The sequence below is a fragment of the Nicotiana tomentosiformis genome, chromosome 6 (assembly GCF_000390325.3).
Source record: "Nicotiana tomentosiformis chromosome 6, ASM39032v3, whole genome shotgun sequence".
NCBI classification, from domain to species: domain Eukaryota; kingdom Viridiplantae; phylum Streptophyta; class Magnoliopsida; order Solanales; family Solanaceae; genus Nicotiana; species Nicotiana tomentosiformis.
Window position 1 is genome coordinate 142,056,443 of NC_090817.1, and position 113,226 is coordinate 142,169,668.

General features: G+C 37.3%; 5 protein-coding genes across 10 annotated transcripts; 1 reads left to right on the top strand and 4 right to left on the bottom strand.

Annotated features, from left to right (window-relative positions):
- Positions 1 to 52,712: 52,712 nt before the first annotated feature.
- Positions 52,713 to 62,711, top strand: LOC104095681 (MLO-like protein 1). 5 transcript variants are annotated; one of them, XM_070177943.1, is made up of 16 exons: positions 52,714 to 53,170; positions 53,877 to 53,934; positions 54,053 to 54,279; positions 55,037 to 55,153; positions 55,247 to 55,307; positions 55,397 to 55,494; positions 60,143 to 60,217; positions 60,342 to 60,430; positions 60,563 to 60,612; positions 60,693 to 60,733; positions 60,848 to 60,918; positions 61,021 to 61,132; positions 61,308 to 61,517; positions 61,605 to 61,672; positions 61,972 to 62,032; positions 62,638 to 62,711. In XM_070177943.1, exons 1-16 carry the CDS (start codon positions 53,039 to 53,041, stop codon positions 62,638 to 62,640), a joined length of 1,473 nt encoding a protein of 490 aa, XP_070034044.1. In that variant the 5' UTR covers positions 52,714 to 53,038; the 3' UTR covers positions 62,641 to 62,711. The 5 variants fall into 5 exon arrangements, with proteins under 5 accessions (XP_070034046.1, XP_070034044.1, XP_009600155.1 ...); XM_009601860.4 differs by lacking the exon at positions 62,638 to 62,711 and adding an exon at positions 62,147 to 62,534; XM_070177945.1 differs by lacking the exon at positions 61,605 to 61,672 and having other exon boundaries at positions 52,713 to 53,170; positions 62,638 to 62,700.
- A 16-nt stretch (positions 62,712 to 62,727) lies between these two features.
- Positions 62,728 to 67,220, bottom strand: LOC104095680 (uncharacterized). Its single transcript, XM_009601859.4, has 6 exons — positions 66,865 to 67,220; positions 66,709 to 66,743; positions 65,515 to 65,697; positions 63,921 to 63,971; positions 63,093 to 63,151; positions 62,728 to 63,006 (listed from the first exon to the last, which is right to left on the bottom strand). The coding sequence occupies exons 1-6, from the start codon at positions 66,942 to 66,944 to the stop codon at positions 62,902 to 62,904; spliced, it is 513 nt and encodes a 170-aa protein (XP_009600154.1). The 5' UTR covers positions 66,945 to 67,220; the 3' UTR covers positions 62,728 to 62,901.
- Positions 67,221 to 68,269: 1,049 nt separating this feature from the next.
- Positions 68,270 to 76,763, bottom strand: LOC104095679 (auxilin-related protein 2-like). Its single transcript, XM_033655964.2, has 8 exons — positions 75,771 to 76,763; positions 72,189 to 73,854; positions 71,935 to 72,082; positions 71,429 to 71,526; positions 71,234 to 71,299; positions 70,127 to 70,216; positions 69,406 to 69,582; positions 68,270 to 68,796 (listed from the first exon to the last, which is right to left on the bottom strand). Exons 1-8 carry the CDS (start codon positions 76,361 to 76,363, stop codon positions 68,758 to 68,760), a joined length of 2,877 nt encoding a protein of 958 aa, XP_033511855.1. The 5' UTR covers positions 76,364 to 76,763; the 3' UTR covers positions 68,270 to 68,757.
- A 2,839-nt stretch (positions 76,764 to 79,602) lies between these two features.
- LOC104095678 (cytochrome b561 and DOMON domain-containing protein At3g07570-like) lies at positions 79,603 to 85,006 on the bottom strand. Its single transcript, XM_009601857.4, has 5 exons — positions 84,627 to 85,006; positions 84,095 to 84,280; positions 83,128 to 83,344; positions 80,861 to 81,144; positions 79,603 to 80,000 (listed from the first exon to the last, which is right to left on the bottom strand). The coding sequence occupies exons 1-5, from the start codon at positions 84,831 to 84,833 to the stop codon at positions 79,770 to 79,772; spliced, it is 1,125 nt and encodes a 374-aa protein (XP_009600152.1). The 5' UTR covers positions 84,834 to 85,006; the 3' UTR covers positions 79,603 to 79,769.
- A 2,273-nt stretch (positions 85,007 to 87,279) lies between these two features.
- On the bottom strand, positions 87,280 to 93,579 carry LOC104095677 (uncharacterized). 2 transcript variants are annotated; one of them, XM_009601856.4, is made up of 7 exons: positions 93,184 to 93,579; positions 91,824 to 91,923; positions 91,080 to 91,142; positions 90,615 to 90,729; positions 89,152 to 89,234; positions 88,127 to 88,188; positions 87,280 to 87,669 (listed from the first exon to the last, which is right to left on the bottom strand). In XM_009601856.4, exons 1-7 carry the CDS (start codon positions 93,384 to 93,386, stop codon positions 87,564 to 87,566), a joined length of 732 nt encoding a protein of 243 aa, XP_009600151.1. In that variant the 5' UTR covers positions 93,387 to 93,579; the 3' UTR covers positions 87,280 to 87,563. The 2 variants fall into 2 exon arrangements, with proteins under 2 accessions (XP_009600151.1, XP_070034047.1); XM_070177946.1 differs by lacking the exons at positions 87,280 to 87,669; positions 88,127 to 88,188; positions 89,152 to 89,234 and adding an exon at positions 89,755 to 89,963.
- Positions 93,580 to 113,226: the final 19,647 nt, after the last annotated feature.

Below are 113,226 nucleotides of genomic sequence, written 5' to 3' on the forward strand. Positions count from 1 at the left end.
CAATTGAGTATATGATTACTGCTGATTTTCTTCAACAGATCATATATCATTAAAATTTTCATTGGATGTCTGTTGAAGACAATAATGCATTAATGTGACTAAGGTTTTTTTTCTATTGTAATGCTCTACTCATTAAAATTCGAGACGTTGCAATTCTAAAATGTAGAAGAGATAAATTCCTCAAGTTTAGATGCACGTGTATTCCATGTCAATTAATACAAACTTTTTAAAATAGTATAGCTAATAATAAAACATGTGTGTAATAAGCAACTTAAAATTAGAATGTGAAAATTACAAGCTCAACGTGATGAAAGTCAGCCTATTTTAAATGACTTGATTTTTTAAACGCTACTTGAACAACTAAAATTAGATAGGTATGTACAATGTTAAATGAGCTAATTTTTAGTGCTATTAGGTGCAAACAAGTAATATGATCATATTGTACCAAATATTTTCTTATAAACAACATTTTGGTGGGTGTTCCATGAAGAGATAGATAGACACTAATTCAAACAAAGCTAAATAGTATATAATCTAAGGTTTTTTCTTCATCTTTTAACCTTCCAAATTAGCTATCAGTCGTGATGAAGCTTCAAGCTCAAATTAAGATATACACACTAGTCACTACAATATATTCAGGCAAAATTTCACAAATGGCCACTTTCCAACCTTTATTTGCAATTGAAAAATAACCATTATTTATGGAGTTGTACTTGTGGAAGTTGAAACTCCATGACATCCCCATTTCAAATGATAAATCATAACATTTAAAAAAGAATCAAAAGCAGTTAATTATTGACTGAATAAGGCATCTTAGAATTCTTATATTTTCCATTTTTTGTATGTCATTTGTTGATTGCTTTATGTATTACTACTTCGTAAAAAAATTAATACTATGAGAAAGTAATTTTTTTGTAAAGTTTTAGCTATATTTAGTACAAATCTTAAAGACACCAAAATTTACAGTTAAACCAACCAAAGGAAATAAATGAGAGAAAAAGAAAATAATAAGATAGATAATGTTCAATATTAAAGAATAATGCGAAAGAGAGAAGATCATACACATTAAGAATCCAAAAAATTCTCAATATATTGCCAAATACTCAATTTCTAATACCTCTCCTTTCACATCAGCAAAATATATGCAATGCAAGTCAATTCCAACATTAACCAACAAGAGCAAAATGAAAATATCAAAATAAGATTGAAATTGGCATCAATCACAATCCGAAAAACTGCAATAGACAAGCAAATATATATCAAGAAATCACCTTTAGTTTATATCACGACCCAAAATCCTAACATGTCGTGATGGCGCCTATCTCAATACTAGGCAAGCCGACAACACCAATAACTCACAATTTCTTTTAAATACTGAAAACATAATAATTAAGTTTAAGAGTAAATCCCACAAACATTGGAAATAAAGACACTCCCAAAACCCCGTGTCACTGAGTACATGAGTATCTATATTTTACAAGTCTGAAAAACGTGGTCTATAATAATCTGAGACCAAATATAATAAACAAAAGGATAGGGAAAGAGAGACAAGGTCTGCGAAATATGGCAGCTACCTCTGAATCTCCGAAAAATCGACTGTGTGAAAGAATCAACACCCACTGTATCCGGGATCATCTGGATCTGCACATGAAGTGCACGATGTAGTATGAGTACAATCAACTTAGTAAGTAACAATAATAAATAAAGAACTGAAATTAGTGACGAGCTTCTCAACTAAGTCCAATTACAGTACTTTCCAACATAAAAAGGGTAAGCAGTGCTTTCAAGTTCAACATTTAAAACTCCACAGTAATTTCATATCAACTTCGACTGAAACAGAAGAGAATGTCTTTTAGAAAATTTTCCAAATCAGTGATATGTGACAGCTGGAATACAGCAATAATGAAATCAATTGTAACGATCCGACTTGTCGTTTTAAAAATTTACACCATGTTCAGTGACTTAAGGTCTCGAGCAGCTTCGTAATATGTATTATGACCCGTGGGTGTGGTCGAGTTTGATTTTTGGAAGATTCGAGATTAAATTAAAAGAATAATTCTTATTTTTTAAGCTTAAATGAAAAGAGTTGACCAGAATTGGACTTTTGAGTAAACGACCCCGGAATAGAGTTTTGATTATTCCAATAGTTTCGTATGGTGACTTTGGACTTAGGAGTGTGTCCGAAAAATTATTTGGAAGCCCGTAGTTAAATTAGGCTTGAAATGGCAAAAATATGAAGTTTAAATTGAAAGTTTGACCGGCGAGTTGACTTTTTGATATCGGGATCGAAATCCAGTTCTGAAAATTTTTATAGGTTCGTTATGTCATTTATGACTTGTGTGCAAAATTTGAGGTCAATCGGACTTGATTTGATAGGTTTCGGCGTCGAATATAGAAACTGAAATTTCTTAGTTTCATTAAGCTTGAATTGGGATATGATTCGTAGTCTTAGCATTGTTTGATGTGATTTGAGGTTTCGACTAAGTCCGTAATATGTTTTGAGACTTGTTGGTATGTTCGTACGGGGTCCCAAGTGGCTCGGGTGAGTTTTGGGATAGTTTCGGACCATTTCTAGGCTATTTTTAGTTGCTGATTTTTTGCCACAGAGGTATGCATCGCGATCGCGGACAAACGGTTGCGATCGCGAAGAGAAATTTTGTTTTTTGGACACTGTGAATCGCGATCGCGGAAGCCTTTTCGCGATCGCGTAGAGGAAATCTCTGTTGTACTGACCCGACTTTGGAAGTTTATATCTTGCAATCTATAAGAAATTTGAAGATGATCAAAAAGTAAAAGTTATAGATCTTTGTGTCTAGTTTTTAGAATGTTAAACCATTTATCATTTAGAGCTATGTACAAAAAGTTATAGTAGATAAACTATAGGTTGTCTAGGAAGAGTTTGGAAATCTCTATTGCACAAGGCTGATTTTGGAAGCTTATATCTAGCAATCTATAAGGAATTGGAAGATGATCAACAAATGAAAGTTATAGATCTTGGTGTCTAGTTTTCAAAAAGTTAAACTATTTAAAATTTGGAATTTGTTACAAAACGTTATGACCATTATACTAGAGGCTGTCTGGAAGACCTGGGCACTTGTTCTTCGCGACCGCGAAATGCAAATTTTGGGCTGAGAAAAGTTGTGCTTCACAATCGCGAAGCATTTTCCGCGATCGCGAAGAGTAAATACCTGAGCAGCAGCTATATATCGAGGTTTCAGTCATTTTTAACATATTTGGAGCTATGCAACTCGGATTAAAATAATTTTTGAGGCGATTTTCACCGTATGGATTGGGGTAAGTGTTCTATATCCTAAAGTGTTTATATTCTATGAATCTATGATTATATTCATCGTTTAATTCATATTTTAATGGAAGAAATCAATATTTTGGCTAAATATTCCAAAAACAAAAATTTAAGATTTGGAGGTCGAGTTGTTATCGGAATTTGATAAAATTGGTATGGTTGAACTCGTATCGGAATGGGTGTTCAGATTTCATAAATATTATGTCGGGTTCCGAGAGGCGGGCCCCGCGTTGATGTTTGTTGACTTTATGGAATAAATTTTTAAGTCGGCATATTATTATCTAAAATTATTTCCGATAAATTTTAATAAAGTTGTACAATTAATTTGGATAGATTTGAGCTGTCCGGAGGTCAATTCAAGCAAGAAGCCGATTTCGGAATATCGGCATAACTTCAAAAAGGTAAGTATCTTGCCTAACCTCGAGTGGAGGGGAATTACCCCTTAGGTATTGAGTCTTATGTGGAAATTGTGTGATTGGAAGCCGTGTACGCAAGGTGACGAGTGCGTACTCGGGCTTATATGTGCAAATTGTATTGGTTTAAAGTTTTAGGCATTTTATGTATTAAATTAGATAATTTTTGGCATTAGTAAATCTTGAATTATCACGCCTCATTATTTATTTGTCAAGTTTGTATTTTATATAATAATTTGGTGTTATCGTCACTTAGATTTTATGTGGATTCCGTGTGTTTTTTGATTTAATATTTTTTTTGGAATTAAATTCATGATGGAATCCTTATCTGCAAATATTTATTAAATAAGTTTAAATTGAGGAGTTAATATAATTATCAAGAATTTGAATTAATGAAAGTGTTGCCCTATACTGAGTATTTTTCACCTCTATTGATTGTTTTGAGGTTTTATATACGTTGTGTGGAGCCTTGGGCTATTTGTTGAGAAATTTATTGATTCTGTTACATATTTGAAATTTGGTTGTGGTCAGTGGCAAATTGTGATATGAATTGTTGTATTGCGTTGTGGTTTAAACACTCTCCTTGATGTTATTTATGTTTCCTACCTTGCTTGTTAATGATATACATGTTCTTGGTAAGGAAGAGTGTAAATCACGAAGGGTGATGCCGTGCCATTTGAGAGAAGCTACTTGGGAGATTGAGGAGGAGATGCGGAGCAAATATCCACACCTATTTGAGACTCCAGGTATGATTCTAAACCCGTTCGAGGATGAACGTTTGTTTAAGAGAGGGAGAATGTAACGACCCGACCGGTCATTTTGAGTATTATAACCCCGTTTCCCTATTTACTACTCAATTTATACTTTACATTCATTTTAAGACTTACCAGGTTAGTTGGTTCGGGTTCGGAGGGAATTCAGAGTGAAATGAGACACTTAGTCTCATAATTGAAAATTTTAAGTTAGAAAAGTTGACCGGATGTGGACTTATGTGTAAAAGACATCGAATTTAAATTTTGATAATTTCAATAGCTCCGTATGGTGGTTTTGGGCTTAGGAGCGTGTCCGGAAAATTATTTGGAGGTCCGTAGTGGAATTAGGCTTGAAATGGCGAAAGTCGAATTTTTAGAAAGTTTGATCGGGGGGTTGACTTTTTGATATCGGGGTCAAAATCCGATTCTGAAAATCTTAATAGGTCCGGGATGTCATTTATGACTTATGTGCAAAATTTGAGGTCAATCAGACTTGATTTGATAGGTTCCGACGTCGTTTCCAGTTGGCACTACTTATTCTTCGGAACAGTTGGCTTAAATTTATATCCGCCAGATTGTTCGCCTACACGGTGTGCCACTGTCCATCATTTCAGGTCGGGGCACGCAGTTTATATCACAGTTTTGGAGAGCAGTGCAATGAGAATTAGGTACACAGGTTCAACTAAGTATAACATTTCACCCTCATACGGACGGATAGTCCGAGCGCACTATTCAGATATTGGAAGATATGCTACGCGCTTGTGTCATTGATTTTGGAGGTTCTTGGGATCAATTTCTGCCACTGGCAGAGTTTTCTTACAATAACAGGCACCAATCGAACATTCAGATGGCTCCGTATGAGGATTTATATGGGAGACGATGTCGGTCTCTGGTCGGTTGGTTTGAACCGGGTGAGGCTAGGCTATTGGGTACTGACTTGATTCAGGATGCTTTGGAGAAGGTTAAATTGATTCAGAAGTGGCTTCGCACGGCGCAGTCTAGATAAAAGAGTTATGTCGACCGAAAGGTACGTGATGTTGCTTACATGGTAGGGGAAAAGGTTCTGCTCAAGATTTCACACATGAAGGGTGTGTTGAGGTTCGGAAAGAAGGGCAAGTTGAGCCTTTGGTATATTGGGCCTTTTGAGATACTTAAGAAAATTGGAGAAATGGCTTATGAACTTGCTTTGCCACCTAGTCTATCAGGTGTTCATTCAGTGTTCCATGTATCCATGCTCCGAAAGTATGTTGGGGATCCGTCTCATATTTGGATTCAGTACAGTGCAGCTGGATGATAATTTGACTAATGATGTGGAGCCGGTGGATATTTTAGACCGGCAGGTTTGAAAGTTGAGATCAAAGAACATAGCTTCAGTGAAGGTGAAGTGAAAACTTGAAATTTCAAAGTTCATTAGGCTTGAATTGGGGTATGATTCATATTTTTAGCGTTGTTTGATGTGACTTAAAGGCTCGACTAAGTTCATTTGATGTTTTAGGACTTGTTGGTATATTTGGTTGAGGTCCCGAGGGCCTCGGGTGAGTTTCAGATGCTTAATAGATCATTTTTGACCTTTGGGAGATAATTGATAGCTGCTGGTATTTTTCTTCTGGTTTCCTTATAAGCGATCGCATAAGTTCATCCGCGATCGCGTAAGCTAATTTGGGGCAGAGGTGACTTTGTTCTATGCGATCGCATGAGATGGTTTGTGATCGCGTAGGCTTTTTTGAGGCAGTGATGATTTTGTTCTTCACAATCACGTGAAGAGGGCTGGATCGCGTAGCTGTGCAAATTTGTTATTTGCGAACGCGTGAAGAAGGTCGCGTTCGCGTAGATTAATTGGAGCAGAAGTAGAGGTCACACATTGTGCTTCGCGATCGCGTGGATGAGTCAGCGATCACATAGGCCTGTGAGAGTGAGCTTCGCGATCGTGTGGAAAAGTCCGCGATCACGTAGGTTTAAATCTGCGCAGTGGATATTTGTGCTTCGCGATCGTGTGGACAAGTCCGCGATCGCGTAGAGCAAATGACTGGGAAGCGAGTTTAAGTTCTGAAAATGGGACTCCATTTGTACCGATTTGGAGCTCGGATTGAGGCGATATTTGGGAGATTTTCAGAGAAAACAATAGGGTAAGTGTTCCTAACTCAATATTGGTTAAATTACGCGAATCCATGGTTATTTTTGACATTTAATTAGAGAATTAAGTTGGAAGATTTAGAAAACCCTCTTGGTTTAAATTGAAGATTTGAGGGTCGAATTGAGGTCGGATTTTGGTAAAATTGGTATTGTTAGACTCTTGGTTGAATGGGCTTTCGGATTTTGTAACTTTTGTTGGATTCCGAGATGTGGGACCCATGAGCGATTTTTGAGCTATATTTCGGATTTTGTTGGAAAATTATTATTTTCTTATGGGATTAATTCCAATAAATTTTATTGACTAAATCGAATTATTTGTGGCTAGATTCGAGGTATTTGGAGACCAATTCACGAGGAAAAGGCATTACAAAATAAAGAATTACACTGCTTGAGGTAAGTAACAGTTCTAATTTTGGTCCTGAGGGTATGAAACCCTGGAATATGTATTATGTGATTGGTTTTGAGGTGACGCACATGCTAGGTGACAGACGTGTAGGCGTGCACCGTAGGAATTATGACCTGGTCAATTTCATGAAACTGTGTAGTTGAAAAATCTGTTGATATTCGTACATTTTTCCCAGTATTAGAGCAATTTATCTATGAATCATGTTTAAATCATATATTTACACTGTTGGGACCCACAAAGATCGTGTACTTGTGAAATTATTTGCTAAATTGCTATTTTGCACTCAGTCACAGTTCTATTTGCACATTGTTTTTACCTCAGTCTCTCTTATTCATTATTGATGAATCATATCATTGTTGTTGGGCTACTTATCATGATTTCTGAGAGCCCGAGAGACTGGAGAGGTTGATGACTGAGTGAGGCCGAGGGCATGATTGTGAGGATATTTATGGATCGGGCTGCACGCCGCAACATGTTTTATTGATTTATGCCATGATTGGCTTGATATAGCTCTTGGGAAGAAGGAGACCCTCCGGAGTCTGTACACACCCTCAGTGAGCGCATGTACCTACTGAGTGCGAGTGCCGAGTGATGAGCGACTGTGAGAAATGAGCGACTATGTGGAAAGAGTGACCGTAAGGAAAGCGTGACTGTGAGGTTGGAGTGAATGGGAGGACTGAGTGACCGTTGCTCTGAGAAGATGCATTGATGTCACGACCCAAAAATTCCACTGCAGGCGTCGTGATGGCACTTAGTCTCTAAGACTAAGAAAACCGATTATATTCATAACTCAAGCCATTTTTTAAAACATATAATTTAATACAACCTCCCAAGATTAGTAATCCTGAGTCACGAACTCTAACTGAATACATAGAATTATCCCTAGGATCATACAGTACTGATCAAATAAGAAATTAACAGTACAATAAAATGGAAAGAATCCAAGGGACTGCGATGACCAAGTAGTCCTACCTTGAATCCTTGCGATCATACTCTAATCTCTGTCTGAATCTGATATCTTTAATACCTGGTTCTGCACAAAAATGTGCAGAAGTTTAGCATGAGTACACCACGGTCGGTACCCAGTAAGTATCAAGACTAACCTCAGTGGAGTAGTGACGAGGTACAGTCAAGACACTTACTAGTCAAATAATCTGTGCAATATAGCATTCAAAAATAATTGAAAACAAATAGCAGTGATAGCAACACCAATCAACTAGTGATTTAAATAGCAAGGCAACAAGAACACCATAAATATTACTCAAACTAATAATAAACACAGGTACAACCAATCCATACGGTGAAAATCGCCTAAAAAATCGATTCAATCCGAGCTCCATAGATCCAAATATGTTAAAAATGGCTGAAACCTCGAAATATAGCTACTGCCCAGGTATTTACTCTTCATGATCGCGAAAGATACTTCGCGATCGTAAAGCACAACTTTTCTCAGCCCAAAATTTGCCTTTCGCGGTCGCGGAAAATGCTTCATGATCGTGAAGAACAAGTGCCCTATTCTTCCAGACAGCCTCTAGTGTAATGGTTATAACCTTTTGTACAAAACTCTAAATTACAAATGGTTTAACTTTCTGAAAACTAGACACAAAAACTATAACTTTCATTTGTTGATCATCTCCCAATTCCTTATAGATTGCTAGATATAAGCTTCTAAAGTCAGCCATGTGCAACAGAGATTTCCAAACGCTTCCCAGACAGCCTATAGTGTATCTACCATAACCTTTTGTCCACAACTTCAAATGACAAATGATTTACCTTTCTAAAAACTAGACACAAAGTGCTACAACTTTTATTTTGGATCATATCCAAACTCCATATAGATTGTGAGATATAAGCTTCCAAAGTCGGGTCAGTGCAACAGAGATTTCCTCTACGTGATCGCGAAAAGGCTTCCGCGATCGCGATTCACAGTGTCCAATTCAAGCTTAATGAAACTAAAAAATTTTAACTTCTACATTCGACGCCGAAACTTATCAAATCAAGTCCGATTGACCTCAAATTTTGCACACAAGTCATAAATGACATAACAGACCTATGAAAATATTCAGAACTGGATTCCGACCTCGATATCAAAAAGTCAACTCCCCGGTCAAACTTCTAACTTAAACTTCTTATTTTCGCCATTTCAAGCCTAATTTAACTACAGGCTTCCAAATAATTTTTCGGGCACACTCTTAAGTCCAAAATCACCATATGAAGCTATTGGAATGATCAAAACTCTATTCCGGGGTCGTTTACTCAAAAGTCCAACCCTGGTCAACTCTTTTTATTTAAGCTTCAAAAATGAGAATTGTGCTTTTAATTTACTCCCGAATTTTTCGATAATCAAACTCGACTACACCCGCGGGTCATAATACATATTACGAAGCTGCTCGAGACCTTAAGTCACTGAACGGGGCATAAATTCTTAAAACGACAAGTCGGGTCGTTACATTCTCCACCTCTTAAACATACGTTAGTCGTCGAACGTGTATTCTTACACACATACTCGCGGGTGATTCTATATTCCACTATTTAACATGGGTCCGACAACACCATCTCAGTTGAGATTATTTCTTTTATCCATACTTATAAACTTTAAAACCAATTTCTTACACTCCAAACATTTTCAAAAGGCCTAATTTTTACATCAATGCACAGTTTCTAGTTTCAACTGGCTATAGCAACTCGTGCCTACGCACACATTAACTTTCTTGATAGTGTTGAAGTACTTCAAAATTTTTCCGGGGTGTTACATTCTCCCCCACTTAGGATCATTCGCCCTTGAATGAGAAGTAGAGTCCGCCCTCAAACACATAACATAACTTATCTCTTCTTTCGCACGTCTCAATCCCTCAAATTTTACTAACTCCCAAATTTTTTAGAAATTTCGGCAGAGTCTCCCCTGTAAATGGGGCCTATCCACATGCCAGAGTAACACCAAAACAACTCCTAACAACACATCCACAACCCAATAAAGTACCACAATGTATATATCAATAACACTAATCTCAGCATTACAAGCACCGCATTATCATAATGATATCAGGACATGAAGCACATTATATGTATGCCCATCACCATATCTCTGGTCTTAATAGTTGTTCATAATCGATTACAACATCGCCAATTAGCCTCATACTAACCAAAATCTCGTTTCGAATTTTCACAACATTGACAGCAAAATGTGAGGCATGAAGACCTCATAACTATTTACCCGACTTAGCGAGTCACATTTAACGCCACTGGGGCACTCACATCGTAGGCTAAAACTCAATATTTGCTTCATAATTATGGATAAATATGCACAAAAACACATAAAAGAGTTATCAAATAAGCCTAACAGGCATGACTCCTTATTAATATTATAGTACAAGTTTTAATTTCACAAAGAGAGAATTTAAACACATAAACTTTCATCACAAGGATCTTGTCCTTATATAACTTCCACCGTGGCTTGTAGCCCAATTTAAATATTTCACATCATATAAAAATGCGAGGATCTCGTCCTCGAATCCGAATCACAAGTATTTTGCACATTGTGCCAACTGAAAATTTTAATTTCCTTTCTTTCTTCCTTTCAATAAATTTCGTAAACAATTTTTTTTTTCTACACATAATGAACCCTCATACCGGTAGGACATATAATTCATAAAATTGAATTCAATTATTTTGAAATCACATCGAAACCTACTGTAGAGAGTAATAGAAAGTCACCTTCGGACTCATAGCCCACAATAATGTACAAAACAAAAATGATACACACAGGTTAACTCCATAAAATCTCCCAACAAGGATAAAAACGGGAGTGGAGTACAAATTCACTAACCCACCATATGTAAGGAGCATGAAAGGAGTTCTCACATCGATAATCGGAATCTAATCAAAATAAGAATGGTGCTCCTTTTATTATAAATTAAATCATACCTGTAACTACACTATCTGGTGTATCGGCCTCAGCCAATTCATAGTAATTATATCTACAGGTCGGACCTCCACCTCTTAGGCGCCCTCTACCCGCCTGTCCTCCATCCCTAACTGGCTATGCACATGGAGTATTAACTGGAATAAAGCTTGTAGCCTGAGTGTTCTGATGAAATCCACCCTCCCAAGTTTGGGACAATTCCTTTTGATGTGTCTAGTATCACCACTCTCATAACAACCCCTCTGCGGGCGTGGCTGCTCATACTGAATCTCTGCCGGATAACTGGAATAACCACTATAAGAACCCTGTGCTGGTGGTGCATTAAAAGAACTTACTGTAGCACCCCGAATATTCTAAAATTATTTTTGTGACCCTGCTGGTACTGAAATGTAGAATTATTAAAGACGCGGGAATACCGCAAGCCCCAACATCATCCCATACAAATTTCACCTCTTAATCATATACAAGTTTCGGAGAACCTTTCAATACCACCTAAATACATCTCAGGCCAAAACTGATATAACACATGACTCCGCAATCTGATCATTGATAGTGGACTCCCCTCACTTGGCGCGAAGCCATAGGACACATTCTGATGATCCACAATACTAACCTTCATCGCTCGTAGGACACCGGTCATAAGACACCTCAAGCCATTTATTTGGCGCATGTCATCCTCGTGATAGTTAAACTCGCTTCCTCCAGTGCCTTGGCTACGTATGTACCTTCGCTAAATAGAAATCCCATACGAACTACATAGTCTCTAATACCACCAACTATTTCATATCTACATCCACTTCGTGACCCTACCACGATTGTGATGATTAGGCAATTAATTAAACCTTCTTAAGATCATACTTATCAACTAGATGTCAGAACCTGCTATACCCCAATGTGCACAACTAAATGATCTCTCAATACTTCTGCATCCTCGATCTAGATGACACGTTGTAACAATGGTTGAGTAACCCTGACTCCCTTATAACCCCTCTGTAGTATCACGAACCGTTGGCGCATAGTTGATACCGAGTGCACAATTTCATACACGAATGGATGCAAAAGAACATAAGATATATGCTTTAAGCTGAATAAATGCCGCACGATAAGGAATGAAAGAACTGAAAATTTTTCCTACTAGTTTTGTAGCCTCTCGAAGATAAGTACAGACGTCTCTGTACCGATCCACAAGACTCTACTAAACTCATTCGTGACTCGTAGAACCTATGAACCTAGAGCTCTGATACCAACTTGTCACGACCCAAAAATCCCACCGCATGCGTCGTGATGGCACTTAGTCTCTAAGACTAAGTAAGCCGAATATAATCATAATTCAAGCCATTTGTTTAAACATATAATTTAATACAACCTCCCAAGACTGGTAATACTGAGTCACGAACTCTAACTGAATACATGGAATTATCCCGAGGATCATACAGTACTGATCGAATAAGAAATTAACAGTACAATAAAATGGAAAGAATCAAAGGGACTGCGATGACCAAGCAGTCCTACCTTGAATCGTTGCGATCATACTCTAATCTCTGTCCGAATCTGATATATTTAATACCTGATTCTGCACAAAAATGTGCAGATGTTTAGTATGAGTACACCACGATCGGTACCCAGTAAGTATCAAGACTAACCTCAGTGGAGTAGTGACGAGGTACAGTCAAGACACTCAGTAGTCATATAATCTATGCAATATAGCATTCAAAAATAATTGAAAACAAATAGCAGTGATAGCAACACCAATCAACTAGTGATTTAAATAGCAAGGCAACAGGAACACCATAAATATTACTCAAACGAATAATAAACATAGGTACAACCAATTAATCAATTCCTTCAAAATATACGTCTTTTATCTATAAGTTTTTCAATAAAAGTCTCTAGAATATAATTCTTTTCAATAAATATATTTCGAATATACTTCCTTCAAATAAATATCTTTCCATTATAATTCTTTCAAATAAATATCTTTTGAATATAATTCTTTCAAATAAATATCTTCTGAATATAATTCTTTCAAGTAAACATCTTTCAAATATAATTCTTTCAAGTAAATATCTTTCAAATATACTTCGTTCAAGTAAATATCTTTATAATATAATTTTTTCAAATTAATATTTTTTTAATATAACTCTTTCAAATAAAAGTCACCATATGACACCTCATTTAACTTTCCTGGCGTGAGAAATATATTCAACATATCACATCAAATGGCATGGTAATACCTTCGTGCATTTGTCTTGTGATGACCCAAAAGGTCATCTTATGTTTTAGAACTCGAATCTACGCTCTTAAGCCTTAAAAATCTCATTTTTATCCTCTTCGATTTGTGTGCGCAGTCCGGGCAGGTTTCCGGAAAGCTTTTATGTTAAAAACTGATAAAAATAAGAATTTTTTCCTTAAAAGTAGATTTTAGTTGACTTCGGTCAACATTGTTGGTAAACAGGCCTGGATCTATGCTTTGATAGTCTCGGTAGGTCCGTATCAAATTATGGGACCTGTGCGTATGCCCGGAATCGAATTCGGAGGTCCCTAGCTCAAGTTATGAATTTTTGATGAAAATTAAAAGTCTGAAAATTAATTGTTTTTAAGAATTGATTGATGTTTGGCATTATTAGTACCGGATCCGTATTTTGGTTCCGGAGTCCGATACAGGTTCATTATGATATTTAAGACATGTCTGTGAAATTTGGTGAGAAATGGAGTTGGTTTGACGTGATTCGGACGTCCAGTTGAGAAATTAGAAGTTTTAAAGTGTTCTTGAGAATTTCATTTGATTTTGTGCTAAATTTAGAGTTCTAGGTATTATTTTGGCGATTTGATCATGCGAGCAAGTTCGTATGATATTTTTAGACTTGTGTGCATGTTTGGTTTGGAGCCCCGAGGGCTGGGGTAAGTTTCGGATAGGCCACGAGATGTTTTGGACTTGGGAAAAATCTAGTTTTTGCAGATTTTGGTGTCTGTCATATCCTTCTTCGCGAAGGTCCTCTCGCGAACACGAAGAGTAATCTGATGAGGCTTAGACTTCTTCTTCGTGAACGCGAAGTGATGGGGGATTTACCCTTCGCGAACGCGACCGGCTCAACGCGAACGCGAAGCATGTGGGGACCTGGGGAGGGGGGGTCGTTCCTTCAGCGCGAACGCGAAGGCCAGAGGGGAGTAATCATCGCGAATGCAAGCTGGGCCTCACGAACGCAAAGGCTTGGCAGCCAGTACCCTTCGCGAACGCGACAGTGCTCTCGCGAACGCGATGAACACTGTCGCCCGGCACTTAACAGAATCCAAAACGGGATTTTTTGCCAAAAAACTCATTTTTCTCAAAAACCAAACGGTGAGGGGCGATTTTTTAAGAGTCATTCCTTCCCCAAATTATTGGTAAGTGATTCTAAACCATTTATTTCAATTACCCATTACATTTCTTGAATTTTCAGCCTAAAATCTAGAGTTTTCATGGTAGAATTAGGGGTTAGGGTAGAAAATAGGGATTTCGGGAATTTGGGAATTTAGACCTCAATTTGAGGTCGGATTCCAAAACTAATTACATATTCGGGCTCGGGAGTGAATGGGTAAAAGAATTTTGGTCCGAACCTCGGGTTTTGACCAAGCGGGCCCGGGGTCAATTTTTTGATTTTTTTGGAGGAAAATTTGGAAAATTTAATTTATACAATATAATAGATTCCTTTAGCAATATTTGATATTATTGAGTCATTTTTGAATAGATACGAGTGGTTTGGAGGTGAATTCCAAAGGAAAAGCTGTGATTGAGAATTAAGTGGCCTTCGGAGCGAGGTAAGTGTTGTGTCTAACCCTGACTTGAGGGAATTAGGAACCTTAGATTATTTGCTAAGTGAAATTCATGTGAGCAGCGTATATGTGAGGTGACGAGTACCTATGCGCCACCAATTTACCTGTTTTTCCATGTTTCTCTTTTTTTTTGATATTGTCTCATTCCTATGCCAAATTGCTACGTGTTATACTAGTGTTGTTCAAATTATCGTTCTTATCATGTTTACAGAATTTTCTGGTGATAATTGAGTTTTTATTTCAAAGTTAAGATTGATATTATGGAACCAAATGTTGAAGTAAGGTTTGCACTTGTTATTCTATCTCCCTTTGTTATTTATGCATTGCATTATGGTAAGGGAGAGTGTTAATGTACGAAGGGTGATACCGTGCCGTATTGTGAGTATTAATGCATGAAGGGTGATGCCGTGCCATATTATGAGTGTTAATGCACGAAGGGTGCCATGATATGAGAGTAAAAGCACGAAGGGTGATGCCGTACCGTTTCTATTAATTTTATGGTGAGATTGAGAGTAAAGGCACGAAGGGTGATGCCGTGCATTCTTATTTACTGTATTCACTATTACTGTTGATTCATGGTATATTACTGCTCCGGTGATCATTATGTTGTAGTTCTTTATCTTGTATTCCCCTCAGTATGTCTCCCCTCCCGACATTTCCTGTTTAGTTATTCATTCCTGTTATTTTCGTATACACTGTTAAATTGTACAAGTTGATTGTAGGTGCCTTGCCTTAGCCTCGTCACTACTTCGTCAATGTTAGGCTCGACACTTACCAGTACATGGGGTCGGTTGTACTGATGCTGCACTCTGTACTTTCTGTGCAGATTTTGATACCGGCTTAGGTTGATCGAGATTTGCTATTGGTCCGCTGTCCAGAGACTCAAGGTAGATCTGTCGGCGTTCACAGACCTTGAAGTCCCCGTCTATCATTTTATGTCCTACTGTTTTCTTTCATTCAGACAGTTGTATTTCTTTCAGACTATTACTTGTAGTAAGTTCTAGAATGCTCGTGAATTGTGACTCCAGATCCGGGTGGTAGTAGTTAATACAGATTTATGATATTCCACACTTGTTATATTTCATCGTAGTTAATTATTGCTAATTACTGAACGGAAATAAGGAATTGGTAAATGATTCTCTAACATTGGCTTGCCTAGTAGGCGAAATGTTAGGCGCCATCACGGTCCCGTCGGTGGAAAATTTTGTGTCGTGACAGTTGGTATCAGAGCACTAGGTTGCCTAGGTCTCATGATTCGCGAGCAAGCTTAGTAGAGTCTGGAGGATCGGTACAGAGACGTCTGTGCTTATCTTCCAGAGGCTATGAAGTTAGGAATAAGTTTCACTTCTTTTCTTCTCTGTCGTGCGATTTTACTTCCTCAATGCTGATTGAACTCTTCTACTCTTATTCTCTCGTAGATGGCGAGAACACGTACCGCTTCCTCAGCTGAGCAGCAGCTAGAGCCCCTAGTGACAGCTCCTATGCGGGGCCGTGCCAGAGGCCGAGGCAGGGGCAGAGGCTGAGGCAGGGGCAAGGCTCAGCCTAGAGCCCGAGCAGCAACCCTAGCAGTGGAGCCTCAGATAGAGCTTGACGAGGAGGTTCCAGCCCAGACTGTTCCTGCCGGACCAGCTCAGGTTCCGGAGGGGTTCATTGCCACCCTAGTACTTCAGGACACTTTGGTCCGTTTGGTGGGCCTTATGGAGAGTGTGGCCCAGACTGGCGCATTTCCCATGGCACCAGTAGTCTCTCAGGCTGGAGGAGGAGCCAGACTCCCACCACTCCTGCTCCAGAGCAGATAGCTCCCCAGTATTAGGCTCCAGCAGCTCAGCCAATTGGATTAGTTCAGCTAGTTATTGCGGCGCAGGTCGGAGATGGGCCAGCTATGTCTTTTGAGGATTTATGGAGATTGGACAGGTTTACCAAGCTCTTTCCTGTTCACTTTAGTGGTGCTCTTTTAGAGGACCCCCAGGAGTATTTTGACAGCTGTCACGAGGTTCTACGGAACATGGGTATAGTGGAGACCAATGGGGTTGATTTTGCTGCATTTCAGATGACTGGTTCTACCAAGAAATGGTGGAGAGATTACTTGTTGACCAGACCAGCTGGGTCGCCTGCTCTTACTTGGGACCAGTTCTCTCAGCTCTTCATAGAGAAGTTTTTGCGTATCATATTGAGAGAGGAGCATCGCCGTCAGTTTGAGCGTCTCCAGCAGGGCAGTATGACTGTTACTCAGTATGAGACCCGTTTTTTGGATTTGGTCCGCCATGCCATTCTTCTGCTTCCCACCCAGAGAGAGAGGGTGAGGAGGTTTATTGATGGACTTGCACAGCCTATCAGATTGCAGATGTCTAAGGAGACTGGGAGTGAGATTGTTTTTCAGGCGGGTGCTAATGTCGCCAGACGAGTCTAAATGGTTCTTACTCAAGGAGGTTAGGGGTCTGTCAAGAGGCCTTGTCATTCTGGTGAGTTCAGCAGTGCCTCATCTAGAAGCATGAGTACTTTTGGTAGAGGCCATCCTCCCAGGCCTTTTCATTCAGCACTCCTGGTATCCCACGGTGCCTCAAGTGGTCGTGGCCCTCAGATGCATTATTCCGACCAGCTAGCTTACAGTGCACCACCAGCTCCTATTAGTACACCTCCACTCCAGAGTTATCAGGGTGGTCATTCAGGTCGACAGGTTCAGTTTCAGGGTCAGCAGTCACAACAGCCGAGGTTATGTTATACTTGTGGTGATCCGAGACACATTGCTAGATTTTTCCCTCGGGCAAGAGGGCAGCTCACAACATTAGAGTTCTCGTGCCATGGTTCTGGAACCAGTTGCAGCACCACTTGCTCAGCCAGCCAGAGGCAGGGTTCAGGCAGCCAGAGTTAGGGGCCAGACAGTTAGAGGTGGAGGTCAGGCCGTTAGAGGTGGAGACCAGCCAGTTAGAGGCCATACCAGTGACGTAGTTCAGGGTGGTGGGGCCCAGCCCCGGTGTTATGCTTTCCCAGCCAGGCCTGAGGTTGAGTCATCTGACGCTGTTATCATAGGTACTGTTTTAGTTTGCAGTAGAGATGCTTCAGTTCTATTTGATCCGGGATCTACTTACTCCTATGTGTCATCCTATTTTGCTTCCTATTTGGTTGTTCCCCGTTATTCTTTGAGTGCTCTTGTGTATATGTCCACACCAGTGGGAGATGCTATTGTTGTAAATCGTGTTTATCGTTCGTGTGTGGTCACCATTGGGAGTCTTGAGACTCGTGTAAATCTTGTACTTCTCGACATGGTTGATTTTGATGTCATACTAGGTATGGATTGGCTGTCACCTTATCATGCTATATTAGATTGTCACACCAAGACGGTGACCTTAGCCTTGCAGGGGTTGCCTCAATTAGAGTGGAGAGAGAATCTTGGCCATTCTGCTAGTAGGGTTATCTCTTATGTGAAGACTCAGCATATGGTCGAGAAGGGGTGTCTAGCTTATTTGGCTTATGTCCGCGATTCTAGTGCGGAGGTTCCTTCCATGGATTCAGTGTCGGTTGTTCGTGAGTTTCCAGAGGTGTTTCCTGCAGACCAGCCGGGGATGCCACCTGATAAGGATATTGATTTCTGCATTGATTTGGCTCCGGGCACTCAACCCATTTCCATTCTGCCATACCGCATGGCCCCGCCAAAGTTGAAAGAATTGAAGGAGCAGTTGAAAGATTTGCTTGATAAGGGCTTCATTAGACCTAGTTTCTCGCCCTGGGGTGCACCCGTGTTGTTTGTGAAGAAGAAAGATGGATCGATGAGGTTATGTAAAGACTATCGGCAGTTGAACAAAGTCACCGTCAAGAAGAAGTATCCATTGCCGAGGATTGATGATTTATTTGATCAGCTTCAGGGTGCCAAGGTGTTTTCAAAGATTGATTTGAGATCTGGCTACCATCAGTTGAGGATTAGGGCATCCGATGTTTCTAAGATAGCTTTTCGGACTCGGTATGGGCATTATGAGTTTCTAGTGATGTCATTTAGGCTGACAAATACCCTAGCAACATTTATAAATTTGATGAACCGGGTGTTCAAACCCTACCTAGATTCCTTTGTGGTTGTGTTTATTGATGATATCTTGATCTACTCCCACAGTCGAGAGGAGCATGAGCAGCACCTTCGGATCGTTCTTCAGACTCTGAAAGACAGCCAGTTATATGGTAAAGTCTCAAAATACGAGTTTTGGTTGAGTTCAGTTGCTTTCTTGGGTCACGTTGTATCAGCATAGGGTATTCAGGTGGATCCTAAGAAGATTGAGGCAGTCCAGAATTGGCCTAGACCCACATCAGCTACAGAGATCCGTAGTTTCCTGGGTTTGGCGGGCTATTACTATAGATTTGTGGAGGGGTTTTCATCCATAGCAGCCCCGTTGACCAGAATGACCCAGAAGGGTGCCCCGTTCAGGTGGTCAGACGAGTGTGAAGCTAGCTTTCAGAAGCTCAAGACAGCTTTGACTACGGCACCGGTATTAGTATTACCTATAGGTTCAGGATCTTATACAGTATATTGTGATGCATCTCGTATTGGTCTGGGTGCGGTATTGATGTAGGGTGGTAAGGTTATTGCATATGCTTCACGGCAGCCGAAGGTTCACGAGAAGAATTACCCTGTTCATGATCTAGAGCTGGCAGCCATTGTTTATGCGCTGAAGATTTGGAGGCACTATCTTTACGGCGTGCCATGTGAGGTATTCACTGATCACCGGAGCTTACAGTATTTGTTCAAGCAGAAGGAACTCAATTTTAGGCAGAGGAGGTGGCTGGAGCTATTGAAAGACTACGATATCACCATATTGTATCATCTCGGGAAGGTCAATGTGGTGGCCGATGCTTTGAGTAGAAAGTCAGTCAGTATGGGTAGCCTTGCATATATTCAAGTTGGTGAGAGACCGCTTGCATTGGATGTTCAGGCCTTGGCCAACCAGTTCATGACGTTAGATGTTTCTGAGCCCAGCTATGTTCTAGCGTATACAGTTGCTCGGTCTTCTTTATTTGAGTGCATCAGAGATCGGCAGGATGACGATCCTCATTTACTTGTCCTTAGAGACACAGTGCGGAACGATGGTGCCAAGTAGGTTACTGTTGGAGATGACAAAGTTTTGAGGATGCAGGGTTGTATTTGTGTGCCTAATGTGGATGGACTTCGTGAGTTGATCCTTGAGGAGTCCCACAGTTCCCGGTATTCTATTCATCCGGGCGCCGCCAAGATGTATCAGGACTTGAGGCAGCATTATTGGTGGAGGCGAATGAAGAAGGACATAGTTGCCTATGTAGCTCGGTGCCTAAATTGCCAGCAGGTAAAGTGTGAGCATCAGAGATCTGGTGGTTTACTTCAGAGGTTAGATATTCCTGAGTGGAAGTGGGAGCGTATCACTATGGACTTTGTTGTTGGACTCCCACGGACTTAGAGGAAGTTCGATGCAGTTTGGGTCATTGTGGACAGGCTGACTAAGTCAGAGCATTTCATTCCTGTGGCAGTTATTTATTCCTCGGAGCGGTTGGCAGAGATTTATATTCGTGAGATCGTCCGTCTTCACGGTGTGCCTGTGTCTATTATTTCTGATCGAGGTACGCAGTTTACCTCGCACTTTTGGAGGGCAGTTCAGCGTGAGTTGGGTATGCGGGTTGAGTTGAGCACAACATTTCATCCTCAGACGGACGGGCAGTCCGAGCGTACTATTCAGATCTTGGAGGATATGCTCCGCACCTGTGTTATTGACTTTGGAGGTTCTTGGGATCAGTTTTTGCCATTAGCGTAGTTTGCCTACAATAACAGCTACCAGTCGAGCATTCAGATGGCTCCCTATGAGGCATTATATGGTAGACGGTGCAGGTCACCAGTTGGGTGGTTCGAGCCAGGGGAGGCTCGGTTATTGGGTACAGATTTTGTTCAGGAGGCCTTGGACAAGGTCAAGATTATATAGGATCGACTTCGTGTAGCTCAGTCCAGGCAAAAGAGTTATGCTGACCGTAAAGTTCGTGATATTGCATTCATGGTTGGAGAAAGAATATTGCTTCGGGTATCGCCCATGAAGGGTGTTATGAGATTTAGGAAGAAGGGCAAGTTGAGCCTTATGTATATGGGCCATTTGAGATCCTCGAGAGAGTGGGGGAGGTAGCTTATAGACTTGAGTTGCCTCCAGGGTTATCCTCAGTTCATCCGGTATTCCATATGTCTATGCTCCAGAAATATCATAGTGACCCGTCCCACGTGTTAGATTTCAGCTCTGTCCAATTGGACAAGGATTTGACTTACGAGGAGGAGCCGGTGGCCATTCTAGACCGGCATGTTTGTCAGTTGAGGTCAAAGAGTTACCCTTCAGTTCGAGTGCAATGGAGAGGTCAGCCTATTAAGGCAGGTACTTGGGAGTCCGAGTCCGATATGCAGAGTAGATATCCCCACCTTTTCACCAGCCTAGGTATTTTTCTATGTCCATTCGAGGACGAACGGTTGTTTTAGAGGTGGAGAATGTGATGACCCAAAAGGTTATCTTATGTTTTAGAACTCGAATATGTGCTCTTAAGCCTTAAAAATCTCATTTTTACCCTCCTCGATTTGCGTGCGCAGTTCGGGCAGGTTTCCAGAAAGCTTTTATGTTAACAACTAATGAAAATAAGAATTTTTCCCTTAAAAGTTGATTTTAGATGACTTCGGACAATGTTTTTGGTAAACAGGCCCGTATCCGTGCTTTGACGGTTCCGGTAGGTTCGTATTAAATTATGGGACCTAGGCGTATGCCCGGAATCTAATTCGGAGGTCCCTAGCTCAAGTTATGAATTTTTGATGAAAATTAAAAGTCTGAAAATTAATTATTTTTAAGAATTGATTGATGTTTGGCATTGTTAGTATCGGATCCGTATTTTGGTTCCGGAGTCCGATATAGGTTCATTATGATATTTAATACATGTCTGTGAAATTTGGTGAGAAATGGAGTTGATTTGACGTGATTCGGATGTCCAGTTGAGAAATTAGAAGTCTTAAAGTGCTCTTAAAAATTTCATTTGATTTGGTGCTAAATTTAGAGTTCTAGGTGTTATTTTGGCGATTTGATCACGCGAACAAGTTTGTATGATATTTTTGGACTTTTATGCATGTTTGGTTTGGAGCCCCAAGGGCTCGGGTGAGTTTCAAATAGGCCACAGGATGTTTTGGACTTGGAAAAAATCTAGTTTCTGCAGATTCTGGTGTCTGTCATATCCTTCTTCGCGTTCGCGAAGGTCCTCTCGCGAACGCGAAGAGTAATATGATGGGGCTGAGACTTCTTCTTCGTGAACGCGAAGGCCTGGTTGTGAACGCGAAGTGATGGGGATTTACCCTTCGCAAACGCGACCGGCTCAACGCAAACGCGAAGCATGTGGGGACCTTGGGGGGGGGGTCGTTCCTTCAGCGCGAACGCGAGACATTCCTCGCGAATGCGAAAGCCAGAGGGGAGTAATCATTGCGAATGCGAGCTGGGCCTCGCGAACGCGAATGCTTGGTAGCCAGTACCCTTCGCGAACGCGACAGTGCTCTCGCGGATGCGATGAACACTGTCGCCCAGCACTTAACAGAATCCAAAACAGGATTTTTTGCCAAAAACCTCATTTTTCTCAAAAACCAAACGGTGAGGGGCGATTGTTCAAGAGTCATTCCTTCCCCAAATTGTTGGTAAGTGATTCTAAACCATAATCTTTCAATTACCCATTATATTTCTTGAATTTTCAGCCTAAAATCTAGAGTTTTCATGATAGAATTAGGGGTTAGGGTAGAAAATAGGGATTTCGAGAATTTGGGGATTTAGACCTCAATTTAAGGTCGGATTCCAAAACTAATTACATATTCGGGCTCGGGGGTGAATGGGTAAAAGGATTTTGGTCCGAACCTTGGGTTTTGATCAAGCGGGCCCGTGGTCAATTTTTCGACTTTTTTAGAGGAAAATTTGGGAAATTTAATTTATGTAATATAATTGATTCCTTTAGCAATATTTGATATTATTGAGTCATTTTTGAATAGATACGAGTGGTTTGGAGGTGAATTCCAAAGGAAAAGTTGTGATTGGGAATTAAGTGGCCTTCGGAGCGAGGTAAGTATTGTGTCTAACCCTGACTTGAGGGAATTAGGAACCTTAGATTATTTGCTAAGTGAAATTCATGTGATCAGCGTATATGTGAGGTGACAAGTACCTATGCGCCACCAATTTACCTGTTTTTCCATGTTTCTCTGTTTTTCTGATACTGTCTTATTCCTATGCCAAATTGCTACGTGTTATACTAGTGTTGTTCAAATTATCGTTCTTATCATGTTTACGGAATTTTCTGGTGATAATTGAGTTTTTATTTCAAAGTTAAGATTGATATTATGGAACCAAATGTTGAAGTAAGGTTTGTACTTGTTATTCTATCTCCCTGTTGTTATTTATATATTGCATTATGGTAAGGGAGAGTGTTAATGCACGAAGGGTGATGCCGTGCCATATTATGAGTGTTAATGCACGAAGGGTGATGCTGTGTCATGATATGAGAGTAAAAGCACGAAGGGTGATGCCGTGCCGTTTCTATTAATTTTATGGTGAGATTGAGAGTAAAGCAACGAAGGGTGATGCCGTGTATTCTTCTTTACTGTATTCACTATTCCTGTTGATTCATGGTATATTGACTGCTCCGGTGATCATTATGTTGTAGTTCTTTATCTTGTATTCCCCTCAGTATGTCTCCCCTCCCGATATTTCCTGTTTAGTTCTTCATTCTTGTCATTTTCGTATACACTGTTAAATTGTACAGGTTGATTGTAGGTGCCTTGTCTTAGCCTCATCACTACTTCATCGATGTTAGGCTCGACACTTACCAGTACATGGGGTCAGTTGTACTGATGCTGCACTCTGCACTTTCTGTGCATATTTTGACACCGGCTTAGGTTGATCGAGATTTGCTATTGGTCTGCTGTCCGGAGACTCAAGGTAGATCTGTCGGCGTTCACAAACCTTGAAGTCTCCGTCTATCTTTTTATGTCCTACTGTTTTCTTTCATTCAGACAGTTGTATTTCTTTCAGACTATTACTTGTAGTAAGTTTTAGAATGCACGTAAATTGTGACTCCAGATCCGGGTGGTAGTAGTTAATACAGATTTATGATATTCCACACTTGTTATATTTAATCATAGTTAATTATTGCTAATTACTGAACGGAAATAAGGAATTGGTAAATGATTCTCTAACGTTGGCTTGCCTAGTAAGTGAAATATTAGGCGCCATCACGGTCCCGTCGGTGGTAAATTTCGGGTCGTGACATGTCTCATGCTCACCCAATATATATATATGTAGATCAAATCAATTGGCACGGTAACACCCTTCGTGCATTTATATCTTTCTCACCATTCATACATATAACAGTACCAACTAGGTGGAAGAAATACCAATAACAATAAAAGAAATAAAGTGGAGGCACATAGGAATCAACAACGACTACAAATCACATAGAAAACATAGGTGCACAATAACATCTCAAGATAAAGGCATGGATGTATACACAACAAAACGATATCACAATATAATGTATGTCTCTCGTCCTCGCCTACACGGAAACACCCTTCGTGCCATGAATATATGATAATATAAAAATAATTGCATGGCATCACCCTTCGTGCGTTTACTCTCATCCTCACCTGATAATATAAATGAAATGGCACGGCATCACCCTTCGTGCTTTACACTCTCAATGGCACGACATCACCCTTCGTGCTTTACACTCTCAAATGGCACGGCATCACCCTTCGTGCTTTACACTCTCAAATGGCATGGCATCACCCTTCGTGTTTTACACTCTCAAATGGCACGACATCACCCTTCGTGCTTTACTAAAATGCGCGGATTTGGTCAACCGAACCATAATCACCCAAACAGCATCAAACTTCCTCAAAGTTTATGGAAGCCCAACTACGAAATCCATGGAAATACGCTCCCATTTCCACTCCGGAATTTCAAGTCTCTAAAGTAATCCGCCAGGTCTTTGATGCTCATACTTCACCTGTTGACAATTTAAACACCGAGCTACAAACTCAACTATATCTTTCTTCATTTGCCTCCACCAATAGTGCTGCCTCAAATCCTGATACATCTTCGCGGCACCTGGATGAATGGAGTACCGTGAACTGTGAGCTTCCTTGAGAATCAACTCACGCAAACCATCTATATTAGGCACACATAGCCTGCCCTGCATCCGTAATTCACTGTCATCCCCAATAGTGACTTCCTTATGAGGATCATCATATTGGCGCTCTCTGATGTGATCATATAAAGAAGACCAAAAATCAACACAAGCCAGAACTCGATACGGCTTGGAAACATCCAATCTAACAAACCGGTTGGCCAAGGCCTAAACATCCAAGGCTAAAGGCCTCTCTGTTACCGGTAAGTATGCTAAGCTGCCCAAACTCTCCGCCTTATGACTAAAGGTATCGGCCACCACATTGGCCTTTTCAGGATGATAGATAATGGTGATATCATAATCCTTAAGCAACTCTAACCACCTTCGATGCCGCAAATTAAGATCCTTTTGTTTAAACAGATGTTGTAGACTCTGGTGATCGGTATATACCTCACAATGGACACCGTACAATAATGCCGCCAAATTTTCAAAGGTGAACAATAGCTGCTAACTAAAGGTCGTAGACCGGATAATTCTTCTCATGTACCCTTAACTGTCTGGACGCATAGGCAATCACCCTATCGTCTTGCATAAGCACTGCGTCGAGACCAATACGCGACGCGTCACAATACACAGTATAAGACCTTGAACCTGTAGGCACAACCAATACTGGAGTTGTAGTCAAAGCTGTCTTGACCTTCTGAAAGCTCTCTTCACATTCATCCGACCACCTGAATGGAGCACCTCTCTGGGTCAATTTAGTCATAGACGATGCAATAGACGAGAAACCCTCCACGAAGCGACGATAATAACCAGCCAAGCTGAGAAATCTCCGAATCTCAGTAACTGAAGATGGCTTGTGCCAACTCTGAACTGCCTCTATTTTCTTCGGATCCACCTTAATCCCTTCACTGGACACTATGTGTCCCAAGAATGTCACTGAACTAAGCCAGAACTCACACTTAGAGAATTTGGCATAAAGTTTCTCTTCTCTCAGCCTTTGTAGTACAATACTCAAATGTTGTGCATGTTGCTCCTGGCTACGTGAGTACACCAGGATATCATCAATAAATATCACGACAAATGAGTCAAGATACGGCTGGAATATACTATTCATCAAGTGCATAAATGCTGATGGAGCATTGGTTAACCCAAAAGACATCACATGAAATTCATAATGGCCATAGCGAGTCTTGAATGTCGTCTTTAGAATATCCAAATCCCGAATTTTCAACTAGTGATACCCCGATCTCAAATCAATTTTGGAGAATAACCTTGCTCCCTGAAGTTAGTCAAACAAATCATCAATACGCGGGCAAAAAATACTTATTCTTGATTGTAACTTTGTTCAACTGCCTGTAATCGATACATATTTGCATAGTACCATCTTTATTTTTCACAAACAGAACCGGTGCACCCCAAGGCGACACACTAGGCCTAATAAACCCCTTATCAAGAAGATCCTGAAGTTGCTCTTTCAATTCTTTTAACTCAGCTGGTGCCATATGATACGGAGGAATAGAAATGGGCTAAGTACCCGTCACTAAGTCAATACCAAAATCAATATCCCTATCGGGCGGCATACCCGGCAGATCTGTAGGAAATACATCCGAAAAGTCTCTCATTACCGGTACTGAATCAATAGTAAGAGTATCTGCATCAACATCTCTCACAAAGGCCAAATATGACAAACACCCCTTTCCAACCATACGTTGGGCCTTCAAATAAGAAATTACCCTGCTAGGAACAAAATCTAGAGAACCTCTCCATTCAACCTTCGGCAACCCCGACATCGCCAATGTCACAGTTTTTGCGTGACAGTTCAGAATAGCATGACATGGAGACAACCAATCCATACCCATAATTACATCAAAATCAACCATACCGAGTAATAAAAGATCAACTCTAGTCTCCAGTTCCTCAATAGTTACCACACACGATCGATACACATGGTCCACAATAATAACATCGTCCACCGGCGTAGATACACGAAAAGGTGAAACTAAGGACTCATGGGGCATATCCAAATAACGAGCAAAATATGATGATACATATGAATAAGTGGAACCAGGGTCAAATAATATAGAAGCTTCGTTGTGGCATACTAGGACAATACCCTTGATCACTGCATCTGAGGCAACAACGTCTGTCCTGGCAGGAAAAGCATAGAATCGGGCCTAACCATCACCTGATCGGCCTCCCCCTCTTGGGCAACCCCTAGCTGACTGAGCCCCACCCCGAGCTGGCTAGGAGGGGGGTGAAGTAACTGGTGCTAAAGTCGTAGTCTGACTTCTCTGCTACACTGGACCTCCCAAACGACGAGGACATTGTCTCCACATATGCCCAAATTCCCCGCACTCAAAGCAGCTCCCCGGTACTGGTGGTGGTGCTGACTGAATCGGGCCCCGAGAACCAAAATAACTGCTAGAAACACCTGGTGCAAATGAACCCTGAACTGAAGGAGCACGGGACGAACTCTGGGCTGGCAGGGCACTGAGAGATGACTGGCCCTGATGAGAACTATATGAACCCTGGTTGGATTATGCACCATGGTGAACTGGACGACCCGCCTGAGCGTGTCTAAAAAGACGACCCCTACCGCGATAAAACTGACCCCCTGAAGGAACACCGCTAAAATCACCTGGACCATGAGGCCTCTTGGCCTCCCTGTCTCCACGTTCCTAGCTATGGACCATCTCTATCTGTCGAGCAATGTCAACTACCTCATCAAACGTAGCACCAGATTCTCTCTCCCGAGTCATAAGTAATCGTAACTGATATGTGAGGCCATTAATGAACCTCCTAATCCTCTCCCTATCAGTGGGAACCAACCAAACTGCGTGATGAGCCAACTCAAAAAATCTCATCTCGTATGCGTCACAGACATGCCATCCTGACATAAATGCTCAAACTGTCTGCGCAGCTTCTCTCTGCGAGACTACGGCACAAACTTTTCCAAAAAGAGAACAGAGAATTCCTGCCATGTAATTGGTGCAGCACCGACCGGCCTGCGCCTCTCATAAGTCTCCCACCATCTGAAGGCATCCCCAGAAAACTGAAAAGTAGTGAAGGAGACCCCATTGGTCTCCAAAATACCCGCTGTCCGAAGCATCCGCTGGCACTTATCTAGAAAACCCTTAGCATCCTCTGACTCAGCACCGCTAAATGATGGAGGTCGAATCCTCCCAAATCTCTCAAGTCTCCTCTCCCCATCATCTGCCATAACGGGGACTACCGAGGCCTGAACAGTTGTAGTCAGTTGGGCTGGTAGTGCCCCCGGTATCAGAAGTCCTTGTACCACGTGATCTGGAGTACGGGCAACAGGGGTATGAGTACCTCCCCTGGCCTGAGAAGTGGCAGGTGCTTGAGCCGAAACCACCTGAGCAAGACCAGTGCAAACTGTCAATATCTGGGCTAAAGTCTCCTGAAGGCCTGGAATCTCAATGGGCACAACTGGTGCCTAAGCTGGTCCTGTCGGCTCAGCTATATCTGGATTCTGCTCCTGAGCTGGTGCAACTGGTGGTGCTACAGGTACTGCTCCAACTGCTGTATGAGCTACACCTCGACCTCTACCTCGGCCCCGGCCTCTCGCGACCCTAGTTGGTGGCATTGATGGTTGATCGTCCGATTCGGTAGTACGTGTTCTCACCATTTCTAAGAGAATGGAATAACAAAAATTTAGTTTCCGGAATCAACAATTCACACGACAGAAAACAAGAAAGTGAAATTTTTCTAAAGGTTAGGCAGCCTCTCGAAGATAAGTACAGATGTCTCCATATCGATCCGCAAGACTCTACTAAACCTGCTCATGACTCGTGAGACCTATGTAACCTAGGCTCTGATACCAACTTGTCACGACCCAAAATCCTAACCTACCGTGATGGCGCCTATCTCAATACTAGGCAAGCCGACAACACCAATAACCCACAATTTCTTTTAAATACTGAAAACATAATAATTAAGTTTAAAAGTAAATCCCACAACCATTGGAAATAAAGACACTCCCAAAACCCGGTGTCAAGTACATGAGCATCTATACTTTACAAGTCTGAAAAATGTGGTCTAAAATAATCTGAGACCAAATACAATAACAAAAGGATAGGGAAGGAGAGACAAGGTCTGCGAAACATGGCAGCTACCTCTGAATCTCGGGAAAATCGACTGTGTGAAAGAATCAACACCCACTGTATCCGGGATCACCTGGATCTGCACACGAAGTGTAGGGTATAGTATGAGTACAACCAACTCAGTAAGTAACAATAATAAATAAAGAACTAAAAGTAGTGACGAGCTTCTCAGCTAAGTCTAATTACAGTACTTTCCAACATAAAAAGTGTAGGCATGCTTTCAAGTTCAACATTTAAAACTCCATAGTAATTTCATATCAACTTCGAATGAAATAGAAGAGAATGTCTTTTAGAAAATTTTCCAAATCAGTGATAAATGACAGCTGAAATGCAGCAATAATGAAATCAATGCATCCTCTCAGAGCAACAGTCACTCAGTCCTCTTATTCACTCCAACCTCACAGTCACTCTTTCCTCATAGTCGCTCATTCCTCACAGTCACTCATCACTTGGCACTGGCACCCAATAGGTACCTGCGCTCACTGTGGGTGTGTACAGACTCCGGAGGGGCTCATTCAGCCCAAGCTCTATATCAAGCGCTATAATTGGCTTACTTAGTCTTAGAGACTAAGTGCCATCACGATGCCTGCGGTGGGATTTTTGGGTCGTGACATCAATGCATCCTCCCAGAACAACAGTCACCCAGTCCTCCCATTCACTCCAACCTCAGAGTCACTCTTTCCTTACAGTCACTCTTTCCTCATAGTCCCTCATTCCTCACAGTCGCTCATCACTCGGCATTCGCACTCGGCACTCGCACTCAGTAGGTACATGTGCTCACTGAGGGTGTGTATAGACTCTGGAGGGGCTCCTTTTTTGCAAGCGCTATATCAAGCCAATCATGGCATAAATCAATAAAACATGCTGCGATGTGCAACCCGATCCATAAATATCCTCACAATCAGGCCCTCGGCCTCACTCAGTCATCAACCTCTCCAGTCTCTCGGGCTCGCAGAAATCATGATAAGCAGCCCAACCGCAATGATATGATGCATCAATAATTAATAAGAGAGACTAAGGTAAAACAAAATGTTCAAATAGAACTGTGACTGAGTGCAAAACAACAATTTAGCAAATAATTTTATAAGTACACGACCTTTGTGGGTCCCAACAGTGTAAACATATGATTTAAACATGATTCATAAATAAATTGCTTTAATACTGGGAAAATGTATGAATATCAACAAATTTTTCAACTACACAGTTCCATGGAATTGACCGAGTCATAATTCCTATGGTGCACGCCCACACACCCATCACCTAGTATGTGCGTCACCTCAAAACCAATCACATAATACATATTCCGGGGTTTCATACCCTCAAGACCAAATTTAGAACTGTTACTTACCTTAAGCCGTGTAATTCTTTATTCTGCAATGCCTTTTCCTAGTGAATTGGCCTCCAAACTCCTCGAATCTAGCCACAAATAATTCGATTCAGTCAATAAAATTTATTGGAATTAATCCCATAAGAAAATACTATTTTTCCAACAAAATCCGAAATTTAGCTCAAAAATCGTCTGTGGGGCCCACGTCTCGGAATCCCACAAACGTTACAAAATCCGAAAGCCCATTCAACCACGAATCTAACCATACCAATTTTACCAAAATCCGACCTCAACTCAACCCTCAAATCCTCAATTTAAACCAAGAGGGTTTTCTAAATCTTCCAACTTAATTCACTAATTAAATATCAAAAGCAACCATGGATTTGGGTAATTTAACCAATATTGAGTTAGGAACACTTACCCCGTTATTTTCTCTGAAAATCTCCCAAATATTACCTCAATCCGAGCTCCGAATCGGTAAAATCTCATTTTCAAAACTTAAACTCTCTGCCCAGTCATTTGCTCTACGCGATCGCGGACTTGTCCACGCGATCGCGAAGCACAAATTTCCACTGGCCAAATTTAACCCTACGCGATCGTTGACTTTTCCACGTGATCGCGAAGCTCACTCTCACAGGCCTACGTGATCGCGGACTCATCCACGCGATCACAAAGCACAAAACATGTGACCTCTACTTCTGCTCCAATTACTCTACGTGAACGCGACCTTCTTCACGCGTTCGCGAATAACAAACTCGCACGGCTACGCAATCGCGCCCCTCTTCATGCAATCGTGAAGAACAAAATCATCATTGCCTCAAACAAGCCTACATGATCGCAAACCAACTCACGCGATCGCATAGAACAAAGTCACATCTGCCCTAATGACGTCCAAATCCACTACTAAAAAGTAAATGGATACGGTAGCATGCAATATAATTTACTCAACTATGAGTCGAGGTCGAATCCCACAGAGAGCAATATGTAGGCGATTAGGAATGTAAGAGAATTATAACTTATTATGAAATGCCAAACACTTAGAATGGTTGTAGAGAAAATATTATAGCTAAATGCGAAAATGTAAACTAACCTAGAAAGCAAGTAAAATGATCAATGGTTGCAAGTATAGATACAATGAGAATTACACTCAAGTAACGTTCCAATATATTTCACAATTTTATAAATATGAGTGAGTTTATATTAATTAACTTCGGATAATAATTCTATATTAGCTTCTCTCGAAAACTAACAAGACTTCCTAATTGAATTATCCCTAAAATAATTAAGAGATTAAGCACACCCGAATATGGCTACAAGTAGTTCATTCCTATCCCTAGGTAAAATCTATAAAGTGAGGGTTAACGCCTCAAGTTCTTGTTAATTAATCTTTCCCAACCCTGAATTATTTTTCTCAAAATTAATCTGAAGTGAATGGGCGAGTCCTAGGGTTAGCTAACCCCTTTGGAACATTCAAGAACAAGAATAATTAAAGAAATAATAACTCACTTCATAATAAATAAAAATCGTTCAATACAAAAGCACAATAAGGTATTTAATCCACACTTTAAATATGAATATTCTCATAAACAAGATTCAAGTATTTGGAAAAATAGTACACACTTAAATATTCAATACAAAGCAAGGAAATGAATAAAGGAGCATAAATTAGTAAAATATTCTCAACCAAAAGCTGCAAATCTTCAAGACCCAAGTGTGTGTTCAAGAACCCTAGATCCAAAACTTGTCTTCTCTAGTCTAAGAGACTGAAAAATAAGCCAAAGATGTCTTACAAATGAGCTAGGTTGTGTATTAAATGGTTTGGGGTCAACATCGTGAAATTCCAGATCTGCCCAGTTTCTTCTTCGCGTTCGCGAACAATACTTTGCGTTCGCAAAGGTTTGATTTCTGCTTCTTCACGTTCGCGAACTGTCCTTCGCATTTGCAAAGGTTTGTCTCCTACTTCTTCGCGTTTGCGAGGGTTGGCTTCCTCCTTCTTCGCGTTCGCATAAATCACCTCGCATTCGCGAAGGCTTGTTGTCCTGATGCTTCGCGTTCGCGAAGGGTAATTCACTGGGCAGTATTTTGTTTGCATTTTAGCTCCTTTTTGACTCGTTTTCACATGGTTTCTTCACTATCACTCCTAAATCACTTGATAACTGAAATATGCCAATAAGCCTCAATAAATGCCTTAATTTCTCAACAAAATCATACAAAAGCCTAAGTATCAAGAGGTGATAAGTTGGTAAAATACCAACTTATCAAACCCCCCAAACTTAAACTATTGCTTGTCCTCAACCAATTCAAAAGCTAAGAACATCCTTCAATAAAATCATCAATTAAGATCAATGGCATACCAAACATCATTTCAAGTCAAAAATGTTCAAATTAAACACAATCTAGTGACTTTGGTTGGTACTAATAATTAGGCTCAAGCATGTGGATCTTAACCAAATAACTCCCTCATTTAGAAGCAACTTCAAGAAATGCAAAGGAATTTCAAAATGATCAAGTGACAACAAAAAGCCTCAAGAAGTGACTCAAAAGCACTAGTCTACTACATATGCTCAATTTGCTCATTTCCAGATACATCAATGTCACCAATCCATCCTAATTCATGTGCCCTCACAAGAAAGAAAGTCCCAAAATTACCATATTTACAATAACAATACAAGGGACAAATGCACAAAGACACTCACTCTCAATAAAGAATTTCAAGTGTTACAAAATATCATGTCATAAGCTTGCCCTTATTTTAATTCGCCGCCTATTCAAGAACATTCGGTTGGAGATCCCATAAGGAATTTTTAAGCTTGTAATGTAGGACTAGGGAAGGGTCGGATAAGCATTTGGGATACAAGTGACTACACCCTCCTTGAACACTACTCACATTTGTCTTTCTTTTTGCACTTTGTTTCTTTTCAAACCACATAGCCCTTATTGGCATCTAGTTACCAACATGGGACCACCTTAAATACCTCTCTAATTTTCTCAAGACTCCATATATATATATATATATATATATATATATATATATATATATATATATATATATATATATATATATATATATATACATACATATTTTTCTCACTTTTTTATTTTTTTGTTTTTTATATATACAACTATTTTCTTTGGAGCTTGAGTAACTTCAAATAAACAATTTTGAGGTTTATGTTTCTATGTTCAATGTACAACCTTATCAATTTCCAACTTGACACCAACACCCCCAACTTAGGCTTTTAGCCTCATTCTCAATATTCAAGGAGGGACGGGTTCAAAAGAGGGAATTATTTCACAAAAGGGTAAAGGTTTGTAATGAGGTGGCCAAAAAAAAAGTTAAAGGCTCAAATGGGGTAAACTAGTGATAATATTTATGCAATGGTAGGCTTGAAAGTCTAAAGAGGCTTTTTCAAATGTCACAAAGAATGCCTAAGGTCATCCCTCCAACCAAACATAATTTACATTAGCATTGAAAGACCAACCGGGAAAGTTCTAGATGATAGAAGTAAACACAAGAATTATTTATAACAAAAACTAACACTCATGACACATGAACTAATCAAGACGGATCAATTTCACTTCTTGCTAAAAGACGTTAGACCAATATCATGCCAACTTGTGGGCAAAGAGTCACCAAATGAGCCAAAACGTTGTCACACAAATTATTCTTCCCTAAGCAACTTACTTTTTCAATTTAAAACTAAAATTCAGAGGGGTATTCTTAATTCACACTTCACACACAAGAGACTAATTTTGTTAGTATCAAATAATCCAAAAGTCTCACTAAACACGACTAATCCCTTAAGAAAGTTGTCACGCCATCCATCATAGGGAAAAGTCACCCGGTTCGACACAAATTATTTCTTTGGAAAAAAACCGCGGTATAAAGAAAAATCAAAGATTTTAATTAATACTACTACAAATAAATAAAGTAGCAAAATTAATGCTAACATGCTAGAATTAAACTTCAAGATATCACTAATAAACTACTACGTCAACCAATCTACACAAGTTATCACAAAAATAGTCATGCTCCAACTACATCATCACATGTAAATGAATCAACCCCCAACCTAAAGTGTTGTACTATCCTCAATGCAACTAAACAAAACAAGATAAAATGAAGGAGGTGCTCCCTGAAACTGCATCACTCGGAGCTGGAGGTGGTGGGAAATTTGAGCTCCAAATCCTCATCATCATCGTCCTCTGATTCATGTGAGCCACAGAATAAACTCAGCTTGTGCATCATTTTGGACAAAAATTTGCTTTTCTTTTTTTCATGCTCTTTGAACTTTCTCTGCCGCTTCTCAATCTTCCCTTGCCGGCGGCTCATATTTTCCAACCTGTTGTTCATGGCCTCCTTCTTGCCGATTATTGCTTTTTGCTCTCTAACCATGCCATCCAAGGATAGTGGGGCAGCAGCTCCAGTAGATGTGCTAGCCCCAGGTGGGCCAGTAGGAAGGCCAGCTATGATCTGCCTAATATGTGTATCTACTCTGTGTATCTGACTGGATAAGTAACGCATAGTGTGAGGACAGGACTAGAGTGGTCCCATGGGGTCAAATAACCCTGGTGCAGGTGCAAAGGATCCAACGGGATCAGTGGTGGCCTCAGAGAACTGCCCAAATAAAGAGGATGCCACATCAATTCTCCTCTTTTTCTGCCTGTCACTGGGTCCCCTTTTCAGTAAAGGATCGATCGTCAGATTTCTCGGACCTTTCTCAACATCATTTGGGCGTTTTAACACCCCAGCATCATCGCATAGTCGAGTGATCAAGGATGGGAAAAATAGGCTCTTGGACCTCCCATGGGTGGATTCCTCGATTTCTCTAACAATATGCTCCCCCGCGTTAACAGGTAGCCCATCTGTGATAGCAACAATTATCAGTGCCCTCTATGGTGTCACATCAATATCATTTGTAGAAGGAAAGACTCTTGCACAAATAATAAAGAGCCATGTCTTTGCCTCAGCTGTGAAATCGTGAGAATCAACTCCCTTGTGCACTATCATCCACTCTGGGGTCACCCCATCATGTAATTTGTCCACTAACCACTGGTTTCCTCCTGCTTTAGCTCTGTCTTTGTAGACCTTATTATCGACATTGGGAAGGCCATAAATTCCGTTGATTACCTCAGGGCTGAAATGGACTTGCACACCCCTCACAGTAGTAACTAAAGTACCTTAGAAGTCGGTCCTCAAGGCGTTTGCATAAAATTCCAAAAGTGTGATTGACATCATTTGGTTGCTTGGCAAAACAAATCCACCTGCTTTCTACCAATCTTGTGTAGAAGCCCGGCATTTTAGCTTCAACCTTTTGCATATTTATGCCTCTTTCCCGGACGATGGTCATTGACAAGAGTTCATCATATTTCCGCTCGCATGCTACAGATAGAAACCGGTCATGATCAAAGGGTTCCTCTTGTTCAGCTTCAAGGACATGTTCTTGCTCAATTTCATTGTGTACCGAGTCCATTTTATGCCCAAAGTTCCTACAAAATAGACCAACAATGTTAAAATCTCATATAGACACTTAAAATAATGTATTAGGAAGTATTTAGGCCAAAGATATGGGCGAAAAAGGTCCCGGGCAGAGCTGTGCAAAGCTACTATTTTTTTGCCATTTTTGGGACTGCCAGTGATTGCTCTTCACGTTCGCGAAAAGACAATCGCATCGCGAAGAGCAAAAAAATTTTGCCCAGATTTAGACCTTCGCGTTCACGAAGGTCAAACATTTTTCCCAGAAATTTGGCCTTCGCGTTCGCGAAGGTCATCTTCTTCGCTCATGCCTATGTTTCGTTCTGGCATTTTTTTCAAACAGTTGGGGTGCCCTCTTTTCTTTGTTCGTTTTACAGACCATTGAAGCACAGATCTTGCCCAAATTTTCTTCAATAAAAATTCACTCACACTCAACCAATCCTCACCCAGCAAGCATAACAAATTTCATACGCAAATTTGACATTTCAGACTTCAAATATTTGAACCCTAAGCACAAACAACCATGGCTGCCCTTCTATTGTTTCACACCAAGAAAGGGAAGAAAGATTTAAGAGACAAGAGAGGAAATTACATACCTTGAGAATGGACTTGAAGATTATGACTTGAAGATTATGGGGAATCAATTTTTGAAGGTTAAGGAGTAGTGAGAGTTGTTCTTGAGCCAAAAAAGGGGTCAAGTGCCCGTTTCCAGTGTTCCTAATATTTTAGCTTACCTGACCTTACGCGTTCGCGAGGGCCTTGTCGCCTACGCGAAGAGTAAAAAGTGCCAAAGTTTCGCGAACAAGAGGAACTCATCGCGGACGTGAAGGGTTAAATTTTTATAAACTTTCGCGAATGCGAAGGTCCATCATGAACGCGAAGCATTGCGTCTGCAGTTTCCAACAGCTACTGGTTTTGACTGTTCGGTCACCCCGACCTACTCAAATCAACTCCAAAAATTCTAAAACTTGGCAGATTAGTCAAAAATAACATAATAAACTATTCTAAAAAAGAAAATTTTAAAAACGACTAAGAATTTTGAAAACGATGGGTTGCCTCCCACCAAGCGCCGCATTTAACGTCGTGGCACGACGCGGATCAACTTTACCACTTTTTTCGTCACTTGGAAGATATGAATTGGCCACCTAAATTGTAATCAAGCTTGTGACCACGATCAACGGGAGGTGGTAAGTTGATGATCAAGCCAAACTTTAATTTCTCCATTTTGTATTTTTTGGCTTTCTTGTGAGGAATGTCATTTTGCCTTTTTGAATATGCAAATTGCAAAATGTATGGCTCTTGCTTTTCTTCTTTGCACTTTCATATGGATTCGCACGGATCAATTCCCATATCACCATGCAATTCCAAGGTTGAAAAATGCTTAGAATGCAACCTTAAGCCTTCAAATTGCAAATCTTTCTAAATTTTGACATTCTCTTTTTCCACCGAACTAGAGTCCTTGTCAACCATATCTTCAAATTTTTTAGTTGACTCTAATTCCATTTTTTTTTGGCATCTCTAACACTCATGGAGTCGGTTGGAGGATGTTCAATTCTTGATTCCTCAAAATAAAGCTCACTTTCTTCCTCATAGTCGGACTCTTCTTGACTTCTTTCCACACTCTCAAGTTGGTGGGCATAGTGAGCCCCAACCAATATTTTCATTTGATTTTTCAAGGGGCGGATATCATCATCATTTTGAGTTAGTTCTTGTTTTAAGTTCTCGAGTGCCAAGCTTTGCTTCTCCTCATTTTAAAGAATGGCCTCCAACATAAGCATCATCCTCTCATTTTGAGCATTTAAGAGTTCTTCTTGGTTTTGATCAAGTGCCAAGGAAGGATTTTCGGCTTCTACATCTAAGGAAGGTTCTTGGCTATCATCCACTTCCGAGGCTTTTTGGACCTCAAAAGCTTCAAGCATTTCTCCCATTTGCAAGTTCAACCTTTCAAGCACCAAATTATTTTGAAGACTATTTCCCAAAAGCTCCTCCAAGGCATTTTGCTCTTTGTTTCCTCCTTCAAGTAGGCATTCTAACATGAGCTTAAACTCTCCATTTTGACCATGTTTAATTTCTTCCACTTCCATATCCCTATAATTTTTATCACAAAAAGTAGAATCATCATAGCAGGGGCTTGGGGAAGGGAAGGACAAATAAGCACAATTATCCCAATGACCATTTTGACGGCCATACTTATCACAAATACTCCACTCATGGGTTTGAGATTGTGCGCACAATCCACCCCCGGGAGAATTGAAATAATTTTGCCATGAGTGTGGTCCTCCGCAATAAGGACAAAGGTCATCAAAGTATGAACAAATACCATCCGGCCAATTTTCATTATATGATGCCATTTTTTAAAAAGTACTATGAAAATAGACAAGAAAATAAATAAGAAAAATAAACAAAGATAAGAAAATAAGTACACAAATATTTACAAATTTGGACCAAAGCACTTACGCTTATTTCTCAAACAACCTAAATACGCCAAATTAATCCCCAGCAACGGCGCCAATTTTGATGACGTCTAAATCCACTATTAAAAAGTAAATGGACACGGTCGCATGCAATATAATTTACCCAACTATGAGTCGGGGTCGAATCCCATAGAGAACAATATGTAGGCTATTAGGAATGTAAGAGAATTATCACTTATTATGCAATGCCAAACACTTAGAATGGTTGTTGAGAAAATATTATAGCTAAATGCGAAAATGTAAACTGACCTAGAAAGCAAGTAAAATGATCAATGGCTGCAAGTATAGATACAATAGGAATTACACTCAAGTAACGATCCAATATATTTCATAATCTTATAAATATGAGCGAGTTTATGTTAATTAGCCTCGTACAATAATTCTATATTAGCTTCTCTCGAAAACTAACAAGACTTCCTAATTGAATTATCCCTAAAATAATTAAGAGATTAAGCACACCCGAATATGGTTACAAGTAGTTCATTCCTATACCTAGGTAGAATTTATAAATTGAGGGTTAACGCCTCAAATTCTTGTTAATTAATCTTTCCCAACCCTAAATTATTTTTCTCAAAATTAATCCGAAGTGAATGGGCGAGTCCTAGGGTTAGCTAATCCCTTTGGAACATTCAAGAACAAGAATAATTAAAGAAACAATAACTCACTTCATAATAAATAAAAATCATTCAATACATAAGCACAACAAGGTATTTAATCCACACTTTAAATATGAATATTCTCATAAATAAGATTCAAGTATTTCGAAAAATACTACACACTTAAATATTCAATACAAAGCAAGGAAATGAAAAAATGAGCATAAATGAGTAAGCAATTCTCAACCAAAAGCTGCAAATCTTCAAGACCCAAGTGTGTGTGCAAGAACCCTAGCTCCAAAACTTATCTTCTCTAGTCTAAGAAACTGAAAATCAAGCCAAAGATGTCTTACAAACTAGATAGGTCGTGTATTAAATGGTTTGGGGTCAACATAGTGAAATTTCATAACTTTCCAATTTTTCTGCCCAGTTTCTTCTTTGCTTTCGCGAACAATACTTTGCGTTCGCGAAGGTTTGATTTCTGCTTCTTCGCGTTCGCGAAGGTTTGTCTCCCACTTCTTCGCGTTCGCGATTATACCTTCGCGTTCGCGAGGGTTGGCTTCCTTCTTCTTCGCGTTCGTGTAAAGCACCTCGCGTTCGCAAAGGCTTGTTGTCCTGATGCTTCGCGTTCGCATCTAACCCTTCGCGTTCGCGAAGGGTAATTCACTGGGCAGTATTTTATTTGCATTTTAGCTCTTTTTTGACTTGTTTTCACATGGTTTCTTCACCATCACTCCTAAATCACTTGATACTTGAAATATGCCAATAAGCCTCAATAAATGCCTTAATTTCTCAATAAAATCATACAAAAGCCTAAGTATCAAGAGGAGATAAGTTGGTAAAATACCTACTTATCATGCCCCAAATTAGCTTACGCGATCGCGGATGAACTTATGCGATCACGTATAAGGAAACCAGAAGAAAAATACCAGCCGCTATCAACTATCTCCCAAAGTTCAAAAATGATTCGTTAAGCATCCGAAACTCACTCGAGGCCCCCGGGACCTCAACCAAATATACCAACAAGTTCTAAAATATCATACAAACTTAGTTGAGCCTTTAAGTCACATCAAACAACGCTAAAAATACGAATCATACCCAAATTCAAGCCTAATGAACTTTGAAATTTTAAGTTTCCAGAAACGACGCCGGAACCTATCAAATCAAGTCCGATTGACCTCAAATTTTGCACATAAGTCATAAATGACATCCCGGACCTATTAAGATTTTCAGGATCGGATTTTGATCCCGATATCAAAAAGTCAAACCCCGGTTAAACTTTCCAAAAATTTGACTTTTGCCATTTCAAGCCTAATTCCGCTACTGACCTCCAAATAATTTTTCGGACATGCTCCTAAGCCCAAAATCACCATACGGAGCTATTAGAATCATCAAAATTCAAATTCGAGGTCGTTTACATGTAAGTCCATATCCGGTCAACATTTCTAACTAAAAAATTTTAATTATGAGACTAAGTGTCTCATTTCACTCTGAATTCCCTCTGGACCCGAACCAACTAACCCGGTAAGTCTTAAAACGACTGTAAAGCATAAATTGAACAGTAAATGGGGAAACGGGATTATAATACTCAAAACGATCGGCCGGGTCGTTACAGTTTAACACTAATCCAAACAAAATCTCTGGATGCCATAATCTCTTTCTGCTTCTAGCTCAACAGAAAAAGACATGACCACTATTCAGTATCCTAACTGTTTGGAGTTAAGACTATCATTGTCCTTCATTTATATGAGAAAATTAATAGTTTCTAAAAACTAAAGAGTTTTTGGAACATGAAAAGTTTTGGAAATAGAAGTCTATTCAATTTCTTCCTTAAATTGTGTAATGTATTTAGACACTTCTAGAATTTTTAAAATAAGCTAAACTGTACATAAATTAGGAAAAAACTAAACAACGAAAAAAAGGATAAAAGGCTTTTCTAGTAGCCTTTTAAAAAGTGACAAAACGGAACATGAATATTATAGCAACAACCTCTCATTTGTCAACTTGAATATTTGTAAAGACTTCATTGTTATTAAAGAGCATAATAATTACCGGAAACTACAGACTCAACATTACTATCATGGTAGTTGTTATTTGGGATTTTTTTCTTTCCTATAAAATATTTAAAACTTATTTACCAAAATTATCCTAATTTTGTATATTACCCGCTCTAAACAATTATTACTTATAAATTATATATAATCCATTATTAGTGCCTTAAATTAGGGGATTCAGTTATGCCATTTTCCTTTTTTCTCTCCTCTCCTCTTTCCCTATTCACGGTCGCCTCTCTCATACAACTAATTATATAGTATACACTTATCTACAACTTTCATACATTATTTTTTTAACGACCCGACTGGTCATTTCGAGCATTTACGCTCCTTTAAACTATTTGAAGTCTTGAATAACTTCTTACGAAATATTATGACTTGTGTGAATTATCGGTTTTGGTTTTAAGGTATTTCAGAGTTAGCTTGGAAGAATGAATTTCATGTTGGAAGTTTAAGTTGAAATAGTTGACCGGATGGTAAATTATATGAAAACGACCCCGGGATGGAATTCTAATGGTTTCAATAGCTCTGTATGGTGATTTCGGACTTAGGAGTGTGTCCGAATATTTATTTTGAGGTCCGTAGCTAAATTAGGCTTGAAATGGCGAAAATAGGAAATTTAAGTTTGGAAGTTTGATCGGGGAGTTGACTGTTTGGTATCGGGGTCGGAATCCAGTTCTGAAAAATTTTCTAGCCCTGTTATGTCATTTATGACTTGTGTGCAAAATTTGAAGTCATTCCAGATTAATTTGATATGTTTCGGCACAAGATATAGAATTTGAAAGTTCAAAGTTCATAGATTTTGATTTGAAGTGCGATTCGACGTTTTGATGTTGTTTGATATAATTTGAGGTCTCGAGTAGGTCCGTATTATATTATGTAACTTGTTGGAATAGTTGAACGGGATCCCGAGTGGCTCAGTGAGTTTCGGGATGCGTTTTGAGCGATGACCGGGCATTTCGTCACTCTGACATTGTTCTGGAACATTGGAAATGCGGACCACATAATTTCATGTGCTGAGGCACATTTTTGAGTGTTGTAGCAGATGAAAATGTGCGGACTGCAGAAGAAAAATGCAGACCGCACAATTTTGTCTGCGGCCGCACTTCAGGGGGTTCTGCAGGTTCGATGGTCCGATTTCGGAGGCTTATATCTTTTAATCCACAACGAATTTGGAGATGGTTCAAAAACGAAATTTGTAGCCTTTTGAACCTAGTTTCCTGAAAGGTGTAGCATTAATCATTTGGATATTTGTACAGAAAGTTATAGGTATTTTACTGAAACCTGATAGTGCAGAGTATTGAAGTGCGGCCGCACAATTTGGAGTATGACCGCAGAACCTGGAATGTGCGGACCGCACAAAAACTTATGCGGTCAGCACAATGAGGGGTCAGATTGTGAATTATAAAACCGAGGGTTTGGGTATTATTTCACATTTGGACTTTGGGAACTCTGTTTGTGGTGATATTTTCGTGGGATTTTCAAGAAATTCATCGGGGTAAGTGATCCTAACTCAGATTTGGTTAATATACATGAATACATCATCGTTTTCATCATTCAATTAGTAGTTTGAGATGGAAATTTGAGGAAAAATTATAGAAGTTTCATAAAATGAATATTTGGGATTTGAATATCGATTCGAAGTCGAATTTAAGTGAAACTAGTATGGTTAGACTCGTAAATGAATGGGTTATCGAATTTTGAGAGTTTCGTCGGATTCCGAAATGTGGGTCCCACGAATAATTTTTTAGTGCAATTTTGGATTTTATTGAAAAAATAGTATTTTCCTATGGAATTAATTCCTGTAAGTTGTATTGACTGAAACGAATTAATTGTGACTAGATACGAGGCTTTCGGAGGCAAAATTGTGAGGCAAAGGCATAGCGGAGTAAAGAATTACACAGTTTGAGGTAAGTAACTCTTCTAATTTTGGAGCTGAGGGTATGAACTCTGAATATACGTATTATGTGAATTATTTGGAGGTGACGCACATGCTAGGTAACGGGCGTGTGGGCGTGCACTATAGAAATTGTGACATAATTGATTCCGTGGAATTTTGTAGTCAAATAATCTTGGCATTTTCTATGTAGTTTTATGTGTTAAAGAAATTGAGCTGAGAATCATATTAAAAATCATGTTGAGTCTATGTGCCAGTATTATTGAGACCCACAGAGGTCATATTGTTGTTGAATTATTTGTTTAAATTGAAATCTCATACTCAGTCATGCTCATTCATTTCATATCATCTCTCAGTCTCTGTTGCTATTTATTGATTCATCATATCATCATTTTGAACTAGTTTCATGACATTGTGAGCTCGAGAGTCTGGAGAGATTGATGACTGAGTGAGGTTGAGGGCCTGATTGTGAGGATAATTATGGGATTAGGTTGCACGTCGTAGCAGGCCATATTGGCTTTATATACTTTATTATTATGGGATCGGGTTGCACGCCGCAGCAGGCCAGATTGGCTTATTATAGCACGTGAGTTGTCCATGCGTCTACAGATTATGATACTATAACACGTGAGTTGTCCGTGCAGATTATAGCACTTGGGCCGAAGGAGCCTCTCCGGAGTCTGTACACACCCCCAGTGAGCGCAGGTACCTACTGAGTGCGAGTGCCGAGTGACTGTGAGGACTGAGTGACTGGAAGGACTGAGTGGTTGGGAGGATTAAGTGACTGGGAGGACTAAGTGAAATGATACTCTGAGAGTATGCATATGGTTTTATCACTGAGTTGCATCGCATTGACATGCACATTTGACATACATGCATACAGATACATTTTCCTCATGTTGTACGGTATCACGTCATTCATAATTTCTCACACATATTGGCATATGGGCATAGTGATGCATTTTTCACTGGCTATCTGGAAAGAAAATGAAATATCTTATTTATTATAGAAAGGATATTTTTTGGAAAATTACTGTTTTCAAACTTACTCATTTTTTCTTTTGCAACTTCGGTAAAAGACTTGAGTTTTCACTGATACACTTGAGAGGCAGAACTATTTTCAGAAATCATGATTAAGCTGAGCATTTTATCTCTAGGTTACTTTTTTTATTACTTGCTTTATGTTGTTATGAATTGTTGTTGCTTATGGGAGTTGGACTCTGACCTTGGTACAAGCTCGTCACTACTTTCAACCTAAGGTTAGGTTTGTTACTTATTGAGTACATGGGGTCGGTTGTACTCATACTACACTTCTGCACCTTGCGTACAGATATTAGATGTTGATGTTGTTGTGCTCGACGGGAGACAAAATTGAAGACATACCTGTATTCCGATGGTAGCTGCCTCTTGTTCATGGTAGCCTTAGATTCATAAAACTTTGTTTATGTATTTTTCAAACAGATGATGTATTTACTTCATACCAACTTTGTAAACATTATTCTTAGAATCTCATGATTTGTACTACCTGTCTTTAGGGAATGTATAAGATTTAGATATTTTCTTTTACTTAATTGTCTTGTTAAATTACATTGGAATTGGATAGTGGATAATTGGCTTACCTAACGGGTTGGTTTAGGTGCCATCACGACTAGTTGAATTTTGGGTCGTGACAAGTTGATATCAGAGCTCTAGGTTCATAAGTTCTACAAGTCATGAGCAAGTGTCTAATAGAGTGTTACGGATCGGTATGATGACGTCCATACATATCTTCGAGAGGCTACAGGGAATTTAGGATAATTTCCCATCTTTCTTTCCTTATCGTGCGGAATTCAACCTGAAATATAACTCTTTGAATTTCTTCCACGCATTCGTGTGCGCATGTGAGCGCTTGGTATCAGTTGTGTATCGCCGGCTTGTGATTTCAGGCATGACGTGTGAGATGTGTATTCTGTGTTTTGGTGATGGGCCAGTCTAGAGGACTTGAGGCCAGGTTTGGACCGTAGCTTAGGCTTGGTAGCTTCAGTTGTAACTTGTACATTTGGACTCATATGTCTGGTAGTATCCATATGAGTGAAAAATTTATGGCTTGATGAGCAGTCGAATGGCTATATGATGAGGATGATGTGATTGCTGGATGTGTTAATATGGATTGAATGTGACGAGAAGTATTTTCTTGGAATGTAAAGAGGGCCATTGGGTGCTTGATTTTCATTTTGATGTGACGTACAGTCTCGAGTATGAATGTTATGAAGGACCTTTCATGTTGTTAAATTTAGGGACAGATTAAATTCTCATGTCTGGTTAATGAGTTTGGACTCGAATAGACTAAGTGATTGCATAGTAATTGTGACGGCGAAAGGGTACAACAAGATACCAATTTGAGGCTAAGCAGGTGAATTATCTCCTGCGGAGTAATTTACGTAGGTGTGTTCCTTATAATGTGAGTGGAGAGTTTCTTTTCTGCCAGCGGGGCGTATGTGTGAAGGTTTGAATTTGAAGCTGGTTGAGAAAGTAGACTTGACTGTCAAGAGAATAAATGCGATTTTAGCGAATGATTGAGGTATTTTATGGTTGGCGTTATATGAGCTTGAGAAGAATTTTTGTTGGACTGACTGTAGTATTATGGCAGTAATAAAGTATGGGTATGGTGAGTTATGGAGTGTTTTAATCTATGTCTTTGAGCCATCTGGGGAAGCCTGCTATTAACAATTCAATTGATGGTTATAGGTTAAATTTTAGTTTAGTCTGAGGCATACTTGTGGATTAGTTATGACTTGCCGAGGTTGAGATCTAGGATGACTCGAGTACTGAAATTTCTAAATACAGAATATATTGCGCTTTATAGGTATATGAAAATCACGGGGTGAGTGAGTTGTTATTTGTGAATAGTGTAGTGCGCACAGAGTTTGAACTTGATCGGTGGTGTTAAGGCAGGATTACCTCCTTAGGTGTTGTTGTGCTAATAGGACATGTGTCTTTTAGCCCATTTGGGTGGTACAATTTAGATTTGAGCAAAGTGGGTAACTCTCGAGAAGGTGCTAATGGATTCAAAAATGTATAAGTGGCAATTGAAAAATTTTCGGATTGGTATATCGCTAGAATCGGATAGTTACATTGGATGGTGTCGGGACTTGCGGTAATTCTATATTACTATAAATTCTACATTTCAGTATAAGAAAAGGGGAAGAGGAACAATTTTAAATTCACATAAGGTATTTTCAGAATGGGTATTTCAGTTGTGGTATTTATAGGGGTAATTACGATGTGGTGAGATTCTACTGATGTTTGGATGGAAATATTCTTGGGTTTGGTGACCTGCGTGGCTTGGTCGAGTTAGAGGAATTTAGTTATGATATCTTGGTTATGTGCAAATGGGTTTCGAAGAGTTCTCATATGGTTTCTATCATGGTTTGAGATGGATATGTCCTACCGGCGTGAGGAACGTGTTGTGTAACGTGATTTTCTCCTATATGGGAGCAAATGGAATGTTTCTAACCAACTGGGTATGTATTTTGCTTGTGACTCAGAGTGTTAATGAGGTTCTCGTGTTTTCATTGGATGGCCTAATAGAGGCTGTGCGTGAAGTGAGATTAGGATTTGCATGTGCAAGTATGCGATTCAGTTTCAAAAGTAAGGTCATGAGTTTATGGAGCACAGTCGATTTCAGATATTGGCACTAGTGGTATTACCTGAGAAGAGTGTACACTCAGAAGGTCACACTATGTTTTGACTTACGGATGTTTCGTTGGTATTGCGGTATTCGTCTGGTTGATTGACTGTTGATATTCAGATTTATGCTATGTGGCACGGGAGAATTATAGAAGTATTCCTCGTGGTATGATCGTGCATGAAAGATGTGTTAGTCATTCCAGTGCTGGAGTTGGGATCAGTTACGGTGATTCATATGCTAGATGAATTTGGAGACTGGGAGTTCTCAGAAGCATATTATTTCGGGTTGCGGCCTGTTTGAGGTGAGTATTTTATTTAAACTCAGTGGAGGCACTAGTTGCGCTAATTATTTGTGATAGCTACGCGCTTTAAGTGTGCATATATGTGAGGTTTGAACCAATGTGCGGGCATCGGGGCAAGTATTTATACTCGAAAGAAGGCTTAGACTATGATATGCCTAGAGTTGACTGTTAAGCGTAAAGTTATAACGTTTCTCATATTCGTACCTTTGTCGAGAACTATCTGGAATACACTTGAGGTTACAAGAGGCTAATTTCCTGAATAAATTGGGTAGTTACTATTTCTACGTTAACTTGCCGATTGAGTGGTGATAGCAGACTTTGTACATTCTTACAGTATGGCGTGTTATCTATACCAGTCCAGGTGTATGAGAATCTTATTTCGTTATCATATACAAGTGTATTTGTTTAATTTCTCATGTATGATATGCTGGGACTGGGGGCCTGTGACCATGCCAGGCGATTCATATTATTGGCAAGTGAGTTGTCTGTGCCGTGCGTGGGAATTTTATTTCTATGATAATTTATCTGATTCATTAATTTCCTTCCTCTACAATTGTGCACATGTGCCTACGGTTATCCTCTTTACGAAATTTGAGGAGTTGGTTGTAACATTGTGGTTTTGGTGGTACTTGTTGAACTTGCAATACGGTTCTCTTCCTTGAGACATCTCCCATATTTGGGTACACTAAATGCGCAATTGTGACTGGATTTATATTGATGTGGCATGTCTGTGGGATAGTTGTATTTAATAATATAAGGTCATTGGACCTAGAATGGGTACTATCATGTTTGATTACAGTATATTCGGAAGGATAATATTGAAAGTCCGCTTAGCAAGTGATTATAGTTCTGGTTGGGGCGAGAGAGCTCCATGACTTGTTGATCTGATAAGGGGTCATGAGATTTCGCGTGTTTCTTTCATTATCAGCTATATACGAAAGTTTTGGAACAAGGTTTTATTTGTTATGGGGTTTTATACTAGTACTTGGTTGGTTTTTGAGTAGTTACTATGATCGGGAATGGTGCTGCGAGTATGCAATTTGTGTGGTATGTTATGTGATTATATCTGAGGTTATGGTTATGGCTTGATACAGCTTGTTCAAACTTATACAGTGTGTAGATGTGAGACTCGGGTCTTGTAAGAAATTTTGGATGTTGGAAATTGGGCTCTAAGTTTTACGGACTAAGGTTAAAGTAATGATCTTCAATTGTGTTATGTTGCCAGGTTTATATGGAATAGGGTGGCGTGGTATCACCCCAGGGTATATGCGTGGTAAGATGGAATAGTGATGTGATGGCTTGGAAACAACTCTTGGCACGTTCGAGGACGAACGTATGTTTAAGTGGGGGAGATTGTAATGACCCGATCGGTCGTTTTGAGCATGTACACTCCTTTCAACTATTTAAAGTCTTGAATAACTTCCTAGGAAATATTATGACTTGTGTCAATTGTCGGTTTTGGTTTTAAGGTATTTCGGAGTTAGCTTGGAAGAATGAATTTCATGTTGGAAGCTTAAGTTGAAATAGTTGACCGGATAGTGAATTATGTGAAAATGACCCTGGAATAGAATTCTGATGGTTCCAATAGCTCTGTATGGTGATTTCGGACTTAGGAGTGTATCCGGATATTTATTTTGAGGTCCGTAGCTAAATTAGGCTTGAAATGGCAAAAATAGGAAATTTAAGTTTGGAAGTTTGACCGGGGAGTTGACTTTTTGGCATCGGGTTGGAATCCAGTTCTGAAATATTTTCTAGCCCTGTTATGTCATTTATGACTTTTGTACAAAATTTGAAGTCATTCCGGATGGATTTGATGTGTTTCGGCACAAGATATAGAATTTAAAAGTTCAAAGTTCATAGATTTTGATTTGAAGTGCGATTCGACGTTTTGATGTTGTTTGATGTGATTTGAGGCCTCGAGTAGGTCCGTGTTATGTTATATAACTTGTTGGTATATTTGAACGGGATCCCGAGTGGCTCGGTGAGTTTCGGGGTGAGTTTTGAGTGATGTCCGGGCATTTCGGCACTCTGATATTGTTATGGAACGTTAGAAGTGCGGACCACACAATTTCATGTGCTGAGGCACATTTTGGAGTGTTGTAGCAAATAAAAAAGTGCTGCAGCATATGAAAATGTGAGGACCATAGAAGAAAAATGCGGACCGCACAATTTTGTCTGCGGCCGCACTTCAGGGGGTTCTGCAGGTTCGATGGTTCGACTTCGGAGGCTTATATCTTTTAATCCACAACGAATTTGGAGATGGTTCAAAAACGAAAGTTGTAGCCCTTTGAACCTAGTTTCCAGAAAGGAATAACATTAATCATTTAGACATTTGTACAGAAAGTTATGGATATTGTACTGAAGCCTAGTAGTGCAAAGTGTTGAAGTGCGGCCGCACAATTTGGAGTGCAACCGCAGAACCTGGAATGTGCGGTCAGCACAATGAGGGGTCAGATTCTGTATTATAAAACCGAGGGTTTGGGTATTATTTCACATTTAGACTTTGGGAGCTCAGTTTGTGGCGATTTTTCGTGGAATTTTCAAGAAATTCATCGGGGTAAGTGATCTCAACTCAGATTTGGTTAATATACATGAATATATCATCGTTTTCATCATTCAATTAGTAGTTTGAGATGGAAATTTGAGGAAAAATTGTAGAAATTTCATAAAATAAATTTTTGGGATTTAAATGTCGATTCAAAGTCGAATTTGAGTGAAACTAGTATGGTTGGACTCGTAATTGAATGGGTTATCAGATTTTGTGAGTTTCGTCTGATTCCGAGACGTGGGCCCCACGGGCGATTTTTTAGTGCAATTTTGGATTTTATTGAAAAATTAGTATTTTCCTATGAAATTAATTCCTGTAAGTTGTATTGATTTAAACGAATTAATTGTGACTAGATACGAGGCTTTCGGAGGCAAAATTGTGAGGCAAAGGCATAGCGGAGTAAAGAATTACACGGTTTGAGGTAAGTAACTCTTCTAATCTTGGAGCTGAGGGTATGAACTCTGAATATACATATTATGTGAATTGTTTGGAGGTGACGCACATGCTAGGTGACGGGCGTGTGGGCGTGCACTATAGAAATTGTGACGTAATTGATTTCGTGGAATTTTGTAGTCAAATAATCTTGGCATTTTCTATGTAGTTTTATGTGTTAAAGAAATTGAGCTGAGAATCATATTAAAAATCATGTTGAGGCTATTTGCCAGTATTATTGAGACCCACATAGGTCATATTGTTGTTGAATTATTTGTTTAAATTAAAATTTCTTACTCAGTCATGATCATTCATTTCATATCATCTCTCAGTCTCTGTTGCTATTTATTGATTCATCATATCATCACTTTGAGCTAGTTTCATGATATTGTGAGCCCGAGAGACTGGAGAGATTGATGACTGAGTGAGGCTGAGGGCCTGATTGTGAGGATAATTATGGGATCAGGTTGCATGCCGTAGCAGGCCATATTGGCTTTATATACTTTATTATTATGGGATCGGATTGCACGCAGCAGCAGGCCAGATTAGCTTATTATAGCATGTGAGTTGTCCATGCGTCTACAGATTATGATACTATAACACGTGAGTTGTCCGTGCAGCACGTGAGTTGTCCGTGCAGATTATAGTGCTTGGGTTGAAGGAGCCCCTCCGGAGTCTGTACACACCCCTAGTGAGCGCAGGTACCTACTGAGTGCGAGTGCCGAGTGACTATGAGGACTGAGTGACTGGAAGGTCTGAGTGACTGGGAGGCTTGAGTGAAATGATACTCTGAGAGTATGCATATGGTTTTATCACTGAGTTGCATCGCATTAACATGCACATTTGACATATATGCATAGAGATGCATTTTTCTCGTGTTGTACGGTATCACGTCATTCATGATTTCTCACACATATTGGCATATGGGTATAGTGATGCATTTTTCACTGGCTATCTGGAAAGAAAATAAAACATCTTATTTATTATAGAAAGGATTTTTTTTTGAAAAATTATTGTTTTCATACTTACTCATATTTGTTTTTTGCAACTTCGGTAAAAGACTTGAGCTTTCATTGATACACTTGAGAGGCAGAACTATTTTCAGAAATCATTATTAAGCTGAGCATTTTATCTCTGGGTTACTTCTTTTATTACTTGCTTTATGTTGTTATGAACTGTTGTTATGGGAGTTGGACTCTGACCTTGGTACAAGCTCGTCACTACTTTCAACCTAAGGTTAGGTTTGTTACTTATTGAGTACATGAGGTCGGTTGTACTCATACTATACTTCTGCACCTTGCATGCAGATATTGGATGTTGATATTGTTGTGCTCGGCGGGAGCCAGAATTGAAGACGTACCTGCATTCCGGTGGTAGCTGCCTCTTGTTCATGGTAGCCTTAGATTCATAAAACTCTGTTTATGTATTTTTCAAACAGATGATGTATTTATTTCATACCAGCTTTGTAAACTCTATTCTTAGAAACTCATGATTTGTACTATCAGTCCTTGGGGAATGTATAAGATTTAGATATTTTCTTTTACTTAATTGTCTTGTTAATTTACATTGGAATTGGATAGTGGATAATTGGCTTACCTAACGAGCTGGGTTAGGTGCCATCACGACTAGTTGGACTTTGGGTCGTGATAATTTTTACCCAGTTAAATACACCTACAACATCATACAACTTAAATATAATTTTTATACAAATTTTATACAATGTCTTTTGTACGTATTTTGTATCTAATTTGTATATATTTTGTATGTGGTGTGTTCTTCTTCTTCTCTGAAATTCCAATCAAAAGTTTCTCTCTTAATACAACTTTGATACATATCAACAATTTTATGTAAAAAGATAGAATTAATAACTTAATACAAATTTCATACAATGATTCATACATTATACAACTATTTTTTAACTTTCATACAACATTCAAATAAAAATATATATAATTACAACATAATACAATTTAGATACAACTTTAATATAATTACGTAACTATTGTATGTCATGTGTTCTTCTTCTTCTTCTTCTTCGAGTTTCAATCTGAAATTCAGCCAAAATCAAGTCTAATCTTGACCAAACACCCTTAAATTTGAGATATAAGCTCCAAAGAATATTCCTAATTGTTTGCAACAACACCCAATCCAAATAAATAATAGTTTTTGAAAACCCAAATTCGAATTCAAAGCTTTGAAGCTTTTTAATGGTTGTCAATGGTGGAGAGTCAGTCACCTTCAAAATTTATTGATTGATAATTTCAATTCGAACACCAATTGTGCAACATGAAAGAAAATTGTGAAATTAAAACTCTATATTAAAATAATTAAAATTCATTGATGGGTTCCCTGGGGAAAAAAAAAAAAGAGAGGATAAAAAGTATAGAAAAATGAAGGAAGAAAAAATTGGGAAAGAACAGAGGAGGAGAGAAAGAGAGACGGAGAGAGAGAACATGGATGGGAAATAACGGATTCCATATTCAATTCCTAATATAAAGGGATACTCATTAATACTAATTTGTATATAATTGGTAAATTATATATATCCATGTAATTAAGTTAAAATTTGATTATGAAGGGTAATAAAGTTTCATATATAGTATAGGAAGGTAAAAATCCGTTGTTATTTATGATAAAGAATGATCAGTTCCTCAAATTCTTCGCATTTTGAGAGAAATGAAGAGAAGTTCGGTTAATGCATCAGTTTTAAAGAATAATATAAAATTTATTATTTATTAGAATGTAAATTTACTTTTTGGTACAAAACTATTATAGGAATTGTAGTATTTAAAGAAAGGGTAAAATTGTCTTTCAGTTTTTTATGAATATTTTGATAATTCAATTTTAACTATTGAGCTTCTCACTTGTAATATAGTATAGATAGACTACGTTAATAAATACGACACTTGTAATATAGTATAGATGGACTACGTTAATGAATACGAGACACTTGACACATCACATCTCAATATCATTTTCATGAAAACAGGGTTAAACACATCAACAACATTCATGCAGATGAATATGATTGTCGGAAAAAATACCCGAAAAAACGATTGCAGATTTTTGTCATTTAATTCCCTCCAAATTTCTTCATTCTTTTCTTGATCATTTCTCCATTTTATATCACGCCCGCTTGTTATTGTGGGTGTGATTCCTTTTTTAATTTCCTTCTTTAATTACTACACATTTCATGAAACAATTACTAACGAGGGAGCAGTTATTATTTTGATTGGAAAAAATATATAAAAAAAGTTGAAAAATGGGTGGAGGTGGAGAAGATGAAGGAGAAGGATCATTGGAATTTACACCAACGTGGGTTGTTGCTGCTGTTTGCACCGTCATTGTTTCCATTTCTTTAGCTCTTGAACGCTTCCTCCATTATACTGGAAAGGTCTAATTGCAATTTTTTAGATTCAGACAATTTTTCAAAAGTCTTTTTATGTTTTCAATAATTTTTTTTCCTTCTTTCTCTGTCATTTTTCAATCAACATTTACGTGCATTTAAATTTATATACATTATGTTGTCACGTTGCATCTAAAAGATTGTCTTGTTTGAATCTGTCTTATGTTAAGAAACCAACATAACAAAGATAATAATAAAAATAGGATGAGAAAAAGGTAGCCCCATTGCACTAAGTTCCCGCTATGCAGGGGTCCGTGGAAGGACGGAAGGGCCGGACCACAAGGTCTATTGTACGCAGCCTTAATCTGCATTTCTACAAGAGGTTGTTTCCATGGCTCGAACTCGTGACCTCCTGGTCACATGGCAGCAACTTTACCGATTGCGCCAAGGCTCCCCTTCAATAATAAAAATAGGATCTTTATGTAATTATCTTATTTTTTTTCCCTCTTTCAGTTTTTCCTTTTCTGCACTTAATTTGAATTTCGAATTGAAGATTCCACCATTTTATTTTTTATTTTCTTTTTCCAGATTATGGATAGTTCCAAATTAAGTAGAATGAAATGATACAGAGAATGCATATAGTAGACTCAAACTTGTTTAGGCTTGGAAACATAATTGTTTTCGTTGTTATTTTTTATTGTTGCTTTACCTTATTCTAGTTGCTCAAGTTCCTGTTTGCTAACAATATGTGCAGCATTTGAAGAAGAAGAAACAGAAGCATCTTTATGAAGCCTTACAGAAAGTTAAAGAAGGTTCTAAATCGCTCTTTTATCTCAATCACTGTATCAGTTCATATTCTTTATTTTGAAGTACAAGTCTTATACTCTTATGATTGCATTTATGAATTGGTTTGTGAATGTGAATGTGCAGAGTTGATGCTGTTGGGGTTTATATCCCTGCTGTTAACGGTATTTCAAGGTCGCATTGTCAAATTCTGTGTGCATCAAGATGTTGTAAAACACTTACTTCCTTGCTCGTTATCGTTGGAGGCAAATTCATCTTCGTCTCATGAATCGACTCCTGCTAGTCCGCATTCACATCACCATCGGCATTTGCTTGTAGAAGAAGCGGCTGTTGTTGGTTATTGCCATCACAAAGTACTCAAGTCCATTGCTTTTATCTTCCTCTTACTTCCACTTACTTTGCTTTTTCTGATATCTGCCTTAATAAAAAAGAAGCTATGTGATCGGCTTCTATACAAAGAAAAAAGAAAACAGTGTTGTAACTTTTATGGATTTATAATGTATCTCTCCTACTCTGAGTAATCCTGCTAGGTCTATATCACGACCCAAGCTCACGGTACGTATTGTCCGCTTTGGGCCTAGGCTCGCACGGATTTGTCTTCCGGGCTACCCACCTTGAGCCCCAAAAGCGCGCGTACCATGTGAACTTGTGTCATGCCTTATAAAGCTCTTTACTTACCTCTCCCATTCCGATGTGAGATTCGCCTAAGGTGACATATGCACCCCTTCTTCAGAAGCTTGCCAGCCTAGAAGCCTGTCAGTCCTGCTTGACCGACCCTCGTCAGCCCGCCCTCCGTCATGGACATCACAGTCTACTTGCATTGTATTGTACCAAAACAAACCAAAATGTTGGTCCAGCTTGATTAAGAGTAACACGAGCTGTGAATGATATTATGTTAACTGCATTTGAGTAATATTACCTAAGACTTTCAAAATTAGCTTTTGTTAATTCTTGATACTAAAGCTAAACACTAGTGTTCAATTCTGGTTCTGAAATATGTGTACGTAGCAATTTTTCCTTTTTATAGTAGACTATGACTTCAAACTTTAGTTTTTTGATAATCGATCTTGCATTGCATTCTACTAATAATTGTTTTCATTTTTCTTTCAGCACAAGGTCCCGTTACTATCTCTTGAGGCGTTGCATCACCTTCACATTTTTATTTTTGTCCTAGCTACTGTGCATGTGACTTTCTCTGTTCTGACTATTGTATTTGGAGGAGCAAAGGTCAGTACTAAAATTTTCAAGCTTCATATACTTTTATGCTGATTACTTTTATTGTCTAATTGACTTTTGGTAATCTTTTTAATAATGGTATAGATACGTCAATGGAAATACTGGGAGGATTCAATCGTAAAAGATAATTATGAGTCTGAGCATGGTATACATAATGTTACTTCCATTGTGCATCACGTCTCGACTGTATGTTATTAGTTCTTCCAATTTAAATATTTACGCGCCATTTTGCAGATTATCTGAGACCATCAGTTACACATGTTCATGAACATGATTTCATCAGGAATCGATTTCAGGGTATTGGTAAACAATCAGCCATTTTGGGTTGGGTGGTAAGCACCTTCCTTCCCTAATAAGTATGTTGGCCATTCTCAGGAAAACAATATCACATCTTAGTACTTGAACGCACGCAAAAAGCCTTCCTTTTTAGTATGTGTAAAATCTTATAGTTAGCTGCATATCTTAGGTTACCTCAGCCTATACTCATTTCGTCGTTTGTTTTGGTTAATGCGGTTTCTGAATTTAGAGTACAACATGATTATATGTCAATCATATAATTCTCACAGCGTTTAGAAAACTGTTTGGGAAAGGTCTTTACGTAGTTTTAGGTTTTGGAGAGTCTATATGTTAGTCTTTTATACTTGGGATCGAAATAAATAATGTATCGTTCTGTCACTGTCAAGATTTTCCTCAAATATCTTCGTTCAGAAATGGTTTATTTCTGGTTGAAATTTTATCGGTGCAAATAGAAAAGAAAAATATCATAAATCTATGCTAGTGAAGATGGGGTAGATGCTATTCATCTATGTTTATGTGCATAGATGCCCATTTCTACTCAATCCTGATTAGTATCTGAGTTCTGTTTCATGACATTAATAACTCAAATTTCAATTTTTAGTTGCCAATATATGCTTTGGTTGGTTCAAAATGACAATAAATATTAGCATAAAACCTGTGGGGTTCATCCCATGATTTAAGGCCTTTGATAAAGACTTGTGGGGTTCATCCCATGATTTAAGGCCTTTGATAAAGACTTATAATTCTTTTTCTTTGAATTGGCAGCCACAGTTTCTGAATTGTCAACAATTGAAGGGAAAATATCAAATATAGTAGGCGTAAGACAGTGAGGCTCCGCCTATAAAAGGAGAGTTTCGGCTCTCATCTCTACACACCAATCTCAGAGGAAAAATATATCTCAGAGTTAAAAAGAAAGAGTGAGGTTTCACAGACAGGGTATAAGAAAATAGTCTGTGAGAAAAATAAAGAGTGAGCGATATTGTAGTGAGGTGAGATTATCAAAAAAGGGTTATTTATTTTAAGTGTTGTAGTGGTCTTTGTAATATTTTACTCGCACCTACAAAGTGTAAAATTCCTTGCTATAGTGATATCAGTTGCTCGTCTCAGGGCCGTGGTTTTTTCCCTTATTCAAAAAGATTTTTCACGTAAAAATCTTGGTATCGTTGTTACTCTTTTATTCTTGTTAATTACCGCATCTCGGTGCTACGTTATTATTCCACTTTTATTATCGTGAATATTATTTATGTAGGGGATTTATTCCCTGCAACTGGTATCAGAGTACAGGTTATGCTCGTTCACAGAAATATTATTCACTGTCGGTAGTACTATACTTGATGAAAAATAAAAATATCCGGAGTAAAGTACGAGGTAGCAAAATTTAACGGAGATAGCGGTTTCTCAACATGGCAAAGAAGGATGAGGGATTTGCTCATCCAACAAGGATTACACAAGGTACTATATGCTGATGCCAAAAAGCCTGATACCATGAAAGCTGAGGATTGGGCTGACTTGGATGAAAGGATTGCTAGTGCAATCAGGCTGCACTTATCAGATGATGTGGTAAATAACATCATTGATGAAGATACCGCATGTGGCATTTGGACAAGGTTGGAAAGCTTATACATGTCCAAAACGCTAACAAATAAATTATACCTGAAGAAGCAGCTATACGCCCTACACATGGTGAAGGTACGAATTTTTTGTCACATTTAAATGTGTTTAACGGACTAATCACACAGCTCACCAATCTCGGAGTGAAAATCGAGGAAGAAGATAAAGCCATCTTGATGTTGAACTCGTTGCCATCTTCGTACGATAATTTGGCAACAACAATCCTGCACGGTAAGACTATCATTGAGTTGAAAGATGTCACATCGGTTCTTCTACTCAATGAAAAGATGAGAAAGAAGCCTGAAAATCAAGGACAGGCTCTCATCATAGAAGGTAGAGGCAGGAGTTATCAAAGGAGTTCGAGCAACTATGGTAGATCCAGAGCTCGTGGAAAGTCTAAGAATCGATCCAAATCAAGAACTAGAAATTGCTACAATTGTGATCAACCAGGTCACTTCAAAAGAGATTGCCCAAATCCAAGGAAGGGTAAAGGTGAAACTAGTGGCCAGAAGAATGACGACAACACAGCTGCCATGGTGCAAAACAATGATAATGTTGTCCTCTTTATAAACGAGTAAGAGAAATGCATGCACTTATCAAGTCCAAATTCAGAATGGGTGGTTGATACAGCATCATCTTACCATGCCACCGGTAAGAGAAATTTTTTGCAGATATGTAGCAGGTGATTTTGGAACTGTGAGAATGGGTAACACGAGTTACTCAAAGATTGCGGGGATCGGTGACATTTGTATCAAGACAAATGTCGGATACACATTGGTTCTAAAGGACGTGCGACATGTACCTGATTTGCGGATGAACTTGATCTCGGAAATTGCTTTAGACCGAGATGGATACGAGAACTATTTTACAAATAAAAAATGAAGACCCACCAAGGGATTATTAATGATTGCAAAAGGAGTTGCTCATGGCACGTTGTACAGGACAAATACAGAAATATGCCAAGGTGAATTGAACGCGGCACAAAATGAGATTTCTGCAAATTTGTGGCGCAAAAGAATGGGTCATGTGAACGAGAAGGGATTGCAGATTCTTGCCAGGAAATCACTCATTTCTTATGCCAAAGGTACAACGGTAAAACCTTGTGACTACTGTTTATTTGGTAAGCAGCATAGAGTCTCATTTCAGACATCGTCTGAAAGAAAATTGAATATACTTGATTTGGCATATTCTGATGTTTAAAGGTCTAATGGTATAGGAAAAGATAAGGGACTGATCGCAAAGTTGAAGGGAGATTTGTCCAAGTTATTTGATATGAAGGACATGGGCCCAGCACAACAAATTCTCGGTATGAAGATAGTTCGAGAGCGAACAAGTAGAAAGTTGTGACTGTCTCAGGAGAAGTACAATGAACGTGTACTGGAACGCTTCAACATGAAGAATGCTAAGCCAGTAAGCACACCTCTTGCTAGTCATCTAAAGTTGAGCAAGAAGATGTGTCCTACAACAGTGGAGGAGAAAGGGAACATGGCTAGAGTTCCTTATTCTTCAGCAGTCGGAAGCTTGATGTATGTAATGGTATGTACTAGACCTGATATTGCTCACGCAGTTGGTGTTGTCAGCAAGTTTCTTGAAAATCCTGGAAAGGAATATTGGGAAGCAGTCAAGTGGATACTCAAGTATCTAAGAGGTACTGTAGGAGATTGCTTGTGTTTTGGAGGATCTGATCCAATCTTAAAGGGCTATACGGATGTTGATATGGCAGATGATCTTGATAATCGTAAATCTACTATAGGATACATGTTCACATTTTTCAGGGGGGAGCTATATCATGGCAGTCGAAGTTGCAGAAGTGTGTTGCACTCTCTACAACTGAAGCAGAGTATATTGCTGCTACTGAAGCTGGCAAGGAGATGGTTTGGCTGAATCGGTTTTTTCAAGAGCTGGAATTGCATCAAAAGGAGTATGTCGTCTATTGTGACAGCCAAAGTGCAATAGACCTGAGCAAAAATACCATGTATCATGCAAGGACGAAGCATATCGATTAGAGATATCACTGGATTTGAGAAAGGATAGAGGATGGATCTATGCAGGTCAAGAAGATCCATACAAGTGAGAATCCTTCGGATATGCTGACCAAGGTAGTACCAAGAGACAAGTTTGAGTTATGCAAAGAACTTGTCGGTATGCACTCAAACTAGAATCTCCGGTGTTACCTCCTTCAGGTGAATGGGACTGGAGGGGGAGATTTGTGAGGTCCATCCCATGATTTAAGGCCTTTGATAAAGACTTGTGGGGTTCATCCCATGATTTAAGGCCTTTGATAAAGACTTTTAAGTCTTTTTCTTTGAATTGGCAGCCACCGTTTCTGAATTGTCAACAATTGAAGGAAAATGTCAAATATAGTAGGCGTGAGAGAGTGAGGCTCCGCCTATAAAAGGAGAGCTTCGGCTCTCATCTCTACACACCAATCTCAGAGGAAAAATATATCCGAGAGTTAAAAAGAAAGAGTGAGGTTTCACGGACAGGGTATAAGAAAATAGTCTGTGAGAAAAATAGAGAGTAAGCGATATTGTAGTGAGATGGGAATATCGGGTTATTTCTTTTGAGTGTTGTAGTCGTCTTTGGAGTATTTTACTCGGACCTACAAAGTGTAAAATTCCTTGCTATAATGATATCAGTTGCTCGTCTCGGGACCGTAATTTTTTCCCTTATTCAAAGGGGTTTTCCACGTAAAATCTTGGTGTCGTTGTTACTCTTTTATTCTTGTTAATTATCGTATCTCGGTATTTCGCTTTTATTACCATAAATATTATCTCTGTAGGGGATTTATTCCCAACAAAACCAAGTTTAGTAGGACATTAAGTGTTGAAGCATGGCGGACAATTTGAATTTAGCAAGTATAGGTCCTTATTTGTGAGAAACGTCTTGTATGAGACATTGAGTTATGTTGAAATTTCAAAACTAACTTGAATGATAAGAACAAGAGAAATCTGAAATATGTAGTTTTATGAGTAAGAAAGAAAAATAAAGAAGTCCGAGGACATGTGTAAAGTTCCTTCTATATGATTGTCTTAAGTTTACTACTTACTGTGCTTTGGTGAAAATTTGCAGCACTCTTTCTTTAAGCAATTTTATGCTTCTGTCAACAAGGAAGACTATAGAGCACTTCGTTTGGGATTCATAATGGTAACTATGTTTTTTTGGCCAGACTGAGTTGTGACTTGTGAGATACTGGCTTCTTGTTTTACCATGTATTTTGTGCGCGCTTTTACTAAGCTTATAATGTAGTAAAAGCATATTCCTTGTGTAGACACATTGCAGGGGAAATCCAAGATTCAATTTTCACAGGTACATGATACGTGCACTGGAAGACGATTTTAGGACAGTTGTTGGTATCAGGTATAAGTGATAGGATGATGCTAAAGCTCTTTTAAACGTTTCCCTCTTCAGCTCTTAAAAAGAGTTTAAATCATTCTTTCTCTCTGCTGGTTCTTCAAATTAACTGTTATTCTTTGCTTTTGTTTGTTGCAGTTGGTATCTTTGGATATTCGTAATCCTCTTCTTGTTGCTTAATATTAATGGTATACCAGTTCAAACTTCGAATAGACCTGTTCACCTTGCCATTGCTATGATTTCATTTGTAATAATTATGCTTGTGCAGGTTGGCATACCTATTTCTGGATTGCTTTCATTCCTTTTATTGTGAGTGATCCCAACATAAACTTTTCCAATGTTTTGAGCTTTGATTTAATTTATAGAAACGCCTATCTCCAAAACTATGTGTTATTTTTCAGAATTTTATGATTTAATATTCAGGACATGATCACCTTTCGTGATAGTTGCATGGTACTTGTGTCAGAGGAGGAGCCACGTTTTGAAGCTTATGGGTTCGCAATTTAGATCATTAGTTACTGGGTTCTAAATTAATAATTTGTATCTATTCAATGCTACTGTAAAAATGTTGAATTTTATTTTTTACACTGGCGCAGATTTCTTAAGACAAATACATGGTTTGAACCAAAATTACTGGGTTCTGCCGAACCTATAGCTCGTGTGCTAGCTCCGCCCCTGGCTTGTGTTCAAGTCATGACCAAAATACTAGTCAGCATCTCTATCGAGCCTTAAATTTTTATAATGAACGTTAAACATGAAAGTCTTTTCCTTCCGTGTGTGTTTTATGCTGTTTGTTTTTGGTTTTACACTACAAGACTTGTGCTGCAGCAAGAAGCTGACTTGATTTCTGTTGCCTTTTCGTTCTTCATTTCGTGTTTTTCAGCTTCTGCTTGCTGTGGGCACAAAATTGGAGCATGTGATTATACAGTTAGCTCATGAAATTGCTGAGAAACATGTAGCAGTAGAAGGTGAATTGGTTGTACAACCTTCTGATAGTCACTTTTGGTTCGATCGCCCTCAAATCGTCCTCTTCTTGATACATTTTATTCTCTTCCAAAATGCTTTTGAAATAGCATTTTTCTTCTGGATTTTGGTAAGCTAATCAAACACACCATTCAATTCAGTGTTTATTACAGTTAAATGCTCTCTTCTAATTTCATGTTTTTTTTAATCTCTGTAGTTCCAGTATGGCTTTTACTCCTGCATAATGGGAAAATACGTGTTCGTTACCCCTCGGCTTGTCATAGGGTAGAGTTCACTACTCCTTATCAACATTACCTTATAACCCCATTTATCCTTCACCTTGGGGCAAATATTCCCTATTTTTTTTATATATATGACGGTGGTGTCCGGGGCAACTTGCGCGCACCTCGACTAATTCCACCAGGTACCTCTACCCCCACCAGCACCGGTACCAGGTACCTCTGCCTACCAAGGTTTGAGCAGATGAAAAGAAATCACCTAGTGTTTTTTGACTTTTTTCTTTCACTTTTCTTTATGTCTGATTTGTCAGTGTTCATGTTGAAGGTTGTTTTCATCTTTTCCAGGGTATTCATTCAGGTTTTATGCAGCTATAGCACATTGCCACTTTATGCTCTAGTTACACAGGTGAGTTCTCAAAACAATTTATGCAATATGTTTGAATTCTATTAATGAAACTTAAACATGAATATCCTCCTCCTAAATCCTTTTTTCCCCTTTCTTTTGGACATGAAATTATAGATGGGCAGTCATTATAAGAAGTCAATGTTTGATGATCATGTTCAAGCTTGCCTTATAGAATGGGCTGAGAAGGTGAAAAAGAAGAAGGCACAAAAGGCTGCTAGAGATGGTTCTAACCATTCAACTGATGATGGCTTTACTATAGGATCACCAATGTCTGTACATGGGTCCAAAGAATCTCCAAATGGGGTTTAGCTGACACTTATATACTAGCTGAAAAATTCAATCTTCTAAAATCAGATGTATGATAATAGTGCTAGATTCTGCATAACAGTTTAGATTTTAGTTCCTCTTAATAAATACTGTGTTGTCACTAAGCTGATGTAGGGTTTTTTTGTATATATTCCCTCGCCAGCTTAATGTTCAATGAATTAAAATATTTAGTTTACACTGTCTACTATTTCTTGGACTTGTCAGCAGTATAAAGTACCATTATTCCACAACCTACATTTACCAACATCGATTTGTATTTTTAAATGCCGTTGGCGCAGTAGGAGGGTTCTTCTCATTTATTTAAACACATCTTTACTATTCATCAGAGGCATATTAGAAGTCGCATTCATCGAGCGTAAAGACAGAAATGTGGAAGGGTGCAGAATTGCCAATTTAATGATACACATTGTCTTTCTCAAACAAATTAAATATTAAGTAGTTATTCAGCTTTGATGATAGCATACAAGAGGGGTACCTAACACATTGCTGTGCAAAGAATTCTGTAACTGCATAACTTAGTTTTGGGCACTTCACAGTAATAGTTAGGCATCAGAAATAGCATTTGCACTGAGCATTGCCACCCGAAGTTCACTTAAAAAATCCTTGTGTGACCCAGTAGAAGATCCAGCTCCTGCTTGTGACATTAACTGAAAGCAAAAGATGAATGTCAGTATTTATGGAGAGATGACCCAGCGAGGGGAAGGGGGGATCGAATCAGCAGACTGCCTCTTACTTGATGTGGAAGCATTGCGTGCCCCCAGGGTGATCTTTTCGTGTACATGACTGGCCTTTCTGGGTAAACAGAACGATAGCCAAATTAGTTGTGATCAGAAGAGTAGATGGAGAAAATAACTTTTTTGTTTTTCTTAATGATAATTGGAGAAATCGTCTAATTTAACAACAAATAGAAGTGAGATTTATTTATGCTCTGACATCTCCTGGGACTTCTTTCTGATCTGCGCCTATTGACACAGTCATCAAAGCTTAGTTAGCAATATACCATTAAGCCAAAGTCCAGGCCATTCCTTCAACACAGAGAACTACAACAACAAAAACATCACTTCCTGCAACATATTTTAGACGCAAGGACATTGAGACTTGGCATTACTATATTAGATGACAGTCCAAAATCTAGGCCATTTAAACTGGGTATTACTACCCAGTCAGCATGAACTTTGTACACAAAAGGATTAAATTATTCCAGAGAAGACATTCATAGCTTTAGAAGCATTTCACTTTTTTTTCTTAAAAAATGAGGGTCATTTTATGTACCTTTAAAGCACCCAGGAGGTGCATGGTATTTACAAAACAAACTCAGACTTCTTCCAGGCTTTGAAGTGTTCAACATACCATCCAGACTTGATTCAGAGTAAATGAAGTTTACTTTGAAAGAAGCACAAATGGATCCATTATGTAGTGAATATAGATTTTCACAGCAATTCTAACACAAATTCAATTGCGAAAGGTGGCAAAAAGATATAAATTCTCATGTATTAAAAAAAACAGTGTAAATCAAGGAAGAAATCAGATTGATTAGCATAAGGCAACCTGTAACTCTTACCAAGAGAATCATCTGGTAAATTGTTGTGAGCATTCAGAGCAGCTGCCCAGCCTATCAAAAAAGAGGAAACTTCATTGTCATTCTCACTTGTGACTTCTTGATCATAGTGACTAGAGGCATCATACCAATTTTGATGCACAAGACTGAAAGCTAGTTAACAAATTACCAAAATTTCAGTATGATTAATATCACCAAAATATATAAATGATGTCACGGTGAGACTTTTGGGTTGGGGAGGGGGTTTAAAAACCCCATGCATAATAGAATTTTGAGATGTCTTCTCCCCATGGACTGCTGAAGTCAGCATGTTAGTACGACAGGTCGACCTCTTTCTTGGTGCACCTTCTCTAGCCCATCCAAAACCCTTAAACAGTTACAGGTCTCACTGTCTACCTAGTTAATTTGAAGCTTTTCTGATCTAGGAAAGCCAAAAGAATATATATTTCAGAGCTCAATTTTATGCAGATTTGTAGGTCCAAGGGGAAAATGGTACATTTAGATTTTATTTTTTTGGGGGGCAAACACATCTAGTATTGACTAATGCGCATGATGTTACTTTGGTGTTCCACCGCCTGCGCTTGAAGTTTTGAAGATTTTTGCAATTTCTTTATCTTAATTTTTTTTTGGGCTATTGCTGAGAGTTTCTTCAGACCAAGTCTCAGTGGAGCGAAATGACTAGTGAAGATTCATATAACTTACACCAGCTAACTTGGGGTTGAGGTTTTGGTTATTGTTGTTGTTTTCTTTGTTGACAGTTTCTTATAGCCAGAAGCAGCAATTAACCCTTTCCTCTTAAACCTGATTAATTGGCCATTTCCTTAATATATAGAAAGTAAATGAAAAAATAGGTTGTTTTCTTGATATACACAAAGTCAGACTTCGTATTGTGAAACGAGGATTACGGGGACTGTGCATCAAAATGTTATATTACAAAACAATACATGATAGTAATCTGCGCTAAATGTCGACTTGAATGACAACTTTCACTTCAAAATCAGCTCAAGCAAGTTGAAATGGTAAGCTTTTCATCAAAAGGATTATGCAAGATGAGATAATTCAATGGAAAAAGTGCCACACCAAAGACTGAGTGCATCTTATAATCGAGGGGATTCCATTAAGTCAAAAGTTATAAAGTCTACTACTTGAAGTTATAAAGTTTACTACTCTTGATATATACATTGTCTGTTTCAACTATTAGGTCCACAAGGATTGGTACAAGAAACAGGCAAAGTAAAGAAAATAATTTGAAGAGCACCAGTACATGCTCGTAAATGATGGAAGAATCACATCAAAAGCCAAATCACCATTGATCTCTACTACTACACTGTACGAATTCAGCATCCATAGAGAGCTCACTTTGGTGTTGATGACAAAGAGAATGAAAGAATATACAAAGCAAAATATTATACACACAAACAAGAGTGAACAGAAAAAACAATTGAATCTGAATAACCAAATGGCACGAAAAGGCATCTGAAAAAGGGAATACTAAAAAAGATATTTAAGATATGACAATGTAATTCAGATAAAAGTGATTAAATAAATAACAGAATTGATAAAATTAAGAGCTCATGATTTGATCTAAGAAACATACGATCATTCAGTAGCTGAAAAGCTTCACTTGTACCACATCCTTGTAGCGGTATTAACCTTGTTGGAGGATACTCATTCGCTCGATTGACACCACTTGCATCAGCTACAGTAGATACAGAACTAGAGGCACTGATTTGGTTCTTCTCTCCATCACTAGCGTAGCTGTTAGCTCGTTCGAGTCGATCTGTACAATAAACAATCAGAAAAAGGTCGAACTAGATTTCTTGTTTAGAAAGACTAATTCCAACCAAATATCCATCGGCAAAGAACACCAGCCATCCTACTTCTCGGTCCATACATCACAAATAAAGCTAGTTAACCAGTTGAGAGTATAACAATCTTCTTAAGTTTTATTAGATGTCAATAAATCAACTCAGATTTTAAAAGTTTATTTACCCTTCCCTGTGTTCTCCCAGCGACTGGACATTGGCTCACCTTTTTGGTGTATACAAATCTACTAACCTTAAAGAAGGTTCAGTTCTACTAGTTGATAACAGCTAAAGACACGCTATAACAGAGAGTCCTTAAGAAAAGCTTATAAAATCCAGTACACTGGCTCCTGTAGCCAAAAGAAAAACGAAAACGGCTTCCTATTCTAAAGATCGATAGAACTATCGAGCTTCATGTTTTGCTGATGCTGCAATAATAAGAAGAGAGCAACATTTGGAGTTAAGTTCAAACAATCAACTTTAAAGTACTACAATAAAAAATTAGTTTCCACCGATTAGCAGCTGCTATGGAAACAACCTTATAATGCATCCTCACGTCACTGGAATTAGTGATTTTATCGGAAACGACCTGTTTTCCAGGACCCTGTATTCCTCCAGAGTAAATTCATCTTACACAATTGTTTCCAAACTTTCCGGTGTCAAACTTGTTACTATACCCTGGCAAATTTTTTATGTACGATCACCATTTAATTACACCATCAGATATTTCAAAAACACTGTTAATAATATGCATACTACATTTGAGTAAAAAAGATTAGCCATATAAGATGAACAAGGTACTCATCATAAGAGCTACAGCTAGCTTTCTAGTAGCTTATTTATAATTTTTTACATGATATTAGTCTTGATCATAACAGTATATTACATGTAAATTAAGGCATTAAGCTTAACATATCTCAATTAACTTAAAAATAAAACCTAAGTAGCTAAAAATTTATACTTGTAGCTATATCAAAACAAGTTACCTCCTCCAGATTTTCGCCTACCGAGTGAACGATTCCTGGTAAAAAGGAAAAGATCAGACGAAATCAATTCAATAAAAACACGTCCAAATTTAGCAAGTCAATAAAACAAGTCCGGAATTAGAAACAGTGAACATATATAAAAATCATTATGAATACCGCTGATTGGGAGGGGCATAGCGTTTGACAGTTCCAATATTGTCGGTGGCTGATAAGTCAGTAGCAGGATGTTCCGGCATCTCCGCTTTGGTGTTCAACAATAGCCACGCGCCGCCACCTGTTTACTGTGAACTTCCGGTGATATTCTCAGCTGACCATGTCTTTTGTGCGCCTATAAACTCTGCAACTAGGAGAGATCCAACGAAGGGTTTTGATTGATTGATTTGTGATACTTTGCTTGGTTTCGCCACGCGCTCAAGGGTGAGTGAATGTACTCTCGAGTTTCAGCTTTCATCCCCAAACCTTTCAAGAATCCTTAAGGAAAGCCCGTTAAGTTTTAAAATTTCTGTTTTGCGTCATCACTTATTGTTGGCTTGTTGCCCTCTAATAAAGTGCCTGGCAATATATCTTATTGCTTATTTGATCAATATAATCCTTATTTGTATTTGAAATGATATGAAAACTTTAACGTTGTGTTGTCCTAATAGGCAGACGTAAATCAATGAAAATTTTCATCAAATTTTGTTTTGATTGAGAGTACACCCAGACTTACCTATAACAATACTTAACTATAATGACCAAATTTTCTTTGAAACCAAGTTTTCATGTTATATTATAATATATACTATTTTTTATAACAACACTTCACTATAGCAACTAAAAAATATCGAAATAAATGAGGTTGTTATAGAGAAATTTAACTATAGATTAATATGCTTGAGAGGTAAATGGGTTCACATTTGATTCTCCTTTGAGAGAGAAATTAGTGCGATCTGTAAAAGCAGAATGGGTTCACATTTGATTCTCCTTTGAGAGAGAAATTAGTGCGATCTGTAAAAGCAGAATATTGGTATCTGTCGTATCTTAATACGAATAATAGTCATTTGCCTTTGGATCGAACTTTTTGTGTTGATCAAGCTTGAAAGTTGAATCCAGTAAGTGATCCAAAATTATAACAACTTTTCGGGTGAAAAGTTCAATCATTATTTCATGTTTGGCTTCACATGCTCCCATTTTACGTTGTCTCCTCTTTAACTGGAACCATTGTCACTTCATTTGTAAAAGCCTAATTTTATATCCAGATTATCGCTGGACAAACATAGCATGAAACAACCTCCTTCAGAAATACAGTCACCTGCAGAAATGTTCAATAAACTTTGTGATTCAGTCCTTCCCAACCGGTCTGCCCTTTTTATACACCCATCCAAGATTATTGGCCATCAGAAATCTAAGATAACATTGTCAAAATGTTAAGCAGATTTCATCAAATTAGGAATGCTACGTGAGAATTAGATTGAGTGTAATTACAAAAATCAGTGTCAAACTCAACGACTGGTGTAAAACACTTGCATCACATAGTCCGTGGAACTGCAAAATTTGGCTCTGAAGACTAGAGTTCACATCCTTTCACACCATGTAAAAATATCATTCTGATACTTTTTTTTGGCTAAAAATATCATTCTGATACTCAATACAGGCAAACTCGTTCTCAGTCCAAAAATGATGTAAGAGAGATTTGTTCTCAAATAGATACAAAAACTTGACATAAATGAATGGTGAAAATACATTTTGTATAACTTTTTAATTCAATGATAAATTGCTCCTTTCTTCCTGCACATAATGAACAATGATGATATTTTTTTCCCCGAAACCAGTCGATTCAAGTGCCATTCACCATAAATGTCTTTGGCACTGACATCAATTTACAGCGACATATTATATCATTACAGTTTAACATCACTGCTATGAAGGCCTCTTTCGCCGGCCCAATAATGCCACGTGATGGGGAGACAAGCTAATAATGCACAGGCACCACGAGCATGCTTTGAAACAGTTCCTACCTCTTCTATCAAAAACCAAAGGTAGCTCAAAGCTAATGAATGAGCGCAGCATCTAGAAAAGCTCCTCTGAGTTGAATTTGTTCCATGCTTCCTATTGAAAGGTATAGAACCTTAATAAATATCTTAAGAGAGGTAAGGAAAAGAATGTACTAAAAACAGTAACCTGGCACTAAGTTGGCGCCAGGAAGTTATATAATTTGGAACTTTTCTGTACAAAAACAAAAAAGAAAAGACCCATATGTACAAACCACCTAGTGCTGCAGAGAATTTACGAAGTCAAGCATTGAGATCTCAAGGGGCTTGAGAGTAAAAGAAATAACAAGCAGTGACAAGGAGAGGACCTTTCAATTATTATTCAAAAAAGGCAAAAGGAAAAACCCCAAGAAATGAAACTTACCATTAGCCTGGCATAAGAACCCTTTCCTATAAAACCACAAGACATCTGCTTTTAACAGGCTTCATAAAGTTCAGAACCCTTGACCCGCTACTCAAAAAGCAACATACCAGGGAAGAAAGTGGGGTTGTTTGGAATATGGAGTCAATGGGTCTACCCAGACCATAACCACGGACTAATTGGTTATTAACATATCGTGATAAAGGAGTAAAACCTCTGATTAACAAGAAATGTGGAGGACATGTTCATGAAAAAACAAATTCATGTTGCATTGATGGAACAATGTGTTGACCAGTGATAAAATACCTTGAGCATGTCAAACACCTTCTCAGCAATATATTTCTGTTGAAGGGTGGCGCCTTTCTGCTGCACCTTATCGGGATGGATACACAATGTCGCTTTTCTATATACCTTCTTCACAGAAGCACCAGTAATCAAATCCGTCAAAGAAACCGGCTGCCAACCGCATTCAGGCCAAAGCACCTAAGCAATAAACACAAGTCAATTTGATATCTTCATCAAGGCCATTCTAGTAGAAGCACAGAAAATCATATTTATCAGCAATTATAGGCTTTTCCATTCATACATAGCTAATTTGTGAATGTCAATCAGAAAAATCATGATTTTCCAAAGATCCAACGTATTTTGGTCTCTGTAGATGTTCCGTATATTTGTATATTTTTTGGTGAATTTCTATAGTTGGACGCAAAATTCGTTATCTGACATGAAGGCTTCGTTTTTGTCTGTGGTGTTTTTCTTTAACACCAGTGTTGTTTAAGGTGCGGACAGGTAGAAGCCAACAATCCCCACCCAAAAAACAAAACGTGACTATGATTAGCAAGTAAATACATAGACAGAAAAATGTATCGGATGTGTGTATCAGTTGTTCGGCAATTATTTACTATAGAAAAAAACATGCCCTTGGATTTCTCCTTTCTCTTGTTAACTAGGTGATGTGTTAAGTGGAGTGAGCAGTTCAGGTGTGCAACTGATCTCCTAAAATATATGGACATAAGACGGAACGTACATATTGCAGAGTTGATAGCAGTGCACGCAGATTTCCTTCTTTCCCAGCAGCCCACCGCTTGATTTCAAAATCTAGGGTCTCACCGATTCTCTGTAAAGAAAAAGTAAGCAATTATAACAGGTGATAAAATAATAAAATTCACAGCAAAGACATATCATAAAAGTCGGAGCAGAAAGATGAAGGATGAAAGGCACACAAATGCCAATAGAGAAAAATAAGAAGCAAGCTCATCCCAGAAATATTGATGCACCCAAGCTCTGCCAGCACATATTTTAGTAAGGAATACTCAACCCATTTAGATATACACTGAATAGCACCATGTGTATAAAGGAAAGGCCTTGAGGAGTATTTTTCTTAGTTTAACTTGATTCATTCAGCAATAAAAAGAAGAAAGTGATCCTACTGATATCGGACATAGCTAGCTCAGATTGCATATTTAAGCAAGATCCAAAAGTTTAGGCAACATTTGAAGGAAGAAAACCTTTCCAATCAAAGTTCTAAATTATGATTTACAAATGATGGGGCGTCTAAACAAGCACCGCAACAATATGATTGTTTTATTACTCTGTAATGCAATCCAGGCATGTACCAGTGGGTATAGAAAACAAAGAATTGTGCGGTTCTATTCAGCTATTACAAAATAGTTGCACACCACTCAAATTTTACAGAGGTTAGCCTAAACATCCTTAGGCAAACAATTTACGTATTTGGAACCATAGACATCAACATAACTTGTATATGCCATTATCTGTGAAGATTTTAAGCATCATCTGTAACAGGATATGACATACAGGTTTATTCCCTACCCCTTGATCGAACTTTAGAAAGTGAAATTTTCTATTGCATGACGAACAAGGAACATATTCATTAATTATAAAAAATCGCCAGATTCAAATTTGTGATTCAAGTGTCTCAATTAAAATGATAAAGAGAGGCAGGTGTAGCAGTATACTCTCAAACGAGGGGAGAAAGAAAAAAGTTACGGCCAACAGCATCTAGCATCTGTCATCATTATATGCGGAATTGAGGGTGTGTAGTAACATAAGTGGCATGACCTTTTCTAATTTATAAGTACTTTTGCAAGTTATTTATTAAAACAGTACTCACATGTCTTTCTTCCTGCTCCCTCTGAACTTGAAGGTCACGCTGATTCTTTTCCGCCAAAGCTTTGGCCTGAGCAAATACATATCATAAATCATATACAAAGCCAAACTATGCTATACATACTCAAAGGCTGTAAATAGAAACTTGCCCTGACTATTGAAACATGAAGAGAAAAGACACATGTGTTAGGGGGCATACCGCACGCTCCTGAGTTCGTTGATGGCGTTCTAGTCTAGCTCTTCTTCTTTCTTCTGTTTCCCCTTCAACATCTTGGAAATCTCCAGATGACGTGGCAGCTGGTTAAGAAAAATATTCAGTAATCACAAATCGATAAGACAGACTTAAAACCAACAACGGGACACGCAGTGCATATGCCATTAGTTTGTCAATAAGCATATAATTGCCTAAATGACCTCTTACAGTTTAAATACAACATAAAAACAAATGGTAAGAAATTGAGGAATTTTTTTTCTTTTTTAAAAGCATCTTGTGTACAATTGAGGAAGTTATTCAAGATGAAAAAAACTATTACTAGCTGATGAGTTGAATTAGGTTCTAATTAAGTAAGATAAATACAAATGAGGGTAAAAATTGGAGAAGGTAAATAGACGTCAGATAGTTACTCCAGCCTGCGAGACTTTATTAGTAGTACTGTACAGACTAGCCCCATGAATTTTGCCAGTGAAGCCACAGAAAAGTAGTACCTCCAAAAATTGACGAGAGATCATCAACAAAACTCGTAGTTGATGAAGATGCCTTTGTCCTGTTGGAGGAGGTTGTGGTAGATGAGAATGTTGCCTTTGGCCCTTCCGGACCTGCCTTGTTCTGGAACTGTGAAGCAAATGAAGTCTCCTAAAATGGCAGGTGAAGAAAGAAATGGTTACCAAAACGAGAAACAAAAGATAGAGCATTGCAAGAGGCTTAACTTGATATCTTGTGTTGTTTAGTTTACACTTACAGAAGAACTTGTTCTTGTCTTTGGTGCACTGTTGGCTCTAGAACCCATATTGAAAAAGGATTCAAGATCATCGTCATTCTTTTGTTGGTTCATCCTTGCAGCAGCAGCAGCTCTTTCTCGAGCCTCTGCAGCAGCCCTTTCCCGAGCCTCTGCAGCAGCCCTTTCTACAGCAGCTCGTTCTGCTCGACGTCTTGCCTCAGCCTCAGCTTTTGCAGCTGAAGCTTTTTCACGTGCTTCTTTTTCCCTTGCTTCTGCAGCTGCCTTTTGTGCTCTGTCTCTAGCTTCTGCTGCAGCTCTTTCACGTGCTTCTGCTTGTGCTCGCTGAACCGCAGCCCTTTCAGCCCGTTCTCGAGCTTCAGCTGCAGCCTTCTCCACAGCAGCTCTTTCGGTTTTCAAACGAGTATCGGCAGAAGCTCTTTCTCTAGCTTCTGCTGCCGCTCTTTCACGTGCTTCCCTAGTAGCCCTTTCTACAGCTTGCCTACCCCTATCTCTTTCCATCTCCCTGGCTCTCTCCCTCTCCCTCTCCCTCTCCAGTTTCTGTTGTGCTCTCTCTTCCTCTTCTTTTTCCCTCTGTTGATGTTCACGTTCTAACCTCTCCTTGTTTTCTCTCAGTTCTTTTTCTTGCATCTCATGGACGGCTTGTTCTTCCCTGTCCAGGTTTACAGCCTCCTTACTCTTAGCTGCCTTTGCATATTCTCTTTCTCGAACTTCCTTAGCGTGTCTAAATTTGGCCTGAGCTCTATCCATAGCCTCCTTCATCGCAGCTGCAGATGCAGCAGCTACAGAGTTTGCACTCGTATCTTCACCAGAATGAATGTCTGCACCTTCATCCACGCTATGGGGAGACCTACCCATGGCAAATTCATCAAGTTGATCCAACTGTGAAATTGGAGGGCTCTTGGCTGCAGGACGAGCAAGTTTAGGACTTTCAGAGTATTGGTTGTAACTTGAAGAAGACGAATATCTGTCACCCTTCTTTCTTGCATTTGAATCTGACTTTATATTTCGCCGTGGAATTAGAGGCGGCGGTCGTGATGGAGGTGGAGCTCTTGTAGGTTGTGTAAAAAGAGGAATCTCCGATACAGAAAGCCATACATCATCAGAAGGTTCCTCTGATCTTGGGGATGCATCTGATTCAAAGTTTGTTTCATGAATATTGCTACTTGCATATGGAGGGGAAGCAGCTTGACCAAAAGATCTCCGAGGATCAGCTGAAGGCATGTCAAACAGAGGAGAGTCCTGAAAACTATCCCCAGGCACCTTTTTCTGTGACCGGCTACCAGAAGATCTAGAAGATGATTTTCCAATGTTTTCTCTAGAAGTAGAGGTTTGTGTGTCACTCCTTCCCGATCCTGCACTTTGAGGGTTCCCTTCCGTCCCTCTATTATTCCTAGCAGGGTAGAACGGAGGGACAGACTTACTAAAACCATTCAATGGATCTAAATCATCAAGCCCTCCTCCACTAACCGATGAAGCTTCAGATTTTGCATTTCCAGATTTACCAAGCTGATGACCAATCTCTTCAAGTGGATCCATGAACTCCCCTGGGGAAGATGAAGCCGCCATCGAAGTTGACCCTAAGCCTGCAAAAGGGTCATCCAGCACACTAGAACTTTGATTTGGATTTCCAGCGGGTTTGGAGTATTGACTGGACTCTGTAAATGACCTGTGCAAAACCACATTTCCCTCAGTAGACAATCAAATTTCAGGACAACAAAGATAAGCTAACAATTTCACTGTATTTTCAGTACATTAATTTATTCTAATCCATGTCACTAATTACCAACTGATATGCCAAGGAAAAATGTACCCACAAGTCAAACACAGTCTAATGATGCAATCACGTTGAGACACCCCTGTTCGATCTTCTCTTCTTCTTTTAGTATTTATTTACTTTAAATCCAATCTAATATTTTCTAGTCACTCTGATAATCTAGAAGGAAATTTGTGAGAAGTGAAAGGGTTAATGGAGAAATGAACTGATTTCATTTTACTATAAAACACGCAAACTACCAAGTACTAAAATTTACCACAACTTTGAGAAAGCTAACAGGAATTATATCCATTCCACTGCAACAATTACATATTCTCTTTTTTTTTTGGTTGATGAAGTACAGCAGTTACATATTCTGTGTGGGTGTGTGCTTAGAGTTAATACACTGCTTTCCACCTAATTATAGAGCATTTTGCCTATCAGTAATATGGCAAGTAATTGCATATATTAACAACAATAAGAAATACGGAGTTTCAAAAAGCTAAAAGATACATTTCCAATACATTTCATATGGCTAACCTATTCGACGTGCAAGCGGGCACAGTTGTGACACGTTATCCCTTTCAAGCTGTATCAAAATAACCTAGACAGTAGAAATGTATGTCACTCAGTGAGGAGATGGCCTTCTGCAGTATCCAAACACTTTCCTGACCCCTTTATCACAGTAATGTTTGTATGATCCAAAAAAAGTAAATGTTCTCTCTTCGCTAGACCATAACCCCCTTACTCCCAACCACCAAGAGGAAATCAAAGAAAAATAAGTCACACAAGCACATAGAAGACCAGTTTCAAATGCAAATCATGATAACTAAACTTTTGATGAAGATCATGATAACTAAACTGATTTATATGCAGTCAGCGATTCAAGGTTGACTCTCAACACAAGTTATTTTGGTGCCATTGTATTTTCTTTTTTCTTTGATCATATTCAATGTCACTGACCTTTGTTGAAAAGAGATAATACGCAGGCTCTAATATAAGGGCATATATGTTTGCACTGTTAATGAATAACCAAAATACAGATAGTGAACCTTTTTTCTGATCCTGTGTATGCTTTAATCCAGAACGAATGCCATGCTAATACCGTTTCAATAGCTCTAGAAATTCAACAACACAGCTAGTATCCCTCAAGTCGGGATTAAGGCTTGGATATGAACGTCAGGAGTCATTTAGTTTGTTTAAAGATTTGCATGCGAACTTCTACCCTTGACAAGTATTGGAATGTGGGGTCCAAATTTAACAAAATGAATATTCAGGACTCCTACAGCTGATTCCAGATAGTTTGGATTGAAGCCTAGTTTTTTCTAACATCTTCAAGATCTTGCTCATTCATGCCAATCCACGGAACGGCTTACTGCAAGTTCAGACTCTAACATATCTAACTGAATTACCTAAACCAATTAAATCAACAAATTTGAAATTAGTGATCTCCAGCCCAAATAAAATTTTACCCGCAGGTGCTTGCAAATGTTTTTCTGCTCGTGCAATAGAACGATGGTGTGCGTACACACTACCCTCCCCAGACCCCATTAGTGAGATTCTACGTTGTTGTTGTTGTTGTTGTTGTTGCAATAGAACGATGGAAACTCACTCATATTGCCATTAGTTGCAATCGAGACACATCCAATCCAACTATGTCAGACTTCACAACAACTATGTATTAATCACTAACTAATTAGGATCAGCTCTATGCCTTGATTTTGTATCCACTCCGGGCCATTACTTGATCACACTAAAAATAGCTTAAATTATTTAATCTATTATGATTAAAGAACAAACTCGAGCTTTGAGAACTATGACAAAAGTACCTCTTATTAGTGGTGGAAGTGCTGCTACTCCCAAAACCAGCTAACAAATCATCAAACTCTCTGGCACTCGAGCTGCTCGTACTATTCTTCGGTTCTGTTACCTTTTTCTCATTCCCCTTCAAATTACCCAGCAGATCACCAAAGTGCGCGTCTTTATGCTTTGGTTGCGGCGGCGAAGTCATTTTAGCAAAAACTTCGTCATCAAATCTCACGGCGGATGCAGATTTTTCAGTTACCGATTTGCTCTTCAGTCCTGGCAATCCATCGAAAATATCCTCGTCGTACACTGGCTTGTCGTACACCGGCATCGACGACATTTTGTTGTTGTTATTGTGGTTGTTGTTAGTATTCGAATTGGATTTGAAAATGGAATCGTAATTGAAATCGCTCATTGAAGAGTATTTACTGTTGTTATTACTAGATTTTGTGAAGACGTCTTTGTATAATAGACTATCAGGATCATCGAACAATGGTGAAGAATTTGATGATCGGACGGAAGAGGTGCGGCGATCTCCACCGTCGGATCTCATCGGAGCTGATTTTCCGGCGGGTTTGAACCCGAAGTCTCGAGCCAGCACATCGAGGTCGTCCATTGAAGATATATTGTACGGTCCTTTCAGATCTGGAGCGAATTGCTCTCGGAAACACTGCAATTGCTTGTGGTATGATCTGGAAATTCGGAGAAATCGGAAGGGCAATACTGGAAACTGAATTATGAAGCAGAAATGTGAATGATCAGAAATTACAAGAACATGAATATATGAATTTAAATATATGTACGTATATGTAGAGAGAGAAAATTGGTGGATTAGGGTTTGAAGAGAGGAGGACTGAGTTTCGGTGACTGTTTCTCTCTCTTACTCTCTTTCTTTTTCTTAATCTCTCTTTCTTCTTCCTCCACCTCCGTCGTCCTTTTTTTTCTTGTTTCTCGCCGGTATTTTATCTCAGTTGTAATTGTTTTACTTTTTTCGGGAAATCTCGATTCTTTTTACTTTCACGCGAAATTTTGATCCTAGCTCAGGCTGGGCTATTAAATGGGCGGGTCTGTTTGGATATTTGGTAGTTAAAAAGGAATAAATTATCTGATTTGATTTATATTTAAGATAAATAAAAAATAAGTTAATCGGCAGATAATATAGATATTCATATTATTTACAGCTTCTTAAATATAATCACTCTTGGAAAAATTCATAATTTTTCAAACTTAAAAAAAAATCCAATTTGAGTCTTTGAAATCTAAAAGTTAAACTTATTGGTTATCTATTTGTTAGGTGTATAATATGAAACTTATTCATATTTGAGTCATTTTTAAAAAATTCATTATTCAACCTAGTTTTTAGTGAATAATATGGATGAATAACTATTTTTTATCCATTTTGCTATCATTTTATATTGTTGTGCAGATCTCTCTTTATTTATCTTTTTATAATTATATGCTATCCAGAATTTATTGGTTCAATTAATTCAACTTTTGATTGCATAAGGCACAACTCTCAATTAGATTTTTTCAATTCTAAATTTGAATGCGAAACCTCTAATTATACATACTACGGTAGCTATGTCAACTTGGTGCAAATTTTAATATATCTTTTTGGTGCGAATAGGTATGAATAAAGATAAATAAGTAACATGTTAACCAAGTATAGTTAGACGCTATATTTTATTAGATCGCATTAATAATGTAAAAAATATTTATATTAAGCATTTCTCCTCTATCATTATTGTACCTTGCCTTATCAAGAATGAATTTTGTTCTTTTGTATAAATTGGTACAATCTTGTCCAGCAAATAAACAGGACAAAGTAATTCAAACGAATTTAAAAACAGTTTCTTAGCAGTTGCTGTTCTTTTTAGTAGTTTGAAAAATATAATTATCTATTTATTTATATGAGTATCATATGTTTGGCACAAGTAAGGTGGTTAATTTGTTGACTATAATAACAAATCTTTATATTTAAGATTGAACAAACTAAATGTTTAAATAACAGTGAGGTAATGATCAAAATGAAGGTTTTTAATATCTCTAAAGTTAAGTAATTTGTTTTCGGTTTTGTAAGACAAATGTACAATCAAAAGACAAGTTCTTCATGAATTTTTTATTTACTCGATATGTACATTTATAGTTGGAAAAAAAAAAGATATATACATTTATAGTAAGTAGTTACGGCACGTAGTCCACTAAATTCAACCTTTCTAATTGAGACTGGATTTTTATAAAACTGGATCAAATATAGATTATATTACACCTAACCATTTACCATCATTTTGTTTTCTTAGTTTTTCATTTAGTTTTTTATTGCATCTTGGAACCGAGAAAATAAAAAAAGAAATAAACATGAAAATTGAATTCACACTTATTATGTGATAAACTATAATGCCATTAGCATATAAGTCTTGATAGTATTCTTCCAGTTTTTTTTTCTTTTGAAGGTTGTACTTTGATTATTAGGGGTAGGGGTGTTTATTGTTCGGTTTGGATCGGTTTTTTCTAAAAAGAAATCAAACCAAATAAGTCGATTTTTAAAATATTAGAAACAAACCAAATCAATTAAGTCAATTTTCTATCGCTTCAGTTTATATCATGTTTTGTCGATTTTTCGGATTTTTCGGTTATTTATCGATTTTTTCTTAAATATGAGACATATAATACCAAACACATATTCCGGCGACTACATTTTCAACGTACCACTATCAAATCAATTGCCTTTTGAGAAATCTATCATTTACCAAGATATATTGATGATAATTGAATCAAATAATGATGAATAATTTAAGGACTCAATTAAAAATAGATTATTTTTATCATGAAATGGATTCTTATACTTAATAATAGAAAATTATCAATCAAACTACAATGTAAAGGCATGCAACTATACTAAAAGTGCAAACAATTAACATGTACCATAAAATTTTAGAAACTTTGTACAAATATATATATATATTTGTACAAAAATATACATATATATAGGTGTAATAATAAATTTGAAATAACTACTTCTATAGTCGGTTTGGTTCGAATTTTTTCGGTTATTTTTTTATTAAAACCAAAACCAAACTAAATTTGATCGGCTTTTAAAATTCAAAACCAAAACCAAACCAAACCAAAAAGTATTGATTTTTTTTGGTCGGTTTGATTTGGTTTTCGGTTTGGTTCAGTTTTTATGAACACCCCTAATTAGGGGAATGCTACCTATAGCTAAAAGATAATAATTGAAAAAGAAAAAGAAATTGTTTACTATTTGTTTCTCAAATCAAGTGGTGCCTGTAATAGCTAATTATTTAAATATAATGAAATGATCCTTTTACTTTGGAATCAAATGGTGCCCCACTACGATCTTCACTTCTAATTAAAAAAATTAAGCTTATATTTTCGTCATTACACATCTCACGGTTATTTTTTCTTTTTTGTTACATCGCACACTTCCACTATTTCATCGTATAGTTCCTATTAATAATCCTGGGCACTAAGATTTAGATTGATGAAAACAATTACATGGTATTTTATTATTCCACCATAGTTGCTCAACAATTTTCTTTTGAATTTTTATACGTACAACATGATTTGTATTTTGAATACTGCATTATCACCGAAGCGACTTGTATTGGTACAAATAACAAGTTTTTAAAAAGAGTAAGTTAGCTCAAATGTTACCCTTTATTTACTTTTAAAAAAATGAGGAACTATGAAACACAGTAGTAGAATTATCAACAATCATTAAACTTTCTTAGAAAATCCGAACTCATTGAAAAGCTCTTATAAAATAAGTGAAACATATGCAACCAATATAAAATTAATATACGTTTTCTTTGGATTCTCATAAATCGGGTCTAATTTTCTATAAAAGTAATCAATTTACATTGATCGTGTAAATATTGAATATATAAAACTTAAATTCTTACAAAATGGTTGTTGGTTTTATGTAATGTAGTGTAGAGAAAATACAAAGGAAAATCATCAAAAACAAGAAAAATAAACAAAAATATTCATAGCATAAATTTCTATTTTCTCTTCCACATCCTGATCTCAAATATGGCAGCAGTGATGAATAATATAACCAAAACAACAGCAAAACCAGCCTTCCAAGAACTTCCTGCATCTCCTAAATGGATTCCATAGAAAACATTTACTGTTGCCAACATTATCAAAACTCTCCCTGTGGTATAATGGTACCAATTCCAATATTTTCTTACTTTTGATGATTTCTCTGGTCTAGCCAAAAGTGCAATAACCTACATAACAAAAAGATCAAGCAGCCAAAATGAATACCAATTAAGGATTTAATTTATTGCAAGGAATTTTACACTCTCCGTGTAATTTAACATGTTATAGTAAGTGTGTGCTTCATGTTACAGTAAGTTGTCTGCTTCTATGTGACTTTATAGTGAGCATGGGTGTCAAATAGGCGGGTTGGGCCCGATTTGGGGTGGGTTAAATTGGATTGAGTCAATAAATAGGCGGGTTAATGACCCGTCCAAAAGTTATTTAGGTTGAGATGGACTGGTCAAGATGGGTTAAAATTTGGATCACAGCCCAACCCGTCTAACTCTTACCAAAGTTTAATTAATATGTGTTGTTATCTTATGAATTGTACACTTACTAAATAAAACTTTTCTTCTTTTGTTATGGTCTTATATAACATATCAAACAAAAAAAAATATTTTAAAGATATTTTGGCAAAGTTACTCATGGATCAATTTGGACTAAAAATCAGCCAAACTTTAAATGAATTGAGATGGGTTGAGTCAAGATATGCTGAGTTCAAAAAATAAGCGGATCAATAACAAGCCCAACTTTGGGTGGGTCAATAACCAGTCCAACCTTAGACGGGTTGGACAGGTCATTTGTGCTTGGGCCAAATTTGACAGCCCTAATAGTATATGGAGTAGAAGAATTAATCCAAATAGCCGCTCACCTAATTTCTTAAATTAAAAAAAATGGTGGATGTATAATATATGTAAAATTCATGTATAATATGTGTGTACTTATATATATTCAATGTATAATTTATATATATCGACTAAAAAAGTAAACAATTAATGTAGCCGGCTATTTATGTAACAATCCCAAGTATAGTATAGAAGTGACAAACCTGCAAACAACCAAGAACTAGAATGAAGATGCCAATGCCTTTGTGTCTATTGACATTGTTCTGAAGGCGATTATTGAGAACAAGCCCACTGATAACACCAACAAATCCGAGGATGAACCCGAGTGATTGAATGGTGGTGTGAGAGTAAAACCAGATTGGATCATATTGTCTCAAGTATCTTGCTACCATGACCCCAATTGGCATGAAAATAGCCCAGCCAAACATGTTTAGAAGTCCATGGCTTCTTCTCAGATTTGCATAAGGTGTACTTTTTTCACTTTGACCTGTTTTGCATCAACACAATTAGAGACGGATTCAGAATTTGAAGTTTATAGGTTTCCACGATTACTTTAAGTAAATTTACAATAATAATTGGGATCACTGTCAAATATTTATAGATATTTAGTGAATTTTTTAACACATATACATTGTTTTGGAAAAAGCTACTGGGTTCACGTGAACTCGTACTAGAGATCCGCCCCTGAGCACAAGGGCACAAAATGTCGAGAACATCTTCAACTGACATACTTTAGACGATTTTATTAAACATGTTGACTTTTTATGTTAAAAAAATCATAAATTAAAAGATCTAGCGGGTGAAAATGACGGGAGAAGAAGGTGCAAAACTCAATAGAGATAAAACGTTAGGTAATTTCTTCTTATTTGTCTAAAATTTAATTGACGGAGTTACCTGATACTTGTGTTGGTTTGAGATAGCAAGTACCTAATAGAATATATAGTCGAAGTACAAACAAATTGATACGGACACCACCGCGTATCAATTATATCTTAAACTAGTATTAAATGCACTATAGGCGGAATTCAACTAAGATATATTGTTATTCATACCTAGCTAGTGCCTAGCATTTTCTTTTGGTATTAATAAGAACATCACGTTGTTTGGGAAATCATGTGAACTTTGGACACTTAAAACAAGTTGGATTACTGCTACATTTCTCCTTTCCAAATTAAGATTTGCTTTGTCTTAAAGAAATTAGAATACAAATTTAGTTTAGTAGTGAGATCTCAACTAATTTTTTGGTTTCAAGAAATACTTGATTGAATGATATTGTGATTATTGAAGGTTGATTAGGATGAAGTTCACAAGTCTCAAATCTCAGTCAATCTATAGATTTCTTTTTCCTTTTTCTTTGTAAATTGCATGTAAAAGGATGGGAAATATATCATTGACATACAATAATGAACCATTTTTTTTTATTGTCATGTCATTTTAAGTTCATAAACCGAGAAGTACTATATATCTTCGTTTGGTATTAAGTTGCTAGCAATAACAAATACTCTTCTCCGTTCACTTTTACTTGTCCAATATTTTAAAAATAAATTTTTACTTTTACTTGTCACTTTTAAAATATCAAGAGAAGATAATTTTTTTTTATGTTATATCCACAGTATTAATTACTCATTTCAAATTATTTTTTCAAATCCATTAAAAATATGAATCAATTAATATGAGTATCATGGTAAATTATGCACTTCATTTTATTTATTAAGGGGTGTGCAAAGTCCACAGTGGACAAGTAAAAATGAACCGTTAGAGTATTAATATCAAAGCAATTAGCCATTTAATGCCATTTTTCTTAAGAAAATTTAACGAACATCATTGGCCCAACTTCCAATTCAATGGTGTAAAAACTACTAAAAGCTACGTATGTTAATTTAATAGTACTTTATTTATATTTTATAGTATAAAGTAGTTGATACACTCGTTGGTGCCTAGCGACTATCTTCTTACTCTTTGACAATATTATGGTTGCCTTCGTTAGAAGCTGTCGTACGTGGAACCCACCCACCATAACGTTGGATATAATTTGTTGAACCGAATTTATCCGAACCCAATATTTTTTTTGTACCAAAATTCACTAAATTTCAGGAGAATTCGTAATAGACATGCAATACCAGCTGACACTATAACCAACTTACGAAGCGGTGGCTTTTAATTTTTCACAAGTTTTAAATATGGAATTACATATCAAATATTGGAAGAAAACTAACAACTCACGGACATATCGATTCCTTCTAATTTATTCGTATATTTAATACGAATTCTCTTAAAATTTGAAATTGAGCGCATTATACTTGTGTGGTTATATTCAGTTGGTAAACCAAGTTAAATTATCAGAATATTTCCATACTTTCTCTTTTAAAACTTTCTAAACTCTCTTATGATTCTCATTAAATAACAGCACCACCACCAACAACAATAATAATAATAATAATAATAATAATAATAATAATAATTCACTGACCTGAATTATAATTCAAGGAAGTGGAGATACGATCCTGGTGTTCTGTAAGTCGGAAATCGGCGGCGGACGGCAGCATTCCCGTCTGTCCGACGGAGTAGATGAGCCGATTGCTGGGCATTTCAGTATTCAACTGAAATGCCATATAAATTCTCGAATCCTCAGCTACGACGGAGGATGTAAAGTTGACTAGTTGGAGGTTTCCCTCATCGGGCAAAACCTGCTCGGAAAATTTTATTTTCTTATTAAAAGTGATCATATTTTACTAACAACAGATTAAATTAATATAGACGAATTCAAGATCAGATTTAATTGATCCAAAATGAATGTTATCTTATTATATGTTTCAATACTCATCCATTATACTTGTGGTCATTCATACAACAACAACAACAACTCACTATAATCACACTAGTGGTGTCTGGGAAGGATAGTGTGTACGCAGACATTACCCCTATCGTAGGGTAGAGAGGTTGTTTCCGATAGACCCTCGGCTCCCTCCCTACAAGAACTCTTCATCTTGCTCTTGGGGTGACTCGAACTCACATGATTGGAAATTTAGGGTGCTCACCCCTGTATCAACCCAATCTTTCCATACATCATAGTAATAGTTAGCAAATTGTCTTGTAATTATCATCGAACTTTTTGGGACCCACCATGAGTTGAGTGGGTTCTACGTATCAAAATTCAAAATACTTCAGAAAAACAGATCCAAATTTTCATATTTGTTTTTTTGACTGTGGTTTAAACTTACACTATATTATAGTTCAAATTGGAGTTCAACAAGAATAATGGACAAATACGAGAAGATATGATAAAGTGTAAAGGATATTTTTGACCATTTTCACTTGTATATGCATACTTTATATACACAGTTTGAGTAAAAGCAATAAAATCAGTTGAACTTGCTCTAATTTGTCTAGAGATAAAATATATAAGTAAATAAGGATGAGTGAGATAGGAAATAAACCTCATTCGGCGATTGTCCGCCGAGGAAATACTTCTTCATAGTGGCAGTTCCTTCATTACTGACCCACCCAACAACTGCAGTGGAGCCAACCATTTTGCCATTTTTGGAAAATCCCATGGCTATGTATGCATTTGTGTTTGGTGCTGATAGGACATAGCTCCATACATTTGTATCTGTTCTCATATACTTTAGAAAAACAAAAACAAGAGGAGAATAAAGAGATTAATGTTAATGAACTGATGAAAGAATAAAGAATAGGGCAGCCCAATGCACAAGCCATCCCAGGATCACGTAGGATCGAGAGAAGGCTGCAAGTTTCAACGGTTGATTCCACGGCTCAGACCCATCCCGGGATCACGTAGGATCGGAAGAAGGGCCGCATCCCAAGGGTGTGATGCAAACAGTCTACCCTGATACAAGTATCAGAGACTGATTCCACGATTCGGACCCTAGACCTATAGGTCACACAATACAAATTGATCGTTGCTCCTAAGCTCCCCTTGCATTTGAGAAGGGAATTTATAATACTTACTCTGAGAATGTAGCCTTGTTGATCCCATACTGAAAGACAATAGAAAGAAGTTGTGTCGAAAAGAAGTTCGCCTTTGAGTTTGAGACTGGAGCTGCATGAATCTGTGCTGCCTTGAGAATTTACTATCCGAATTTGGAAACTGAATATTTGGAAGATCAAGAAAATAGAGAAGAAGAAGAAGGCTGAGAATTTGAAAGATGTCTTCATCTTTCGATATTTTTGCTCTATTTCTTTGTGGCAAACAATTGAAGAGATGGTGAAATGATTGTAAAGGGTGGAAGAAGTAATGGCCTGGTTGTTTCTTGGTTATAATAATGTGCATGTTAGAGAGAATTTTTTTGAGTATAATATTGGGAAACTAAAAACATAGTGTGGTTGGTGTCTGTTAAAAAAAATAGATGGTCCATAAACGGAATAGAAAATGGGAATTGTGATTTGTTAATGTCAAAGTGTAAAAATAGTACTACTACTGTATAATGAACCATCTGAATATCTGGAGGGAAAATAAAATCGTCTGAAAATCTGAAATAGATTCAGATTATATTAGAGGTTATAATATTAATTTATTTTTTAGTAACACGTTAAATTTGTCCAAATTTAGAAGGGTTGAACTATAATCTATTTGTTGACATGAATTAACCGGTTAGAAGGTGAAATAACTCATCGAACTACTTCATCAAAATGAATCAAATAGCGTAAACCAAGTACCAACATGTTAAAATGTAATACAAGTCCAAACATACAAAATCAAATTTGGAGTTCAGGAATTATGTAAATTTGAAAGAACTTAAGCAAATAATTTTTAAAAAATACATTATTTAACCAAAAAAAAGGGTCTGAACTAATGGCTTGAGTCATAACTCATTATTTAACTTATTTGAACTCAACCGTTGGATCATAATCTGTTTATTGATTCAACCCGTTCAAATTTAATCCAGCCCGTCCAGTTGATACTTCTAATGTATATATTCAACTCCAACCAAATTCAGATTTCAAACTAATTAGTTTGTTGATATTGACAAACATGATGTCTATGATTGAGATTGAAGTATTATAACAAAGTGGGTAATTAAAAAATGGGGACCTCACATGTTCTATATAGTATTAAACAAAATGGAATCATTAGGTGATACTCCTACCATAGGAACGTTGATGTAAAGATTAGTATCGTGCCTGGTCGTTGCGACCTAATTTTATGTTTTCAAAAAAAAAAAAAAAAAAAAAAGTAGATGAAGTAAAGGTTTGCTTTTTATATTGGGATAAAGCTTCTACTGATATGATACTATTTCGTAACATCTATAGGTATTGCAATTCTTAAATGAAAAACATTTATTTTTTGGCTAAAAGTTTTTTTTGGAGGTCAAAAGTATTTTTTTTTTCAAAGTTAAGGTATATAGCCAAAGCTATAAGAAGTGGGAAAGTGTTTTGGACAGAAACGGTTTTTGATAAGCAAAGCAGGAAAAAAGTTGTTTCTTCCTAAAATTACTTTTGAAAAAAATACACATATAAACACTTTTTAAAAGCTTGGTCAAACAATAATTGTTGTACAACCTTACTTTTCAAATTAATTAGCCAAACACAAATCGTTTCTCGCCAAAAGCATTTTTTTGAAAAATATTTTAAAGAAAAATAACTTTCAAAATAAACTAATTTTAGAAGTCAGGCCAAACAAGCTATAAGTCAATTTCTTTGGACGTGACAATATAGAAACAATTGCAATAGGGGATTGTACATATGCCAGTTCACGATGAGTTCTAACTGTTATATACAGAAAGTGTAACAAATTTATAGGACACAAATCTATTACTTGACAAGTTACGTGCTAAACAATAAAAATACAAGATAGTATTCTTTTACACAATCAGCATTGCTAGTCTTCCTTTTACAAATTGGCACTAGGAGAAAGCACCTACTTATTCAAATTGGCAATTTCAATCTCAAAAGTTAAAATAGTTGCCAAAATATTTGAAATTGCAAAAACATTTAACCAGCAGGTCGCTTGAACAAACGGCGACCTACTTATTTAAATTTGAACTGTGATAGAAGTGTTATATTCTTATCTCAGTGATCATGGATTTTTTAATTTTTTTTTCAAAATAAAAGTGCAAGTGACAAATAATGATCTGTCCGTGATTTCTCATATATCTTAAATTTTAGGATCCCATTTTTCACAATCAAAATGAGAATAAGATTTCGGCACTTATAAAATTTTCCTCCCATTTTACTTCCTGTTAGAGTTGGTGGGAGGACCTCTTATTTCTCTTCTTCTTTCGAGTTGGTTAGACCAACAGGCGAATTAAGGTTCTGAACTCTATACATTCAACCTTTAAAATTCTTACTGTTGAACTGTACTTTATGGGTTCAAATCTGCTATTTATTATAATTTTAGTGTATTACAATTTTACTAACTCCAGCAACACAACACTTCATCCGCCCTCGGTTAGACATCAATCAAAATAACAAAGCCTGAGGAGACAAATAGGCATTAAGCATAGAAAAAGTTTGATGCACTGAATTTCTTTCAGTTCTTATTTCTTTGAATTCTTGATTGAACATTGAGCCATAAATGGTACAAAATTTGTAACCAGTAACCACCTATATGCGCAACTGCGAACTAATTATCACTGGAAGCAAGTCAGAGTCAGTAACCAACTTTCATGAACCAAAACGTTCTATTTAACTTCTATGAATGAAATTATTTACATAAAAAAGAAACCCTTCCTACACTTGCTATATTCACATGCTAAACCAGCTAATTCGTAGTATTATTCCAATAAAGATAAAAAGAAAAACAAAGTGCAAACGAACTCTGACATGTAAAAGCAACAAAGCCAGTTTATTATGCTTTCTAAGCAATCTAAAGTGTCTCAATTTCAGGAAATTCGTGAGAAACATCTCCCAGAAAGCCCCAGAGGAAGAAAACCAGGACCTCATGATCTATTTTGGCAACGGTGGTCGCTGAAGCATTGAGTTGGCGAGCTCATCATTTAGCTTTACAGGAAGTGGAGGCATCTGCCTCATTATCTCTGGCGCGTCATTCAAGCTGCAAAAGAGTAGTTATCAGCATGCAGGGAAGCGGCAAGCAAGTTGAGAGAAGTCAAGAAATTATGCACCTTGTTGAGCAAATAATACAAATAGAAAATTTGATACACAAACCCTTTTAAGTGTTCCAAGATTTAAAAGAACTTTTGGGGTTAACTTTTACATCTTTCCTCTCTTCTCGAAAGACAGTTTTGTCTTTCTTTCTTTACCAAAATTGTCGATCAATCTATCTTCCTTATTTGCAATATATGCTTGACAAGAAACTTCTACACTTACTGGAAGGAAGTAAATGCGCAAAATCATCACATAGTAAAAGTATGTAGTCTTGAAAATGGAGAAGAGGTTCACTCATGATAAAAGCATGGAAATGACATTCATTCATGATAAAAAAATGAAACTGACACAAAAACAAATACATGCCAAAGATAGAGAGAGAGTGGAAGGATAATTCGTCATACTCATTTAAGATGGAGAGGATATTGTTTCGAGCTTGACAGAAAAGGTTGATGTTTTCCTGGATCTGCATGGTAACAGAAGAGAAAAGCATGAAGAACATAAATACCACCAATCACACAAGAGGGATAATGCTTTAAGTTGCGGATTGTCAAGCAAGATCAAAATATATCACATGTAACTTTATTACGAATAGTATAGCTGACTCGTCACCAGGCAGTAGGCACAGCATGCAAGAATTGCAAGATGCTGTTCCCTGGACGAGTGCACTGAAAAAAAGGATTTTGCAAGCAAAGAATCATGACGCAGCAGCATAACAGAAAAAAAGTCCTGAAAGTTTCTCTATTTTTAAAAGTAGAAACTATTTCTGAATTTTCCTTCAAAAGAAAGATCATCCCCTATAACTGATTCTCATGCTTGAACGCTTACTGGGTTTGCAGAAGTTAAAACTCCAAAATGCTTATGCATCTTATCACATATAGAAATGCCTCCATGAGTAGAATAAAAGAAAAAGAATCACGGGCCTCCTTCGAAATTGAACCTTGTCACTGTAGGGAACAAGAAGAGGATATCTTTTTCCTCTCACTCCCACTAGAGGCAAAAATTTTAGCTACTTTCTCTTCATATCAGGCAATGAAGACTTAAATCTACCCCCTTAACCTTCATACGAGCAATGTAATGAATATTCCTTTTGTTCTTTTATCAGTAAAGATAGGATTTCATTAAGTAGGAATCTGCACTGAGAAAGTGCTCAAATATACAGCTAAAGTCTAAGAGACAGTCTCCCACTATTCATGAAGGGAGCTGATAAAATCCAAATGCAGTCTGCATGATCCATATATTAAGATTTACACCAGTAAAGAAGCTGATAAACAAAAGAGACACATTTTCTCCTTTTTCAATAAACCTATTACAAGTGTAAGCAGCAGATCACCCATATGGTTTACCTACATAATATACATTGAGTGTCACAGCTCACAAAAAAAAGGATGGCAGGGGCTAATGGAAAATATCAAAACCATTAACTGACCTTAAAAATAGCAAAGTTCGCAGAAATTTTATCCAAGGCCTGAGCATTTTGCTCAAGAAGCTGTCCAGCGGGACCACCAATGGCTGCAAAGTACATGATTTACATGTGTCATATATGACCAAGATAAAATAAGAAAAAAAAAAGGACCTAAATAACAAACATAATTATTTCAGATTGGCATATCATGGACAGAATAACAGGAGAATGTAATGCATATTAATTGAATTGCTATTCTACCCACAAAATGCAACAAAACATTCTGAGTTGGTTGTAAGTGCATTGGTAGAAAGAGCATTCCTCTACAAAACCATGAAATAAGACTAGGATAAATTGGAGCAGATACAAAAATTGAAGATCCAATTCAAATTGCTAACAATGATAGAGCATGTAGAGAAGCGGAGTTCATATTAGCCACCTTAGCTATTGAGTAATGAATAGTACAAATAAAACTCGGTGGTCAGCATGAATGGCAAGAATATCATCCAGCATATAGCTCAAGTCACAAATACTCATCTACAAGTTAATTGTCCAATTAGGAAATAAAAGATTTTTATACTCCTTTTCTATTAGTTATCAGATAAGAGTGATAGCTTTTAGAAAGTACTAAGTAACTAACATTCATAATAGTATCATTTCCAACATCATAAAATCCAATTGATAGCAAGTAAACTTTTCAAAACACCTCAAGAAATCCAAAAACAAAAAGTTAGAAGCACAAAAAAAATCCAAACCAAATCCACTGTCCAAAAGTTTCACTAGATTTAGAAAATCCACTAAGTTGGTAGAGAGTTGGCTGTAGCTGTGACCAATACCTGAAAAATAAAAATGGGCGACCTCACTCACAAAAACTCATTGAAAATTTTAACATCACGCAATAAATGCTCACTGTTTAATCCATGTGAAAACAATCGGGTACCTTTTATATGAACTACATTTATAGGCATAATAGTTCGGTTTATGAAAATAGTACATCTCCTGATCTACCAGACAAAATGTTCGCACTTTCTTTGGGGAATGCTGGAAAGGCGATGACCTAGCTTAGCTTCATATTTTCACATTTCAACTAGTCTAGCATTGACCCTTTCGTTCACATGTTGTTCTATTATGGAGTGAAAGAAACCAAAGACATTTTGAAGGCGACTAAAATTGAAGTAAACTTTACCTATAAAAAACAACTCAAATTGAAGTAATCCCTTGGTAAGTGTGATTATGTCAGTTATCAGAACCTCCCAGTGATGCAGTTATGATCATCAAGAGGAGATTATATGTTTACCATCTCTATTCATTTCATCTTTCCTAATATGTATACCTTCCTCTAACATGTCATTCCAGGCAGGACTGCGAGACCCTAGAGCGCAAAAATAAAAGCAGAGACAGCTCTAAAAAGCAAAGTCCTAGTTAAAAATCAGCTTCTCAAGTTTCAGTTGATTTTTAAAAGAAGAATCAGAGGCATAAGAACCAACCTTGGTAGGAAATTCCATCATCACTGTCCATTGACATAACAGCTTGAGCATAGGGAGGACCATTTGTGCGATTTGCAGCATGAGTAGATTTTGGCATAGAATCCGTAATTTTTTCCTAAAACCAAAGATCAATGGTATCATGGTAAAGAACTAATTCAAAAACCATTGCAATATACAGCATAACTGCCGTCGTTGAGACTGCAGGTAAATCATTTGTTTCCTTTTTTTCTTCTTCTTTTTGGTATAAAATCAAAATGGCTACATATGGATGTTTTCAACCAGCAACCCGACGTGCCTCAGTTAGAACCTCATTAGCAGCGTCATTGTCCCATGGGAAAGATGTCTATGTTTGGATGTATATTGTAACAAAGAACATTCATTCCACAAACAGAAACTTGACACCCTTTTTCTTAAGTATTTACTAAAAAAGGGCCCAGAACCAGGTGCTTCAATTAGATAACACACCTTTTTGTCTTTATTTTTCCTCGAAACTTGATCGTCTTTTCTTCTCTTCCCATTTTCCTTTTTCTGCTTCAATAAAAAGAAAAGGGGAAAAGGCAAGTTAAACATAGTTATTATGCATAAATGAAAGAGAAAAAAAGACTGATTTAGCTCCAAACAAGGCATTGTAGAGTCCTCCTTCTTCTCAAACCAAACTTTTGTAAGAATACAGTATACATTAATTTTCCACACTTGTCCTCCACACAGCACTTTGTTCTTCATGGAGTGTACCGTTAAACTAGAAGCCAAAATTTTTGGAGAGGTTAAAGCAACCCCATTCAGGGGATGGCAAGACCATTGAACAAAAAAGGGATATCCATTTCTCTTTGTTTAATTATTATTAAGTTGACTTAATTAATTTACAAATAGGTAAATATACTGACAAATTGTGCTGGGATCTATACCGTGTCATGACTATTGCTCCTTCTACTACAAGGGGTGAATATACACCAGACTCGAAATCAAGACTAGCACCCTAAGTATTTATAAAAATAACATCCTCCAGACCAATCTCTTACCAAGTCCTACTTTTTCTGTTTACATCCATAAGGAGCAGGTCAGAAAGACTTCCAATTCAACTAATCTCAACATTTCAATTACCGGAGAGGCTAACAAGTATGCTTTAAACATTAAAATTGCCTGTGATAACAGCTGATTAACGAATATGTGAATAGATAGTTAAAACTAATATGGAATCGTACGACTTACACTCATCCATCTACATCTCAACGCTATATCTCGTACACACTTGTCCTTTAACTGCATAGCAATTTTAGCATAACGATGTATTGGTTTGTCAGTTGCGTATCTGCAAAAATAGCATTGCACTGTTCATTTTTAGCAAAATATCTGACTATCAAACTAAACTAAGCAAATCCAAAGTACACATGCAGCAAATAGAATCAAACAGTGATTAGTCAGAAGATGACAAGAAAAGTTGTATTGCGAAGAAATGCATAATTTCGTTAAACATAACAACTAGGGCATTCACATATGCAGTAAGCCTTTCATGAATATCATGAAAAACACGATGAATAAAGCAAATGACTAATATCTGCTCATCTATGTTACGGCTTTAAAACAAGGTTTCTCATGCAATCTAGTTATTTTCCACCCTTTACTTACACTTACTCTAGATGGTAAACACTGTCAGAGTAAATTCCTAACGTGATTCTGGGAAATTGATGATTATTTGTTCTCATCATACGTACCTGCCTTTTCAGGCAGATGCCAGTATCAATGGGTATGATGAAAAGGACAACAACAAGGACTTTGCATGATCTACCTTTAGTCAAGACTAGAATCCTATTACTTCAATGAAATTAACGAAAAACCCATTATTTTTAAGTAATTTATCATATATCTATGTAATCAAAATGATACATCTCCTAATAAACATCAAAAGAAGCTTGCTTTACCCTCGTATCGTTCTTCCCTTCCCGACCTCCCAGAGTAAAGCAAGCAACAAGCCAAGTTCTCACGTTTTTGAGTATTTCTTGGTCAAGCATAAAATTACTTCAAACATAAGGCTAATGAATATTATGGACCATTGCTTAGTCAACAACCTTTTACTAACAAATGCTGAGTTTTTGATAATATTGACTAGAGTTGACCCCACTACTGGTTTTAGAAAACAAAACAAACATCTTTCTATCATTAAGTTTCTTAGATGAACAGGAGCTTAATTAAATAATTAGATAGCAAAAGAAAAAAGGATTATACTGACATAACTCAGAACCAGAGGCGGATATAGCATGTCTACTACAGGTTCAACTGAACCCACCATTTTAGACGTGGAGCATACTTATCTATGTAAAAACTACTAAAATTTCAACAAACATTAAATTCTGAACCCATAATTTCAAAAGTACCATAGGTTGGGGTAAAATTTTAAAGGTTGAACCATCAAGTCTAAATCTTGGATCCCTCATAACTGTTAGTAATATTCTAGTTTTACAAGCAATGTTTCACAGATTTGAATCAGCTTAAATACCAATAATCAAAAAGATAACCAAAAATACACAGCTTAGCAAATACAATCACGTGCACAAGAGATACTGTAACATACTTGGCGAGCAATTCTTCAAGGAGAGATTGTTCGTCGGGAGACCATTCAACGGCAAGGCCTCTACTGTGAATGAGCTCCCCCTGATTAGGTCCAATCACAGAGTTATCAGGAACCGAAACGCCGTTATTCGTTGTGCCGTTCGCATTATTCGTCCCTTCTTGACCGCCATTATTACCCGCCGCCGGATTCGCACTTGCCGCCATCAAAATTCACTACTTCAAATCCGAGAAAATAAATCTCTCCGCCTTCTAATTGCGAAATTGCTTCTGAGAAACGATGCAATTTGAATATATTGAGCAATTTAGAAGTGTTTTAGTGCTAAATTTTCTGAGAGAACGAGTTCGTTAGATGTGCGCGAGAGAGAAAATCTGCGGGAAAGTGTTTAACGGATTGGGTGTGGGTGCTAATCTTTAAGCAAATACTTAAACGTGATTAGACTGCTTTAAACGTGATTAGACTGCTCTAGTGAGATTATCCACTCCATGATATAGGACTTAATTTATACTTTTATATTCAGTTTTCCTGTGAGCTTGATCTATGTCTAAACAAATAAATAAATTATGTAACAGTGCGTGTATAACACCATCAACCATAAAACGGTAATATTATATGGTAATTTTTTTAAATAAACGTTTGACTTCGAAAATATTGTCACATTAATTAAGTTGTCGGAAATATTACTTGGTCGTAAGTGATTTTTATTTTTGAAATGACAAGACTATAGTGACTTTTATTTTAAATTTTTACGCAATTTTCCTTAGTTGAGTTACCGTCTAAAATCAATTTTGTTTAAATTATGTGCACTATTGTGTAATATAACTCAAGTAATTAGTAGTAATAAACCTTCAGTATGTTAGAACATGCGCAGCGGAAACAAGCATATAATAAAGATATCAAATATATGTAAACTAGACAATGATATAATTACTAGATTAGAAACACTAACCTCTTGAAATCGTTGCAAAGGTTCTCTACACAGCAAGAATACAGGGCTGCAGTCTTCTGCTATGATCTTGGTAATACCTTGGACGAATATGCTTTGAGTGGGCAAGAACAACCTTAAGTAGACACGGATTCTACTTGTGCAAGTAGAATCCTACTCTAACTCTACCAGTTGACTTTTCTCTCAAGTCACTTTTTACCCCACATTTTTACTAGGTATAGCAAGGACCACAAAAATAATAAGAGGCTACTAATTATAGTATTAATTCGAAATTTTGCATGAATTAATTCTTACTATAATTAATTGCAGCTTATTCCACTAAAAAAGTGCAATTGAACTCCTCAATATGAATTTCGAAAATTCACTAACACTTATTTTAACTCCCCATGTTAAGATCCCAAATACCAGTTAATTAAATTAAATCACTGAAAATTTAATTTAATCAACTAATTAAATCATTTATAATTCCGCTTAAATTATTTCATGTGACGGTTACAAAATTCACCGACCGGGTTTTCACATGAAAACTTATAAGCTTACATGAAAGGGGTATCATCAAACTCAAAACCGAGTCATGGATTCTATCAACTAATTATTATTTCACAAATGTTATTCGTTATTGTCCAATCTATTATGCATACACTAACTCTGAATAGAGTTGTACCTTTTGATAAATCAAAACAATAAACAAATCACATTGATCATAATAATTATATTAAGATTAGGAGTATAAGCTCATTTTAATGAATTAGAGAAAATATTTTTTATATATTCAGTACAAAAATATCATTTCTCTACTTGGTCCGTTCAATATACACTAAGTATACTAGCCCAAGAAATTAGAGTAAAACCACTCTCATAATCAAGACAAATTATACTATAATCTTGTGCTACAATCATCAAGATATTTTGTCCAATAATATCTTTGATTGTGAACATAGTTTATTAATTATGTGAACTGATAATTTAATCTTCTGTGCATGAGCTAAGACTCCATGCACTAAATTGTCTACTTCATAATTAAAAGGACACACGTGTAACAAATGATCTATTTAAAAAGGTACTTTATTGAATTGAGTAAATTAAATAAGCAATTGTTCCATAAAGAATTAAACAAAATACTATGTCTAAACCGCATGGTTAACAGTATATCCCAAAAATCTCTCACTTAGACTCATAACCATGCGTCTACTGCTCTAACACCCATTCCTTCTACATGCTTGTCAAAAATCTTCTGTGGCAAGCTCTTTGTAAATGGGTCTGCCAAATTATCCTCTGACGCAATCTTCAACACTCTTGCATCACCTCTCTGAGTTATGTCCCGAATTAAGTGATATTTACGCTCAATATGCTTACTTCTTTTATGGCTTCTTGGTTCCTTCGAGTTTGCAATTGTACCACTATTGTCACAATAAAGTACAATCGGTGCTTGAACTGAAGGAACTACATTAAGCTCTTTTAGAAAGTTCCTGAGCCAAACAGCCTCTTTAGCTGCCTCAGACATATTCGGCTTCCATGGTGGACTCAGCAACACATGATTGCTTGACGCGCCTCCAACTTATGGCTCCACCTCCTAGGGTAAAAATATATCCTGAGGTAGATTTTCTAGAATCTCTATCTGACTGAAAATCTGAATCAATATCGCCAATGGGTGTAAGATCACATGAGTGATAAACCAACATATAATCCTTAGTCCTTTTCAAATACTTGATTATATGTTTAACGGCAGTCCAGTTTTTTCGTCCAGGGTTAGACTGAAATCTACTAACCATGCTAACAACAAAGCAGATATCAGGTCTAGTACATAGCATAGCATACATGAGATTCCCTACAGCAGAAGCATAAGGTACCGCCTTCATATTTTCTATCTCATCAGTCGTTTTTGGGGACTGATCTTTCGACAGAGAGATTCCATATCTAAAAGGGATAAAACCTTTCTTAGAATCTTGCATACTAAACCTGGTGAGAATAGTATCAATATAAAGTGCTTGGGATAAGCCTAATATATTTTGCTTGCGATCTCGCATAAGCTTGATCCTAAGGATATGTGCCGCATGTCCCAAGTCTTTCATATCGAAACGTGAGGACAATCATTCCTTTACTGAATTCAACATGCTCATATTATTTCCTATGAGCAAAATATCATCTACGTACAAAACCCAAAATGTAACTTTATCTCAATCCCACTTCTTATAGACACAAGACTCATTTTCACATTGATCAAAACCGAAGGTTTTAATCGATGCGTCAAAACAAGTATTCCATGCTCTAGAAGCTTGTTTCAATCCATAAATGGATTTATTTAATTTACACAACATGTGCTCATTGCTATTTTTTATGAAACCAACTGGTTGTGCCATATAGATTCACTCATCAAGACTTCCATTAAGAAAAGTCGTCTTGACATCCATTTGCCAAATCTCAAAATCGTAATGAGTAACAATGGATAAGAGAATCCTAATAGATTTAAGCATGGCGACTGGCGAAAAGATTTCCTCATAATCGATCCCTTCTTTTTGAGTAAACCCTTTTGCAACAAGCCTAGCTTTAAAAAATTGCACTTTTCCATCCACTCCTCTCGTTTTCTTATAAATCCATTTACAACTAATGGGTTTGATTCCAATAGGTGGTTCTACAAGATCCCAGACTTGATTGGAGTACATGGACTCCATTTCAGATTTCATAGCAGCAACCCATTTATCAGCATTTGTATCCTGTAGTGCTTCGTCGTAATTAATAGGTTTTGTGTTAGGCTCTTCAGGGATTCTATCATAAGATTCTCCCAAGAGCGCAAAACGGAGAGGTTTTCTAATAATTCTCCCACTACGACTACTCACTACATGTGCAGTATTTTATTGTTGTTGAATCACAATATCATTTTTCGGAACTGAAGTGTCAATGTTATCCTCCACACCTTGTGGTGCTGGGATATCATTAACTTCTTCCTGGATTGCATGTTGCATAACAATTTTCAGGTTGCTCAACAATATGAGGTAGCTCAACATTACTTCCACTACTTTGGGGTAGTGAGATGTCAGGCAATTGCTCTTGTGCATTCTGCTGCCTATTAATATTTCTCCTACTACGATAATGCAGTGGTATGTCAATACTGGCTTCCGAGATACGTTCCAGAGATGAGTCATTAGTTATTCCATTACTTAATTCCTGTAAAACTAGTTTACTTCTAGGAATATGGTTCATTAAATAGTCCTCTTCTAAAAATCTGACATTTGTCGTAAAAATTACCTTCTTTTCTTTGGGACAATAAAATAAACCGCTTTTAGTTCCTTTTGGATATCCAATAAAAATGCATACTTCTGCCCTCGATTTCAATTTATCCGCTTTCCCTTTCAGCACATGTGCTGGACAACCCCAAACCCGAATATGTCGTAAACTTGGCTTGCGCCCAGTCCACAATTCTATTAGAGTTGAAGGAACCAAATTTAGAATGTAATTTGTTGTTTCTAAAGCATATCCTCAAATGGAAGAAGGCAAATTGGAATAACTTAACATTGATCTAACCATTTCCATAAGGGTCCTATTTCTTCTTGCCATACCATTTTATTATGGTATTCCCGGAGTAGATAATTGAGATGTAATTCTACAATCTGATAAGTATTTAATGAATTTCGCAGAAAGGTATTCACCACCACGATCAGATCGCAATGTTTTGATATATTTATCATGTCGTTTCTCCATTTCCGTCTTAAATTCTTTGAATTTCTCAAAGCATTCAGACTTACGGCGCAACAAATAAATGTATTCATATTTTGAGTAATCATCTGTGAAAGTCACAAAATACTCAAAACCACCTCTTGCTTGTATATTCAAATGGCCACACAAATCAGAGTGAATTAATTCTAACTTATCGCTGGCTCTATTTCCTTTTGAGGGAAAATGTCTCTTAGTTGTTTTACCTTCTAAACAAGATTCGCATGTTGGCGGTGACTCCACTTTTAATGAACTCAAAGGTCCATCAGAGACCAATCTCAAAATCCTATTTAGATTTATATGACCTAGACGTAAGTGCCACAAATAAGTTTGGCTCAATTCAGAAATACGTTTTCTTTTATGTGGCAGATTAATGTTATTTAATTCTTTTGGTTGTTGTAGCACATGCGGAGATATATCAAGAATAAAAAGGTCATGTACTCTAGCAACAGTGTAGATAAAATATTTATTAAACTTAATAATAGCAGTGTTATTAGCAAAATAAATATTATAACCAGCATCCATTATTTTTGAAACCGAAATCAAATTCCTTCTAATAGAAGGTACATAGAGAACATATTTCAAAACTAAAACTCTATCACTAATAAACGAAATTCTAATATCTCCTAATGCTAAAGCTAGTGCTGGCTCGCCATTAGCTTGAAAAACGCAAACTTCATTCTCACTTAGCCGTCGTGTTTTCTGAAACCCCTGCAAAGTAGTGCAGATATGATTAGTGGCTCCTGAATCTACACACCAAAATATGATAGAGACAGCCGCTAAACAAGTTTCAACGATATTTAAATTTGAATTACCTTGCTTATTCAACTTTGCCAGATAGGCAGGGCATTGTTTTTTGTGATGCCTAGGTTGCTTGCAATGATAGCACTTTCCTTTGGGTTTTTTCACACCAGTCGCACCTCCAGGTGCCAAAACCCTATGAGCCTTCTTCTTTTTCTTACCGCCTTTTGACTTAGAAACCGAAGCTTTCTCAACATTGAGTGTCACAACTGGAGCTTGCTGTTTGATAATAGATTCTGCCACTTGCAGCTCATTCAACAATTTCGCTAGTGACAAATCCATTTTGTTCATATTATAGTTCAAGCAAAATCATTGAAAACTGTCAGGCAGAGTTTGTAGGACCATCTCAACTTGAGATTCCTTATCAATCACAGCTCCAAGGACCTCCAGTTCATTCAGAAGACTCATTATCTTCAGAACGTAGTCCCTGACCGATGATCCTTCAGCTATCTTGGTGTTGAAAAGGGCTTTCATGGCTGTCTGCTTAGCTGCACGATTTTGCTCACCGAACATCTATTTGAGACTTTCGAGCATGTCATAAGCAGACCCATATAGTGATGCTGATGTTGCAAAATATTCGCCATAGAGGCAAAAATGTAACATCGCGCCATCTCATCAGCCTTGACCCATTTGTCATAGGGCTTAACCTGATCATCAGTAGCATTTTCAAGTTTTTCTGGGCACTCCTAAGTGATTACAAATTTGTAACCTTCAGCAGTTAGGACAATATCAAGATTTCTTTTTCAGTCAACATAAATCGGTCCTTCTAACTTGCTTTGGTTCAAAATTGAGGTAAGTGGGTTGAATGAAGACATGGTTAATCTAAGAGATATTCACATTAAATAGATCATTAGTTATGTATTTAGAATAATTATATTCAAAACAACACATATAACCATGCTCATTGAACAGTTAGATTCGTTAGGGAAACTTAATTATTCATGCAAAATATATGAGTTATGTAAGATATTTACCCTATAAATTAAAACAGGACTAACTCAGATGGATAGTAAACTTTTAATTTAAGATAGGTAAATATCACTTTTATAAACTCTAATTTCATTGAATCAACATGTAACTCAGTTGGAGAGTTAATACAAGTAATCAAATAACTAGAGGCAAAACTACAGTAATCATCTATAATGAAGTTATCCGACGGGGAAGAAGACATATGTCAACATATAAATTCATTATATTACTGTAAAACATGATTGGAAACCATGGGAATTGAACCCTACCATCATTGATTTCTTTTAAAAATTTATTTTATTAAATTTTTTTCTAAAAAATAGACAAATGGCCAAAAACCCATCTAAACGACCCCAAATGCCCCCAAAATGACGTACATCATAAGCAAAGCTGATGTGTATTGCTCACTGGGTCATTTTCGATGAACCTACCAAATTTGAGGTCAATCGGAGTTCGACAGAATTTCAGAATTCCAAATTCATGACCTATTTATAGTATTCTATTTTTGGCGTTTTTAAGGGTTTTAATTATTTTGACTCGTTCAAATCACATAATATACTTATGTATGTTAATTCATGATTTCAGAACTCAAAATAATATTTTTATTATTATTTAATAAAACTGTGTTCGAATAGAATTGTAAAAAAAATGTTCTTCACCCGTTTAAAAACGCCACTGTTCATAATTACGTATATTAATTCATAATTTCAGAACTAATGGCATTTAAAATATCCACGTTTTTATTAAAACAACACGTTTTAATATTACTCTATTCATGTTGTATTACATTATCTATTTAGATGCAAGACGGCTTCTGATACTAATTGTTAGAACATGCGCAACGGAAGCAAGCATACAATACATGCATCAAATACATGTAAACTAGACAATGATATAATTGCTAGATTAGAAGCACTAATCTCTTAAAATCATTGCAAAGGTTCTCCACACAGCAAGAATCCAGGGTTGCAGTCTTCTGCTATGATCCTGGTAATACCTTTGACGAATATGCTTTGAGTGGGCAAGAACAATATAATTCTAAAAGGTGAGTTATTGGGTGAAAATTGTCTTCCTTAAGTAGAGACATTTTCAGCCAAAATAAGACTCTAAAAACGTGTAGGATTCTACTTGCACAAGTAGAATCATACTCTAACTCTACCGGATGACTTTTCTCCCAAGTCACTTTTTACCCAAGTCAGTCCGACTTTTTACTAGGCATAGCAGGGATCACAGAAATAACAAGAGGTTACTAATTATAGTATTAATTCAAAATTTTGTATGAATTAATTCTTACTATAATTAATTACAGTTTATTCCACTAAAAAACTGCAATTGAACTCCTCAATATGAATTTCGAAAATTCACTAACACTTATTTTAACTCCCCATGTTAAGATCTCAAATACCAGTTAATTAAATTAAATTACTAAAAATTTAATTTAATCAACTAATTAAATCCTTTATAATTCCGCTTAAACTATTTCATGTGACGGATACAAAATCCATCGACCGAGTTTTCACATGAAAACTTATAAGCTTACATGAAAGGGGTATAATCAAACTCAAAACTGAGTCATGGATTCTATCAACTAATTATTATTTTACAAATGTTATTCTTTATTGTCCAATCTATTAGGCATACACTAACTCTAAATAGAGTTGTACCTTTTGATAAATCAAAACAATAAATAAATCACATTGATCATAATAATTATCAAGATTAGGAGTATAAGCTCATTTTAATGAATTAGAGAAAATGTTATATATATATATTCAGTACAAAAATATCATTTCTCTACTTGGTCCGTTCAATATACACTAAGTATACTAGCACACGGAGTTGGAGTAAAACCATTCCCATAATCAAGACAAATTATACTATAGTCTTGTGCTACAATCATCAAGATATTTTGTTCAATAATATCTTTAATTGTGAACATAGTTTATTAATTATGTGAACCGACAATTTAATCTTCTGTGCATGAGCTAAAACTCCATGCACTAAATTGTCTACTACATAACTAAAAGGACACACATGTAACAAATGATCTATTTAAAAAGGTACTTTATTGAATTGAATAAATTAAATAAATAATTATTTCATAAAAATTAAACAAAATACTATGTCTAAACCGCATGGTTAACTGTATATCCCAACACAATAAATATTACAATTAGTAATATGAATACACGATAATAATGGTAATTAATGAAGCTGACTTGAGGCTGACGGGTAATAACTGGAAAAAGGAGATGGCTCGCATTAAAGTTGTGAAAAATACCAAAAAAGAATTCATTGTAAAGAAGGAAATACCATAATTGCCAAAGGGAAATACCGTTATTGTAAAGAATGAAGGAAATCGTTTAAGGAAGTTAATCAAAAATCAAGCAAAAAAAAAAAAGGTTAATCAAAATGGAAAATTTTGGACGCCTACTACAAAGATTGACTAGCATATAAAGCATCTAGATGAACGTGAGCTTAATTAAGCAATTAATTCAAACAATTAACTCGAAAGAGAAAAAGAGAAAGAAATACTATTGAAATAATTAGGGACCATTTGGTTCATGGGGGTTAGGTAAATTATCTCCATATAAATTTTGAATAAATTTATTTCGTGTTTGGTAGAATAATTTAGCTAAAACTAATACTACAAAATCTTTTAACTTATCTCGTAAAAAAAAATTATAATCCCAGGGTATCTTGGTTTTAAACCAAACAACCCCTAGCTCATAAATTTCTAGTAACACGTTTGAATTTTGCACTTTTATCTCCCCGTAAATACGTCCTAATTGAATTACTCATATTCCTCAATTAAATTATCTTTATTTCTTCCTTAAACAAGTAAATAATGATTATATTGGTATAATAAATGCGAAATTGAAAAAGATCATTTATTTTTCTGAAGTGTCAAATATTCTGAACTTGATTTTCTGACTGAGAATGATGAATAAAAGGTGACGATGTTATTATAAATTTATTTACTTATGTGTTTAGACACAAATAGATCACATAGAAAAAATTAATAAAAAGTCCTATATCATGTGATTATTTTTAATTAGAGAAAATGGTGGTTGGTGTGGCCTTGGTCCAATCATCAACTTAAGCTAACGGACATTAGTTTTTCTAAGGGCATTTCTAGTATTTTAATTATTTACGATTAGTTTTTCTGAGGGATTTCTAGTATTTTAATTATTTACGATTAGGATGGTGTTATATATAGAACTAGTAGTTATTATTATGTATACAAAATTATACATTGCATTGACATAAAACGAGTTCGGTACAGGCAAATATACATAATATATTCATTACATATGTATAATATTTAAAATTACATTATACAAAAAAATCACATATGTGTATATACACCTTCGAATATGGAATAAAAATATGAATTTACTTAGAGTGTGTTTGATATAATAATGAAAAAGGGGATTCTAAGAGCGAAACTTTCATAAAAATGGTAAGTATAGATTAATGATGGGAGAGAAATATGGATAAATTAATATGGTTCAAAATTAATTTCTTAAATTATGGACTATGTTTAAAAAATTGAAGAGTACCAAATGTATATGATTTTGAAAAAATACCATAATTATAAATAAATATACTCTTTTTTGGAATAAAATAAAAGTAATGATCTTTATTTAAATATTGTTTAATAAGTAACTGACAACGTAAAAAACTCTTATTATTACTCTCTCTTTGGTTTCTGTCTTTTATGAACTACAGCCTTTCATTTGTTTCGGCATATTCTGCTTAGTTGCAAATTCTATTTCAATATTTCTATACAAAAAAATCAAGTCAGAAAAGAAGGATATATGGAACCAATTTGTTTCCAAAATCAACAACATATATGTCTTTAATTTGAGCTGGTATATCATGTAATCTTCAAGGCAGTGACAACATAAAACCCAATCATGAGAAATTAATTCTTGTAATTACGAAAACTATAACAACCTCTGTAATACTTTTCCGAGAGCAAAGTTTTAACAACGGCGAAAATTCTACTTCTTTCACTCCTTTGATGGCAGAGACGGTTTCTTCACATATTTATTTAACAAAAAATAGAAGTGAAGCTAAAATTTTAACGTTATGGGTTCTAGCCATTGAGCCTCAAAGTTTATATTTTTATGTGATCGCAACATCAAAAAGAAAGTCTAAAATTTCTATGAAAGTCAGTTCAAAAACTTGATCTTAGGTGTATTTCCCTCTAGAATATTATATATTGTTTGGGTAGATTTTAGAACGACGACTTTAAATGATAGCAAATTGAGTTCTAAATTTAATACTACATCCGTTCCGATTTATGTGAACCTATTTCCTTTTTGGTCCGTTCTGAAAAGAATGACCCCTTTCTAAATTTGGAAACAATTTTGCTTAAACTTACAATTCTACCCTTAATGAGAAGCTCTTAAACTCCGTGGCCAGTCAAACATGTTCACATAAATTGAAACGGATAGAGTATATATATTGATTCTTTAATACAAAAATATATTGTTTGAACAAAAGTTGGTTAGACCGAATCCTTATTCGGGCTTCTAACTCCACCCTTGAACAAGAAAAGAACCCCAAATCCCGCGAACCTAAACCCCCATTTATATAAAGAAATTTTTTCGTTCTTATACACTATTTGAAACTTTATTACCATAAATATTCATGTTTAGTTAATTACCCGACCTAAACAAGTTTTATCTACAAAATATATACATTCCATCTTAAAAGGCTCTCAATCCATCATTATTGCCTTCAATCAAAGGATTTAGTTACACCATTTTCCTTCTTTTATTCCTCTTCTCTTTCTTCTCTCCGGAATATTGGTATAGGATCCCTCTTGCGGCTGCTTTGAACCCTTGGGATCCATGAACAGATGTGTCTACTCAATAAACTATTCAAAGTTGTTTTCTTGTTACAAATTAATATTAGAAAAAGTAAATAAATATTTGTTTATTATAGAATAAGATGACCTCACAAACATGGAAAAAAAATCAAAGAATAACCACACGAGGTTTCAGTGTTTGGTCAATTGATCTAAACTTGTTCCATTTACTGTAGTAATATTCTTTACCTGTGAAAACCGTTTGGAATTTTGGCAAAAGTTCTGATGTTGATAGACCTGCTCCTTGGCCTTTTGAGGTAGAGAAAAAGGTTCGCATTGAAACAAGGACGAAACTGAAAATCAAACGGTCAAATTCCGTGACTGAGCTTAGGGCAGGTAATGGAAAGTCATTAATCTAACAACTCAGAGTTAGAAAATTTATTTTAGTTTAACTCAAATTTATTTTTCTAATATCAACGTGAACCTTTTTCATACAACTAATTATATATTATACAACTTATCTACAACTTTCACATATTATTTCTACCCAGTTATATACAACTACAATATCATACCGCTTAAATATAATTTTTATACAAATTTTATACAATATGTCTTTTGTATATTTTGTATATGATTTATACATAGTAAAAATAAATTTCATACAACTAATTATATATTATACAACTTTCATACATTATTTCTACCCAATTATATACAACTGCAATGTCATACAACTTAAATATAATTTTTATACAAATTTTATACAATATTGTTCAACTTTCATACACTATTTAAATAAAAATATATATATAAACAACAGAATACAATTTACCTACAATTTTACTATAATTTCGTAAGTATAATGTATATCATGCCTCCTCCTCCTTCTTCTTCTTCTTCTTCTTCTTCTTCTTCTTCTTCTTCTTCTTCTTCGAGTTTCAATCTGAAATCCAGCCAAAATCAAGCCTAATCTTTACCAAAACACCATCAAAATTAAAATATAAACTACTAACAATATTTCCAATTATTTGCAACAACACCCAATCCAAACAAATAATATTTTTTGAAAACCCAAATTCGAATTCAAAGTTTCAAAGCTTTTTAATGGCTGTTAATGGTGGAATTGTTGCTCTCTTTTTCTTTGCTCTATATTACTGAAATTAGGGATTGAGAGAGAGAGAGAGAGAGAGAGAGAGAGAGAGAGACGGAGAGAGAGAGCATGAGGGAGAGAGAATAAGGATGAGAAATAATTGATTCATAATATAAAGGGATACTCATTTAATTCCTAAAGTGTATATAATTGGTAAATTTATATATAGAATGTAATTAAATTGAAATTTGAGTAGTGGGGGTAATAAAGTTTCAAATAATGTATAAGAATGTAAAAATTTCTTATATAAAACTTCAACGTTCACAAATAAACAACGAGTGATTTTTATTGGGGGCTTTTGATCCACATATAAATAATGAAGAAATTATAATGTGAAATTTTTATTGAATGAACAATAACATAAATGATTACTATAAAGTAGATGATACATAAATTAATAATTAGCTTAATCCTAACAATTATACACATACATATATCTATATTTTTTATCTTGTATATAATAATAGACAAAATTTCATATACGTTATGCAACTACTATTTATATGACTTTACATAATTAATGTTGTGTATGATGTGAATGAAATCAACTATTATTTTGTTAGAATGAATGAAAAGATTATCTCAACCCAAGATTCTGCCGAAAATATTGTTAAATTGAGTGTCTATATGAATTACTAAATAACTTGGTTCTTTACCTTACTTCTTAAACGTGAAGTAAAATAAGCAGTAAAGTAAACACTGCAATTTTTACGTGAAAAATCACCCGACTCAAAAGGTGCAAAAATCATGATCTACTACGTAGGATTTTCAACTTCAACTTATCTAGAACAACAAGCCAAATATATCAATTACAAAACTGTAACTCAATACTCTCCAGTACTCCTACTACAACCATTTAATCCACAAGTTACTCTAACTTGTAAAACAAAACTCACTCCAACTCATTAATTGTTTGTGATACTTTGATTACAACTCGATTCTAATACACATTCACTAGTATAACTCAAAAAGAACACAATATTGGTACTCTACTGGAGTGTGTAAAATGTAGTTCTTCAGTTGACGTACAAAAGGATAATCCCATCAGTCCAAAAGGATAGTATTTATATTCCCTAGATTCCAAAATATTCTAGGAGTCCTATGCGTAGACAGTTTCTCGTTTGATAGGACTCCTACTAATCCAAGGACTCCACAAGTTTTGGGACTCTTGTCTCACACTTATGCATGTATATCTTCTTGTGCAACAACTCTTATTATGTTTAGCAGTCTTCTTTCACCAAACTCGCACATGGGTAACTTTGAAATAAATTTACTGCCTTGCAAAGACGCACAATCATCATCCTTGAGGAGCTGGTCCTTAATCCCGAGAAGCTGATTCTTAGAACAATTAAGAAGCTACGTTGAGGACCTGGTTCTTAAAATATTTCATCTGAACAAACTTTGTTAATCATCAAAATCTCAATACTCGATAAATTCTCCATTTTTTATGATGACAAACTTTGTACATACTAGAACAAGGTAATCACACTAAATTATGATCAACAAGCACATCACATCACATCACATATATAGATCCACACCAAATCATATCCATATCAACACAACACCCCCAACCCTATCTTTCCCCTTTTGGCATAATCGAAAAATAACAAAAAGATGTTAGATATATTAAGCACATGTAATGAAAAAGATTCATGGTCACTCAGGCTACAATACAAGCTCACGAATTTTCAAATCAAACAGACTAAGCTGATGATCTAACCATGTGCGAAGCGTTAAAACATTATAAGAGAAGTCATTTAGCAGTGCCAAAATAAGCCCAGGACCTTGTCTTAAACCATTAGAACAAAATAAACTAAACATGCTACAACCTACTCAGACTAGAATAGAAGAAATAAAAATTAAAGCATCACTGGGATAACAAAAGGAACTAAGGACCCTGGGGAAAGGACCAAGTTCATGAGTGAGAGGTTGAGGGGGTCAATGCTTTTACAAGGGTGGCAATCTGTTGGGCACGAGCTTCCCTATCCCTTATGAGCTCTTTCCTAAGCTGCCTCGTTTTCTTTTTCAACTCATCATTGTCTTCTCGGAGCTTGGCATTCTCCTCAACAGCCAACTCCAACCTCTTAGTGAGCTATGTTGCCCTGCTGCTACCATGTAGAATAGCAGAACCTGTTGGTCCTCTAGCCTTGATCTCATCATAACCACACTGCTTGAAGGTAATAGCATCCAAAACATCATTGTTATTTCCAAACGTAAGCTCAAGCAAGGCAATATTGAGCTTGTCAAACAACTCGGTCAACATGAAGCCATAAGGCATAGCATGCTTAGGCTTGGAAGTGTCTGCAACTCTTGCCATATTAGTAATCATCAGGTTAGGGAGATTGATAGGTCTACCAGTGTCAAGAAGTTCCATCACAGCCATATCCAACAGGGTAGCCTCGTGCCTTCTCTCAAACCTCTGCAAGATATATGAATTGACAAAGTGAAACAACATCCTATGGAAGGGGGTCATATCAGTCTTATACACCTTACGGGGAGCATCAAGTTCAAACTTTTAAGAGAACTTCCTTGTGACCACAATTCCTGTGTCCACATCATTGTCTATGGATGGCCACTTTTCTTCAAGTAATTGTCAAAACCTAAAGATGGAATATTTAGAAGCATCCCCAGCTCCTCAACATCAAACTCCTTTTCAAACCCTCTTACATTACTCTTGACCACCTTTCCATCAAACCGGAAGTTCGCATAGAACTCTACCACAGCAGGCACACACACATGAGGGAAAGCCTTGACAAACATGTGTTTCCATCCCTATAGCTCAAGTGTTGAGCAATCCTTTTTATTAGTATTTGCAAGAATCTTCCCATTCAGTACTTTTATGTTCTCGAACTGAGTGAGTTTATCAACCACAACAGGCACACTATTTCTCTTCGTTCCTCTACTAGCCATTGTAGATGAGGTAGCAGTCTTTGTAGATTTGACAACCTTTCTCTTTTGTGTTGGTGACTTTCTGGCAGAGCAGAATCAGACTCATCTTCTCCATCCAACTCAACAACATGTTCCACAATTGAAACTTGCTTCCTTGGCTTCTTGGAACCTCTAGACTCCTTGATGATTTGTTCATCAACAATCTTTATTTTACTCCTTGTGAGAAGAGTCCTAGCAGGATGAACCACTTCTTTCTTTGCAGGGATAATAGACTTTGTTTCTTTCATATGAGTTTTCCTGGTTTTCTTCCCCACTGCAGAAAAGGGCAAGTTATCTTCATCACTACCTGCCTCATCATCTCTGGTGAAAGGAGTTAACAAGGGCCCAGTTTCTCCCGTCCTTTTCTCTCCACTTGCTTCCTCTAAAGGGGCTATGATAGTGTTCGCAATAGTCATAGAGTCTTTAGATTCCCCAATTGTATTCTTATTCTCTTCCTCACTCTCTCCATCATCTCCTTCACTCTCACTTTTTTTTCTTGATCATCATTTTCACTCTCATAATCACCTTCTTCTTCACTATTCTTTTCTTCCTCTCTAGAATCATCCACTTGTTCATCTATCTTATCTTCTGTCTTACTCTCCTTCTCTTCACCAGAATCTCCCTCGTTCTCACTTTTTTTCTCTTCATTAGCCATGCCCTGAGTCTGATATTCCTCGTGACTAGCCACTACTCCTCCTCCTTCCTCACTTTTATTATCATTCTCATCCTCAATCAGCCTTATTTCGTACCGGTTCTTTACTACCTCCCCTCTCGACCATAGGCATAACATCAGTGGCATCTACCCATTTCTCCAGAGTTCCTATGTTCGTTTCTACATTAGGTTCCTTCACTTGTGGTTTATCACTTGTGGATGGGATAATAACTAAGGGTGCAACATCTATAGCGGATACCAAAACATCTAATTTTGATGGAGGAATTTTTACTTGACTTGTAGTAATTGATATTGATTCCCCCTGAATCACATCTTCTTTAACTATTGTGTCTACTTTAACAGCAGCATCAAGTACTGCATGGTCAATCTTGACAGATTTTCTTGGAGTAGCCTTTATCTTAGTTGACTTAGAGGTATTTTTCTGTCACGACCCAAATTAGCCCTCCGTAAGGTGTCGTGATGGCACCTAGTCTTTATGACTAGGTAAGCCTAATATTACGAAAAATATAAAGAAAACACAGCATTTTAAAGATAAACAGCATATTGCGAGTAGCCAAGAGTAGTATCACTCGGCATATACAAAATAATTTTCCAACACCCGGAATATCACTAAGTCACAAACTGTTATAATCTATGTAGCTCTATACAAAAGCCTGAAGATAATAAAGAAAAGTCTCTAGGCGAAGGAGTAGAAGGAGAATCCGAAGATCTGCGGATGCAAGAAGTAGTACCTTGAAGTCTCCTAAATCAGCAGCACGCACTAACCCCGAGGCTGATAGCTCGCACCTGGATCTGTACACGAAAACATGTGTAGGGAAGGGCATGAGTATACCACAATGGTACCCAGTAAGTGCCAAGCCTAACATCGGCCGAGTAGTGACGAGGTCGAGTCAAGGCCTTACAAGAGTAAATATAATAAATTAAACAGTAAAAGATATAAGTAAAATTTACGGTAACACAGTTAAAGAAATTCTCGAAAATTTAATAGTTAAGGGAGCCCTCGGCTCAGAACAAGGTAAACACTGTGGGGAATCTCCCGAGATACCGTCACGTAGTTCCAAATGAATATGCAGTACAGGGAGATCTCCCGAAATACGTCCGTAGTCCCAAAGTAAATATACAGTGCTGGGGGATCTCCCGGAATGATCCCCGGAATACGTCCGTAGTCCCAAAGTAAATATGCAGTGCTGGGAGATCTCCCGGAATACGTCTGTAGTTCCAAAATAAATATGCAGTACAGGAGGATCTCCCGGAATACGTCAGTAGTCCCAATTTAAATATGTAGTACAGGGGAATCTCCCGGAATACGTCCGTAGTCCCAATTTAAATATGCAACGCAAGATGAAATGACAGGTATGACATCGAGTTATACAGTTTATACTGGATAGAGATAAGGAAAATAGGGACTTAACTAAGAATGGAGCACAGAATGTCAATTAGGCAGTTAAAACACGTAAGCATGCTTCTATAATCTAAGTTTAACAATTAAACGTATCAGTGTAATTTAATAAGGAAAAACAGTTTATGATTTAGAAAGGAAAAAATGGAAATTTTGCAATAATAGCCTGTGTACGTACTCGTCACCTCACGTACACGGCGCCCACATATCAATTAATATCAAACATCATAAGGGAAAGTCCCCAACACAAGATTAGGCAAGCCACTTACCTCGAACCGCTCAAATCAACTCGATATCACGTTCTTGCCACGAGTATCCGACTCCAAATGGCCTGAATCTATTCAAATTAATTACATAATGTAAATATAACTACATGTAACTAATTTAGCTAATTAATTCGAAGCTAAAGCGTGAAATTAAGAAAAAAATCCAAAAAGTCTTCCCGGGCCCACGTCTCGGAATCGGGTAAAAATTATAAATTATGAACACCCATTTACTCACGAGTTCACTCGAACAAAAATCATCTAAATCTGACGTCAAATTCCTATTCAAATCTCAGATTTTCAATTGGGGAACCTTTTTCTCCATTTACAAACTTCTACCCTCAATTTTCTTTAATTAGACGAGAAAAACAACAATAGATTAATGTATTATGATCAAAATAGAGTTAAAATTAGTTACCCAATAGTTCTCCTTTAAAATCTCTCGAGAAATCGTCTCCCACCGAGCACTAAATCGAATTTTGTATTATGAAATTTTAAACCCTCGAAATCCTCTTTTCTGCCTAGCGATTTCCGTACCTGCGCGCATGGGGCCGCATCTGCGGTCACGCACCTGCGGAAAAATCAACGCAGGTGTGAAGGTCACTTATCTGGGCTGGGTATGCACCTACGCGCTTGAGTCCGCACCTGCGGATGCGCTTCTGCGCTCAATCGTCCGCTTCTGCGGAACCTTGGGTCCTTCTCACCTCCGCATCTGTGACTGCCCTTCCGCAGATGCGGCTCCGCTCCTGCGGCTCACTCGTCGCATCTGTGACCACTGACTCCCTGGACTAAAAGCGCACCTACGACCCCAGCCTCGCTTCTGCGGGGCCGCACTTGCGGACTCCCCACCGCAAGTGCAAAAACACTAGAACCAGCAACTCAAAAATTTCTCTAAATCTAAACTTTCACCCGTTGAGCATCCGAAACACACCCGAGGCCCCCGGGACCTCGACCAAACATACCAACCAATCCTAAAATACCATACGAACTTAGTCGAGCTCTCAAATCACATCAAATAATGCTAAAATCACGAATCACCCTCCAATTCAAACTTAAAAAACTTGAAACTTCAAAATTCTACAACCGATGCCGAAACCTAACAAATCACGTCCGATTGACCTCAAATTTTGCGCACAAGTCATAATCAACACTACAGATCTACTCCAACTTCCGGAATCAGAACACGACCCCGATATCAAAAATTCCACTACCGGCCCAAAACTCTAAAAAATCGACTTTCGACATTTCAAGCCTAAATGAGCTACGGACCTCCAAAACACAATCCAGACACTCCCCTAAACCCAAAATCGCCTAATGGAGCTAACGGAACCGACGGAATTTCGTTCCGGAGTCGTCTTCACATAGTTTTGATGACGGTCCAAATCGTAAGGCTTAAGCTTTCATTTAGGGACTAAGTGTCCCAAAACACTCCGAAACTCAAAACCAATCATCCCGGAAAGTCACAATAGCAGAAATAGATATGGGGAAAGCAGTTAAATGGGGGTTCGGGGCTCTAACTCTCAAAACAACCGGTCGGGTCGTTACATCCTCCCCTTCTTAAAATAATTGTTCGTCCTCAAACGAGTATAAAGACATACCTGAAACTGTGAAAAGATGAGGGTACTAGTTGCGCATATCCTGCTCGGTCTCCTAAGTCGCCTCCTCGACCGGCTGACCCCTCCACTGGACCTTTACTAAAGCAATATTCTTTGACCTGAGCTTTCTGACATGCTTGTCCAAAATGGCTACTGGCTTCTCAACATAAGATAGATCTTTGCCCTACTGGACTGAGCTGAAATCCAATACATGAGTCGGATCACCGTGATACTTCCGGAGCATAGACACGTGGAATACCGGGTGAACTCCTGCTAGGCTGGAAGGCAAGGCAAGCTCATACGAAACCTCACTAACTCGCCGCAATATCTCAAAATTACCAATGAACCTCGGGCTCAGCTTGCCCTTCTTCCCGAACCTCCTGACTCTCTTCATAGGCGATACCTGAAGTAAGACCCCGCTCACCAACCATAAATGTCAAATCATGAACCTTACGGTCCGCATAACTCTTCTGCCTAGACTGGGCTGTGCGAAGTCTCTCCTGAATCACCTTCACCTTATCTAGGGCATCCTGGATCAAGTCTGTACCCAACAATCGGGCCTCGCCCGGCTCAAACCATCCCACTGGGGACCGGCACCGCATACCATACAAAGCCTCATACGGTGCCATCTGAATGCTGGACTGGTAACTGTTGTTGTAAGCGAACTCTGCAAGTGGCAAGTATTTGTCCCAGGACCCTTTGAACTCCATCACACATGCACAGAGCATATCCTCAAGAATCTGAATCGTGCGCTCGGACTGCCCGTCCATCTGAGGGTGAAAGGAT

Excerpts from the sequence above, each read along its gene's own strand:
- LOC104095681 (XM_009601860.4), top strand. The coding sequence starts at position 53,039 with ATGGGTGGAGGTGGAGAAGATGAAGGAGAAGGATCATTGGAATTTACA. Across the intron at positions 54,280-55,036 it reads TTGGTTATTGCCATCACAAA|CACAAGGTCCCGTTACTATC; the intron begins GTACTCAAGTCC and ends TTTTTCTTTCAG. Across the intron at positions 60,218-60,341 it reads TTCGTTTGGGATTCATAATG|ACACATTGCAGGGGAAATCC; the intron begins GTAACTATGTTT and ends TTCCTTGTGTAG.
- LOC104095680 (XM_009601859.4), bottom strand. The coding sequence starts at position 66,944 with ATGCCGGAACATCCTGCTACTGACTTATCAGCCACCGACAATATTGGA. Across the intron at positions 66,744-66,864 it reads TATGCCCCTCCCAATCAGCG|GAATCGTTCACTCGGTAGGC; the intron begins GTATTCATAATG and ends CCTTTTTACCAG. Across the intron at positions 63,152-63,920 it reads TTTACCAGATGATTCTCTTG|AAAGGCCAGTCATGTACACG; the intron begins GTAAGAGTTACA and ends CTGTTTACCCAG.
- LOC104095679 (XM_033655964.2), bottom strand. The coding sequence starts at position 76,363 with ATGGACGACCTCGATGTGCTGGCTCGAGACTTCGGGTTCAAACCCGCC. Across the intron at positions 73,855-75,770 it reads ACTTCCACCACTAATAAGAG|GTCATTTACAGAGTCCAGTC; the intron begins GTACTTTTGTCA and ends GGTTTTGCACAG. Across the intron at positions 68,797-69,405 it reads AGGTGTTTGACATGCTCAAG|GAAGCATGGAACAAATTCAA; the intron begins GTATTTTATCAC and ends ACCTTTCAATAG.
- LOC104095678 (XM_009601857.4), bottom strand. The coding sequence starts at position 84,833 with ATGAAGACATCTTTCAAATTCTCAGCCTTCTTCTTCTTCTCTATTTTC. Across the intron at positions 83,345-84,094 it reads GCGGACAATCGCCGAATGAG|GTTTTGCCCGATGAGGGAAA; the intron begins GTTTATTTCCTA and ends TTTTCCGAGCAG. Across the intron at positions 80,001-80,860 it reads TAGTTCTTGGTTGTTTGCAG|GTTATTGCACTTTTGGCTAG; the intron begins GTTTGTCACTTC and ends TTTGTTATGTAG.
- LOC104095677 (XM_009601856.4), bottom strand. The coding sequence starts at position 93,386 with ATGGCGGCAAGTGCGAATCCGGCGGCGGGTAATAATGGCGGTCAAGAA. Across the intron at positions 91,924-93,183 it reads CTTGAAGAATTGCTCGCCAA|ATACGCAACTGACAAACCAA; the intron begins GTATGTTACAGT and ends CTATTTTTGCAG. Across the intron at positions 87,670-88,126 it reads ATCCTCTCCATCTTAAATGA|CTTGAATGACGCGCCAGAGA; the intron begins GTATGACGAATT and ends ACTCTTTTGCAG.